At 38.8% G+C, this 144,179-nt stretch overlaps 2 protein-coding genes across 3 annotated transcripts; one reads left to right on the forward strand and one right to left on the reverse strand.

Annotated features, from left to right (window-relative positions):
• The first annotated feature begins 22,113 nt into the window (after positions 1–22,113).
• Satl1 (spermidine/spermine N1-acetyl transferase like 1) lies at positions 22,114–32,653 on the forward strand. Its single transcript, XM_027432938.2, has 9 exons — positions 22,114–22,171; positions 22,247–22,888; positions 23,273–24,115; positions 24,221–24,546; positions 28,564–28,615; positions 30,220–30,300; positions 30,677–30,778; positions 31,486–31,526; positions 32,483–32,653. The coding sequence occupies exons 1-9, from the start codon at positions 22,114–22,116 to the stop codon at positions 32,651–32,653; spliced, it is 2,316 nt and encodes a 771-aa protein (XP_027288739.1).
• A 7,864-nt stretch (positions 32,654–40,517) lies between these two features.
• Apool (apolipoprotein O like) lies at positions 40,518–100,169 on the reverse strand. Of its 2 annotated transcripts, none has more exons than XM_027432979.2 (9): positions 100,090–100,169; positions 67,762–67,866; positions 64,923–65,042; positions 61,922–61,976; positions 59,057–59,155; positions 55,139–55,230; positions 50,383–50,496; positions 50,078–50,186; positions 40,518–41,076 (listed from the first exon to the last, which is right to left on the reverse strand). In XM_027432979.2, exons 1-9 carry the CDS (start codon positions 100,102–100,104, stop codon positions 40,988–40,990), a joined length of 798 nt encoding a protein of 265 aa, XP_027288780.1. In that variant the 5' UTR covers positions 100,105–100,169; the 3' UTR covers positions 40,518–40,987. The 2 variants fall into 2 exon arrangements, with proteins under 2 accessions (XP_027288780.1, XP_027288779.1); XM_027432978.2 differs by lacking the exon at positions 100,090–100,169 and adding an exon at positions 99,017–99,091.
• Positions 100,170–144,179: the final 44,010 nt, after the last annotated feature.

Here is a 144,179-nt window from a genome sequence, read left to right on the forward strand (position 1 = left end):
GTAAGATTTTTGCTATTTGGCAGCAGTGTACAGAAGAAATTGAGATAATTAAATCATAAAATTTTAAAAGTACAAGGTGTTATACTTTGGAGATAGAATAACATTCAGAGAAACCTACAACTAGCTCACACAGCTTGGATTAGAAAAAAATCTTACACTTAACAGTTCTTGGTTCTCAGATGTCATATTATGAGTTATGAGTAATAAAACCTATGCTTGTGTAGTTCTTTGAAATAGATATATTTCTTATTTGTGAAAAATATCTTAGCAGTAAGACAAATACTGTCCCCAACTTTACAGACAAAAGAAAACAAAAGTAGAAGGGAGAGGAGGTTGGCAGGAAAGACTCAGAGGGATTAAATAAGTAATTCACATTATATGAAAATGGTTGGATCTAGAAATCTAATTTAAGGCTTTTAACTCAAATTGTATACTAAATAACAATATATCGCCTAGAAATCTAAGTCATCAGGTATGAACAGAAATGCAATTTATTGTATTTTATCATCTTTTTTTCAAAATGGCTCATTTACATTATGTAATGGAAAATTTTGAGCAACTTAAGTGGATAATTTAAAATAATTCCCTGAGTCAGTTGTCTAATGCATCAAAATAATGTTGACCTTTGATTATTGAGTCATTTTAATTACAGTGAATGATAAGGTTCTTACAATAGCATATATTGGCCTGACTAAAACAGGAAGGTGAACTCGTGATCAACGAGTAAAAGTCACTGTTGTATATTTACTACTCTGGAAGCTGGTTTCTATGTTTGCCAAGTTACTAAGTGCCTAACCTTGTGTTAAAAGTTGTGAGGGGTAGAGAAATCACTGGAAAGCAATTCTTTACATCTCACATTCACAAAGCATTTCAACAAGTAGTCACATTTTTAAAAATAGATATTGAAATATAAAACACTGGTTAACAATGGATCTCAAATTTGGTGACATCCTTAAAGGAATAATTTTTGAGGTTTTATTTTATTTTTAATTATTTTTATTTAAATTAGAAACAAGCCAGCTTCACATGTGAATCCCAGCTCCCTCTCCCCTCCTCCCCTGTCTCCCACTACCCCCCCACCCCATATCCCCTCCACTCCCCAGGGAGGGTGAGGTCCTTCATGGGGGATTCCCAATGTCTGTCATATCATCCAGGCAGGGCCTAGGCCCTCCTCCATGTGTTCAGGCTGAGAGAGCCTCCCTCCAAGTTGAATGGGCTCTCAAAGTCCATTCTTATGCCAGGGATAAATACTGATCTACTACCAGAGGCCCCATAGATTGCTGAGATCTCCTCACTGACACCCACATTCAGGGGGTCTGGATCAGTCCCATGCTGGCCTCCCAGCCATCAGTCTGAGGACCATGAGCTTTAAAGGAATAATTTAAGAATGAAATTAACGGATGGTGGGAGGACAGTTTTACTACTTTAAGTTTCATAACAATGATGCATTATAAAGAAAACATAATTTGCTAATAAAAAGGGTTTAAAGGTACATGGGCATTCACATATTTTTTAATATGTATTTGCTTATATACACATTCTTAGTCATCTGAAATCTCTTCAGTGAATTTTATGATACTGTAACTACTTAGTTCAGCAAATTTTCATGAACTTTGAGATTGACTTTAAGATATGTTCTTGTGTGTTCAGAGACAGAAGTGATACTAGTATTTTCACATAGCGTTGGATGATCATTCTGTCATTTTTCTGTACACACACACACACACACACACACACACACACACACACACACACTGACTTTCCTATGTGTTTTTACCTTTAGTTAGAAGAAAAAAAAATAGGTGCTTAGGATTAAAGAGTTAAAGTCTTATTTTGCTTTCACTTTTTTATTTTTATACTTGTAATTAGACAAATTTTAAATTAAAAATGAGCTGCTTTTACATGTCAATCCCAGTTCCCTCTCCCTCCCCTGCTCTCCTGCCCCCCCCCCAGGTCCCTTATCCCAACTCCTTTCTGCTCCTCAGGGAGGGGAGGCCTTCCATGGGGGATCTAAAAATCTGTCATATCATTTGGAGCAGGGCCTAGGCCCTCCCCAGTGTCTCTAGGCAGAGAGGGTATCCCTCTATGAGAAGTGGGCTCCCAAAGTCCATTCGTGTACTAGGGATAAATACTGATCCACCACAAGAGGTCCCATAGATTGTCCAGACCTCCAAATTGACAGCCTCATTCAGTGGGTCTATCAATCTGGAGTCCATGAGCAACCCCTTGTTCAGGTCAGCTGTTGGTTTCTCCAGCCTGATCTTGACCCCTTTGCTCATCACTCTGCAACTGGATTCCAGAATTCAGCTCAGTGTTTAGCTGTGGGTGTCTCCTTCTGCTTCTATTAGCTACCGGATAAAGGCTCTAGGATGGCAAATAAGGTAGTCATCAATCTCATTATCAGAGAATAGCATCTTAAGTAGCCTCTCCACTATTGCTTAGATTAATAGTTGGGGTCAACCTTGTAGATCTCTGGACATTTCCCTAGTGTCTGATTTCTCGTTAAACCTATAATGGTTCCCTCTATTATATTATCTCTTTTCTCATGGGAGGAGAGGAGGGTGAGGGAATGTGGGGATGGATATGTAAATACAAGTAATTAAAATAATAAAAAAATTTTAAAAATTCCAGGAAAACTATGAAAAAGCTAAGCCTGAAAATAATAGAAACACAAGAAGGAGAAGGATCCCAGCTCAAAGTCCGAGAAAATATTTTTTCCTTTTTGTATTTAAATTAAAAACAAGTTTGTTTTACATGTCAATTCTCTTTAAACCTATAATGGCTCCCTTTATTAATGTATCTCTTTTCTTGCTCTCCTCTGTTCTTCCCCCGACTCAATCTTCCTGTTCCCTCATGTCCTCCTCCCCCTTCTCTTCTCCCCTTCTCTTTCTCTTAACTCCCTCTCCCCTCTCCCCATGCTCCCAATTAGCTCAGGAGATCTTGTCCCTTTCCCCTTCCCTGGGGACCATGTTACGTGGAAGCAACCTAGATGCCCCTCAGCTGAAAAATGGATGGAGCAAATTTACACAATGGAGTACTACTCAGCAGAAAAAACTCAGCAGGAATCTTGAAATTTGCAGGCAAATAAATGGAACTAGAAGAAATCACCCTGAGTGAGGCAACCCAGTCACAAAAAGACAAAAATGGTATGTACTCACTCATATATGGATTTTAGACATAGAGCAAAGAAGTAGCAGCCTACAATCCACACCGCCAGAGAAGCTAGGAAACCAGGAGGACCCAGAAAATATTTTAAACATAATTATAGAAGAAAAATTTCTTAACATTTTTTGGGGGGTTTCAAGACAGGGTTTCTCTGTGTAGTTTTGGAGCCTATGCTGGCACTCGCTCTGGAGACCAGGCTGGCCTCGAACTCACAGAGATCCGCCTGCCTCTGCCTCCCGAGTGCTGGGATTAAAGGCGTGTGCCACCAATGCCCAGCCAAATTTCCTAACTTTAAGAAGGACATGGCTATAAAGGTATAAGAATCTTTCATAACATCAAAAGATTTGACCAGAAAAGAAAGTGCTCCTGCCACATAATAATCAAAATATTAAACATACAGAACAAAGAAAGAATACTAAAAGATTCAAGGGAAAAGGGTTATGTAACAAATAAAGGCAGACCTATTATAATTACAGTTGAGATTCTAAAAGCCAGATGGGCCTGGACAGATGTCTTGCAGATTATTAGAGACCATGGAAGACAGCCCAAACTACAACACCCAACAAAATTTTCAATAACTGTATATAGAGTAAAGAAGATATTCCATAACACAGCTATATTTAAACAATATTTATCCATCACTCCAGCCCTACAGATGGAACTAGAAGGAAAACTCCAACCCAAGGATGATAACTACACTCGTGAAAATACAGGAAATACATAATCTTACACCTGCAAAAACAAAAGAAGGGACACACACACACACACACACACACACACACACACACACACAGCAAAAAAGCCCAGGATTCAAATCAATAATAATTGGTCATTGATACCTCTCAACATCAATGAACTCAATTCCCCTATTTAAAAAAAAACAGACTTATTTTACAATGCTGTCTGCCTGTGAAATAAAATAGGGCAATGGTGGCAGAAAAGTTCTGAAGACAATAAACTAACATCTGACTGTATTTGGCCAACTCTACAAGATGGAACCAATACCCAATACTACTTGGGTGATCTAGTACCAGAGACTATATAACCCAGAGGCCTTGGATAAGAACAAATATTAGTGGTCTTTAAGAAAAAGTTGTGATAAAATGACTCATAGATCAGTGCCATGTTCAGCCATCATCAAAGATGCTTCCTCCGTCAGAAGATGGGAACATCAGAGACCCACTGCCAGACATTACCCAGAGACAGACTTTGGAACACACAACTCTAAATGGGATGTCTCCATCAAGTCCCTCCTCTCAAATTTCAGAGAATCCTGTGGATGAAGAAGCAGAAAGATTGTAAGAGCCAGATGGGATGAAGGACACCAAGAGAACAAGGTCCTCTAAATAAACATGAGCAAAGCTCATATGAACTCAGAGACTGAACCAGTATACATTTAAATTTTTAATTAAATTATTTTAATTGAAAATCATATATATGCTCTATATTGCATGCTATTTTAATTTTAATATTATTATCACAATTATTTGAATGTATATCATGTATTTTGATCATATCCACTCCATATTACCCTATTTTATTCCCTCCCACTTCCACTGACCTTCTACCTCAAATATCTTTTCTGTTACCCACTGAATTTAACTGGGGTTGCTTATTTGTAAGTGTGGGTGGGATATTATTTACTGGAGCATGGGCAACTTCACGACTGAACAAAATGAGTACCATCTACAGCAACCATTAACTCTCAATAGCTCCTCACAGAAGTGTGGGGCCAAACAAGCCCATCTACTATCCATCCATTATGGAATTTTGGAGGGCCCAATCCTGTAAAGGCCTTGCATGGTTATACATAGATACTATTAGTCCATTATTGCAACTGATACACCATGTCCAAAAGTCAACATTTCACACTTCTTCCCATCTTCCAGATCTTACATCTTTTCTACCCCCTCTTTAGTGATATTCTCTGGGCCTCGAGGGTGATGATTATGGACTGATCTCCATTATGAACACACATACAAAAATTTTCAACAAAATATTTGAAAACCGAATACAAAATGCATCAAGATCATTCACTATGATCAAGTTAGCTTCATTCCAGAGATGCAAGGATAGTTCAACATATGGACATCAATAGATGTAATATCATATAAATGTACTTAAGGAAAAAAATCATATGATCACCTAAAAAGATGCAAAGTAAAGGATTTTAACAAAATGGACATCCTTTCATAACAGAAGTTCTTAAGAAATTGGGAATGGTTGGATGATTATCTCTGGTATTTTTAATGTAATTGGCCCCCATAGTCTCATAAAGAGTGGCACTATTAGGTGGTGTGTCTTTGTTGGAGTAGTTGTTGCCTTGTTGGAGGAAGTGTGTCACTGTGGGGTTGGGCTTTGAAGTCTTTTGCTTAAGCTTCACTCATTGTCATAGTTAGTCAACTTCCTGTTGCCTGAAGGATGTAGGACCCTCAGCCCCCTCTCCAGTACCATGTCTGCCTGTACACCGCCATGCTCCTCACCATGATGATAATGGACTAAACCTCTGAAAATGTAAGTGAGCCACACAAATTAAATGTTTTCTATATAAGAGTTGCTTTTGTCATGGTGTCTCTTCACAACAATAAAAGTCCCAACTAAGATAATATCTCAGCATAATAAGGACTGTATGTGACAAGCCTGTAACTAACATACTAAATGAAAAAATTCTCATATCATATCAATTAGTATCAGGAATAAGGAAAGGGTTTCTACTTTCTCCATTCCAATTCCATATAGTTCTTGAAGTCTTAGCTAGTTCAGTAAGACCAGAGAAACAAACAAAAGTAACGTGAATGGAAAAGGAAGTAGTCAAAATGTTCTTACTTGTAGTTTATAAAATTCTACATATGAGGAACCCTATAGTCTCCACCAGCAAATGTTCAGAGCTGACTAACACTGTCATCAAAGTCACAGGTACAGATTTAGCCCACAAAAGTCTTCCTACATACCAATAACAAAGATGTTGGAAAAAATCAAGGAAACCATTTCATTCAGAGTTGCCACAAAAATATAAAATGCATTGGAATGAACATAACCATGGAAATGAAAGGCATCTGCAATGAAAACATGAAAATATTCCAGAGAGAAATTAAAGAAGATACTTGCCTTAGTTAGAATTTCTAATATTCTGAATAGACACCATGACCATGGTAACACTTAACATTTAATTGGGTGGCTTAAGTTCAGAGGGTCAGTCCATTGTCATGGTAGGATATGATGGCATGCAGGCATACATGGTTCTGGAGAAGGAGCTGTGAGTTCTACATGTTGATCTGCAGGCACCAGAAGCAAATATATGTCACATTGAGCATAGCTTGAGAAAAGGAGATCTCAAAGCACACCACCCCAGTAACACACTTCCTCCAGCAAGGCCACACCTAATCCAACAAAGCCACACCTCCTAATATTGCCACTCTCTATGGGGGCATTTTCTTTCAAACCACCATATTCCATTGTCTGGCCCCCAAAGTCTTGGAGCTATATCATAATGCAAAAATGCAATCAGTCCAACTTCAAAAGTTCCCATAGTCTGTAACAGTCTCAAACTTACTTCAAGTCTAAAGTTCTAAGTCTGTTTTGAGATTCCTGAAGTCTTTTAACTGTAGTCCCGTGTAAAATCAAAATCAAAAGGCAGATTACATACTCCCAACATATAGTGACACAGTATATGCATTACTGTTCCAAAACAGAGGAAAGGGAGCAGAGTGCAGAAATTCTGGACCAAACCAAGACCAAAAACCAGCTGAGCAATCACCAAACTCTATCTCCATGTCTATTGATAAAGTGCCCTTCAAATCTTCAACTCCTTTCGGCTTTGTTGCCTGCAACACACTTCTTTCTATTGGGGTGGTTCCACCCTCTATTGGTAGCTCTCCTCAGCAGGTAGTCCATGGCTCTGGTGTAGTGTCAATCTGTGAGTCTGGTACAGATTCTCAAGGATTTATTATAGGGTGCAAAGCAGCGGTAAACATTCACTGATACAGAACAGGTAAGACACTGACTCTGTTCCAGCTGCCTTTGTCAAATTGATTGTCCATGGGTGAAGAGCAAGCCACCTGCTCTGCTCAGACCACCTAAGGGAGCATGAGCAAGAGAGTGGGCGACTGTCTCCCTAAGCTTTGTCACATCCTCTGATAAGACCATGCCCTAGGGCTTGCTGCCCCAAAAGTCATTGGCTTAATGGATTGAAATACCACAACACTTCCCCCTTTTTTTCTAAATAAGAAGTTTCTAATCCTAACATAAAACTATTTACAATAAGAAAAACTATCAAGTATTTCTGAATAGGATAGCACTCTGTTCACTCAGAAAATATGGTCAGTAATTGACAAGTAGTATCATGTAAAATTAAAAAGATTCTATAAAGCAAAGAACACTGTTAGTTGAGAGAGGAGGTCTTATGGAATGGGAGAAAATGTTTGCCAGCTACATACACTGCTTTAAAATAAGTACATATTGTAGAGTAGCTAAAGTGAAGTGATATAAGTTTGATCGCATGAACTAATTTTTTTGTGAGTCAGTAACACATTTTGTTTGGACTCTCTTAGCTATTTTTAGAATATATTATTAAATGATAAAGATAGTTACTTTGATACCAATTTAATTTAAAACTCTGTCTATTCAAAAAGAAAAGAATAAAAGAATAGCCTCTTAAATATAGATAGTAGTTATGTCCAGATAATATTATAAGAAAATTTTCAATTTTATTCTATTCATTCTTAGGCAATCTTAATGTACCCCTGTCTTCTAGAGTCTGTGATTATTTCAGTAACAAAATGCCTTACATTTCCACCTCAGGTAACAGTATAATTTGTTTTCTTTATCTGGCCCTTTCTCTTGGAGATTCACTTTCCTATATTCTGGTTCATGAGCCAATTCAAGTTACAGTCAGTTGTCCCAACTCCTGGGTTCAACTTCTATCACTGCTATCTTCTTCCAGCCACATAGGAGGTCATCAGCCCTCCACTGTCATGCCTACACACTAACACAAAAAACAAAATTAGTGTTTACTGAGGGACTTCAATAGAAGTTTTAGTAAAAGGGTGGGTACATTTCTATGGTGCATCTAGGAGACAAATTCAAACAGAATATTGACATATTAGACATTTTCACAAGTTTCTAGCTGTCCTAAATATCAGTGTACCACTTGTTTGTCAGCCTCTTCTCCTCAAGCTCAAGTATTTTCTCTTCATTTCATCCATTTTCCTAGTTCTAAGATCCTTGGCCTCTTTCCCGTCCTGCTGATTCAAAAAAGAAATACAACTTTCTTCTTTGCCACTTAAATAAGTTCCTTTGTCACCTCCAACCCATGATAGTCTCTGAACACACCCTGCCTTTCACAGGTTACTTACTATTAAGGACATTTCTCACAGGAAAAACCATCTATCCCAAAATGCAGCTTAACTAAGCAAAGAGACATCGTAAGTAAAGACATGGATTTGCTTAGGTGGAAATTAGTGGGTTCTATTGGAAAAGGAAGTAAACTAAAATATTTGGTATATTCCTTTCAAAATAGAGCAAATTCTAGAGAAAATTTGTCTGCCTGTGATAGAGTCTATAATGAGCATACATTTTCAACTAAATAATAATGCAACTATTACTTTTTAAAGGAAATGTTTCTTATTGATGATTACCTCTAATGTAGTTTGCATATATACTTTGGTAAATATCCCAGTTTTCAGCTCTATATCTGTCTGGTTTCTTGAACCCCCTCATCTCGCAGAACTAATGTTCTCCTTACTCCCATGCTTCTTTCCTGCTTGCATCTAACAAGGGGGGCAGATATCTATCAGTGTAAAAGAGAAAGAAACAAAATACTGCTTATGACTTAGAGCAATATACATAAAAACAGAATGAGATACTGCATATGAGGATTGTACAAATATCTTTATTATTTTTAAGTATTCATTTAGGTAAAATTAAGCTGGAGTCAGAATTCAGATGACTATACTGGACCTTTTTTTAGCATCTTCAGAAATACGGATACTGGTCTATAAATTTTAAATGCATATGTATATTCATCATTCAACATTTATGTAGGTAGTTTAAAAGGTTATATTAATTAGAAATATTTTTAGTAAAATGAAATGCATGAGTATTTTTCAGTTTTAGAAAGAAAACCTGTGAGGTCTTGATTTACAAAACTTACTATTTATACTAGATCTTTACTACAAATAAAATGTTAGTTTTAAGAGCCTTCATCCAGTAGCTGATGAAGCAGAAGCAGACGCCCACAGCTAAATACTGAACTGAACTTCTGGAATCCAGTTGCAGAGAGGGAGGAGTGATGAGCAAAGGGGTCAAAACCAGGATGGAGAAACCCACAGAAACAGCTGATCTGAACAAGGGATTGATCATGGACCCCAGACTGATAGCTAAGAAACCAGCATAGGACAGATCCAGAGCCCCTGAAGGAGGAAGTCAGTTTGGAGGTCTTAATCTATGGGGCCTCTGATAGTGGATCAGTGTTTATTCCTAGTGTACAAATGGACTTTGGGAGCCCATTCCACATAGAGAGATACTCTCTCAGCCTAGACACACTGGGGAGGGCCTAGGCCCTGCTCCAAATGATATGACGGATTTGAAGATTCCCCCATGGAAGGCCTTAACCTCCCTGGGAAGCAGAAAGGGATTGGGATAGGGGGCTGGTGGGAGTTAGGGGAGGAGGGGAGGGAGGGATCTGGGATTGACATGTAAAGCAAGCTTGTTTCTAATTTGAATTAAAAAAAGGAAAAACTAAGGAAGAAGGAAAAAATAAGGCTGTCTTGGATTCAGTGACAAGTCAGCTCTTCACAAATTACACACACACACACACACACACACACACACACACACACACACACTGAGAACCATGACCTACTAAATCATGTGACTTAGTGATGCACAAGTGGGAAGCCACAGTTGAAATTATAAGCAGTTTGCAGATCAAAGAATCAAAAGTAAGTCAGACACTGATGGTGTTATCAAAACCAGTGCCACTGCAGAGAAGACAGAAAAAGAAGAGAAAGAAGACAAGGCTGCCCAGTCTTTACTCAGCAAGCTGATCAAAAACAACATTGTAGACAACACAAACCAAGTGGAACTCCTATATCATGATCCAAATTTCCCTCTCTAATAGTGAAAAGGTCCACCTAAAAGCACATATTTTCCTGGGAGTCTATGCCTTGCGCTTCAGTCAATCATCCAAGATCCAGGAGAACCCATTACCCATGACTCTTAGTGAACCTCCACTAAACATGAACACCCAGCCACAGTCTGGTACTGGGAAAACAAACAGCTGCTTCTATGCTGGCCATTCTAAACAGAGTAGATCCAGAAGAGAAATACCTTCAGTATTTATACCTGTATCCAACATACTGGCTGACACTTCAAACAGGAAAAGTGATTGAGCAGATGAATAAATTTCTTCCATTACCAAAGCTTTCTTATGCTATTTGAGGCAATATTAATTGAAGGGGTCCCACCCAGTATGAGCATTCTCAATACAATCCAGTAGCATTTTAAAAGTCAGAAAGACAACATGGATGATTTGGATTATCATTTGACAGAGAAGACAGCCAACTAAGAAATTTCACCAGCAATGAGCACTATCCTCAGTGCTGTCCTTTCATGGAAGACTAGTTACTTCATGGAATAGGCCTTAAAAGGCACATCAGAGATCAAGGCCTGAGTAGAAGCTACCTATCTCATTCAAAATTTATCTGGACTCGGCCAAAATTTGCACAAAAAGCTTGGAGAAATCCATGTAAAGTTTTACACTTTAAGAAATAACCTTCCCCTTCTCCTTTTAAATACCACAGTTCTCTTCTTTTAAGATGGTTCTACAATTGATGTTGGTGACGGTTGGGTGTGATCTATTAGACTCAGGGGTTAGGACTAGCCTCGAGCCTCAAATAAATAACAAAGTAAAAGTTTGAGGAAACCAGGCAGGACATGGCTCTGGCCCCACCAACATTCATAGTTCAAACACATTGAATTTCCCCCACTGGCCTTTCTCCTAAATTATGGCCATCTTCCAAAATGGAGAAACATTCTAGCCAGTCCCTTGTACCCACTAGAGCAGAGGCTGTCCTTTTTTTCTTTTGAGTATATTTCAGATTGGAGAAAAAGCTGGAAGTCATTGAATCACAGAAACAGATTTGGGAATGGAATCTGTCTGTTTTCATGGTCACTGCAGCTGTTCTGTACCTAATACACAGTAACAGAAACCAGAAGGTAGTAAGTGGTTTTCTGAACACTCAAATGGCTCCATTTTCTGGTTCTAATCTGTGAGGTTTCATGCCATGGCTGAAGCACAGCTGTAGTTTCAAAGGAGGTCATTACCCAGCAAAATATCTTATGATGTTAGTAGACTTTATGGGTTACTTATTCAGATGAATAATGTCAGATAAATTACAGTGATAAACAGCATTTGTTATAAAATTTAAAGTCTACCTTGACCTTACATGGATCTTCTGTATGCTGTTACAATTGCTATGAGTTAATATGTGCAACTGTCCTGCTTCACCCAGAGGACAAAGTTCTCTTGAATTGATCCACTCCTTAATCCTCTTCCACAATGATATCTGGTCCATGGGAGGAGGGAATATGATATAGATGTTTCATTTAGGGCTTAGCATTTCACAGCCCATTATTCTCTACATGTTGATCAGTTGTTTCTGTATTAATAATCAGCATCCATAGAAGATTCTCTGATGAAGATTAAGAGATTCATTAATCCATGAGTATAATAAGTCATTAGGAGTTAATTTAATACTATGTACATTTAGCAGCATAATAGTCCCTTAAAGTAGGTTCTATTGTAGGGACTATGACTTATCTAGCCTCGGGTTCTTTCCCTGACAATGATATCAGATATAGGCTTCATCTTGGGGAATGGGACTTCAATATAAGGAGGAAATGGTTGGAAACTCCCATGATGTTTGTGCCACTATTGCACAAGTGGATGTGTCTTGCCAGACCAGTGGTTATTGTAGTTCACAGGATTCACAACTGGGTAAAACTGATTTGAGGAGCTATTGGTAGCTAATTGATGAAGCAAGTCATATAGGGAGAATAATTTTTCTTCAAGAGTCTTGCCCCTAACACTCCTTCACTGCTGGTGGGAGTGCAAACTAGTACAGCCACTTCAGAAATCAGTATGCAGATTCCTCAGGAAAATGGGAATCAGTCTACCACAAGATCCAGCAATTCCACTCTTAGGCATGTACCAAAAAGATGCACATTCATACAACAAGGACATCTGCTCAACTATGTTCATAGAAGCATTATTTGTAATAGTCAGAACCTGGAAGCAACCTAGATGTCCCTAAACTGAAGAATGGATGGAGGAAATGTGGTACATTTACACAATGGAGTACTACTCAGCAGAAAAAAACAATGGAATATTGGAATTCACAGTCAAATGGATAGAACTAGAAGAAACCATCCTGAGCGAGGTAATCCAGTCACAAAAAGACAAACATGGTATGTACTCACTCGTATATGGATTTTAGACATAGACTAAGGATTACCAGCCTACAATCCACACTGCCAGAGAAGCTAGGAAGCAAGGAGTACCCTAAGAGAGACATACATGGTCCCCCAGAGAAGGGGAAAGGGACAAGATCTCCTGGGCAAATTGGGAGCATGGGAGAAAGAGGAGGGGAGAAGAGGAAGGGATAGGGGGACATGAGGGAGCAGGAAGATTGACTCAGGGGAAGAATAGAGGAGAACAAGAAAAGAGATACCATAATAGAGGGAGCCATTATAGTTTTAAAGAGAAATCTGGCAGTAGGGAAATGTCCAGAGATCTACAAGGTTGACCCCTACTGTTACGATAAGTCTTTCCACCAAAGCCACCCAAGCCCTGCTGCCACATGGGCGCATTCTGCCAACCACCTGAATTCTGCCCACCACATTAGGGCCCCAAATAATACTGAGACTTACATTAGGTACAAATGCTGCTTGGCCAAAGCCTAGGATTTCTTATATGCTAGCTCAGTCTTAATTATAATAAATCTATATATTTTATAAGACTTATCTTATCGAGGACACCTTCCGCTGGTGCCCTCTCTTGCTGGCAAATCACATGGCAACTCCAGAGCAAAGACCAGGAGGAAGAGAGAAAGGAAGGACTTCCTTCTTGCCCTTGTTTATATATGAGTCTCCCTGCTATGTTACTTCCTGCCTGGATCACAAGACTTCTTTACTACATTTCCCAGAATCCTCCTTGATTCCTGGTACCATCTATCTTGCTTTCCTATTGGCCAACAGTACTTTATTTATCAACCAATAAGACGAACATATACACAGAAGAACCTCCCCCATCACCCTACTAACAATCTAAGCAATAGTAGAGAGGCTATATTAAATGCCCTTCTCCGATAATGAGATTGGTAACAACCTTATATGCTATCTTAGTGCCTCCATCCAGTAGCTAATGGAAGCACATGCAGACACCCACAGCTAAATATTGAACTGAACTTCTGGAATCCAGTTGCAGAGAGGGAGGAGTGATGAGCAAAGGGGTCAAGACTAGGCTGGAGAAACCCACAGAAACAGCTGACCTGAACAAGGTGGAGCTCATGGACCCCAGACTGATAACTTGGAAACCAGCATAGGACTGTCCCAGACCCCCTGAAGGAGGATGTCAGTTAGCAGGCCTGAACAGTCTATGGGGCCTCTGGTAGTGGATTAGTGATTATTCCTAGTGTAAAAATGGATTTTTGGAGCCCATTCCACATACTAATACTCTCTCAGCCTAGACATACTGGGGAGGACCTAGGCCCTGCTCCAAATGATATGACAGACTCTGAAGATCCCCCATGGAAGGCCTCACCCTCCTTGGGGAGCAGAAATGGGATGGGATGGGGGTCAGTGGGGGACAGGGGAGGAGGGCAGGGAGAGGCAACCAGTATTGACATGTAAAAGAAGCTTGTTTCTAATTTAAATTATAAAAAAGAGTGTTGCCCCTGGTAAGTTCAAACCACTCCACTGGAAGGCTATTTCTAAAAGTATATGGCTGTCAGTAACTAAACTTGATAGGTGACAACAAAGAGGTTGTAAATTGAATGAATGAAGACAAGAAGCATGAATCTAGGAGGAGTTGGGAAAGCTGATGAATATATACAAAATACATGCCCTGAAATTCTCAAAGGACTAGTAAAAATAAAATTTGGAGGCTCTAGAAGTAGGCCTCTGTTAAGAGCACTTGCTATTCTTGCAAAACCTTTAATTACCAACACTCACATGGTGACTCATAGCCATCCATAGCTCAAGTTCCAGGGGCTCCTTGTCTTCTGACCTTTGTGGGTACCATGTCCTCATGTGGTATACAGATAAACATGCCAGAAAAAATACAGATAAATTAAAATAAATGTATTTTTAAACATCAAAATTTGAAAAGAAAATTTAAATAAGAAACATTTTACTAATCATAATTTATTTATACTTTATTAGACTAACATGTAGTTATTCAAAATAAAAAAGGATTACAATTAGGCATTTTGAGATTTGCAGAGTCTATATATAAGGGCTCAAACTTTATCCATGTGAAATAAAAGCTTACAGCATTTAACTGTGGATTTTTGGTTCTTAAACTAGACAATACTGTCACCTTGTGGCAGAGACTGGTTATGGAAGCTTTTGTTTAAGCACTCTAAAAACTGTTTTTCGCCTGATGATGTATCAGTAACAGTGGAATTTTAAATGACTGACAATATCATTAATTATTTCTAAGGTGGGACAAATTGCACTAACAAACTTTCTGTGAGAACATATATGTTTCCTTTTCAATTGCATTCAGTTGCAAAGTATTCAAACCTAGTACTTTTCTAAGAAAACAAGGGTGGGAGTGGAATCTAACAACTATGTCTTCAAATTATGTAAACATGACCCAAAATCCAATCCATCTCTCTAACTAATTCTATATCACCAATTTGCACATTCTAATCTTAGCCCTAGAGGATCAACTAGAAACATCATATAACCTTTCTAAAAATTAAAGCCCATATGTCATCCATGCACACAACAAGTTGCATAAACTTATTCATTTTGTAAAACAGCAAAATTGTGTATCTATTTCCCAGAGCTTTAAGAAAGAATGACTAAAATAATTACATGTTTTTTATTTTACTTGCACTTTTAGCTATGTGACATACGTCAAGTTATATAGTCTCTCTGAATCTTAATTTCTTCGTCTTAACAATGCAAATACTAATATTGCCACATAATGGATTGTGAGAATACAATGAGTTAATACAAGCATAAATGTGCCTGAAACCATAAGAAACATTTATTTTATCTCTTATTTCTATTACAAAATAGCAAGAAATGAAGTAGATGAATACCAGTTATGTACTTATAATCTAATAATTATTAAGCTTCACATAATTCTGTAGTGTGACTTAATTGACTTTCCAGGCCAAAGACAGGCTATCTAAGGACCAGCAGAAGTTTAATGACTCAGGTTTGACTTGAGCTCTCCCTTGTATAAAATGGGCCTTGAACACTAGCCTCATCCTAGCATTTACTGGTCTTGTGGAAATCAGTTAATATTCCTAAATTTTATATTATTGACAACATGAAAACAATTCATCTAACAAAGGATTGATGTAATGATTGAATTAATTCATATGTGATTTTTAGAACAGTATGAAACTTAAAATATCTGAAGTAAGTTTCTCTGGTATATAAAAATAAGTGCTATCTACAATGGTATTAATAACTGTTATTTAATATACACAGTTGAAGTAATAGGCCAGTATATTACATAATGAGAGAAGGAATACTATGGAGATTTGGAGTGATGGGACATAATTGGCCTTACAGATGTGAATGTGAAGAATGGGTAATGTGTTAGAATGAGGGAAGTGTAGTTGTAAAGATCCTGAAAAAAGAAGAGACCTGGGTATGATTTCATCCACTTTGACAACTTCCTGTGAGGAGCCGCACTCACATTCGCCATTACAAGATGGCGCTGACATCCGCTGCCGGATCAAGTAAACAACGTTGGTGCGCATGTGCCCAGTGTTTTTCCACTTGCCTAGCCTCGCCTCTTCTGTGGCGTCATATAGGGTGATGAGTCTTCCACCTATCCCAGCTATACACGCACTGCTCGGAGCTTATGAGCCTTTATAAGGGGACGGGATTCTTGGCTTGGGGTCTCCCTAATCAGAAGCTCTGTCTCTAATCTGTCTCTCAAGATGCATTAAAGCTTTACTACAGAAGGATCCAAGTGTCCTGTGTCGTTCTTGCTGGCGAGACGATCGCGCGGGACAACTTCCATGTGGCCTTGTTTATGTTACTAAATCTTTCGAGTAAATTCTCTCAAAATCAAGAATAAAAGGACTGCTCTAGACATGAGAAAAATGTAAAGTGGTCCCCAATAAGTCAATGTGATAGAAAAAATATTAACAACTCAAATACTACCTGTGGTGATTTGAATGAGAACAGTTCACATAAACTCATAATTGAAAGGTTTCACAGTTGGTGGGCTGTTATGGAAGGATTAGATAATGTGTCTTTGATGGAGAAAGTGAGTCACTGGGGGTGGGCTTTGAGGTCTCAAACATACATGCCAGGCCCAGTCTCTGACACTGTCTCTCACAGATAAGATGGAAGTTCTCAGGCACTGCTCCAGAGCCATGCTTACCTGCCTGCTGCTATGCTCCCCACCTTGATTGTTGACTGACTCTGAAACTGTAAATGAGTCCCTAATTCAATGTTTCCTTTTCGAAGTTGCCAAGATCATGGTGTTTCTTCACAACAATAGAAAAGTAGCTAAGACATTACCTGAAAGTTATTTTAACAAAATGGTTATCTGATTATCTCATTAGGAGACACCTTTTAAAGCATTGTAGGTTTTGGTTGGTTTGTTTGTTTGTTTGTTTTCAAGACAGGGTTTCTCTGTATTGTTTTAGGGCCTGTCTTGGAACTCACTCGACCAGGCTGGCCTCAAACTCACAGAGATGCGCCTGCCTCTGCCTCCTGAGTGCTGGGATTAAAGGGGTGCGCCACCAATGCCCAGCTACCATTGTAGTTTTTTATGTGCAAAAAGAAAAAAGATACAACAGTATTGGAAATAAATTAGCCAGTTGTAGCAGATATCTTTGAATGAAAGAAATAGTAAAACCGGCAGGAACACTCAGAGGTGTTGCTGAACATGAGCTTTGAGAAACTTCCCAGTGTCTTCCTTTTCTTTTTTCTTTAATCATTCAAACTGTTTTTTTTTTTTCTGAAAATTCAAACAATATATTCTGACCATGATGTCCTCCCTGACCCTGCGCACCCACCCCGTCCACTCCAAACCTTTTCTCTTTCTGTCCTTAGAAAACAAACAGGCAAATAAAAAAGCACACAAACCAGACTTTAAAACAAAATAGCAAAAAGGCCGGGTGGTGGTGGCTCACGCCTTTAATCCCAGCAGAGGCAGACGGATCTCTTTTGAGTTCGAGACCAGCCTGGTCTACAGAGCAAGTTCTAGGACAGCCTCCAAAGCCACAGAGAAACCCTGTCTTGAAACAACCCCCCCAAAAAACAGCAACCCCCCCTCTCACCAAACACACACACACACACACACACACACACACACACACACACACACACAATACACATAACGCAGAATTAGAAACCATAATATACAAGCAAAAGGCCAGTCAGATTTTTAAAAACGCCCAAACAAAGCAATATGAGATAATAAAAATCTACAAACAGACCACTGGGTTTGTTGTTTGTTAACCATCTACAGCTGGGCATGAAGCCGGTCCTTAAATGTGGTTTACATGACCAGTGAAACCCCACTGGAGAAAAATAATTTTTCCTTTACAAGTGGTTGTCTATAGAGATAGCTCCTTGGTTAGGGTTGGGAGCTCATGTCCACTTCCCCCTCTCTGCACTGGGACTCCATTTACCTTAACTGGAGACCCTGTAACTTCCACAGTCTCTGTGAGTTCATATTTGCATCAGTCCTGTTATGTGTGGAAGATGCTGTTTCTTTGGTGTCTTCCATCTTCTCTGGCCCTTAGAGTCATTCTGCCTCCTCTTTGGCATAGCTCCCTAAGCACTGAGGGGAAGGGTTTGGTGAAGACATTCCATTTAGTACTGCTATAATGTCTCTCACTCTCTGCATAGTCCAGATATAAGTCTCTGTATTAATTCACATCTACTGCAAGAGGAATCTTCTCTGGTGATGGCTGAGCAAGGGACTTATCCATGGGTGCAGCTGAATGTCATGAGGAGTCATTTTATTGCTACATTACTTTAGCAGAACAGTAGAGTTTTTTTCCATAGGCCCATGGCCCATCTAGTTTCAGCTTCTTGGCTACCTGAGCAGTGTCATGCACAGGTTACAGCTCATGGATTGAACATCAAATTCAATCAGATAGTGATTGGTTACTCCCAAAACATTCATGCCACTATGATGCCAGCATATCATGCAGGCAGGTCAACTTTGTAGATCATAGTGTTTGTAGAAGAGTTGGTGGGTACATTTTTTTTTCCTATGGCAGTGTAGAGTTGACAGAACTTCTAGTAACATGGACATTAGTAAGTAGGGGTGAAGGCTCTAGTTAGGCACCAGCTCAACTTCTTTTTGTTCAATGAGATATGGAAACGTTTTCTTCAGCAATAGAGCTTTTTCATCAGTTTTCTTCAGCAATAGAGCTTTTTCATCAGTTTTCAGAGAGAAACCAAATAGCTGTGTCAATAGCCTCAGTTATTTGGGGTTTCTATGGAGTCCAGCTGGCCTATAACTCAATTAGATATAATGCATTCCTGGCATTAGTGGTGAAAAGATGTGTGGTTTGGGCCATTGTCTCCCCCACTATTTGGTGACTCCATTTAGATATCTTTCACATATGTATATATTTTTAGAAATTTCTAAATTGCAGATTTTCATATGACCTTTAAAATGGCCCTTAGTGTTAGTTACACCCCCATATCATATTCCCTCCCTTACCTCCTTTCCATCCCCCTCCCTGTTTAATCCTCCTGTTCCAGTCTGCCTTCTGACTTTCCATAACTATATATTCTGTTCACCTTCCTTGGAAAATCCTCCCCTCCCCACTAGTCCTATATTCTCTGCATAACCTCTGTGATTATATAGATTTTAGTATGTCTTTTGAAGGCTTAAAAGCTGACATCTACATATAAGATAATACATACCATATTTGTCTTTCTGGGCCTGAGTAACCTTTTTCTCAGGATGGATATTTTCTTGATACATCAGTTTACCTGCAAATTTCATAATTTTTAATAGATGAATAATATTCAATTGTATAAATGTACCACATTTTCTTTATCCATTCATTCTTGTTGAACATTTAGGATGTTTCCAATTTCTGACTATTACAAAGAGAGCAGCAATGATCATGGATGAGCAAGTGTCTCTGTAGTAGGATATAGAGTCCTTTGGGTATATGCTCAAGAATAGTATACCTAATCTTGTGGTAGATGTATTTCCAGCATCCTAAGGAACCACCCATTGATGAACATAATGGCTATACAAATTTTCACTCTCTTAAGCAATGGATGAGTATTCCCCTTATCCCACATCCTCTACAGGATGACTTGTCATTTGCTTTATTGATTATGGCTATTATAACTAGTGTAAGATGAAATCCCAAAGTAGTTTTGATTTGCATTTCCACGATGACTAAGGAAATCTTAGTCATCTCATTAAATGCTTCTCAGCCATTTGTTTCCTCTTTTGAGAATTCTGTTTAGATCTGTATCCAATTTTTGTTTTCTTGATGTCCTATTTTGAGTTCTTCATATATTTTATATGTTAGCCCTCTGTCAAGTATGTTGTTAGTAAAAATCTTTTCCCATTCTGTAATCTACTGCCCTTTGTCTGAATTATGGTATTCTTTGTTATCTTAGTGATTTGAAAGAAAATAACGCCCAAAGGGAGTGGCACAATTAGGAGGTGTGGCCTTGTGGAGTAGGTGAGGTCTTGTTAGAGGAAGTGTGTCACAGTGGAGGCAGGCTTTGAGGTCTCATATATGTTCAAGATACTACCCAGTGTCTCAGTTCACTTTCTGTTGCCTGAAAGATACAGAAGTCTCAGCTTCCTCTCAAGCACCATGTCTGCCTGAATGTCTCCTTGCCCCACCATGACGATAGTGGACTGAACCTCTGGACTGTAAGCAAGCCACCACAATTAAATGTCTTCCTTTATAAGAGTTGCCACCAGGCGTTGGTGGCACACACCTTTAATCCTAGCACTCGGGAGGCAGAGGCAGGCGGATCTCTGTGAGTTCGAGGCCAGCCTGGTCTTCAGAGCGAGTGCCAGGATAGGCTCCAAAGCTACACAGAGAAACCCTGTCTCGAAAATAAAAAAAAAGAGTTCCCATGGCTGTGGTGTGTCTTCACAGCAATAGAACCTCTAACAAAGACAGAATTTGGTATCAGGAGCTCTTATAGGCCTGACCATGCTTTTATTTGGAGAAATTTGGACTTTGGAAGTTTGGTATAGGAAAGCAGTGGAATGCTTTAAGTGCTGTTTAATGGGCCACACTACTAGGAACATGGAAGACAGTGGTGCTGAGGGTAATTTGAACTATGAGGACCTGACTCAAAATTTCAGAAGAGAATTTTAGTAAGCGGCCTAGAGATCATTCTTGTGATATTTTGGTGAATAATGTGGCTGCTTTTGGGCCTTGTCCAAAGCCATTGCCTGAGGCTAAAGTGAAGAGAATATATTTGTTGCTTTGGTAGCTGTTAGTAGTGGAGGTTTCTTTCTGTTTTTTTGATTTCAGCTCTGGGTTTTCGTATTTCTTTCTTTATGCTCCAGTGAGAAACTTGGTGTTATTCTTTTTTTCTTTTCCTAGATTTTTTATTTAAATTAGAAACAATCTTATTTTACATATTAATTCCAGTTCCCTCTCCCTCCCATCCTCCCCTGCCCCCCACCACACCCGCATTCCATCCCCTCTTCTGCTCCCCAGGGAGGTTGAGGCTTTCCATGGAGGATCCTCAAAGTCTGTCACATCATTTGGAGCAGGTCCTAGGCCCTCCCCATGTGTCTAGGCTGAGAAAGTATCCCTCTATGGGGAATGGGCTCCCAATGTCCATTAGTACACTAGGGATAAATACTGTTCCACTACCAGAGGCCCTATAGACTGCCAGGGGAATCGGGGGTCTGTATTCAGAGTTGTAATCTCACTGAATGGAGATTAGGTAGGAAGTACTGTACCTGCAAGCAGACTGGTACAGGATGGGGGTGAGGCTGTAGAGACTGTAATAAAGGAAATGTAGTAGAGTGAACATCAACTACCTGAGTCCAGGTGTGTTGTGGTCACTGGAGATCACAGTAGAGAGTGTTTCTTGATATCCTTGACTAACACAAAGGAATGGGAATGGGCTAGAAGGGGGTTGAGTGGGTCCACAGGAAAGTGGAAAGCAATGTCCACACTAAGGTTCAGGAAGGTCCACAGAGAATGGAGGTAGGTTGGGAGGAGGGACACTTGCAGGCATAATGCTACAGTGCTGGGGTGAGACTGGAGAGCCAGTTACTTGCTCTTAAAAAGGGGCAATGATTCTGTAGTAAAGCAGCCCCTGCTGGGCCCCTACCTCACCACTTGGAAGAACAGCATATAGGCACAGAGACACTGGTATTGTGACTTCATCATTATGATGCAGTCCTGTATGGGTTGGGGGAGGGGTAATGTGGTAACACTCAGGATCATTTTGTTCTTCCTCTTCTGGCCTGTTGTCAGGGAAAGGCCAGATGGCAGGCTAAAATCCAACCAAGCTTGTGGTCTCTAGTGAAGTCAACTCCAGCATATCAGAAGCTCTGATCACCTTCCTCGGGTAGTCATCTCTATTTCCTGTTCCAACCATGACAGACGACTATCTCCAAGTGTAAATTGAAACTGGAAACAGCTGACAACTTTTCACCACAGCACTGTAGTCAAAGGATCCTGTCAACCAAGACTCTTACAAACCTTCATCTACCAACCAGTCATGGACCCATCAGGCATAAACCAACCAGACATGAACCAACCAGGTGTAACACAACCAGGTGCAAGTGAACCAGATATGAACAATTCAGATATCAGACAACCAGGCATAAGCCAAACAGACATGAATCAACCAGTTATGAGCCCAGCAGGCAGAAGCCCATACAATATGAACCAACCAGGGCCAAGCCAACCAAACATCAACCAGCCAAGCATCAGCCAGAATGGCATTAACAAACCAGATGTGAAAAGACCAGGTGGAAGCCAACCAGACATGAACCAACCATGCCTGAGCCAACCCAATATGAAACAACCAGAGCCAAGCATGGACCAGCCAGCCATGAGCAACCCAGATATGAACCAACAAGGTTTGAGGCAGCCAGACCCAAGCCAACTGGATATGAAAGAACCAGGTACAAGTCAACCAGACATGAATCAAGCAGGCATGAGCCAAACAGGCATAAGGCAGTCAGGCTCATCTCCTTCCATCAGGAATGAAACGAACTCATGGCAATGTGGTCCAGGGTATCCAGGCAGGAGTCCACCAGACATGGGGCAAACAGGACAGAGACAACCAGATACATGGAAACCAGATCCAAGTAATCCAGGAATAAAACAAACAGAATCATGGCAATGGGAGTCAAGCTCTCCAAGCTTGAGACAAACAGATTACAGCCCAAGCCACTTAGGCAAAACATGTTCAAATCCATGGCAAACATGCCTAAATCACCCAACCAATGGACAATTAGACTTTAGACAACCAGGTCCCACAGAACCAGGTATGAAACTATCTGATACATCACAACCAGGCCCTAGTCAACAAGTTATGAGACTACCAAGCCCAGGGCAAATAGGCCCCTGCCAACCAAGTATGAGACAATCTGACACATGTCAACTAGGCCCTAGCTTATTAGGTAAGAGATTATCTTTCAGCCAACCAGGCACATGGCAACCAGGTCTCAGTACACCAGGCATGAGACAGTCAGGCATATGGCAAACAGCCCCTAGCCTATTAGGCAAGAAATTATCAGGTACATGGCAACTGGGTTTCACCCAACCAGGCATGAGACAATCTGACATATGTCAACTAGGCCCTAGCTTATTAGGCAAGAGATTATCTTTCAGCCAACCAGGCATGAGACAATCTGACACATGTCAACTAGGCCCTAGCCGACCAGGTATAGAACGGTCAGTAACACAACAACCAGGCCTTAGACCATCATATATGACACAATCAGACACGAAGCAACTGGGTCCTAGCTCACTGGGCATGACACCATCAGACACAAAGCAATTTGGCCCCAACCAACCAGGCATGACAAAATCTGATATGTATCAATCAAGCACCAGTCAATCAGACAGGAAAGAGTTTGACACATGGCAATCATGCACCAGTCAACCAGACAGGAAAGAGTTGGAAACATGGCAATCAAGCACCAGTCAATCAGACAGGAAAGAGTTGGAAACATGGCAATCAAGCACCAGTCAATCAGACAGGAAAGAGTTTGAAACATGGCAATCAGGCACCAGTCAACCAGGCAGTAAACATTGGGATTCATGGCAATGGGGTCCCAACTACCCAGGCAGGACACAATCAGACAAATTGCCAATAGGCCATAGCTCCCTAGGTATGAAACAATGGGATTCATGGCATTCAGGCCCAAGCCAACTGGGCATGAGATATTCAGACTCATGGCAATGGGGCTCAAGCTCAAGCATGAGACACTCAGATTTATGGCAACCAAGCCCTGGCCAATCAGGCATAAGACAATCAGGATCATGGCAAACATATTCAAGCTACCAATACACAAAACAACTGGATACATGGCAACGAAGCCCCAGCATCCCTGGGGTAAGACAATTATACACATGGCATCCAACCCCCAGTTGGTCAGGTACAAGACAATCAGAAAAATGGCAACCAGGTCCCAGCAACCCAGACATGAGACAATCAGATACTTGGGAACCAACATCAAGGCAATCAAAGACAAGCACCAGCCAGCTGGGTTTGTGCCACGAAGACATGGACCCATCAGAGGAAAGCCAACCAGAAACCACTCAACTAGGCACAAACCAATTAGAGACAAGCCAACCAGATACCACCCAATCAGGAACTAGTGAATTAGATACAAGCCAACCAGACACTACCCAATCAGGCCAAAGAGGAACAACACAATCAGATATATCAGAGAGAAGTTCAAGTCAATCAGAGAGGAAAGCCAGCCCATCAGACAACACCATCGAATCAAACACAAAGCAAGTAGTCATAATTTCACCAGATGAAAGTCAATTAGAGCCAAGTGAATTAGTCATGAGTGATTTAGGTATAAATCAACAAAGAATGATCCAATCACCCACAATAAAAGAATGTACTGCTCCTTTCTACATAAGACCTGCTATGCCTGAAGACTGCCCAGAGATCCTACGACTAATAAAGGTAAGCCTGTATCTTCTTATCCCTTAGAGATTAGTTCAGGACTGAAAGAACAAAAGGAATGCATAGTCTAGGTTTGAATCTAGCTCTGTTAATTATGATCCATATACATAGTGTTTTGGAATTCACTAAACCGTTCTAATATTCATTTTCCATATAAATCAAGATTATAGTAATTGCTACACCAAGAGATTGTTGTAATGTTTTTATATGCAGAATATAAATTTTAATAAAATTTGAAATGTGGAATATAGCTTCATTGGTAAAACATATCCAGAAGTCTGTTCACAGATACATCCTATGAGTCTAAGTAACTGAGTGAAAGTTTTCTTATGCATACATTTATTTTAATGTCATTCCTAGAAACCATACCAGTGCAGTAAGGTGACAATGTAATAACTATAGTTACCATGATGGAATTTTGATGTACTGATGGCAGTCATTCATGTGATACAGATGTGTATTCAGTAGTTCTCTTTGCCCTTTATATTCTTTAATATATTTCCATTTCCCCAACACCTGATCATTTCTAAATTTAGAAAAACACTCTTTGCAAAGGAATTTATCAGTTTCCCATCAAAATTCCTTAGCTAAAAGACATCACTATGAGGCCCTGAGTAGCTGTATACTAGCATTGTAGCAGAGTATAAACCTTTTTCTGTGCTTGATCTTAAAAATTCTAATGTTTTGGTGTTAAAATGTTTTGCAGATGCATACACTAAATGACATCTTCCTCATGAGAAGTGTACAATTTTTTTTAAGTTATACACATATTCATATTATAAATCCAGGATATACTAATATCAAATAAAGTAGGTGAAACAAAGCTGGTAGTTTCTCAAAAGCAATTTCAGCAAAATTAAATACTGCAACTGGAGTTTTTATTACATAATTTGAAAATTACCAGAATACTCACTGAACATTTGTTCTGTTCAGGACTAAACAAACAGTTAAGATGTAAGTGACTTGTTAATACTATGAATTAGACTATGAGTACGTATATAGTGTCTGTGCTTTTATATATGTTTTCATATATACATGACCATTGTAATACATACGAATTAGATGTTATTACATAATTTCTAATACTAGGAATAATATTTTAAGTGTCAAAAATAACACTGCTCTCTTCAACTAATGGCCCTTTTATTGTGGTTCCAGGATTTTCTTTTCTTTGAGACTTGTACTTAACTTTTTCGCCTCTTAAGAAACAAATATAGGGTCTTGCTTGATTTTCTATAGCAAACAAATAATGCCTCTCTGCCATAAATAACTGACAATATATGCTATAATGTATCATCTGAATCACAGACCTATGGTATTTCAAATCTAAGTAATTTCAAAAGAAAGCAAACATTACTTAAGCTTACATACTTCAAATAACTATACCTTAGTCCAAATTTAGATAATTATCAGAATCTTCAACCCTGGTAATAATTCTATAGTTTTAATTTTCTGTGAAACACTTAAAATTTAAGAAAATTTTGGCATGTTCAGAAATAATTAAGACTTGTTTTTAAAATATAACTATGTGGTGTTTTTTCTTTTTGTTCTAGTTTTGTTTTGTCATGTTGTACTTTGTTTTGAGACAGGGTCTCTCTCTGTAGCCCTGACTGTCCTGAAAATCAATATGTAGACAAGGCTCGCCTTGAACTCATAAAGATTTGTCTCTGCCTCCCAGGAGCTGAGACTAAAGGTGTGTATCCTTATGCTTGGTGTTAAAGTATAATTTTTTAAAACAGACCTTATAGCAAATCTTAAATTTCCATTTTCTGTATAAGTGTTTGTTTAAAGCCAACTACTGTACAAAATAAGCAACCAGTTAGAAGCTTTTATTTTTATCTGGTAACACCCTAATTTGAAATTATTTGTGCTAAATGAGATTTTTAAAAATTTATCTCCTTTGTAGACATTAAAACAGCAATCATTTGATTTTAAATTGTCAACATATCCAAAATAATAGTGAAAACTGTTAATGTGAATTCATGTAAAATATATGTTGATTAGTACACTTATACACATAGTATAGATACCATATAGTTGAAAATGTTACAAAAGTATGATTATTCCTGAACTGTTATTTTCCTGCTGTACTCCAACTAACCAAGAACATATGAAGAACACTGATATGGAAATGATATAGTATGGACTGGGTAGGACGTTAATAATGAAGCTATATGTTTATGTCTGGATTTTTTGAAGAAAAAAATTAAAAGTCATTTTGTCTTACTTAGGATTACCATTGCTGTGATGAAACACAAAGACCAAAGGCAACTTAGGGAGGAAATGGTTTATTTTGCTCCCATATCCCAAGTCACAGTCCACTGAAGGAAGTCAGGACAGGGACTCAAACAGGGCAGGAACTTGGGGGCAGGAGGTGATACAGAGAGGCCATGGAGGAGTGCTGCTTACTGGTTTGCTTCTCATGGCTTGCTCAGCCTGCTTTCTTAAAGAATCCAGGACCACCAGGCCAGGGGTGGCAACACCACAAAGGTTTGGTCCCTCCCCCACCAATCAGAAATAAATGCTCTACAGGATTGTATGTAATGGCTTAAATATATACAGGCCTAAAATGACTATTGCTGGATCTTATGGAGGCATTATCTCTGTTTAGATTCTGTCCTATCAAATTGCTCTTATCTGTGTCAAATGACATAAAATGAGCCAGTACATTGCTTGTTTTTGAAGAACTTAAACTTAGTTCAGTTATATATATCAGTAAGGTCTTATTCAGGGTTAGGAAATATTCTGATTAATTTTTGTATCTTAATATGGGAAAATATGATATTTTCAGAGTTTTGTCAATGTAAAATAAAATTTAACCTGGGCTTTCTTAGAAAAAAATAAAAATGTAAATAAAATAATGTAGATAAAAAGTTTGAATATAAGAGAACATAACAAAACATTAGAAGAAAAGTTTTAAAAATGTTTAATACATGAGTACATATGTATTTTCATATGGCTGACATGATTGAATTTGGCATTGCAAATAGAAAATGTATGCATAAAAATTAAGATTTTATTGTTTTCCTTGTTCAGCTCATGTTTAAGCAGTCATTTTGGTGAGAATTTATTATGGGTTTAAAATCTGACATTGCTAAGTAAGCAAGGAGTATATGGGAGGGTATGAAGGGAGAAATGATGTAGTTACATTATAATCTCAAAAATAAATGAAAAGGTTTTCATAAAATTTTCAGACCTAGCAAAAGCTTAATGAAGAATCCAGAAGTTCTCTAAAAGCACATGTGAGAATATGGTATTTGGTATAAGGGATATTTCAAATCACTGAATAAAAGAGGGGTCATTCAATTAATGGCACTGGGATGGCAGGGTAGGTATGATGGTGACATTATACCTCAGTATATATACATGCAAAAATACACAAACAAAGCAACTAGTACGAATATAACAGGATAAAACCTAGCACTTTGTACAATTAATAGCCTCAACAAAAATAAAGAAAAGAAAAGGACAAGGGAGAACAAGAGTAAATATTTTATAACTTCCCAAGCATGAGATAGAAATCACAAAGAAAGAATTTGGATGTACAAAAATAATAATAATAATAATAATAATAATAATAATAATAAAGGCCACAATTTTAAAATTCTAAAGTTACATTAGCAAACACATTTTACAAATTTTTCTGTAAAGTCATAATAAATAAACATTGTGACTGCCCAGAAACAAGTTTTTTTTTCTTTACTTTCCAGGTTCCTGCTGGATTCAAAGCTAGTAACCAAGTAGCTAACCTTCACATAACTGAGATATCAAATCTACCATGTGTTTATTGTCTCTCTATAAATCTATCAGCCTATCTATCATCTAGCTAACAGCTACTTACCTACCTAATTTGTGTTGCATTGCTGGTTCAGATTTTAATTTTGAGATAACTGTGAACAAGTCTGACTTCTTTTTAATACATCACAGGATACCTGTGTGTATAGGTTTTCAATAAATATTTCAATGATTATAAAATTTACTAAATCACTTGCTGAAAAATGTCTTCTACTTTGACAGGAATTGGCTTCCCATGAAGGCAGGCAAGAAGAAGTGGCATTAACAGAACTGGGTAAGATGTTTTGTGGTAATTTTAGAGCAGGTAGAAACTGTGAATGCAGGCACACAGAATACTTAGATACATAGAAGCTGCTGTCCTCATTACAAAAAATGATCCTATTAATAATAATGAAATGCACAAGACATAAATTCCATAGCCTTTTCAATATTTCACTATTTTTCATTTTCCCTCTTTTTAGCATGAAATGGATACATAATGGCTCATGCCTCTACAGATGCAAGAGACTGCAAATGCATTTCAAAATAAAAAGTATTACTTAGCATGCAATATTTTGGTAGGGACTTTAAAAAAGTTTTTATTACATTTGATAATCAAAAATACTAGTGGATAATGTAGAAAATTATTATGATTTAGAACTTTTTACACAGTAATAAGAAGACTAAAAGATGGAAAAACATCATGAATGGCAAAGAGCAAATAAGAAGGGTCATTCATTAAACAATAGGACAATCCAGTGAAGGATAGCCATTTTCAGTTGAATATTTAAGAATGTACATAATCTGCTAAGAACCTTCCACAAAATAAATTCTTAGACTCTGTGGAGATTTTTTTACTCTTTTTATAGTACGTGATTTTGTTGAAGCTTAGTTTTTCCATTTTCCCTTTTTCTTTTATTATGCTTTTGTTGCCACATAAAATGTTTTATAGATTTCCTGCATTTTCTTCTAAGAGTTTTCTAGTTTTACATCTACACTGGGATCTTCAATCTATTTCAAGCTATACTCTAAATATGAAAAAGATAAGGGTCCAACTTTGTTATTTTATATATGGAAATATAGTTTTCATAAGATGATTTATTGGAAAGTCATTCCTTTCCTCAATTAATGGCTTTGGTACCCTGATAATAAATTGGTAAATCATACAAATTTGTGAGTATTTATTTTAGGGCCCTGTTTCTGTTTGATTGGTCTATAAGTCAGGGTTGTTTCCAGTATCATACTATTTTAATTACTATAACATTATAGTGAATCTTAAAATTAAGCAATGTGCACTTTCCAACTTTATTCTTTTGTTTTAAAATTGTTTGGGATATGTAGAGTTCTTTGGAATCTCTAACAATTTAAGAAGGATGGTGGATGTGGTGGTTTGAATGAGAATGGCCCCTAGTTTATAGACGGTTTAGGAAGGATCAGGAGATGTAGTCTTGTTTGAGGAGGTGTGCCACTGGGGATGTGCTTTAAGGTTTCAAAAGCCCAGGCCAGTCCCAGTGTCTCTCTCTCTCTCTGTCTAGCGCATGTGAATCAGAATGTAAAGCTCTCAGCTACTGCTCCAGCGTCCAGTACATTAGGAACAAGACAGTTATTGATCAACCAGGACTCACTAACTACTCCAGAAACACAAGCTGACATTCCTACAGATACCTGCAAAGGGAGCTAGGCAGGTAGCTGACACCACATGAATGGCTACTTTAGCCAAAATGAACAGCAGATACAATCGGATTGTCCCGAAAGTTGTAAATATTGAAATCCTCATGTCAGATGGCTTTTACTAGTGTAGCTGCTGTACAGGTGGAAGATGTGCTCCTGCTGCTTCCTATCTTGTCAGCTTTGTTCACTTACAAACTTTGACATACTGTATATGAATTGATATTTCAGATTTATTCAGGGATGGTTTTGGAAATAATCCCCTTTTCTACTGCCTGATTGCTGAAGCACCCAATCAAGAAACCGAATCCGGTAAATATTCCTCCTCCAGTTTAATCTGTAATACATTTTCTATATCTGAAAGCAGAGTTAACAGCTAATAAATACATATTGTGTAATAGTATTAAACAGAGGAGTACAATATGCAAACCTGATATACTTTTAAATAACTGTTCTGTAACTCTGATTATAAAAGTATGAAAAATTATAAGAATGTGTATCAAACTATATGCTTTCTTTTAAAGGCTATAAGTAAACCTACATTATAAATTTATGTACTGATACTTTGTCCAACAACCACGTATTGCATTAATAGTTAAAGCAGCAAACACCCTTCCATATTCTATTTGAAGACATATACCGGTTTATGATTTAAAGCATTAGCCTCTTTGTCCCCTCTTCTGCCCAGGACTCCAAACTATTGGCTTTGCCATGTACTACTACACATATGACACATGGATTGGCAAAACGCTTCACCTAGAGGATTTTTACATCAGTGAAAAGTACCAAGGTAAAACTACAATCAATAGTATTTCCAAACACTTAAAAGTCTCTAAGGTATACTTCATGTAAAGTCTTAGTATAGATATGATTTCTAAGTTATTCAGATAACTCATTTCCATTTCTTGAGACTGACCAGGATCCTAGTAGAGTGAAGATTCAACTACAAGTGAGAAAGTATTTCAATAGTATCTTTTTAACACACTTAAGTAAGCTATGCTATCCCCAACTACTATTTTTACCTGTAAAATACAACTTTTATACTATGGGTTTGTTTTTAATAGACATAGTTGAGAAATATACCCTGCCCTAAGAAAGCAGTGAAGGTCAGCTTAGTGACACACACCATTAATTCCAGTTTTGGGGATGCAGAGGCAAGTGGATCTCTGTGAATTCAAGTTACAGACCATCCAACGATAGATCATAAAACCCTGTCTCAAGAAAAAGAAAGAATATAAAGATAGAGACTCATTTATTCACCATGGATTTTTAAGATAAAACTAATCTCTTTTGTATTACCATGGCTGCCGTGCCCCAATAAGATAAAAGATAATTTAAAGCATTCATGAGATCAGTTTCAACACAGTACTATGTATATATTATAATATATGGCAACCATAAACAGTTTGATCTTTTATTGCTTTAAAATTAAAATAAACAACTAGTTAAGTGAAAAATTTCAATTTACAGCCTTATTTGACAATATCTATTTAATAGGTCTAGGTATTGGAGCTGAAGTGCTGAAGAAGTTAAGTCAGGTATGTGTTATAGTTAGTATTGATAGTCTATATATTATTATTTTCTTCACCACGTGTTACTGAACAAGGCATAGATTAGGTAATTAATCTTATTAATTAAATATAACATCAGAACTTGCTCAGTTGATAAAGTGCTTGCCTTGCAAACATGATGATGTGAGTCCAATCCCCAGAACTCACATAAAAAGCTAGGAGTAGTGGTACACACTCTTATGCCACCAATGGCAAGGTGACAGGTGGCAACTGTTGGATTTCTTGAGCTCAATAGCTGCCACCCTAACCTACTTAGTGAAATTTCAGTCCAGTTAGAGACTTTGTCTCAAACAAAAATTGGAGAGTACCTGAGGGATAACAACTTGAGTTGCTGATCGCCACATGCATACACACATATGCATCCAAACCCATACAAACACGTGCACTCACAAACACAAAATAGTTTTGCAACACGTCCTTCAAAGGTTTATTAAAGTGGATTTTCAAGTTGAAAGCCCAGATTCTCTAAGTTATATTTAATTACATTTTACTCCTATATACTGTACAAACACACTATATGATGTTTGCCATCAAGGATAAGTAAGCATGAGGGAGAGCGGAAAGCAATTTTACTCATAAAATAGATAATGTGACTTGCAATAATATAAAAGAATCTTTAAGTCCAAAAATACTTGGAGTTGCCGGGTGTTGTTGGTGGCGCATGCCTTTAATCCCAGCACTTGGGAGACAGAGGCAGGTGGATCTCTGTGAGTTCGAGACCAGCCTGGTCTACAAGAGCTAGTACCAGGACAGCCTCCAAAGCCACAGGGAAACCCTGTCTCGAAAAACCAAAAAAAAAAAAAAATACTTGGAATATTTGAATTATTATATACATACAGTATTATATATTGTAGACCTTCAGTAAAATGTGAATGACTATAGTGTCAAATGAGGACAATATTTACTTGTTTGTTTTAAAACAGATAGCCATCAACACTCAATGCAGTGCCATGCAATTTCTTGTTGTCATTTGGAATCAGGATTCCGTTGAGTACTACACTCGCCTAGGGGCTTCAGACCTTTCCTGTGAGGAAGGTTGGCATCTGTTCAGATTTAACATTGAAGAGCTGCTGGAACTTGCCCAGGAAGAATGAAAAAGCCTAGTAACAACTCATCACAATATAGGCCTCAACATTTGAATGTCACCTTATAAACATCGTTTCAACATCAAATGTTGTGAAATAAAGCAAGTGAGCACAATATTCTTGTAGAAATTTGACTTTGAAACAAATTTTCCAAGATAGAGTCAATTCTTCATTATCCAAACTAAACACTAATAGCTAGTAAAAGTTCTAACAATCTAATTGACTATATCATTCAAAATCCACTGACACTGGGCTTGGAGTTTTTATTAACTATTTCATCAAATGTACAATGGTGATATTTTCACATAATTGAAATTAAGATAAGCACAATGCTCAAATGGCATTTTCTTAAGGATTTATGTTTTATATATGAAATATGAGTATATTTAAATAGAAATAGGTATGAAATTTAAAATTTATTTCCTTCAGTGTTGCTAAGTTCTGAAGACCTTACTTATGAAAAATGAGTGATCCCTTTATCTTGAGCATTCAGTAGCACTATTTGCTATTGTTCCATAACTACATTCCATCCCTGAACATCTAGAGCTCATTGGTTGTACTTAGAGAAGATACCACATTCAACACTGCTAGTTGTATATGTTTCCATCCTTCCTGGTATAGCTGTTTTATAGAGTTACAATTATTTTGGAATTATGTAACCATCTAGAACCATCAGAAACAGGTGAGCTCCTGATATATACCAGCCATACCCACCAAGGATATTTGTCTGTGAGAAAATACTTATTGAAAAATTTGTGTACTTTATATAATATTTCTAAATACCAAGAACAAGGGGTTGCAATGAATTCATAACTCCTATTTGGAGGATTGGAAAAGGTGACAATAAAATTATACTTGAAGGTTGGGTAGGACATGAGAACATAGAGTGAAACAAGACAAAGGGGTATGCTGAGAGGAAACAACTCAGGCAGTGAAGAGACAGAAAGAGCAAACATGTTCATTAAGCAAGTGGAAGATCATAAATGTACATTTGAAGGAAGATGCATAAGAAGGAAGATTAGAATATGAGACAGAGAAGATAGCAATAAGTTTCCATTTGATTTTATTGGCAATGATGAGCCACTAAAGTTTTGATTAAGACATTTACTTAATATTTGTCAAAAAGATGACTGTCATAAAATCAGAGATGAGCTATAAGAATCAGGTAATATATACTTAAATCAAACTCATCCATTTCTAATCTTTGACATCTTGCTTTTCCCTAACCACAAGAAAAAATATTGTCTTCTTTCTTTGAGTAAAGACTGTGACTATATAGGTTCTGGTTTAGATATATTCAGAAATCTTCTGGTGAAAACAACTCAGGTGATCCTTTGCATACTATATACCTGTCCCTCTGTCTCCCTGCTTTGGATATGTAACATGCTCCCTGGAGGTACAACATTCATCTTGTGACTCTGAAATATACTAAGCTCAGTGTGAAAAATCTAGGTCTTGATGCCACCAAGGACACATTGTATTATACGTATGCCACCTTATTTCTGGTTATAAATACATTATTTGTCTAAGCTCTTTACCTGGTTCACATTTGAGCAAAAGACATTCTGAAGTAAGAGAGAGGAAGGTTGGTGGTGTGCAGATCCTGCAATCTCAGGAGAGTGATGATGATGATGATGTAATAAGAATCTGATAGGATTAAAAAAGGGAGACTAATAGACTTGAGAAATAAGAAATGAAAAAGGTAGACATTTAGTTTTACACACAGTGACATTGAAATACGTTTGAAATGCTGAATCGATATAAATATTCATTAGAAATATGGGTTGGTTTATAATACTAGAAAAAGATTGAGGCTATATTATGAAGAATAACTTAGAAGTTGTTGCTGAAAATTTGTTTCAAAGTCAAATTTCTACAAGAATAAAAATGAAAGCATATAGAGAATGAGAAAGGATCTCAAAGAATGGAAGCCGAGAAGTCTAAGCCTTTTTAAGAGTTTTAGAGCAACAGAAGCATGAAGAGTAACAAGAAATGTAGGAATAACAGAAAACAAGAGGAGGAGGAAGTTTCAAGGAGGGAATTGTGAAATGATCAATGACCTAAGAATTCAAGTACATAAGTTAGGATGTTCCAAGTTCAAGAAAAGTTAAGTGAGGAAGCTAGACAGGGAATTGATTGCCCTTTTATGTCAAAACTAAACTTTTTCTTATGAACGTAAAATTAAAATGACAGCATAAAACTAGTTGGGTATCTGACATTGTATCTGAAAACCCAATGTGTCAAAGTAGCTCTAATTATCAGGGAGTTCTCAGATGCTCATCAAGTATCTCAGTTCTAATTTTCCTTTTAGTATGCTTAATTTTTGAAAGAGTTGTTCAGAAATGTAGGGCAGCGTAAGGGGAGTGTCTAGGGGTACACACAGGCTCAGGATTGGTGTGCCTCGAGGCTTGGAGGGCTTACCCTGTGTTGATTGGCCAACTGGTTGTTATGGCCCTTAGGCCCTCCCAGGGTGGTTGCTATGCTCTGTGCGTCATTGCTGTGCACTTGTCCTTAAAGTACACCCAGGGTCATAAAGCATAGTGCCAACAGCTAACTTCTGATTGGTTCCTTGTCACGAGGCAGGCACCTAACCTCTAGTGACTAAGACAAGGTCATAGCGAGCATGTGTTACTGTCATGGCTGCCGAAATGGGGAGCTGGTCCCTTCATTCCCCCATTTTCTTTTTTGGAAATTCCAATCATGGAATTGCTATCTCTCTAGCACCCCCATCAGGGAGTGAGAGATATTGGCATCCCCATGCAAGGGAGTCCCTCCTGACTTAGCATTTTAACCAGGGAAAATGGGTGGTGAATTCTTTCCCAAGCTACTTCCTGCTGACTTTGGGACGAAGTTAGGGACCCCAGAAGGTTGAAATGCTAGTCAAAAGCAAAAAAGGGAATTTAGGCAATGGGGAATCCATCAGGGGCTGTTGGCAGACTTTGTTGCAGAGACAGGGGGTGTCCACATCAGCTGGACTGGTTCAAATCCACAGCAAGTCCAGGGCTCGCAGTCTGCTTAGAACAGCTTGTAGTCAGCAACTGATACTCAGATGTCTGCCAGAAGCAGAAACCTGTTTAAGACATGTTTAAACTAGGAACGGAGGTTAAAACTTATTTACTGAAGCCCACAGTGCAGAAAAAGCAGATATCTGGATATCTGTTCAAACAGCAGGAACATATTTATAACTTTTGAGTCCTAGCAAAAACTACAGATTTGGGCTATAAGCATGTACATTTTTCTTCTGTCCAGAGAGCCAGGTATGGATTGGACAGATGTGCCTTTGGCCTGATTAAAAGCCCTTTAAGTTTGTACTTAGATGACAACCAAAATAAACCTAAAAACCTTGAGCTTGTGCCTGAACAGTAGATAGTCACTATTTTACCAGCTAACATGCTGACTATAGTCTATAGTGGATCTGACTGTCTGATGCTGCCAAGTTGACAACCATTAATATTTCAGAGATCTGAGAAGGGTATATTTTATCCGAATCTACTAAAAAGTGACAGAAGCCAGTCCACATACAGTTAGCCATACCCAAGTTTCTCCATTACCGCTGGAGGCAGGTGTCTCAAAGACCAGCATTCTTCGCCAGGCCTATAAGGTGAGAGATTTTTTTTTCTCTCTGTGGAAGAGGGCCATGGAAAAGACTGACCTTGTTTTGTCTAGGCAAAGGGGGTGCAATCAATTGAGAAATGAACTTTTTTTCCTTTAAGTTCAGTATAAAATTTCAGCTCCATGCTTTCTATTTGAAAATTGTCAGACAACAATTATGTTGACTGAAAATGGAGTTGCAAATATAGTTTTTCATAAATGTTAAAATTTGTTTTCACATTCTTGTATCAAATTTTAAAAAGCAAGGTTACATATTTTTTAGAGCTCAGGGAACTGTTTAGCCAACATGACAACATAGAATAATTTTAGTTTCATTTGGGACACTGTAATAATTTGACAAATCATACTGATAAGTTGATTTTTACCTTGAAAATGCATATTTATGTCACTTAAGTGAAAATGCTGAGTCTGTAAACCAGTTTTCATCATCAAGTTCTGGCATGAAATTTTGTATATGATACCCTAAAGGACTTGATAATGTCTCACAAATCATATTTTTTCAAGATTTGGCCTCAAATCACATTACTTCTACAAGGAAATAATACTGCCATGTCAAAATTAACATTTTGAAAGAATTCCTGTTAACTGGTGATAATTTAATCCATTGGGTCTTATGAAATTCAGGATTAAAAATGATGTACAGACTGAGCAAGTTGTATTTATATATCTAGGAATACACACATACACAGAAATACAGACACAGACACACAGACACAGACACAGACACAGACACACACACACACACACACACACACACACACGCCCATGCATAACAACAACTAATAGTAAGAGGCTGTAACACTGAAACAGAGCAAGGAGGGCTATATGGGACTTGCAGGGAGGAAAGGGGAAGGGGAATTATGAAATTATAATTTTAAGATTGGTTTAAATAATTAAAATATGCATATTAACTCTTTAGATTTTATTTTTCTCTGCTTTGAATTTTTTGAGACCATAATATAATTACATCAGTCCCCCTTCTCTTTCCTCCTTCAAAATTCTCCCATGTCTTGTTCTTCTTCAAATTTATGCCTCTTTCTTCATTAATAGTTTTTACATACCCGTATACATACATATTCCTAAATACATAAGTACAACCTGCTCAGTCTGTACAGTGTAATTTGTGTTTTCAGTGTTGACCATTTGGTACTGAATAACCACCTGGCATGCTCTTCCCTGAGGAAGACTATTTCTCCTGCTCTCAGCATCCTTCATTGCCTATGGTTCTTTGGGTTGGGCTGATGCCTCCTGGCATTTCCCTACCCAGTTTTCCATGTCTATCCTTGTCCCTGTTTCATACATCTATACAATGCATTCTGACCATATCTATCCACCACTGCTTCCTCTCTCCTTTATGCTCTCCACTCAGTCTCCCTCCTAACTTCACAACATATTAATTTTTACTTTATTAATAACACTGAGTCTCATTAATAATGCTCATATACACATGGGTATAGGCAATTCAGTGGGGCATCAGCAACCTACCATAGGCCACACACCCAAGAGAAAGTGACTCTCCCTCTGACAGCAGCAGTCAGTGGATCACAGCTTCTTGGATAGGGGGTAAGACCTCAACATGGAGGGGAAGCGGGTCTCCTATCTATGTTGGAATTTTGACTGGCTTGATCTTGAACATGACACTATCCATTTTTAATACTTAAAAACTCTCATGAGAGTGTGTGTGTGTGTGTGTGTGTGTGTGTGTGTGTGTACATTAGTGAGTGTGGGCACATCTATGCTACAAGTATATGTGCAGTGATCAAAACTTGTTTGAGACACATTTCTTGTTTTTCACTATTGCATACATCAGGCTAGCTAACCACAAACTTCTGGGGGTACTCCTATCTCCACATCCTACCTTGTAAGAATGTAGGAACTGAGATTACAGAGGTGCACTGCTGCACTTGGCATTACTAGAGATTTAGACTCAGTTCTTCATGCTTCCACGACAAGCCTGTGACTCACTAGACCATCTCTCAGCCCCATTTTAAAGGTCTGCACACAAAAACTGCTGGTGTGCTATGCACTGACACTCCATTAGACATAAATTTGAGGAAGCAATTTCATTGTCTTGCATTAATTTTACAAATTCCTGTGTTTTATCCTCCACTGCAGGGACACTGTCCATAGCTAGACTAAATATGTTGACAGTGGATAAGGAAAATTCTTCTAACATATGTGTTTCTGCTTCATATAAATCTCGTGCTTTAGCTGTACACTTTAGTGTCATTAAAGAAGTCTTTTTTTCAGTAACACTATATTTGCCATCAATGCTATCATTAAGATATCATATTCAACCATATTTGGAGTATCAGTGCTATCTTCCATCCCTAAAGCATAAAATTTAAAATCAGTGGTTCATCTCCCATACTTATTTCAATGGACTTTACCATTTCTGCAATTTGCCTAACTATACTCTCATGAGATATGGTTATTTTAGAATTAGGTCCTCCTTTCTAAGGGTGTTATAATTCTCATAATCTCTACACACTGTTTAAGAAACTCGTTATAAGTGGTCTTAATTTTGCTATTAAATAAGCTACCAAAGAACTAGCTATTGCAATATAACAATATAGTTCATATGAGTTATAACTTAAACCCTAAATTTGCTGAAAAGACAGACTTTTTTCAGTCCAGCTGCTTTATCTTTAACATACAACCCTTGATACACATCCGATTTTGCAGCATGGTTTTGCATATAGGCCTTTTCAAATTATAGTCTTTGAAAGCTCACACAAATTCCCTACAAATTATACAGAATGCCTTACTATTTGTCTTAAGAAAAAATGTATTTTTTCACTGAACAATCTTCATTTATAACTTTTCCATTTGATTTCTGCTTTCTTTAAAGATACTGTAGAAGCCATTGTAGAAAAAAATAATAAGGGTCTGGGTGGTAGTGGTGAATGCCTGTAAACTGAACACTCAAGAGGCAGAGGCAGGTAGATTTTTATGAGTTCGAGGCCAGCCTGATCTACAAAGCAAGTTCCAGGACAGCCAGGGCTGTTACATAGAGAAACTGTGTATGAAAAACAACAAACAAACAAACAAACAAAAATAATAAAGGACTATGTCTATTTAAAAACAATTATTTAGCTGGGCAGTAGTGGTGCACACCTTTAATCCCAGCACTCAGGAGGCAGAGGCAGGCAAATGTTTGTGAGTTTGTAGTCAGCCTAGTCTACAGAGCTAGTTCCAGAACAGCCAAGGTTGTTACACAGTAAAATCCTGTCCTGAACCCCCCCCAAAAAAACCAAAAACAAAAAACAAAAACACAAAAAACAGAGTATTTATCATGTGTGCACATGGGCATGTCACTGTCTTTGTATGCAGGTCACAGGGTAACCTGTAAGACTCAGTTCTCTCATTGTACCATGTTGGTCTCAGGGCTCTAATGCAGGTTATCAGGCCTCAGTGAAAACACTTTTTCTTGCTAGGCAATCTCTCCAGCTTTCTGTTTATTTGATCATGAAAATTAATAGACATCGAAGTAAAATACAAGGTCTGAGCTCATCAACATGTCAGATGCTGATGCAGTAAGAAAGTACTGATGTAAAGTACTGCAGGCAGTGTTAGGAGTGACTGAGGTTTGAAGCATCCTTAATAATCAAACAATACTTGCTAGTCTTCTAAATAACTAACAGACAATGGTTTTGATGGTCATTAAAATATTATTGATAATCAATGTGCTTCACTTTATTTACACATTAATAGCTTTTTAAAGATGTACATAAATTATAGGAATATATGCAAGAGAAATGACAGTTTGAGAGAAGAGGCTTAGTTAGGCTTTCTCTCGCTCTTTTTTTTTTTTTACTGTACTTTTGGATTTTCTTTTAAAAAAAAGAAAAAGAAAACTAAATCTATTTACCAGTTGAGGGATTGAACTGAGTGAAGAGAAACCGAAGACTGAAGGTTAAACAGGATGAAATACAGCCCAGTAAAAATGGAAAAACGGGAATCTGAGAAGGAACACTCATCTTAGGAAAGAGTGAGTGCAAAGAGTCACTCTGGAAGTTTGATGACTGGTTGCATTGGAAATGGTCAGATCTAAGTATTGTACATTCCTGCTCTATAAAATGGAACACAGACAACTTGGATGGGTTTAAGAGGCCTGAGAGGAAGGAAACAGAAAAGCACAATATCCAGGAAGCAATAGCAAAATTGCTAAGCAGTACTAGGACAGCGTAGTAGATGGTCTTTTAAGCAGATATTTTCAGGCATCTAAGAGTGGTTAAACTAAATAAAACAAAGACATAAATCCAACTTCATGTGCCATAAAATATGGATATTTTATTCCAACTCTGGGAAAAAAAAACCACACCCTTCTATCCAGCATTCTAAGTTAACTGGCAATAATTGGGAAAACTGAAGCAGATATATATGTTTCAATATGTATATGTATGTTTACATATGCATATTTTCAGATTTTAGTCTCATAGGCATTTTTATCTTCACTCTATTTTGCTTTCTAATAAGTTCTCTTACAAGTCATGAAATGTACTCCTAGCACTTCTACTTCAGTTGCTTCTTCAATCTTTTAACATTACTTGTGTTGTAGTCATTAATTTGTGTTTTAACCACTTGTAACATTGGCCAAACTCTTTATTTGAAAATGTCATGGAAAAATTTCTAGTCATGCTCTGTCAGTTACCCATCCATTACATGATGTGTCACCATTCTTTGTCACTTGGGACATCTTCTCTATGTAGGCTCCCACTGCCATCTACTTCAGCTTCTAGTGCTGTACATATCTTTATCTTCTGGATGAGACTGTCCATGATCCAGGAGCTTGGGGTCAGGTATAAACTGTGTCGTGCCTGATAAAGTATTCAAGTGAAAAATTAGACATTTATACTTGGTACTGGGAATGTAGCAGTTAAACAAAACATAAAATCTCTTCAATATGAGCCTAGCATGGGTGAGGCAGACAAGGTAAGTAAAATACACAGTACATCCTATGGTGGTTAGGTGTAGCCCAGAACACAAAATCAGGGAAGGACACATGAAGTGTCTGAGTAATTTCCAATTTTAAATCATGTTGCTTAGAAAGGGTTTTAGAAAGGTGATATTTGAGCAAAGAATCAAGGGAGATGCAGACATGTGCTCTGTAGATATCTGTGAGAAGTGACTTCCAGGATAAGCTAAAGGCAAGGCATTCTGAGAACCCAGTACAACATGGCTGGAATACAGTAGACAAACAGGTGTCAGTGGCTGAAAGAAGAAGAGCTCAGGCTAGCTCAGAGTCACCTTTTTGTTTAAATTGACAAGGCAATTTTAAGTAGACAAGTGACATAGTTGTGTTTAATAAGAGCATTTTTACCTAGGTAAAAGAGACCATAGAGGAACAAAGTAGTAGGCATAGAGGATAAGAAGCCGCTGCATTGCTCCCTGAAGGGCTTCATGGTGACAGTTGTGAGAATTATGACAAAGGACTCTAAATAATTCTGAAGGTAAAACGAACAGGATTGCCTAGAGGGACTGACTGTTTAACTTGAGAAACCAGAAAAATGGAACTGACATTTATTGAGACAGAAAAAAAAAAAAGTGATACAAGTAGATTCCGGGCAAAGCAAATGAAATGTTAACTTTGGGATGTGATGAATCTGAATTACTGACCCAACATAAGAGTAGAAATACTGGGTAGGCAGCTAGAATGTGTCAGTACAGCTCACAGGAGGACTTAACTGGTTTATAGCAGTTCCAGCTATACAGCATTTAAAAACATGGAGCTAAGTAGGATTATCTACAGATAAGCACAAGGGAACTCTCCGCAATGCTGTAACCTTTTCAGGTCAAGATTAAGAGACTAGCTCTCTCTCTCCCCTCACTCTCTCCCTTTGCCCCCTCATCTCTCTCTCTCTCTCTCCTCTCTTGCTCTCCCTTCTCTGCCCCTCTTCTCTGATTCCCCCTTCTCTTCTTCCCTTCCCCTTCAATAAACTCCATATGGTTAATTAATATTTTGGTTCGTGTTCCATTGTGCCTATAATTTAAACAAAAGAACAACATTGGTGTCGAAACCTGCTCAGGCTCTCTCTGTAATCTCTCCCGTCACCTGTTGGCGGGCAGCTGGAGACACTCGAGGATCCTGATGGCGAACCGACAACCCACTTTTCATCTACCTGTTCGCTGCATTCTGGTAAGGTACCCCCTCTCCCAGTCACGGCAAACATTTCCCTGAACCCAAAGGATTGACTACCGATTGTCCACAAACCTTCTGGTGTTCTTGGAAGCGGGGGAGCCTCCAGCCACAGTCTTTAAGGCCACAGCTGACCCCTCTCACTGACCATCATCTCTGTTCTATTTCCCACAGATGAGGTTCAGCACCGCACTCCTTGAGCAGTACATTCCATTCAGCTTTAAGCCTCCAGTGGTTACTGTTTAAGGTCTTCTGGACTGCTGAGTTCTATCAGACTGAGTCCTGTCAGGCCTTGCCCTTGGCTGTGTTCTCGTGCTGATGAGCTCCAAGAGCAATATATGTCAAACTGGCCACTCAACGGCTCTTTAGATCAGAACATTTTATGGGACCTTTCCAATTACTGCCAGCAGGCAGGCAAATGGAGTTATCATATATCTAAGCTTCCTTCTACCTCTCTGCTAAACAATCTCTTTCCTTGAACTTGTCTGTTTCCCTCCTCTTCCTGGCTTGCTAAAACTCTCCCGCCTGCCACAATGGTGTCTTGCCACTTCCCAACATGGCTAACCCTGTCTCAGGGCGGGAACCTCCTTCCACCTGGGAATGTCCTGTTTCATAGACATCTTATGCTCCTGTTCAAAATATCTGTCCTGTTTGTCCTTTCTCTGCTGCCCTTCTACTGTTTTTCTTCTCAGTGCAGATGCCAGTGGCTCACAGTGCCCTGGCCTGAGGCAGCATCTTTTTTCATTTTTTCCCATGAATGAGACTTTTGGGTTTTGTACTCTAGCACCACTCATACAGATTGATACATTTGTTCCTCAGACCCAGGAGGGACCTCTCGGATTTTGTAACCCAGTACTGGCCATAGACTGGTGCATTCGTTTCTTAGAGCTACAGTGGTCTTTTTGGATGTTGTGCCCCTAGGACCCTGGTGTCCCGTTGGTTTCACAAATCTTTTTGCCTCACTTGTGAAGAAAAAAGCCAACCAATTTATATCTCAAAACTTTCTAACTTCTGCTAGTGGACGGGAACATATTTATGGCAGCCTCCATCTTGACCATGTGGCCTAGTCGTAGGTCCGCCCCACTCTATGCCTAGGCAGAGGGGTGGGTTAGCCAACCCTGCCAAACATAATCCATTTACTTTTTTGCCTTTTATTTCTTTGTCTCTAATTTCTTCTTTCACTGGCTCTGTTGCACATGGCTTGTCTGCGGAGTGGTGTGCCTTCCCAAGACCTGGTAGGGCCCACATTTCATGCAAAAACCTTGCCAGCCATCTGCAGTGGCTCTGCTTTCTTGTCACTGGCAGTTTTAAGTCTTCTCTGTCTCTTTAAATCTCCTGTCTGTTTGCTACAATGTCCAAATCAGACTCTGGTTGTCCCTTTTTTACTTTTATCCAGTCCTGTTTGATATATCTGCTTGTCTCTGTACATGTGATTTAAATTTAAATATATATATATATATATATATATATATACATATATATACACACACACACATATATATATATATGAATGTAAGGTAACTCTGAAACTTAAATACAACTGTGCGAAGTCTCAAATATTTCTAAATTGTTATGTATCTTTAAATGATGATAAAAATTTAAGGTTATAAAGCTCTATTTCAACTCATCAAAATATTTTTACACCACCCAGTCCTTCCTTTAAGCTGTTTACAAAGGTTAAGCTTCTATTACAAAAGGGGATTCTTCTCTATTCTTTGTCCTTTACAGGCATAAATCTAACCTACTAAGTTAAAACCAGTTGCATTCCAACTGGAGGGCTCTGAGTAAAATATCCTTAAACAACCTCTCAGCTTCAATCGAGTTCTCCAGACAGATCCTACCCTAATGACAGTGTAGCCACACTAATCTGTAGCCATATAAATTTACAGGGATAAAGCCTTACCTAGCCACCTATGTGCTTAAGGCAAGTAAATAAAGACAAATTTTATATACTGAGATATACTAAACAGACAGCCCTCAAATGCTCAGAGATCTAGAGAATATGGCATTTAAAATGTTTTATTAAAAAAGCTTTCCATAACAGAGAGACAGGCCTGCAGCTGGCATCAGCCCATTTCCTCCAAAGAAGACTGGACACTGAAGTACTCCACCCACAAAAGTGGTAACGCCAGCCACTGAGCGATCTTGCCTTTCACCTCAACTGCTGCAAAGGATTCTTCGGACCATGAACAAGAGGATGGTGGAATCAACGTCTCCACGTTGTTTGGACCAATGATAGGCAAGTCTTCCTACAGCTCCTAATCCACAGGTCTCATGCTATCAGCAGAAGGCAGGTGTCCTTAAAGCCTCTGCCCTCAACAACTATAGAGGTTGGCTTGGGGGTAGCTGTCCATGTGGTCAGATAGCAAGTCTCTCTCATTCTCTAATAGTTAATTCAGGTAAAATTTTATCCTTCTCAAGAACTCTAATGCAGTTTGAAGGCTGTTGGCTTCAGTATAACTTCTTATCCTTCCTTTGTTTAAAAAGAGTTTTAAAGTATAATTAACTTAATGTATACAAATGCAAGTTATCAGATTTCTTTCTCATTATGCTACTGTTCATAGTCTTAATATTAATAAAGGTATTAATCCAACTCTGACAGGGTACTGAACAATATACTATACCACTATCCAATAACTACAAGGTCAAGATTAAAGTGCTTTTCATTATGCTAAAGATATCTGACAGTTTTAAAAATGTTAATGCTTTCAGCCAAATCATTTCTGACATGAGTACACTGCCATTTCTCCAATGCAAACTTCAGCACAGATCATAAACAATGGAAAAGCTAATGTGTCTAAAACTTATGTTTTCACAAACTTAAAGGATTCTTGAAACAGGTCAGATTCACCCCAAATATTATTCAATCTTTCCCTGGTCCTGGGACTCCCTTCCCTCATCTTGGGAGCCCCTGGGGAACCCCTCCCTCTTCTTACAATCTTCCCCTAAAGTACCAGGACCTAAGAAATTTTTTTCTAAACTTAGCCTTGTCCTCTGCTCTGCCAACATCTTGCCAAGTCTAAAGAGGTGCTAGAGTTCCATACAGCCAGGACTGCAATGAAACAACCAGCTACCCCAGGACATGGCAACACTACAGCTTTCTCAGGAAGCAGTGTTGAGAACTTGATGCCCTTATTCCCTAACCTGCCATGCCTAACTCCCCACCTGTTCAATAATAACAAGAGGTAGGAGTGCTGGAACCCAGCATTATGCTCACTGCCCCCTGACAATGGGTGGGACACACATACAGCATTCAGGCAGATACTTAGGCAGCTCAAAGGGCCCTGTCATGGCTAGGTCATGAGTTACAGGCTGCGTAAGGACTCGGTACACATGTGCAAGCTTCCCCTTTTAAGCGAGCACCTCCATGTGTTCTCTCTCTCTCTCTCTCTCTCTCTCTCTCTCTCTCTCTCTCTCTCTCTCTCTCTCTCTCTCCCCCTCCCTCTCTCTCTCACCTCTCTTACTCTCCCTTCTCCACCCTTCTTGTCCCTTCCCCCCTTCTCTTCTTCCCTTCCCCTTTAATAAACTCCACGTGGTTAATGAAAATAAAGATTAAGAGACTATAACAGAGCACATACATTCACATAAAGTCTGAGAAGGCTTTAAAAAAAGGATTATAGACACACAAAAGAGAGTCAGAAACAGCTTGTTGGTAGCCACATTTTTTTTCAGGTAGGCTCTGTTTGCTGGCAGCAAGCAGATGTGTGGCTCCTTTAAGAGATGGCTTCCTGGTTCATGATGGTGGCATGCAAGGCTTATATATTACTACATATTTAAATTTCATTTGAAAACCTTTTGCAAAGTGTCTAAAAATGGGTAAAGAAATGCTAGTGGTTTTGCACTTAGCAGCTTTTCTCACGTACATCTTCACTGTTACCTGGTGGCAGTCACTGCTCAATAATGGGAAAAGTCTTTTTGAACTTTTCTTAAATTCTTTATTTTTGAAAGTTTTTATTCAAATTTTTTTTGAGTACTGTATTTATAGTATTTCCACTCCTTCGCCTTCTAACTCCTCCCACGTAAACTCCACTTTCAACTTTATGACCTCTTCTTTAAATATTATTACATACATACACACATACATAATTTTTCTGTTTTCTTTGAGTAAAAATTGTGGCTACCTAAATTCTGGTCTAGATACATGCAAAAATCTAAAGAGACTCTATGAAAGCAATTACTCTTACTTACTAACTTCAGAAATCCATCCCACCATGCCGACTCCTTCTCTCTCTCTCTCTCTCTCTCTCTCTCTCTCTCTCTCTCTCTCTCTCTCTCTCACACACACACACACACACACACACACACACACACACACCCACCATGTTCATTATTGCTCATATGTACACTTTTAGGGCTGACCATAAGGGATCAGATAATCTGTCGTGGGGCTTGTCCCTGGAGAAAACAGATTTTTCCTTTCTCAGTAGCCATTGATTGGTTATTGCTTTCTATCTAGGGGTGGGAAGAATTTCATGCATGTGCACAATGCTACATAAGAATTATCTGCCTCCCATTTCCCACCTCCATATCTTCCCAAACATGTCCCCAACTTCATATCATTGCCATTATTATTATTACTATCATTGTTACTATTAACAGTTGTTTGACTGCACGTATATCAGCATACCACATGCATGCCTGGTATCTACAAAAGCCAGAAGAGGGCATGAGATCCCCTGTAAATGGAGTTACAGTTATGAGCTGCCATGTGGGTGCTAGGAATCAAGCCTTCGTACTCTATAAGAGCAGCCAATGCTCTCAACTGTTGGGCAAACTCTCTAGCCCTTTTATTTATTTATTTTTGATAAACCACTAACTAAGTCCTGTTAGTGCTTCCTATATGTGCATGTTTAGGTCCATCTACTGAAGCATAAGAAACCTATCATCAGTAGCCTTCATAGATGTATATGAGGTTTCTTAATTACCTTCTCAGGCCCTCACCCTGATATAACCCCCTTCCAACTTCAAGTCCTCTACCTCTCGCCCTCTCTCCATCTCTTTCCCCTTCCTTTCTTTCTTAAATAATCCACTGAATCCAATTAATGTTGCCTGTATGGACATAGCTGTGGGGTTGTCCATGGGGGCATGGGCAACCTGCCAGTAGCCATCTCTCTAAGAAAAGTTTGTTAAGCAGAGACATTAGTAGGTACATGACAAGTCATTTTATGTGTCTTCTGCTTTCAGATTTGCTTAGCAATGCATGCAAATTTCCTAAGCCCTCTAACACTTCTACAGTAATTTAATTTTAATTTTTATTCTTGGCCACAGTTTGACTCATGCAAATTTCCTAAACTAGAAAGGACCTACTACCTTTAGAACTCTAATCCTCAGAAACACATAGTCTATATAGTCTATCTAGATAGAGGATTCACGCAGCACTGAAGAGGCTGAGGCAGGAGGACTTCCAGCAGTTCAAAGCTAGTCTGAAATGCATATTGAGATTCTGTGTCAGGGTGTTGTGTGTATGTGTGCATGAGGGGGAGACGGAGAATTTAACCCTCACAGCAAACATATGAGAAGTATTATTCTCTTTTTGTTTGTGAGTGAGGAAGCTGAGTTGCCGATGGGGAAACTAAACCTAAATGATGATGGGTCTCTTATTCCATGTAATAGAATATTCAAATACTCGGTTTGGTATTCACCTTCAAGTCTTATCCCAAAACCTGTGATCATAGCCAGGCAGTGGTGGCACGCTTTTAATCCCAGCACTCAGGAGGCAGAGGCAGGTGGATCTCTGTGAGTTCAGGACCAGCCTGGTCTACAAGACTACTGTTTCCCATGTCATGGAACTTTTTGATTACATGTGAAATGGAGAAATGCTCAATTCTAAGGCTGAGATAACTAACCCTCAAAGATATATTGTTACACTGAAACCCTAACCACCAATGTGATGGTATTAGGAGGCAAGACCTCTGAAGGTAATCAGCATTAGATGAAGTGATGAAGTCCTTTTGAGTGGAATTTGTGCCCTGTGAGATGTCTTGACAATATGCTTGGTTCTCTTCTCTAACATGTGAGGATACAAGACACCAATTGCCTAGGAGCCAGAAGAGTACCTTTCTATGATCCTGGCCATGCTGGCACCCTGGTCTTGAACTTCCATTCTCTTGAATGAAAGCAATACAGTCTATGATATTCCTATTTATAGTAGCATGAACTAAGACATGTAATAATCATAAATATCACTGGTATCTCTGTCTCACTTCAAGTCTCCTTAGAATGCTCTTCATGTACCATATCATCTATGACAGGAAACAGGTTCCAAATCACAGATGGATAAGGACAAATACTGGATGGGAATGATTTGAATCCTACTTTAAGCTGTATTTGGTTTCACCTTCACCAAGATACTTGGGAATTGACAGACATTTAGAAAAATGACTGCATATATTATATCCTTTGTAGATATGCTCAGAGAAAGTTTAAAAGTTGTATAACTTATCTTGATTAGAAAGGAAAGACAGAAAAATATTCAAGTCAGGTTTTGCTATTTGGTAACAAATCTTGTCTTATACTATTGTTATTATCATCTTGGTCTTTTGAGACAGGGTCTTGGTATGTAGCCCAGACTAGTGTAGGATCGCACTAAATAAGTAAGAGCCCACACTGGCTTCCAATTCCAAAGTCTTCTGTTTCAGCTTCCCAATTGTGTGGCTTACAGGCATGACCCATAGCCTACCACCAGATGGAGACAGAGAGGTGTAGGAGAATAGAGGAAATTGGAGACAATGGGAAAAGGCAGGACTGTGGGGTCAGGAAGATGAGCAAGAAACGTGTCTCTGCTACTGATAAGTTGTACAATTTGAAGATAAAAGCTATTTATACTAAGAGACATTCCATCACGAAATGGGAATAAGTACCAATACATCAGAGGTGGGTTTTTGTTTTGCATTGTATTGCTGGTTTGAGTATAATACTTAAAAGCAGTCTATATCATAGTATATGCTTTACAAGGGGTAGATCGCAGTAATATTTGCACTGAATCTGGCATATTTCCTTTGCAATGAGGCAGCTTATGGGCTGAATCGTTCACACTGTACAGAAAGGCAAATCTATGCAAATCTGTGGCAGACAGGCTTGTGTGAATAGACTGTCAAAGTGGTTTGAAATATTTGGCTACATTCTTTTGTATCATAGTAGGATTTCTTTAGAAAGTATAACTAATACTCTTTGGTCCCACAAGTTATTAATTGTCAATAGTGAATACTAGCAAAGTTTAACAGTGCTATATATACTATTTCATGTTGCAGTTTCTCCTGGTACCTGAATGTAATAAAGCACCGATAGTGGAAACTAAGACTGACAGGAGACTGACAGGAAAATAGCATGAGAAATGAAAGCTGATAGGCTTTATGTAGGTGTGACTCATACCTGTCAGTGGATAGAATTCTGAAAGGTACACTTTCCTCCTCCTGATAAAATAGCTCACATTTATAAAGTGATATTAAATGCTTCACTCCATCATACTGACAGTACTACTCTATACCCACACACATGGAGACTTGTATTATAGCTACGTGGTGATTTAAAAGAAAAATCTCAGGTATCTAGGGCCCTCCTAACCAAAAATGAAATTCAAAGCATACACATAAGAGACAAAACATGTAAGTTCAAAGTATCAACTATAATGCTCTAAAATTATTTAATAAAAATGAAAACAAAATTAAAACTTCCAAACAAACCTGCAGTGGATTCCGATTTCATCTTTGTTGCAGAGGCAAGTTCTTCTGGAAAAGACACTGAGTGTTTCAAGTCAGGTGTTTTGGCATATATTTCATCAGGCCTTCCTACCTGTTTACCAAAAACAGATATCTTCTTCAGAAGCAAATTATTTTACTAAAAGAATATACAATTATGCTATACCAAGTTGTTGTCTTTCATTTATCTCCATTTTATCTTTGACCTCTCTGTAGTGTCATCAATATAAGCCAATTCTTACTCAAACCAAAATTAAATGACTACCTTTTTTGGTTTATTTAAAGTCTACCTTAGTTTCTTCCTTTGGTTCTGGGAGTGATTCTTTTTCACTGCTTTTTGTCCACAATGACTTAATGGCTTGATAAATTTGCTGGCTTGTGGTATATGCCTTTTTCCCAGTTATCTACAAAAAAAGTGATTCAAATAGTTAAAATAAAAACTTTTCAATTCAGATCAGGTATTTTATATGGACACCTAAGTTGCAATCAACCATAAAAATATCAATGTCTAGTTCACATAAAATAAAGCACTATTTTCAAAATCTTATATGAAAAAATGAGGAGTAACTCCCTATAAATGCTAACAAATAAATAATTTCTTTCACAGTATTATATCAATGTAAGTTATGCCTACTTGTTTTAACATAATTTTATAGTGTTAGGGATTGAACTCCAGGGCTTGCACATAGCACTCTACTAAGGAGCCAAATCTCAGCCCCTATTTTACTATTAGGAAAATGTTTTTAAAAAAGAATAGTATCATATTGAGTGAGGCTTTTATTTGCAAACTACAGTTTAGATTATCATTTGTTTTGAAAGCTGTCAGCCCTTTCTTTCTAGAAAGAAAAATACTTACAATAGAAAAGCTGTTATCTGATATCACTTTAAGGGGACTTGTCTAAGTAGCCGAAGATCTTCTAAGATTTGTGTTTACTTATTAATTACCATTAATTTATGTGTATAAATGTTTTGCCTGCATATACATTTGTGTATGTGCGATGCTTGTGCAGAAGAGGGCATTAGACCCTCTAGAACTGGGGTTATAGATGGTTGTGAGTTGCCATGTGGGTGCTGGGAACTTAACCTGGGTCCTCTGAAGATCACCACGGTACTCTTAACCACTGAGCCATCTCTCCAGTCCAAGTGTGTAGGGAGACACTGTAGCCCTGCCTTCTAGTAGCCCCGACAGGTGTGCTTGGACACGCCCGTAAGGGCGTGGTCAGGGGAGGTCCAAGATGATGCGGGGACAAGTCTTAGGGGACCACGCACACGTGGAAAAGCCCTTTCTCTCTGGCCACACTAGCCTGCGACCTCGGGGCACACTCTGGCTTGCGTTTGGGCTGGTGTTTATCTGAATAAAGAAATCTTAGTCTTACAACTACGGATCATCTTTGAATGGATGGATGCATCATGGAATGATCAACACAAGTGAAATATTATTTTTAATTTTATAATAAAAGATACTCATAAAATTTTGAATACTGATCACTAGTGGCTACTTTCAATATAAAAAACACCTTTTCCAAACTGCCTTGAAAATTTCTTCCATGATAATTTTCATAAAGACAATTACTTTCATGTCCATTGACCATATTCACTCCCAAGCCCTTTCCATTCCTTCTCCCTTGCTTTGAATCTTCTTCCTTCCCTTGGACTCACTTATGCTTTCATGTCATATATGAATGTGCATATATGTGTTGTCATGTCACATGCATATGTGTGTGTTTGGTTTTATGCATCAATATATAAATTAGGATCCACAAATGAGAGAAAATATTCATTATTTGTCTTTCTGAATCCAGCTTATTTCACTTAATATGACTTCTTTTGCAAGTTGACTAATAATCTTACATTTGCTTTTTCTACAAGTTTCTACACCAGTTTTATTTGAAACTAAACAATTTAAGTACAATAAAATATATTTCTAGGAAATTATTTCTAGGAAAACTAAATTAAATGCATTATAAAGATTTGAAACTGAATGTTTAAAATATAACTGCTTTAAGACTAGCAGTTTAAAAAGCTGGGACACATACATGCATGCGCGCGCACGCGCACACACACACACACAAAATCTAGGTGGATTCTGCAACCATGTTTTTTCAATGACTTAAAATGATCTTTTCCTATTTGAAAGAACATGTATTAGAAAACTGAAAATATAATTTAGCATATTGTTATTGTAAGAAAGAAAGATCTTAACAAAAAAACCCTAATATTTAGTGAACAATCTTCCTGTAAAATAGAGAAAAGGGGGTGGGGGCTAGAGGATGTGGTTCAGTCAGTAAAGTGTTTGCTTTGCAAGCATCTTACTTCAATGCCTATAACCAACATAAAAATGTCCAGTGGGATGGTGTCTACTTGTAATTCGAGTTCTGGAGAAGCAGAGGCATGACAATCCCTGAAACTAACTGGCAAGCCAATCTAGCCTAATTGGTGAGCTCCAGGTCAATGAGAGATGTAGCATGAAAAATAAAAGATAAAGTGATTGATATTGGGGTTCAAACTTCAAGCTGAAGATCAGAAAAGCAAAGCAGCTTGTCACTAGCTCTGACTCTACCTCAGAATGAAATGCAATCATGGCTCCACCAAAGCTCAGACTGCAACCTCTCCTCAGTGTGGCTGGAGAATCCTGAGACTTCAATGTCTTCCTGTCCTCAATGTGGCTGGAGAATGAATCCCTGATACTGACTGACTACTGAAGACCCTGCTCCTATCCTTTATACCCCTCTAGTGTTGGAATTAAAGGCATGTGATCCCAGGTGCTGAGATCATGTTTGTGTGAGCTGTTTCTCTTTAGGACTCGATCAATATTGTGTAGATCTGGGTGGCCTTGGACACACAGAGATCCATCTATCTCTTAATTGTGAGCCCTAGGATTAAAGGTGTGTAGGAACACTTCCTAGCTTCTGGCTGCTGGATTTACAGGAGTGTATCACCACTGTCTGATCTCTATAGCTTGTGGCTGACTTCGCTTTCTGAATCCTTAGGCAAATTTTAATAAATCATAAATGATATATCACCACAGAGAGACCCTGCCTCAAAGGAGGTGCACAGTGTTCCTGAGGATGGTACTCAAGGTTGTCCTCCAGCTTTCACATGCACATGCGTACATAGGTGCATATGTGTACATATATATGGACACGTGTGCATGGACATGTACACACATACATTTTAAACAATAAAATAGACATACTACAATCTGAATTAAAATTTCAGATAAATACTGCTTTCAAATTTTCAGGTAATTGCTATGTACCAGCCTGATAATATCAAATAAGCAGAAAGGTACTATATATACACATTTTTCATACAATTTTAGATAGTGTAGGAGTTATAGACTTTCTGAATCCTCAGAAAGCCATGTTATTTCTATTTACTTATCTATCTATATATGTACATATATGTATATTCTTATATTTTGGGTTGTGAGCCCAGCCTTTAATAGCTGAGCCATCTCTCCAACTCTATATGTATATTCTAATCTGAAAACATTATATATAATATACATAGATTCCAAAAAGCAAGAGTTTCATTGTTAGAGATTTTGGTGATTTACTGTAGAATAATCTTAGTAGTTAATATTAAAGTTCAATTCTTTAAGTTTTTTATTTTGTTAAAATAAATCAAATGTAATACTCTTTAGAAAGATCTATACCATGACATTATTCTTATCTACATACTTACCTATTTTTCTATTTCTATGTGATCATGTAAAAGATGGCTAGAAGAATATTGGAAGAGAATTTTGACACTGATATTTTTATGGATGTAAGCATATTTCAGGGGTTATATTTCTTCTAGTCTAAACTTTTCTGTAATGCTTATATTTAAGGATGAATTGGTATCACTTTTATGAAAACAAATACACATGCAGAGAGAAATTACCGTAAAGAGAAAAAGAGTTGACTCAGTGGCAGCATCATCCAGTGGTAATACTAACAGACACAAAAGTGGGATAACTCAAGCTGAGTATGACTCTGGATAAGGCAGTCCCTGGGAACCTTCACTGGGCCATCTTTTGCTTATCAGCAAATGAGATCAATATAAATGTTAAGTAAAATGAGCTTAAGTTTTCCTTCAGCATCAACATTAATTTGAGTGGCTAATTCTCATGTAAATTCATACGAAAGAGTCTTTTAAAACAAATTCATCACTTTATCCAGCAATTTTCTCAAGTATAACTAGATTTAATGAATAATGTTCTTTTCCTGTTATAAGCTTTTATAGCTTGATCACATAACAAACTGCAGAGTTCAGAATATCCTTAACATTCTCAAAATATTGAGATACAACAGTGAGAATACAAGCACAGAACATCCTTCTGGTAACAATATTTAAGTATGAATTGGAATATTAAATGTTGATAACTAATGGCAGAAAAGAAGAAAAACTTGCATACCCCAAATCTGTGCTTCTGAATCTGAGTTTGTGATAAAAATACAAGGCCTGCAGATAGAGTTTATGGCTTGACCAGCATAGTGTCTGGGACTCTGGGACTAACCCCTATCATTGTAAAAAGAAAAAAATCAGTAAAATCATTCAAATTATTAGGAGACTATTCTGATGTACAGCAATCACAATGAGCTGGAAGATATTTTTGTTCCAATGGTTTCAAAATTTACTTTGTTTATATATTTTTAACCTCAGAAGTCTCTGTAAATTATTATTTGGCTGTTCTTGCATTGTGTTAATATTCTGAACTAAGCAGTTGCCAGCAGGTATAATTTTCTCTTAACTAAGAAAAAATGTATATAGTCCAACTATGAAGCAGTATTTCGCCCCATAAATTCCAATTGTGTCTTTAAACTTGATCTGTCAACTTGCTTTTATATTGCTGAACTACAGTTACACAAATTCATCCTATTTATTTGTGATGATCATAAAATAAAGAATGGCATTTTCCATGACAGGATACTACTGCAAGTTTGCCAACCCAAAAGCTTATTCCAACTACATGCCTCTGAAAATCAAATAACTTTTGTGACATTTAAATATTACATTGGGAGTTTAAACGAACACTGCTCTCACTTAAAATGAACTTACCTTTGCAATTATTACCGATTGAGCCGGGTAACAAACAGTTGCTCCTAATGAGGCTAATCCTAGTGGATAAGCAATCTTCTTAAACCTAGAACCTAGGAGATTCAAACATATCATTCACTCCAAATAGATACCACCAGAGACTTGATGTTCTTTTAGTGTAATATTTTCTTTGCCCCTCTTTAAGCTATCACCCTATGTTAAATTGCTCTTTAGTTAGTAATACCAATCAAGATGGTACCTAAAATGCCCTTAAGACTCTCAATTCAATTAATGTCCCTTAGCCATCATGTCCAATTTAAGAAAAATGTTCTGAACCTAATAATTATCTACACAAAGGAATTAGTAATTATCTTCTTTTTTAAAAGATTGATTATTTTTTCATGTCCTAAGAAATGTAAAATTATAATTACATTTTTCAACTATCTAACAAAGCATGATAGCAGAATTAATCAACTACTGTGTTCATCAAAGCAGGTTAAAGTGAAATGGACTCTCTTCTATATGCCCTCTCTGATTAACACTTAGAAAGGTGAAGGATCTAACTAACCAATCAGCTAAGGACTTCAAAAGGTACATAACTTCTTCATGTCACTGATTCAGAATACTGAAGTAATACTAATTGCAATTAGCTTGACATAATTAATTCGTTTTCAAAAGTGCCTTAACTAAGCATCTAAGAGTCATTTTCATATCATTTTTTTGACAGGAAAATCTCTTTTTAAAAAATTCCAAAGAGAATTTTACTATGAGCTCACTAGTTCTCACTAGGAGCCTGTCAACTGAAATTGCTTGATTAACCTGGGTGTAAGAAGTTCTGCATCAAGCCCTGTCACAGAGCTTGTATCTTATCCTCACACTCCCCCTAAACACTTGCACAGAACCACCGTAATGCTGTATAACAGTGGGAAACACAGCATTCTCAGCTGAAGCTTAGACCTACTCAAAGATTTTAGTTTGCTGAGAGAAAAAGTTTTGAAAGATTTTGGTTCACAGAGAGAAAAAGCTTCCCACAGGCTTGGCCCATTACAAGGAAGTTGGCCCCAACCCCAGGCACATCCTATGGTTTAGACAGGGGCAATCGCCAAGACAACCCTCTTTGGGTCACACCTGGCTGGCCAACAGACAATCAAGGACTTTCCAGGTTACGTTTCTGTGGTTTTTCCTTTGTAAAAAAGCAGGCCACACCTGGGTGACCACTCTAACATGAGATCCTACTTTGTAATCAATCACTTTGTGCCCCTTGCCTGTATGCTGATCTGTGGATTTTTCCTATATAAAGAGCTTGCACCCCATGCTGAGGTGTGCAGCTTCCCCGATATTGCTGACACCCGAATGCGCATTCGTTCAATAAACCCTCTTGCTTTTGCAGCTCTTGGTCTGGTTTCTGACTCTAGTTTCTGAGGGCTCCTTGGGATCCTGAGGCCCTTAGGAGTCTGGGGATCTTTCACTACAAGACCACTGCTTCACAATGATATGCATCCTAAATGTCTGTCTGGGTATATCACAGTCTGAATGAGACTAAGCAATTACATGTTGCTTTTTCAACTAGAGTAAGTACTGTTAACTCTAACCGCTTTTTGGCCCCTAATTTAAAAAGGAAATATCAAAATATTAAGGTGAAAAAATACCTGAAAATGTCTCCTGGTAACTTTACAGTTTGTGAAATGTTACAAACCTTGTATTTTCTCTGTCTGGTTTAATTATTTTTAATGAAGCCTGTTAAAGTCAGGTCTACAATAGACTGAGCTTTGCTAAGGTGGGTAGGAAGGCTGCTTTCTATGGTATAATGGGAGAAAGTTTATGCTAATTAAAGCACATCCTAAACTCAATCTCAACTCTGCTCCTCCCTCAGTATTTTTGTTTAGTTGATTTAACAATCTCAAGGATTAGGATCTCTTAACTCATCAAAATTATGGTGGTGTATGGCAGCTTTTCTTTGATAAACTATTGGAAAAAATGACATTCACTCTTTCCTTACTTGTATACAAGAAACAATTCTACAAAATGATATGTTTCATGTAGGTTCAATAGTTCTTTTATAGTTAAGGAAGAATATTAACACAGATACTAATTAGCTATGTGATATACACTTAGAAACATACAAATGGTTTTCTTTTAGATTTCCATCTTCAATACAACAGCGTTAGAAGAAAGAAATAGCTTTCTTCCTTTCACTGTACTATAACATATTTAAAGAATAAGGTTTACGTGATCTATAGCTGATCACACATAGCACATTTCTCTGAGACAAAAGTTTCATGATATTTACTCAAATACCAAGCACAAAACACTCTATTCACTATTCTATCAAAAATCATTTTTAAAAATACACCCTCAGATCTATTATGCTTACTTCACTACCACTAGTAGTTTGAGCGCTGTAACCTGAAAGAACCAGGTTATGGATTATTCTAGCTCTCACATTCAAAAGCATGATAAATGACCTAAAGAATAGTCTCTCTTTCCAGAGGATTGCTACTTTATAATTAAGAAATCAAGTGATACATTATGGACAATTTCCTTCAAAATTCAAGGAATAAGATATAGAAGTAAGTTGGAAGAAAAATACCAAATACAGTTACATAGAGATAATCAGTTCCAATGACCTATATAGTACATTGAGGTTACTACAGTTTATAGTAACCTATTATATGTTTCATGAATATAAAGAGTTTAAAAGGGCTCCATATAAAGAAATAATAATCTGATTTGAGACAGCTAAAATTGATGATGTGTATATAAAATAGGATTGTTAAAATATCATGCATAAAGATTTAACACACAGTAAACTCAAGACTGTTGCCATCAGAAGCTTCTTTTAGCATCTGAGAACCTTTCCTCTTAGAAGTCTGGAATTTTGTTAGGTACATACTATTTATGTGACTAGCCCTCAATGAAACCTTGGCCACTCTTCTGCTTGGCTTTATTCATATCATCTCAACTTCTTACTAGAGAAATTAAGACTACATTGTATTAGTCCCTGGAAAAAGACTTCTAAAATTTATAACTGATTTTTTCTAAACTTTGCCCTATGTCACTCCTGCTTTTTAATTTCATCTTATACCCTCCCATTGCAGTAATTCTTATCCATGACCATGACTACACACCAAGCTTTGTGAGTCTTTGTAACTAGTCATCAAGCCTTATTATAACCTTGTGAATCTGACCATTCACATGAGAACTACAGTCAAATGGAGGGGTACTACTTACTGGCTTGCATCTTATGGCTTGCTCAGCTTGCTTTCCTATAGAACCCAGGACCAGCAGCCTAGGAGTGGCATCACCCACCATAGGCTGGGTCCCCCCCAACAATCACTAATTAAGAAAATGCCTTACAGCTGGATGTTCTGAGGGCATTTTCTCAGTTGAGGTTCTCTCCTTGCAGATAACTCTAGCTTGTGTCAAGTTGACACAAGACTAGCCAGCATATCTAGGGTAAGTACATACTTGGGGATGTGATTCTTATGTTGCTTGATAGATAAGTGTATGTTTAATTTTATGAGAAATTATAAATTTTCCAGAATTCCTATATCACTTTGCATTTTTTTACCAGCAGAACATAAGACATTCAATTGTTGTTCATTCTTTACTACAGTTAGTTTGGTCAAGTTTAACCTTTATAAACATAAATATGGTACAGTAAAAATCTAAACATTTTGCTGGGCAGTGGTGGCGCACACCTTTAATTCCAGCACTCGGGAGGCAGATGCAGGTGGATCTCTGTCAGCCTGGTCTACAGAGTAAGTTCCAAGCAAGGCTCCAAAGCTATAGAGAAACCTTGTCTTGGGAAAATAAAGGAAATCAAAATGTAAACATTTTATGCTAACCTAATCTGATGTTGTCCAATAAATGTAATGAAAGTAAAATTTAGAAATAATGTAATAGCATTGAAAGAGAAAATATATTGTACAAACATACCTTTTCTTGCTGAAAGCAAACCTGCCAGTCCTGAAGCTGTAATCACTCCCATTTTAGGTAGAAAATCTTGAGGAGGATTCTTTAGATAGACATATGCATCTGAAGAGACCAGTTAAAAATGAGTAAGAATGACTGACTACAATTGGACAGTCTATATAAGTATACTACAGAACAGCTAGAGATTAGTATGTTAGTGTCAGACAATATAATGTTAGTGAACAGTTTCAATATTCTTTAAATAAATTTTACAAAAATTGATATAGACAGAAACAAATGATTTGTTATAATACTAACTATAAAATCAAATTTACCTTCTATGGGTCATTTAATACTTTCTTTCTTTTTTTTAAGAACTAGTGTTGTTTAATTTATTTTCTTGTGTTCAGTTGGACAGTCTTCTGGTGCATATTCAAAAATATTGTGACTATCCAGTAACTCTTTACAAGCAGTTTCCATGTGGTATTAACAATGCATATTCAATCTGAATTTCTAGCTGTTTATTAAACATGAATTGATCATTCAAATAATTTCAGGTCAATCCTTATCACTAAGCTATACATCTTAGCAGCTAACTGGTTTTACAATTCAGGCATTATTTTTTTCAAATGATAAGTCAATGTGCACTGCATCTAAGAGTGCAAATATGAATATTATTGATTGAGATGATGATACATGCTTTTTATGGAAAAACAAAACTATTAACTTCAGAATATCTAATTAGAGATAATACTTGCTTTCTTTATGACACAGATTACTATTATTATTAAATGAATATTATACCAGAAAGTACTTAAATAAGGAGTACCATAAAAAAAATTCCTGATTGTGTTTGTTTTACAACCCTACAATGAACAGGCTTTTGCTGTTACCTGTTTAAACACTGGTAGGATCCAGCAAGAATTAATGATACCTTATAAAAGATTTTGCAAGTAGACACTTCTTGCTACCATTTTCCAAAACCCTCACATTAGTCATTAAGTAAAAGTAAAGATCAAAATGAGAAGTGAAAATAGAAAAAAAATAAAGCATGATCAAAAGTATATATGCTTCCATGTTTTATACATTAAAATTAGTTCTAGATCTAAAAAATACTCTTCTATCATAGTTATTTGATGACAATCACATATGTAATTATGTTCCTCAAGATTAATGAGGTATAGCTGGTTATACTGGTTATACCCAGCACTTGAGATGATAAGGCAGGAAGACAATGAGTTCCAGGTTCACCTAGGCTGCATAGTAAGACTCTTGCTCAAAAAATACTGATAATGTTAATCCTTAATGCATATTAAGTAATAATATTTCAAATAACTTTCATTAAGTTTATTGTAGTTACCTAAAATGTTAGCTAATTTTTCTTTCTTTTTTTTTATTTGAATTAGAAACAAGATTGTTTTACATGTCAATTCCAGTTCCCTCTGCCTCTCCTTCTACCCTGCCCTCCCACCCCACCTCCCGCAACGAACACCCTACCTATCCCATACCCTTTCTGCTCCCCAGGGTTCATGAGGCCTTCCATAGGGGATCTTCCGAGTCTGTCATAACCTTTGGGATAGGGCCTAAGCCCATCCTGTGTGTTTAGGCTCAGGGAGTATCCCTCTATGTGGAATGGGCTCCCGAAGTCCACACCTATGCTTGTGATAAATACTGATCTACTACCAGAGGCCCCATAGATTTCCGAGGTCTCCTCACTGACACCCACGTTCATGGGGTCTGGATCAGTTCCATGCTGGTTCCCCAACTATCAGTCTGGGGACCAAGAGCTCTCCCTTGTTCAGGTCAGCTGTTTCTGAGGGTTTCACCAGCCTGGTCTGGACCCTCTGCTCATCATTCCTCCTTCTCTGCAACTGGATTCCAGTTCAGTTCACTGTTTAGCTGTGGGTGTCTGCTTCTACTTCCATCAGCTGCTGCATGAAGGCTATAGGATGGGATATAAGTTAGTCTTCAATCTTGTTATCAGGGGAGGGCATTTAAGGTAGCCTCTCCTCTGTTGCTTAGATGGTTAGTTGGTGTCATCCTTGTAGATCTCCAGACATTTTCCTAGTGCCTGATTTCTCTTTAAACCTATAATGGCTCCCTCTATTATGGTATCTCTTAGCTTGCTCTCCTCTATTCTTCCCTCGACTCAACCATCCTGCTCCCTCCTGTCCTCCTCACCCCTCTTCTTCGCCCCTTCTCATTCTCCTAGCTCCCTCTCTCCTGCTCCCATGCTCCCAATTTGCTCAGGAAATCTTGTCCCTTTCCCCTTCTCCAGGGGACCATGTTTGCTTCTCTTAGAATCCTCCTTGTTTCTGTTTTCCATAAACATTTATTTTTGCCAACTGCTCTAAGCAAGGAATATCAGGAAGTTATGTTTTCTGCCAAATACCATTTAGAAGCTTAAACATCAAATACAATTACTTTCCAACATTAGCTGAAACAGTTCAAGATGAGTGATTGCTATGTCATTTCCCAGCAATTGATACAAAACATAATGCATTTTAACAGATAATAGCACTATTTAAACTAATTAGCAAAAGAGGGTATAAATCTTCACCTTATTCTTTATAAATATGCAATGTGGACTTTCAGGCAAAAGTGACCTGAAATTGAATCTGTGTATTGCCTCCTAGTAATCTTGGGAAACTAGTTAAACTTTCTAAAGCTCATTTTCTAATCTGTAAGAGAAGACTCTGTAGTTACAATAGCAACACTCAGCAATGCGATGACGCCTTAGCATGTAATAAATTGTAAAATACATAGTCTTACTATTGCTTTATTATATCAGTATAATCATAGTAATGGGTAATATATTATGCTCATATTCTTAAATTTTAAACAATACAACATAAAACCATAATGCATTTCTAATTATTACTCACTTACCTTTTCCAAACTGTACTGTATCTATTATCCCATTCTTCATAAAGATATAAACATCCTAAGCAGAAAAAGGAACAAAAAAAAGAGATGTGAATTTTGAAGTGGTTGTCGACACAATAGCCCACAATTCTGAGATTACATTTAGCTGTTGATTTAGTATTACACTCAAATCTAAACCCCGATTTTCTGTTTATTCCCTATGAGTATACTTGCTTATGACATCATCCGTTCATCTCTTATTTTCCATTCTTTTTAACACAGTAATTCTGGTGTAGTATTTTTCTCATACAAGTGGGTAAAGTAATACCTTTAAAATAATCAGCGGTTTCACAAGAAAGAAACTGAAAAACTTATAATGATTTATCACCTTACTTTATAATGGCCTGGATAAAATGAATGGATCGTCAATAAATCATGAAGAGAGGTGTATCTCAGCACACACACAAAATCATCTGGCTAATAAGAATGCAATAGCAACAGCATAATGATTTGTAGAGAAGAAAACAGATGGGAAAGGCCTAATGAAAAGCGCTTCATCTCTTACCTTTACCTTAGTGTACCCTTAGAATGAGACAAAAGCAAATGAAGTGTTTATTTTTAAATAGGAACATAAATTCTCCACAAACAAGATCAATAATAGCCCACCAAAGGGATTAAAGCTCTAAAGCATGTTTTCTGTTTATCGGTTTCTAATTTAACGTGAATGCCAAGATACTGTTCTAGTCATTGGATGGCAGGTGTTGTCTCACACTGGGAAGGTATGAGTGATCTACTCAGAATCGTGCTATATTCCATGCTGGATTCTGTTGTACAAGCAAGAAAACATAATCCAAACATATGGCCTCCTTATGTATGAAACCATGAGATGGAAACAATCACAACAGATATTTTCAGTGCAGAAAAACAGAAACAATTGTAGTGATGAGAATGAGATGTCTTCATCTACGAATTTTGTCTCCGTTTAAGATTGAGCAGAGATGCTCGCCCTTGTTTAAAAGCTATACAAACTAGCATAAAACATAAAGTGTCACTGAGACATTTCTCTTGAGGGACTGTATTTAGAAAACATCACCTGTAGCATTAAAATATTTACTGATATGTTTTGAACCATTTAATCATCAAGGAAAACAACTGGTCTTTGGGAAAATTTTCTTTAGCTGTGTTTAGGAATTCATTTTTTACCACTGGGGGGCACTGTTACATAAATTTCAAGACACTTTCTAAAGCATTGGCTAGGAGAATGCATTGAATTTGCACTACATGATGCTACTTTTCACAAAGAAGTAATTTAAATCAGACCTTTTTGAGGAATAGATTGCGTATTTAGGAGAAAATTAGAGAGAAAAGTTGTTTACATTGAAGATGAAATGCATTTGCAAGTGCCCTTCATCAACCTATTTGCTTCAGCATATTAACAGAATAAAATGTTCTTTCAGTCTTAAATTGGGTGATAGTTACAATAGCAATTTAAAGATCTCTCAGGAACAATTACCTCACTGAAGACACATCTGAGTACACTATAGAAAATTAGGTCTCAAGAGACCTAAGTCTGAATCATCTAGTTCTTGGCATATAGCCTGAGGGGCATGACTCAGACCACAATTAGTTAAGATATTTCCCGCAGAGATCACATTATTAAGGGTGACTAGCACAACCAGTACCCTGGAATTGTATGACAAGCACAAACTTTCAAAAATAACTCCACATCACATTTGAAATACCTTACAGATTGATGAGAGTTCACTGATTAGATGTGGCACCTAAGGATGCTATTTTTTATAAGTTCGTTTAATTTTCTTGATGATGATGATGATGATGATGATGATGATGATGGTGTGTGTGTGTGTGTGTGTGTGTGTGTGTATGTGTATCTGTGAACATACACACACAGTGTGTGGAAGTCAGACAGAAGTTTCTCTTTCCTCCTTTCATGGGTTCTGGGGATCAAACTCAGGTCACCAGGCTTGCATTGCAAGTATCTTTACCCACTGAGCCATCTCTCCAGCCTCAAAATTTTCCTTTGAAAGGGAATATATTAGAACTATATATGACAGGGAATCTGCATCTAGAAATCTTAACATGGTAGCCTAAACAAGACCTTCACAATCAATTGACATTCGAACTAGGATAGAGGAAATCTCACAGAGCCATGGGCAATTAATTAATGGACTTTAAGAGAAGAGGAATCAGTGTTCTCTGGAAACAACCTCCATGATAGGCTATCCGAAGCCAAGTGACCAGTCCTAAATACATATACATATGAACAACACTAAAAAGACTCAACAGTGTGTGAGTGTGTGTGTGTGTGTGTGTGTGTGTGTGTGTGTGTGTGTGTGTGTGTACATCAATAATAAAGAAGGGGTCATGAAACTAAGAGGGAGTGGTGGGAACACAGGAGGAGTTGGGGGAGGTAGAGGTTGGGGTGAAAATGAGGTAAATGTACTGATGTAAATGCTCATATATGAAATTATCAAAAAACAATAAACGTTAAAACAAACATAGGTTTACAATCAGGCTGCATTTGTTGGTGAAGTAAAAGCTGTGATTATTACTCCAGAATTAGAAAAACACTAGTACCACTATTACTAAGATGCTCACAGTGGAGGTGTTGACAACACACAACTAAATTTATGGTGATGATATCAAAACATCAGTGTGCTATCAGCTGCCATCCCAGTCAACAATTTCAGCCAAGCCTAGTCTTCCAGCCATCCTTGACAGGGTGCTAAAGATACAAGTTAAGCTATTTTGGCCTCTAGCTCAGCCCATCTGCCCAATGAATGCCACTGAGTGGCCTCAGTAAGTATCACAAGAATAGAAGAATCAGCTGTCTGAACACTCATCATATTCCTAATTCTCAAAATAATGTGCCATTACACAATGCTTTGTATTTTAAGCCACTAAGTTTCAAGGTGTTTTCTTCTCTTTTTAAAAATGCATCTATAAATACCTGAAACACTTAATCAAAAACACTGATATTTAACTACTATCGAAATAGACTTACCTTGCACCAGCCAATATAATGAACAGTTGTAGTACGGATGGATGCAAAACCCATTTGTAAATAACCAGGCTGTTCTTCAACATATTTAGAATGGAGAGGAGGTGCAGTATATATGGGGAGCTGGGAATAGAATAAAGTTCATATCAAAAACAAATAGCTGGGCTGCCTTTCCCAGCATTGTATCAAAGCAGGAATCATCATCGACCTTCCTTCTAAAAAATGGCTAAAATTGTTTATAGACAATACATTGAAGATGATAGAATAAACTGAACATAAAAACTATGTAGAAATGTAGAATCAAGTGATGCCACATACAGTGTGACAAGATGGGTTGTTTTGTTTATATGACAGGGGTTCACTATGTAGTCTAAGTAACTAGGCTTCACTATATAGCTCAAAGTATTAAGAAGGTCTCAAACTTATGATTTTCCAAACTCTGCTTCCTGAGTACTGGGATTACAGATGTGGATCACCATACCCAAGAGACACATAAGTTTTAATCCTAGCATTTTAAATGAAATTTGATTTAATTGTGTGTGCATGCATGATTATGCTCACATATGCTATGGTTTGCATGTGGGAGTGTATGGGAGTTGGTTTTCTCAATTCACCATAAGGATTCCAGGGATTGAATTTAGGTCATTAGGCTTGACGTCAAGGACCTTATCTTAATTAGAATTTCTATTGCTGTGATGAAAACATCAACACCAAAAGCAAGTTGGGTGTAAATTTGGCTTACATTACCACACTACAGTCAGAGGAAGTCAGGACCGGAACTCAAATAGTGCTGCTTACTAGCTTGCTTAGCCTGCTTTCTTATAGAATACAGGACCACTACCCCAGGAACGGTACCACCCACAAGAGGCTGAGCCCTCTCTCCTCAATCACTAATTGAGAGACATGCCTTACAGCTGGATCTTATAAAAGCATTTCCTCAGTTAAAGTTCCCTCCTTTCATATGACTCTAGCTTGTGTCAAGCTGGCATAAAACTAGCCAGTCCAGATCTTTACCTGCTAAGCCATCTCTCCAGCCCTTAATCCTATCGAAATTTTAACTGTAAAAATCTGGAAACAAAGCTGGGCGGTGGTGGCACACACTTTTAATCCCAGCACTCAGGAAGCAGGGGCAGGTGGATCTCTGTGAGTTCCAGACCACTCTGGTCGACAAGAGCTAGTTCCAGGACAACCTCCAAATCCACAGAGAAACCCTGTCTCAAAAACCAAAAACCAAAAAAAAAAAGAAAGAAAATCTGGAAACAGCTCTCTTGACCTGCGTCCCCCACTCCCCCACACCTGCCTCTCCCCCTTGTCTCTCTTTGCCCTGCCACGTTCTCCCCTGTAATAAACTCCATGTGATTGAAAAATATCTGGAAACAACTCAAATATTCATCAAGGTTAAAGTAGACAGTTAATCTAGATTATATACATATAACGGACTACTATAAATTAGAGTAAAATATAAAAATTACAGTCACTATAATCACACTGCTGGGCATGATGGTGTATGCCGTTAATCTCACTACTCAGGAGATAGAGGCAGGCAGATCTCCACAAGTCTGAGGCTAACCTAAATGACACTGCTAGTTCCAGGTCAGATGGAACCACATACTGAGATCCTGCTGCAATTAAAATAAAAAATAAAAATCAGTTACAGCCACATACAAAAATCAGAATGAATTTCAAAATACTACTACTAAACTAAAAGGCTAAGATGTAGAAAATTACATGCAAGTTGTCCCATAAATACCATAAATATATAATTCAAATATGTATAAATACCTAAATTGCTTAGCAAAACAGATAGATAAGGTATCATAAAGTGTTTTGCTTTGTTTTGTTTTTTTAAGGAAATAATGGAACTGGAGAAAAAGTACAGCAGTTAAGAGCACCTCTTCCAGAGGACCCATGCTCAATTCCCAGCACCCACATGGTAGCTCACAACCACCTTTAATTCCTGTTCTAGGGAGGATCCCCTGATCTAAAATGACAATAAAAATAAGTCAAATTCATGGCACTGAGGAATGTAGAAAAGAAATTTCCAGGGATATTTGTGGCGTGACCATTCATTCTAGATCTACAAGTTTCTTGGTTAAAAGATGGCTATCTCATAGTCCTGAAAGGAGGATTTAACTATGTTCACCAAACAATAAAACAAGAACATATTGATCCTTTTGTAAAAGATGTTTACCAAGAAAGTGGAACCAAAAGTTTTTTGTTCAACTAGTAGGAGGAAAAGGGTACCATAGGTAGGTAAAAGAGTCAGAAACAGTCCCTACTCCCACCGTCAGGGGTCTCACAAGAACACCTTGTTACTTAGCCATAACATATGTGCAGAGGACCTAGGTCAGACCCCTGCTGGCTCCATGATATCGAAGCCTCTATGAATACCAGTCAGTTGTTCTGTGGACCATGTTCTCATGGTGTCCCTGTCCCTTCTGGTTCCTCAAATCCCATTCTTCCTCCCCCTCCACTCCACAGGACACGTGAGCTCTGCATAATGTTTGGCTGTGGGACTCTGCATTTTTCTCCCATCAGCTGCTGGATGAAGTCGCTCTGGTCTCTTTGATGACAATTATGCTAGGCTCTGTTCCCAGAACCCTTTTCAGGGAGGACAAACTGTAGGTGGAAGGCTTTGTAGCTGAAGACCCCTTTCTTACTGGTTTGATGTTAAGAAAAATCACCATTTTTAAATTACAATTTTCTGTTTCTACTAAATATATTATGTATTTTAGATATCTCATACCCTATTATGATAGATGTAGTAAAAAACACACCTACATAGTTTTTTTCTATTATCTCTATATTATGCAAAATTCACAAACTTTGGAAGGCCAATTACCTGTTCTGGTCTTACTAGCTGCTTTTTGGGTTCCTCTTCTTTGGCCAGATGTAGATTTATAGATGCATATATCAGACCTGCAGGCATGGTTGTCAACTTTCCCATCTGAAAAAGACATAGCAAAAAGACCACTGTAAGTGAAAATATTCTCTTTTTCTATATCCTGATAAGTATTGGAGGAATTTTGAGGAATATATTAAATATGCAACCATTTCAAATTACTCTATCCATTTACAAAAATCCCTTGTGCTGCCCTAACTATTGTAGAGTGCAAAGATCTTATTGTCTTCTTCAAAGTTTGATTTTAAATAAACATATATGAGCTCTTATCTTTACTGCAGTCTCCCAGAAGTGGAAATATTACTTGCCTAGCATGCACAAAGCCATTCCCATACTACATAAAGTCTATTCCCATACTACATAAACCTACTGTGGGAGGTAACTCATGCTTGGAATACTAGCACTCAGGAGGTAGAGATGAAAAAATCCAGAGTTCAATAGTGATCCTTGGCTACATAACAAGTTTAAGGCCAGCCTGGGCAACAGGAAACTGTCTCACAAAAGGCAATTGTGAGGCCAATAAGATGGTTCAGCAAGTAAAAGCACTTGCAAATCTGGTAACCTGAGTTAATTCCTGATACTCAAATAAAAAGCCAGATGCAGCAGTGCACACCTGAAATACAGCCTATGGGGAAATGGAAGGTAGAGGCAGGAAACTCTCCTAGAAGCTCTTGGGCCAGTTAACTTGGAGTGTGCCATGCCTCAGAAAGAAAAGAGAAATCCTGCCTGGAAAGGTGAAGGAGAGTCTCTACTCCCAACAGTTGTTACACTCTGACCTCCACAGTCACACCATGGTACAAGCATGCCATGCCACATGGATGACTGCACTAACACACACATATCACACAGGCACATGTGCAATCAAAAATAAAAGGGCAGGTGACATGGCTCAGCTGGTTAGGATACCTGCCATCAAGCCTGACCACCAGCATTCAATCACCAGGACCCAGTTAACAGAAGAAAAGAGACACTTCTACAAACAAGATGTCCTCTGACCTCCACATGAACACAGTGACACAGGTATACCCTGGCACACACAAAATAAGTTAACAAAAATATAAAAACATGGAAGATTTTTGGGGCTACATTGTTAATAGTATGCTTTCCTGATTCATCCACTTTCTTGCAAATTTCATTTCGCTATAAATGTGTGTAAGACCTATAAAACTACCATGTTTGTCTTTTTGTGACTGGGTTACCTCACTCAGAATGGTTTCTTCTAGTTCCAATCATTTGCCTGCATATTTCAAGATTCCATTTTTTTCTGCTGAGTAGTACTCCATTGTGCAAATGTACTACATTTTCTCTATCCATTCTTCCATTGAGGGGCATCTAGGTTGCTTCTACGTTCTGGCTATTACAAATAATGCTGCTATGAGCATCGTTGAACAAATGTCCTTGTTGTATGAATGTGCTTCTTTTGGGTATATGCCCAAGAGAGGAATTGCTAGATATTGTGGTAGACTGATTCCCATTTTCCTGAGGAATCACCATATTGATTTCCAAAGTGGTTGTGCGAGTTGGCACTCCCACCAGCACTGGAGAAGTGTTCCCCTTTCTCCATATCTTCTCCAGCATAAACTGTCATTTGTGTTTTTGATTTTGGCCATTCTGACAGGAGTAAGATGGTATCTCAGAGTTGTTTTGATTTGCATTTCCCTGATGGCTAAGGGTGTTGAACACTTTATGTGTCTTTCAGCCATTTTAGATTCCTCTATTGAGAATTCTCTATTTAGTTCTGTACCCCATTTTTTAATTGGATTATTCTGTGTTTTGGAAGCTAGCTTCTTGAGTTCTTTGTAAATTTTGGAGATGAGCCCTCTGTCAGATGTGGGGTTGGTGAATATCTGACAAACATGGTATGTATTCACTCATATATGGATTTTAGACATACAGCAAAGGATTACCAGCCTACAATCCACACCGCCAGAGAAGCTAGGAAATGAGGACTCTAAGAAAGACACACATGGTCCTCTGGAGAAGGGGAAAGGGACAAGATCTCCTGAGCAAATTGGGAGTATGGGGGGAGGGGAAAGGAAGCTAGGAGAATGAGAAGGGGCGAAGAGGAGGGGTGAGGAGGACAGGAGGGAGCAGGATGGTTGAGTCGAGGGAAGAATAGAGGAGAGCAAGCTAAGAGACACCATAATAGAGGGAGCCATTATAGGTTTAAAGAGAAATCAGGCACTAGGAAAATGTCTGGAGATCTACAAGGATGACACCAACTAACCATCTAAGCAACAGAGGAGAGGCTACCTTGAATGCCTTCCCCTGATAATGAGATTGATGACTAACTTATATGCCATCCTAGAACCTTCATCCAGTAGCTGATGGAAGTAGAAGCAGACACCTACAGCTAAGCACTGAACTGAACTGGAATTCAATTGCAGAGAGGGAGGAGTGATGAGCAAAGTGGTCAAGACCAGGCTGGTGAAACCCACAGAAACAGCTGACCTGAACAACAGGGAGCTCTTGGTCCCCAGACTGATAGCTGAGAAACTAGCATAGGACTGATCCAGACCCCATGAATATGGCGGTCAGTGAGAAGGCCTCAGAAATCTATGGGGCCTCTTGCCATAGATTAGTACTTATCCCTAGCATAGGTGTGGACTTTGGGAGCCCATTCCACATAGAGGGATACTCCCTCAGCCTAGACACGGGGGGGGGGAGAGGGGGGAGCTAGGCCCTATTTCAAAGGATATGACAGACTCTGAAGATTCCCCCATGGAAGGCCTCACCCTCCCTGGGGAGCAGAAATGGTATTGGATAGGGTGTTAGTGGGGGGGGCATGGGAGGAGAAGAGGGAGAGGGAACTTGGATTGACATGTAAAACAATCTTATTTCTAATTTAAATTTAAAAATGGGAAAAAAAGACCTATAAAACTAGAAAGGAGAAAAAGAAAGGGTAGAAACAGACACCATGAAAGGATGAGGGTGTGCAAAAACACATAAAGGAAGAAAAGAAACTGAGTACAGGACAGAATTGGGAGTCAGGGCAGGGTTCACTGAAAGGATGAAAGGCAATGAAAATCTACTTAAACACATGTTGTTTGAAACTGCCACGGTACCTAATAGCCTGTATGTGAATTCGAACAGCATTTTAAAACTTAAAAGAAGTATTGGGTCTAGAAAGGCGGCTGAGCAGTCACAAGCACATGTTGCCCTTGCAAAGGATCTAAGCTCAGTTCTCAGCACCCACATGGCAGCTCACAACTTCCTGTAGCTCAGCTCCATGGCACCTTAGGCCTCCTTGAACAGCAAAGGAAGGCAAGTTCTAAATCAGGTCTGGCTATATAAGGAACTTTGAGATCCATGTCTCTTTCTAATTCTGCTGTTGTTCCTAGACATACAATGTACTCATCATCAACCAGATCATTAAAAATTCCATTACGAAAAATCAAAATGATTAAAATTGATGCCATAAAGCATGCTTACCTATGAACCTATGGAATTTTATTACTAAACCCCTAAGATGATTCTGTGAAATAGGTCAAGGCTTATAGTATTTAAAAACAATTTTTCCTAAGATAGTAATCCTTAGATATAAAGGAAAACACTTTTGAAGTATTGTTAATATAGGGACACTTTTCTACCTACTATTCTTAGAGTAGTTATATTAATCATGCAACACAGTAATATCATCTAGACTTTAAAATAAATTCACATGAATTGGTTGATAATTATGATCTACTACAAAAGCAGATTAACATACTCTATAAAAAGGAGTAGATGATGGCATAGCACACTGAAACACTAGAACAAGTGTTAGCAAACTACAATGCTGGGCCAATTCTGGACTGAGCTCTGAGCCCAAAAGAATGATTGTAAAGCATACTTTAAGTTTTGTAAAAGGGAGAGCAAAGAAGTCTAAGTGACTAGAGACCTTACATGTTCCACAGAGCCAAAAGTATTATCTGACCCTTAACAGAAATACTACAATACACATTGCCAACTCCTGATTTAAAATCAAATAAAAACAAAGTATTTTTAAGTACCAGAGGAATTTAAGAACACTATAAAATTCTAAGGTAAGTCTGTCAATCAAATATCATTAAAATTAAGAAGTGGTGCTCTGTCTTTCACACAAGAATGAAAGAACTTGAGTTAAAACTATTTTGTAACTGCAAAAATAATGATTTGTAAAGGGCAAATTATAAATGACTTTTTTAAAAAAGCCAATGAGAATTAAAACCGGTTCCTCCCAAAAGACAGCAGGCCTTAGGAAGGGCATTCTATAACGTAAAGATTATAAATAGCAAAGATAAACAGCACATAACTCTCTCATTCCGGTACAACTCATCCCTTACCAGCATTTTTATAATGAAAATAATTGATTCTTGTTATCTTTGATTGCTGTTCTATAAAGTAGCTGGGAACTACTGCTCCTGGGGAAAACCCAGGGTTAGCTTCCCATGATTCACTGGTTTTATTTTCATCAATATATAACCTTGTTTCACATTCATTTCTAATTCAAGACATTTTATTTAATATATTTTATTGATTCATTAACACTGACCTCATGGCCAGCAGCACTGGAACTCATGCTTGGATAAAGCTAATCAACATACAAGGAGGAGGAGGTAGCACAAATAGAGGAAGGATGAGGAAGAGGCAAAGATTATCATGTACACACTAATGAAATCGTACTGGGGTTACAAGGACTGATCAGCATTCTCAGAATCTCAGTATAATAACAAGAGAAACAATATATAATACAACAGTTTATGTCAATGAGTGTTAATAATATAGGGATACAGAAATGACTGTATGAACCACCAACCTAGACCATCTATTTGGTAGTACAAAGAGGGCAGATTTCAGAGTCAAATTTGAATTTAAATTATGGCTCCACTCTCTGTTCATGATGTGACTTTGAGAAAGTGAATTCATGTGTCAATGTCCATATGTCTAATGTCACCTATCACAAAGGAACTAACACAGAGGAAAGGTTCAGTATATATTAGCTGTTACCATCATCATCATCATCATTGCTGTCATCCTTAGTCTCTCCTAGCCCATGGCCACAACTCTATAGACTCATCTAACTCCAGCCAAGTGTAATTGCCTCTGTCAAGTCAAGATAATTTTATTGTCAATCAGATCACCATCCTGCTTCAAGAAAATAAATTGGCTTCCTCTTTCCTAACACACTGCTTAAAACCATATTTTTTTTTACCTTTCATGTTCTCTGCAATCTATCTCCAATCTATACAGGCAGTCTTCTTTCTCCCTAACTCTTATCCTGAGCTTTTTATTTCATGTGTCACTGGCATGTCCATTTACTCCCCAAGTAGACTATTAACTCCTTAGAGACAGAGAGAGAATATATATATATATATATATATATATATAATATATATATATATATATATTATTTTTTCCTGGCAGCAGTGACAGCTTTAGCTAGATAGATATGGAGATTCAAGTAGAAAAGTTGTGGGCCCAGGAAATGGGTGAGTTAATTGTTTATCATTTACTTCTGGTCGCTTCGCAGCCTTTTGGCTAAAATCAAGTGTATCTTTCACTTGTAAAGAATTTTGCTCATGAAATCCACCATGACATTTTAAAATGTCAGATCTAATAGCAGCAGCAAATGCTGTGGGCAGGGTTAGAACAGTTTTACTGTTGGAGAAAACTGAAGCTGGCCTACATTATAATCTGTCCTCACAGAATTACAACCACAATATTTAGCCTTTTGATCAATACAATTCAGAAAAGTGACTGTGCTTTCTCCCCATCAAAGAAAGAGAAATCATATTGCAGACACCTGTGGTGACATGCCTCAGTAGCTGCTGGCACCCTGGAGTACAGCCATGCAACAAGTACCTCATGCAAACAGCCAGCTGGTCCTTCAAATTGAGATTTGTAAAATTCAATTGTGCTTGCAATATTGCAGGTATAAAATGCTTTAAAATATTTGGCTCAGGAACTTAGTGAGTCTATTTCCAGTACCTAATGAGCTGTGACAAGTTGAGATTAGTCATCAAAATACAGGACAGCCATTAGCAGCTTAATAGAATTTCGTACTTTACAGCGCCCTGGGGCTAGTTCACTTGTGAAGGTCTAAAAGGCAAAGGTAAAAATGGCTTCATTGAAGGAACACAAGGCTGTGACATAGAAAAATTGGGTTCTAACCCAGCTCAGCTACTAAATCACTATGTGACCTTTTGTATACAGTATGCCTCAGATTCCCCACTTTTGAAAGGAGGTTGCACTACAAAACATCCAGAGTTTCTTCTAATTGTGACAATGCATGATGGTAAATGGCAGTGATAATTTTCAAGTATATAATTTTGCAGCAAATAAGCTATTGTCACCTTTTTCCTTGAAAAAGGGAAGTCACCAGAAGTAATCACTTTATATTTAGTGATGTTGTACTGATGATATAAGTTTCACTCACATCAAACATGAGAGTATGGAAACTACAGCAAAATTTTAATAATTTAAAAATAAAGGTAACTGTTGGGCATTGGTGGCACACACCTTTAATCCCAGCACTTGGGAGGCAGGCAGATCTCTGTGAGTTCGAGGCCAGCCTGGTCTCCAGAGCGAGTGCCAGGACAGGCTCCAAAGCTACACAGAGAAACCCTGTCTCGAAAAACCAATAAAATAAAATAAAATATAATAAAGTTTACTATTAAAACAGGTGCCCTGGAAGCAGGGAGAGAGGGAAACAGAAAGCAGAGAGGGGAGAATACAAGGCACCAACAAGGAAGGAAAGGGAAGTGGACAAGTGGGAGGAGAGAATCATATATAACCCTCTTTATTTAAAAAGACATTATAATATTTAATACTTTATATGCTAATTTAAAAATTAAATTAAGGGCTGGAAAGATGGCTCAATGCTCAAGAATATTGCCTGCTCTTACAGAAGACCAAGGTTCAATTCCCAGCACAGACACGGTCCATCACAACCGTATGTAACCCCAGATCCATGTTCTCTTCTGGCCTCTGTGGGCACCAGACACACAAGTGGTGTACATACATACACAGAAGCAAAGTACCCAAACACAAGAAATGAAGAATACTAATATTAAGTACACATGATTAAGAACTATTCCCCAACATTTAAATGAAAACTTCATTCTGAAGTCCTACTTTCTTCTTTCTTTTGAAATTGCATGTATTTTATTTATTTTGTGTGTGTGTGTTCTGGGGATGGGTACATGCCATGCACATATGCAGAAGTTGGTTCTCTCCTTCTACCATGTGAGCCCTGTGTTTCAAACTGAGATCTGTAGGTATGGAGGGCAAGTGTCTTAAGCCACAAAGGCATCTTCTAGACCTCCTGTTATATGTATTGATAAAAATAGTTGAATTTGTATGGTAAGAAAAGAAGCAATACAAAGTATTACTAAACATGACAGATGGAGCAGAAATACTCATCACGATTTGATCAGCAACTGCAGAGTTTTGAAGCTTTCAGATGCAGACAGCACTAGCTACTACTCACAGCATGACTGGATTCAGTCCCAGATCTGTGCTTAAGCAAATATGAAAAGCCAAACTAGGCAGTCGTGTCTTATTTGCAATAAGAAGTGTTTAGGGCAGATACTTAGGGCCCTCGTCACAGGTGCTATTTATACTATGATCAATTAAAATTAAAATTAATTTAAAAGCCAGCTCTGGTATCTCACTAAGCCATATTTTAAGGCCTCAGTAGATAAATGTGTCTCTGGTGCTATTCTACTGGGTAGCACAGACTTAGTTTCTGTTATCGAAGACAGTTTTATTAAACAGTGCTGCTTTGGAGCTGCAACATTTAATAACTCGTGATTCTTTCAAAAAGGAGAGATTAAACTATTCTCATATCAATTTTAACTCTATATCTATCTATTCAGAGCATATAAATGCTGCCTTGAAAGTGGGAGCAAAGCTAGTCATGGTCACTATGAAGAAATACAATGGTGTTATTCTTCCAAGAAGGATAAAAGGAAATATTAAAAATGAGAAATTTTATTCTCACATGGGATAGGTTTTCCTGAAAAGATGGCCTAACTCTATTAAGTCAGAGAATGGTGATCATAAAAACAAGAATATATTTTATTTACATCTTTCTCAGTCTTAAACAAATATGGATACTGTTCTGGAGATATAAACATAACAAACAAACTGCTTCCTCCTCGCTCAGTGCCATCTCTGAGGAAACACACCATCCAGTATATTCCTAGCTTTGTGTCTCCTTTAGTACTTTCCTTCAACATTCTTCCGACTACACTCTGCATCATTGCCTCAGAAAATGTCATTTTTGAGAACAGACCACTCCGTTTCTCTTTTAACTTGGGGGTGGGGTGGGGGGCATGGGCATGGTGCAGGTGCCACAGTGCACACATTGTGGTCAGGGGACAAGTTTGCAGTCTGTTTTCTCCTTCAACATACGTGAGTTCTGGGATGGAACCAGGTCAGCAGACTCGCTCTACTGGTTCTTTTACCAGATTAATTAATTCACAGACCCAAGAACTGCTAGATAAGGGCTCACAATGAAGCTTCCCACAACCCTTTAATTAGATTTGGTTTCTCTTGCTACTTTGAACCTCACCATTTTCATCTTACAGTGCAGCTAATAAATCTAAGAGGCTTTACAGCCAATTTATCCCTGGGTTTGTATCAGGCACATGTTTTAGTACAAATTAATGATAGCAAATCATTAAGTTACTCTAATACAAATGTAAGATCTAAAATATAGAGTAATTATATCATCTTTACCTATTCTTCTAACTTTTTACAATAAACATAGTTTTCAATGGTAATTATTCACTATTACCTTGAATTTTCTAAAATATTTTTTATAAAACATGTGAACACCAATTTTGTATTTCAAGCCTAACAATGTTATGGGGACACACAATCAAGTACAATCCCAATCATCTGAAATAAGGAAGAAGAAAATCATATTCTTCAGGAAAAATATTTTCCTTTACTCCTATACAATTTCATTAATACATTTGTTCAGTTTTACAAAATCAAATAGTGTGATTACAAAGGAGATTCATTTTCCTGTTCAGACACTGGAAAATGTCTTCTTCACAAATCACATACTTGAAATAGGTTCTTTAGCCTAAGCATTAAAGAGCAATAACAGCAAGTAGAGACATAGGACACAAGCGAAAGTAAACTATTCTGACGATATCAGCTATTGAGAACTTTTAGTGAAGTCCTGAAATCCTAGGAAGGAGAAAGGAAACAGGACTGCAAAATTTAAAATATCCTGTCCAAAAAGCTTTCCCTGAACATCCAATAACTAACTGAAAGAAAGAGTTAAAGAACTGAGGCTATTCCAGTGGCTGTCTTTATAAAAAGCTACATTAAGTAATGTATTAGTCAAAAAGTGAAAGAAATGACAAGAAATAGAAGAAATAAGAAAGACCAGATGCACAGCAAATGATAATAGTGGAGGCACACAACGGTTAGAAAAGAAGGAAAAACTGCAGTCAGGTAAAATCAGATATGGAATGGTTCTCCTCTCTGGAAGAAGTATGGTATTGTGCCATACCTTACTACAGTGCCTCTAGTCACATAAAGGTTCTCTGAAGACACTGTGTTCTGTGTTTGGGGAGCACTTAGCATGTTCCCGGGAACATTGCATACACGGAGTTGGTAAATCTTCATGGTAATTTTATATAGTTAGTTTCTTTTAAAGTGCTGCTGGTAAAAGCTTCGGAAAACTGACTGAACAACAACAAAACCTTCCTCTCCATTGTAGCAGGAAGTATAGAAATATGCAGAGCTTTAGGAATGGTTGATTCAGTGGCTTAGCAAGAACTCAGATTCTGGGAAATAGACTTCAGTGAGTTCACTAGATCCCTGAATCCCTCTTCCCAAATGTGGCCACAATGAACAAATCTCCCTTTTCTCCTTTCCACTATTAATTTGACTCTTCTAATTACCTTATTGAAGACAGGTATCTGATCCTGGCTTGCGGGACAGGCTGTGACTCCCGAAGTTCAAAAGCAAAATAGCAGGCTGGGCGTTGGTGGCACATGCCTTTAATCCCAGGACTCGGGAGAAAGAGGCAGGCAGATCTCTGCGAGTTCAAGGCCAGCCTGGTCCCCAGAGTGAGTGCCAGGATAGGCTCCAAAGCTACACAGAGAAACCCTGTCTCCAAAAACAAAAGCAACAACAACAAAAAAAAAAAACAAAATAGCAACTCAGATGGCCCTAAGACACATTTTGGGTGGTATCTTCCACTAGCACTGTGCTTGACCTGAGTAAGAGAGGAAAGATGGAAACTCCCAGCAGTTGCTCAAGTCAATTTACTCCCGGGTCATTTTCCCATCTTTACAGTTCAGCCAGCATCAGCTGCTTTTTTTTTTTTTTTTTTTTTTTGCATTTCAGAAAGAGAATGTATTAGGAGTAGATTTGAAGTAGCTCATAAACCAGCTAAAAGGCACAGAAGTTTGTCCTTTGTGTGTGAAAAAAGCATAGAGTTAGTAATTTGGTGGGTTGTTATTGTTTCCTTGAAGCTGTCCAACTCTTTCCAACCTACCACCCTACCCTCCCTGAGATAAAGAGCCCATCTTCAGAGGAAAATGTGACTGTTGGCATTCCAGACTTTAAATTTTGCATTCTAATAAGTAAAGTATAATGTAGAAGGAAAAATGGGTGTAATTCTTGTTCTTCATGGGAACTTCTCAGAAGTGCTCTCAAAATCTCTACAGGGTCTTACTGGGTTGAATTCAACTGCATTGGAATGTGGTGATATATTGTTTATGATTTATTAAAGCCACTGGAGATCAAAATAACAAAGCAGCCACACTGGTTAGCCATAGAAACTAGGCAGTGGTGGCACACACTTTTAATCCCAGGACTCAGGATTAAGAGGTAGATGAATGATCTCTGTTAGTTCAAGGCCACACTGACTACATGAAGTTGATCCAGTCCTAAAAGAAACCGCTCACACAAAGGTGATCTCAGCACCTGGGATCACAGGTCTTTAATCCCAGCATTATAGAGGTCAGCATTATAGAGGTGGAGACAAGAATGATATGGCTGTGCAGAGAAAGAAATAAAAGGAGGAGACAGGAACTGATAGCTTTTGCCTCTGAGGATTCGTTGAAACAGGATTGCTATTTCAGCTGGGTAGAGGTAAGATCATCTAGCTTGGCTACTTTGCTTCTGTGATCTTCAGCTTGAATCTTGAACCCCAATATCTGTCTCTGGGTCTTTTATTTTTATGTTACATTGGAACACATACAGTAAAACAATCTGTGAAATGTAATCTTTGCAAATCACCATTGTATCTAGTTAAATTCCAAGAATCTACCAACAAAGAAGATGAAGGAAAATGGGGAAAATATGAGGTCCTTAGTCCTGGAAAATGTCATTGTTTCCTTGTGTCTTAATTGACACTGCAGAAGCCCCATGACAAAAACCTTAGCTGTGAAGGATCTGCAGTTAGGAGCAAACCAATGATTCAGAGAGCACTGGTTTCAAATTATAGCTTTACAACTGAAGTAAGATAGAGGGAGACAGTACAGGTTTGGAGAGAGTTCTGGCACAGGGAAAATGTTAGGGGATTCACAGGGATGACCCCAACTAAGAATCCAGGCAGTGGTGGAGAGGATGCCATTGATGTCCTTCCCCTAAAATGAGACTGATGTCTAACTTGGTTACCATTCCTACAGCCTTCATCTGTTCGAAGCAGAAACAGGCACCCACAGCTAAGCACTGAACCATACTACTGGAATCCAGTTGTGGAGAGGGAAGAAGGATGAGCAAAGGAGCCAAGACGGGGCTGGAGAAACCTGCAGAAACAGTGGAACTGACCTACCGATAGCATGGAGACCCTAGTCATACAGCTGGGAAAACAGCATTGGACCAAATCAAGCCCTCTGAATGTGGGTGCCAGCTAGGAGGCTAAGACAGTCTATGGGACCTCTAACAGTGGAGCCAGTCTTTAACCCTAGAGCACAAATGGACTTTGGGAGCCCATTCCCTATGGAGGGATACTATTGCAGCCCACATACAGCAAGTAGGGCCTAAGCCCTCCCCCAAATGATATGATGGACTTTGAAGGTCCCCTGTGGAGGGCCTCACTATCCCTGGGGAAGAGTTGGGGGGTAGGTTGGGGGAGTTGGTGGGGAACATGGAAGGATGTGAGAGCAAGGGAACATGGGGGGTGTGGATATGTAAATATGAGTAGTAATTAAAGAATTAAAAAAATAAGATAACTCCAGTACTAAAATACAGTTGCAAAGTCACCTTGTTAGTGTGTGTCAGTCATGTAAGATGATGGATTCCACTGCAATACTGCTGTGCAAGCATATGACAAACTTTGGCCACATGTGACAGTACATGGTTTAACTAATCAAAAGTGTTATAGACGTAGAATAATCTTTGGACCTATTGTGAAACTGAATGTCAGAAAGACAGGAGGCATCAGCTGCTTTTTACCTCTATTTGGTGAAGCAAAAAAATCCAAGTTTGGGCTGGAAGCATGGCTCAAGGGTTTAGAGTTAAGTCCTGCTCTCCCAGGGATCAGAGTTCAGTTCCAAGCACCCATATCAGCAAGCTCAAAATGGCCTATACTTCTAGCTCCAAGGAATCTGATACCTTGGACACACCACAAACATATGGAATACACACACACACACACACACACACACACACACACACACACACATTTAATTTCTGACAATTTAAAACTTAATAGTGTTGGATACTTCTGTATTTATTTTTAAAATCTACTCTGTCCTTAATACAGATTTATGCCAAGGCTAAAAAAAATACAAAATAAAATTGGTATCTCACCCTAATTATAAACATTCACAGTTTGAGAACTAAAAAGATTCATTTACTTCAAAACTGTTAATGTTCTAATGAAAAGGTACCAATGACAAACTGGAACTTAATTCTTATGTATAAAAAAGTTGTTGAAAAAGATTGTCTTGGAATTGGTCCCTGAGGACCCTGGGATCCTGACTCTGCTGAGATCGCTGGGCTATTCCAGCCCCCACAGAGTACAGAGAGTGCAGAGGTGAGCTGATTTGGACCCTACCTTGGTCCTAACTTCCACCTGCCCACCCTGGCAAATCCCGCCCTGGGATCTGCAGGCAGACTGAATCGGTCCCTGAGGACCCTGGGATCCTGACTGCTGAGATTGCTGGGATATTCCGGTCCTCACAGAGTGCAGAGAGTGCAAAGGTGAGCTGCTTCAGCCCCTGCCTTGGGCCCAACTTCCGTCTGCCCACCCTGGCAAACCCTGCCCCAGGATCTTCGACAGGACGACTCGACTCGACCCCTGAGGACAAAGCAACCCAGAGTCTGCTGACATCTCTGCACCAGTGCTGCTCTCCCCCACCTGGAGAGCAAGTGCCTCAGACCTCCCTGCACCCAACTTGAAACCCATCAGAGTATCAAAGTCAATTGCACACACCTGAAGAGAACACCTGACCCATACACACCAGGAAAGGAAGTGACACCAACTGTACCAACTGGAACAAGAGACGGGAAGACAACAATATAAGAATACATCCAACAACAGGAAAACAAATATGACACCACCAGAGTCTAGGGACTGTACACCAGCAAGACATGAACATCCCAACACAGAAGAAACAGAAGAGAGCAACTTTAAAAATAACTTCATGCAGATGATAGAAAACATAAGAGAGGAAATCAGAAAATCCTTCAGAGAAATGGAAGAAAAGACAAACCAAAAGATGCAAGAAATCAAGGAAAGCCAAAAAACACCAATAAAATACAATTAAACAGCTGAAAACAGCTGAAGGAAACAGTTCAGGACCTGAAAACTGAATTGGAGACAATAAAGAAAACAAAAACTGAGGGAATGCTGGAAGTGGAAAAGCTGAGTAAACAATCAGGAACCACAGACGCAAGCATAACCAATAGAACACAAGAGATGGAAGACAAGAGTCTCAGATGCTGAAGACAAACTAGAGGAAATAAACTCATCAAGAAAAGAAAATCTGAAGTCTAACAAATCCATAACACAAAATATCCAGGAAATATGGGACACTGTGAAAAGACCAAACCTAAGGATAATAGGTATAGAAGAAGGTGAAAAAACCCAACTCAAAAGTGCAGAAAACATATTCAACAAAATCATAGAAGAAAACTTTCCCAACCTAAAGAAAGACATGCCAATGAAAGTACAAGAAGCCTACAGAACGACAGAGTGGACCACAAAAGAAAGTCCCCTTGTCACATAATAATTAAAACACCAAACGTACAGAATAAAGAAAAAATATTAAGAGCAGCAAGGGAAAAAGGCCAAGTAACATATAAAGCCAAACCTACTCCATGGAAACTCTAGAAGCTAGAAGGACCTGGATAAATATTCTGCCAACTCTGAGAGAACATGGATGCCAGCCAAGACTACTATACCCAGCAAAGCTTTCAATCACTATAAATGGAGAAAACAAGATATTCCACGACAAAACCAGATTTAAACAATATGTAACCACTAATCCAGCCCTACAGAAAGTACTGGAAGGAAAACTCCAACCTAAGGAAATTAACTCCACTCGAATAAACATAGGCACTCTACAAAAACACAAAATAAAAGGCAGGGTAAATCCACATACAATACCAGTACCAACAACAAACCAAAAACAAACAAGAATAAACACTGAATGGAACTTAATTTCCCTCAATATTAATGGTCTTAACTCGCCTATAAAAAGACACAGGCTAACAGATTGGATACGAAGACAGAATCCATTCTTCTGCTGCATACAAGAAACACACCTTGAATTCAAAGACAGACATTACCTCAGAGTAAAGGCTTGGGATAAGACACTCAAATCAAATGGACCCAAGAAACGAGCTGGGCTAGCTATCCTAGTATCTAACAAGATAAACATCAAACTAAAATCAATCAAAGGAGATGAAGAAGGTCATTTCATATTCATCACAGGAAAAATCCATCAGGAAAAAGTCTCAATTCTAAACATCTATGCCCCAAATACAAAGGCACCAACATTCGTAAAAGAAACATTATTAAAACTCAAATCACAAATATAGCCTCACACAGTTATAATGGGAGACTTCAACACCCCACTCTCACCAATGGACAGGACCACCAGACAGAAACTTAACAAAGAGACAAAGGAACTAACAGAAGTTATGACCCTATTGGGATTAACAGACAGTTATAGAACTTTCTATCCAAACACAAAAGAATATACCTTCTTTTCAGCATCACATGGAACCTTCTCAAAAATCCACCACATTCTCGGCAACATAGAAAACCTCAACAGGTACCAAAAAGTTGGAATAATCCCCTGTGTCTTATCAGACCACCATGCTTTAAAGTTAGAAATCAAAAACAAAGTGCAAAAAACCTACCAGCTCATGTTAATTGAAAACACGAAATTGTAACATTCCTGGGTCAAGGAAGAAGTAAAGAAAGATTAAAGACTTCCTAGAATTCAATGAAAATGTTGACACAACATACCCAAACTTATGGGATACTTTGAAAGCAGTACTAAGAGGAAAGTTCATAGCTCTAAGTGCTCACATGAAGAAACTAGAGAATAGCCACACCAGAGATTTGACATCACAGTTGCAAGCTCTAGAAAAAATGGGAAGCAAATTCACACCAGAGGAGCACACGCCAGGAAATAATCAAACTGAGAGCAGAAATCAATGAAGTCGAAACAAAGAAAACAATTCAAAGAATCAATATAACAAAGAGTTGGTCCTTTGAGAAAATCAACAAGATAAACAAACTGTTATCCAAACTAACCAAAGGGCAGAGAGAGAGCATGCAACTTAACAAAATCAGAAATGAAAAGGGGGACATAACAATGGACACTGAAGAAATCCAGAGAATCTTCAGGTCATACTTTGAAAACCTGTACTCCACAAAATTTGAAAATTTAAAGCAAATGGACAATTTTCTGGACAGTTATCACTTACCAAAATTGAATAAGGAATAGATAAGCAACTTAAACAGACCTATAATCTCTAAGGAAATAGAAGCAGTTATCAAAAGTCTCACAACCAAAAAAAGCCCAGGGCCAGAAAGATTCACTGCAGAATTCTACGAGAAATTCAAAGAAGTGCTAATACCAATACTCCTCAAATTGTTCCACACAATAGAAGCAGAAAAGACATTGCCAAACTCTTTTTACGAGGCTACAATAACCTTGATACCCAAGCCACACAAAGACACAACTAAGAAAGAGAACTACAGACCAATATCCCTCATGAACATTGATGCAAAAATTTTCAATAAAATTCTGGCAAATCGAATACAAGATCATATCAGAGAAATCATCCACCATGATCAAGTAGGCTTCAACCCAGGGATGCAATGATGGTCCAACACACGAAAATCCATCAGTGTAATCCACCATATAAACAGACAGAGAAAAAAAAACACATGATCATCTCACTAGATGCCAAAAAAGCCTTTGACAAAATCCAACACCCCTTCATGATAAAGGTCTTGGAGAAATCAAGGATAACAGGAACATACCTCAACATAATAAAAGCAATACACAGCAAGCCAACAGCCAACATCAAATTAAATGGAGAGAAACTCGATCCAATTCCTCTAAAATCGGGGAAAAGACAAGGCTGTCCACTCTCTCCATACCTCTTGAATATTGTCCTTGAAGTTGTAGCTAGAGAAATAAGACAACAAAAGGAGATCAAGGGAATACAAATCGGAAAGGAAGAAGTCAAACTCTCAATATTTGCAGACGATATGATAGTCTACATTAGTGACCCGAAAAACTCTTCAGGGAACTCCTACAGCTGGTAAACACCTTCAACAAAGTGGCAGGATACAAGATTAACTCAAAAAAAATCCATAGCCCTACTATACACTGATGACACATTGGTGGAGAAAAAAAATCAGAGAAACATCACCCTTTACAATTGCCACAAACAACATAAAATACCTTGGGGTAACACTAACCAAAAATGTGAAAGACCTGTATCATAAGAATTTTGAGTCTCTAAAGAAAGAAATTAAAGAAGATACCAGAAAATGGAAAGATCTCCCATGCTCTTGGATAGGTAGGATCAATATAGTAAAAATGGCAATCTTGCCAAAAGCAATCTACAGATTCAATCCAATCCCCATCAAAATCTCAACACAATTCTTCACAGACCTTGAAAGAACAATTCTCAACTTTATGTGGAGAAACAAAAGACCCAGGATAGCCAAAACATCGCTGTACAATAAAGGAACTTCTGGAGGGAACACCATCCCTGACTTCAAGCTCTATTACAGAGCTATAGTCCTGAAAGCAGCTTGGTATTGGCACAAAAATAGACAGGTAGACCAATGCAATAGAATTGAAAACCCTGACACGTATGAACCCACACACGTATGAACACCTGATTTTTGACAAACAATCCAAATTTATACAGTGGAACAAAGAGAACATCTTCAACAAATGGTGCTGGCATAACTGGTTGCAGACATGTGGAAGACTGCAGTTAGACCCAAGCATATCACCTTGCACAACACTTAAATCAAAATGGATCAAAGATCTCAACATAAATCCAGCTACACTGAACCCATTAGAAGACAAAGTGGGAAATACCCTTGAATTAATTGTTACAGGAGACCGCTTCCTGAACATTAAACCAGAAGCACAGACACTGAAGTCAACAATTGATAAATGGGACCTCCTGAAACTGAGAATCTTCTGTAAAGCAAAGGACACAGTCAGCAAGACAAAACGACAGCCAACAGACTGGGAAAAAATATTCACCAACCCCACATCTGACAGAGGGCTCATCTCCAAAATTTACAAAGAACTCAAGAAGCTAGTCTCCAAAACACCAAACAATCCAATTAAAAAGTGGGGTACAGAACTAAATAGAGAATTCTCAATAGAGGAATCTAAAATCGCTGAAAGACACATAAGAAAGTGTTCAACATCCTTAGAAACCAGGGAAATGCAAATCAAAACAACTCTGAGATACAATCTTACTCCTGTCAGAATGGCCAAATCAAAAACACCAATGACAGTTCATGTTGGAGAAGATATGGAGAAAGGGGAACCCTCCTCCACTGCTGGTGGGAGTGCAAACTTGTACAGCCACTATGGAAATCAGTATGGTGACTCCGCAAAAAAATGGGAATCAGTCTACCACAAGATCCAGCAATTCTACTCTTAGGCATATACCCAAAAGAAGCACATTCATACAACAAGGAATATGTTCAACAATGTTCATAGCAGCACTATTTGTAATAGCCAGAAACTGGAAGCAGCCTAGATGCCCCTCAACTGAAGAATGGATAGAGAAAATGTGGTACATTTACACAATGGAGTACTACTCAGCGGAAAAAAAAACAATGGAATCTTGAAATTTGCAGGAAAATGGATGGATCTAGAAGAAACCATTCTGAGCGAGGTAACCCAATCGCAAAAAGACAAACATGGTACGTACTCACTCATATGCGGATTTTAGACATAGAGTAAGGATTATCAGCCTACAATCCACACTGCTAAAGAAGCTAATAAAGAAGAAATAGCTGACCTGGACATCAGGGAACTCTTGCTCCCCATACTGATAGCATGGGACTGATCCAGACCCCAGGAACATGGGTTTCTGTGAGGAAACCTTGGACATCAATTGTAGTAGTACCGTACTTATCCCTAGCATAGGTGTGGACTTTGGAGCCCATTCCATATAGAGGAATACTACTTGAGCCAATACACACAGGGGTGGGCCTAGGTCCTATCCCAAAGGATACAATAGACTCTGATGACACCCTATGGAAGACCTCACCATCCAGGGGGAGGAGAAAGGATATGTGATAGGTAGGGTTTTAGTTGTTGGGGGGGGTAGGGGAGGACGGGAGGGAGAAGGGAACTGGGATTGTCATGGAAAACAATCCTGTTTCTAATTCAAATAAAAAATATTGAAAAAAAATGATTGTCTTACTCTTTGTGACGAACTTAAGGCAAGATTTTATGTTTTGCTTAAAAACTGACTTATGTTTTCTGATGTTTGTGCTTCTGACTTGCGGTTACTTAGAAAACTGTCTTAACAAAGCCAAATTTCATTTCAGGATCAGTTTTGTATTGAAATCTTTTAAATGACTACTTTGCAAGTAAATAATTTAAATGGACTCTACTACAATTGATGTCTCGTGTATCTGTGACTAGAAACATATAGCTGTGTATCTAAGCTTTATATTATATAAACTTCAAAGCATGGAAGGTTCATACATGCAAAATATCCAACATTGTTATTACTCAGCACAGTGCCTTCTAAACAGCCAAGTGTGGAAGGAGAGATATTAATAGGCTGTAGCCAGCCAGAGCAATCTGAGCAATGGGCACAGCACATCAGAGCATTCAAAGGTTGCCCTGGACTATGGGCCAGACATTATCCTGGATAAGAATGAGAGAAAACTCAGAAACTGTGGATTATGGAGGACTAACAAAACATTCTTCCCAACCCTTTCTTTCGTCCTGAAAGACTCCCCTGAGACCTAGACTGGTTAACATAACCCGAAAATGTCTCCTCTACACACTCTGTATTTTTTAACTTACAGAAACATCTTTTCTCTGTCTCTAATAACTAATAAAGTTCATGATATTTATCTTGGCCACTGGTACGTTCAACAATAAGCATGGCATATGTATTTAATAAGCATGAATAAACAATTTGATTGATAGGTAAATGGGCTGTTCCAAATGCCAAAAAAATTCTTCCCATCCACATAGCTTTACCTAACTGTGTTCTTTAAAGAAACAAACAATACAAATGAGGGAATCTTTTCAACCTGTATTGTACTGCGCTAGCATTTTTTTTCTTTAGTCACGTTAGTTGCTGATTCCAAAAACCAACTGGCACTTCCTTAAAACAGATAATGATGGGACTTCAGAGACCCTCCCACTCTCTGGATACAATGTTTTCATTATGTGTATGGTAAAATGCTGACCTTTTACTGTCTTACATACTTAAAAAGGCAGTAAAATAGCAATTCTGAACAATCTTGCTAATTAAAACCTGGAGATATTACACATATATGCCTGTATAATACTCTTATATATTTATTAAAATATTTAATGTATATTATACATATCTCTGTTTATAATATCCATACACTCTTATAATAAGTACTTTGCTATTATATATGAGATATACTTGTATATAATCTGTTTGTAATAGCACTGTTCCCCAAATTTGTAAGAGATTTGTTTGATTGTCAGTGCTATAGGCTTTTTCTACTAAACCAGAGTCTATATTTTGCTTTAAAAATAGTTTTCATGCAGTAATTCTGTAAATTATGTTAATTGTTGCTTAATGTTTACATCTATGGATGCCTCAAACTATATAAATCTTGTAAAGCTTAACACATATTGGATACTTATAAATATATACAATTAATTTTCAAAATAGTTTTACTCGTTTTTTTAAAGGAAAGGATTTTTTAGATTTTAATTATTTATTATGTATACAACATTCTGCTTCCATGGATATCTGTACACCAGAAGAGGGCACCAGATCTCATAACGGATATTTGTGAACCACATGTGGTTTCTGGGAATTGAACTCAGGACCTCTGGAAGAGCAGCCAGTGCTCTTAAACTTTGAGCCATCTCTCCAGCCCCTAGTTTTACTCTTGATGGTTATATTTCTTTAAAGCCTTATAACTAAATTGTCAACATTGTACAGAAGTACAACTTCTGACAAAGACCCTGAACGCTTTGAAGTGCTAGGATATTACCCACAGGATAAGCAGAGAGAACTTCAGGTATGCCAGAAAGCAGTCACTTCTTCTATACTTCAGGTACTTAAAATTGAGCCCAAACAGCCCACAGAATGGGAAAAGAGGGTCTGGAGAGATGGTTCAGTGGTTAAGAGTACTGACTACTCTTGCAAAGGAACCGGGTTCAATTCCAAGCATCCACATGGCAGCTCACTTCTGTCTATAACTCCAAGATCTAACACCCCCACACAAACATACATGCAGGCAAAACACCAGTGAAAATAAAGTAAATAAATTATTAAGAATGGAAAAAGATATTCACCAACCCAGCATCTGACAGAGGGATAATCTCCAAAATTTACAAAGAACTCAAGAAGCTAGTCACCAAAACACCAAACAATCCAATTAAAAAGTAGGGTACAGAACTAAATGGAGAATTCTCAATAGAGGAATCTAAAATGGCTGAAAGACACATAAGAAAGTGCTCAACATCCTTAGCCATCAGAGAAATGCAAATCAAAACAACTCTGAGATACAATCTTGCACCTGTTACAATGGCTAAAATCAAAAACACCAATGACAGTTTATGCTGGAGAAGATATGGAGAAAGGGAAACATTCCTCCACTGCTGGTGGGAGTGCCAACTTGTACAGCCACTTTGGTAATCAGTATGGCAATTCCTCAGGAAAATGGGAATCAGTCTACCACAAGATCCAGCAATTCCACTCTTGGCATATACCCAAAAGATGCACATTCATACAACAAGGACATTTGTTCAACTATTTGTTCATAGCAGCATTATTCATAATAGCCAGAAACTGGAAGCAACCTAGATGCCCCTCAACAGAAGAATGGATAGAGAAAATGTGGTACATTTACACAATGGAGTACTACTCAGCGGGAAAAAAAAAACAATGGAATTATGAAATTCACAGACAAATGGATGGAACTAGACGAAACCATCCTGAGGGAGGTAACCCAGTCACAAAAAGAAAAAAATGGTAGGCACTCACTCATATATGGATGTTAGACATAGAGCTAAGGAGTACCAGCCTACAATCCACACTACCAGAGAAGCTAGGAAACAAGGAGGACTCTTTGACAGACATACATGGTCCCTCAGACAAGAGGAAAGGGACAAGATCTCCTAAGCTAATTGGGAGCATGGAGGGAGGGAAGAGAAAGAGAAGGGGATAAGAGGAGGGGAGAGGAGGACATGAGGGAGCAGGAAGATCTACTCAGGGGAAGAATAGAGGAGAACAAGATAAGAGATACCATAATAGAGGGATCTATTATAGGTTTAAAGATAAATCTGGCACTAGGGAAATGTCCAGAGATGTACAAGGGTGACACCAACTAATAAACTAAGCAATAGGCCAGAGGCTACCTTAAGTTCTCTTCCCTTGTAATGAGATTAATGACTACCTTATATGCCACCCTAGAGCCTTCATCCAATAGCTGATAGAAGCAGAAGCAGACTCCCACAGCTAAACACTGAACTGAACTCCTGGAATCCAGTTGCAGAGAGGGAGGAGTGTTGAGCATAGGGATCCAGACCAGGCTGGTGAAACCAACAGCTGACCTGAACAAGGGAGAGCTCATGGACCCCAGATTGATAGCTGGGAAACCAGCATAGGCCTGATCCAGACCCCCTGAATGTGGGTGCCAGTGAGGAGGCCTCAGAAATCTATGGGGCCTCTGGTAGTAGATCATTATTTATCCCTAGCATAGGAATGGACTTTGGGAACCCATTCCACAAAGAGGGATACTCTCTCATCCTAGACACACGTGGGAGGGCATAGGCCTTGGTCCAAATGATATGACAGACTTTGAAGATCCCCTGTGGAAGGCCTCACCCACCCTGGGGCGCAGAAATGGGATGGGGTAGGGGTTAGTGGGGTCAAGGAAGGGAGAGAGAACTGGGATTGACATGTAAAACAAACTTGTTTGTAATTTAAATTTAAAAAATAGAAATAAAGTCGAGCCTAAAGGGATTCTTGGCACTAATTCATTGACATCTGTCACTTTCCCGTCCTGTTCAATGTGGATCAATTCAGACAAACAGGACACATCTTTCTATGACTTCACAGGACAATGTAAAGAAACCACCAGATGGTTAATCAGTAATGTCTTCAGAGAAAATTGTTTGGAGACAAACGGGAAGTTGTCAAAACTGAAATAAAGTCACACTGGTCATGGTAGTGCTTTCCCATAATCCCAGCATTTGGGAAACTGAGACAGGAGGTCTTTCACTTTGAGGCCAACCTAGGCTTCATGGTGACACCCTACCTTTAATGAACAAACTGAATTTTCTTTGTCAGCTCTTCCAAAAGTATCTAAAAGCCAAAGATTATAAAAAATGGTTCTTATCCACGGTTACCTGGCACTAACTAAATTTGTTTTAATGCTGGTCTCTACTTGAATTCTGTTTATTATATTTGTTTCAAAGAGATATATTCTACCTCAAGACTAGGGTATTTAAACGAAGTGGGGAATTATAACTGGCATGGCAGAAAATAAAGCTATTCTAAAGGACACTTGTGTTTCTCAATCTGACTTTCAGACAACTGAAGTAATGAACACTGAAGAAATGGGAATTTTCCAAGAATCTCATGCTGGAAGAAGGAATAGGTCCAAATCAAAGGGAGAACTTGTGTCTTGGAAGAGATTTCACACAGTTCTATCAACAACTTGTTGGAGTATCTTAAGGGGTAAGTCTGAATCACAAACAAGGATGGACCAATTGTGGGCAGTACCACACCTTGTCTGGAATTGCTTAGCTGGGCAAATCCTTGGCCTTCTATTTTAACTTTAATCTCACTTCAGGCCCCAAGACAGACAGACCTGGGGGTTTGTAAAGATGGACTTGCAGGTTTTCCCTGGATTTCTTTGTCCTTCCCAATGTGACCACTTTGAATAAATCATTTTTTTCTGCTTTCTACTATTTAAAAAAAGCTTCGATTTCTCCATGTCTCTGCTCTATTGCCCACATTCAAATGCCATTTAAAATGTACACAGGAGCTGGTATTGGATTCTAAATATTAAGAAACACTAACAGCAAGTAGTGATGTGTGACACATCTTAGGAAGAATGTGCTCACAAAAACTGTGGTTTAATAATACACTGTGATGGGAAAGTGGCAGTTAATTACCATTTTCTGAATGCTTCCTCTGCATCAGAAAATATGTTAGGAGTGCAGAAAGTATACGTAATATTTTGAAAGGGTCAGATAAGTAAATAGATACAAGTACTCTGTAAAGCCCTTGAAGGACTGAAAAAACACTGGGGAGAAAGGCTGGCTTTTATTCACTGAGCAAATCACCCAGCCTTCCCAGAGAGCCAACAAGTTGTACACATTCATTTCACATTTATGAAGAAAAAAGAAAACACCAAAACACTTTACAAGACAGCAATTTCTAAGGTTCTTTCTGAGCTCAATTATCCATTCATGTCTACTTCATTTAAATATTGTAACAGCCACAACATAGTTCAATTAGCAAAATTGAAAAGCAAAAGAGAGTGAGTGGTGAAGAATGGGCTTAACTCCCTAGTCTAAGATGGATGGGAATTACATGGTACATGTGAGATTAATTTGCATAAAAATTAAAGCTCTAGCACTTAAAAGGCCAATCATAAGATAACCAGAACAAACAGCCCAGCTTAATGTGGCTGTATAATTCAATAATAGAACCAGAATGATAACATATTTTAAAGTGAATATTTTAATTAAAATATATGAAAGTACTAAATTATTGTGGAATTTCTAAACTTGTTATGACTCAGAATGGTGGTACAGTTATTACTGAGTGGCACTTGAAAATTCATCTTAGAAAAATAAAAATCCAAGAAGTACAAAACTAAAAGTAAAAACATATGTAGTCAATATAATTAGAATTCTTCAGAAACAGCACAAGATTGGCAGAACTCAACTTTATATTCAGTTTGTGGATATCAAGGTCCGACAAATACTATACACTGTCAAAACCAGTAATTCTATTTTAAAATCCACCCAAAGGCCATGTTTCACACACATATAAACATGTGTGCACTGTGTGCAGGGGGAAATGATGCTCTGCATAGCTCTTAAGAGATGTAGGAAAGGAACAATGAATGGAAACACTCAAGGAGATGCCACTCAAGTTGTTTTCAATTCAGGGTTTGTATGTTACAAAATTTAAAAACAATTAAATAAGTTTTATAGGATTGCTAAATTAATCTGTCTAAATTATTGCTTTATTCTCCCACCTCAACAGCCATCTGTATTCATCTCTGCCCATACACCCTTTGACTGTAGCTAAATGAATCTTTCCAGACCTCAAACACGTAAAGCACACTCTTCTCTCAGTACATCTTTGCTACCAGAACGACCTCCCAAATCCTGCAACTAACATACCTGGCAAATAGCAGGTACTCAAAAAGAGCCATTGATTTTGTTTTTGTTTTTTAGTAATTGGTTTTATTTAAATTAGAAACAAGCTTCTTTTACATGTCAATCCCAATCCCTCTCCCTTCCCTCCTCCAGAGCCATTGTTAATACACTTACTTAGTTCTGACCTGCTCTGAGACTAGCTCAAGTCCCACAGGCCCACTCAAATCCACCTCTCCAAATCACATAACTCTTATTTGTGTGAAGCAATAATCTGGAACTTAGAAATATAACATTAAATTATTATTTTTGAATGCATGAAAACTATTTTCTCTCCTAAAATAGAGTTCTGTTGGGCAGCAGTATATTTCTCTGAGTCCAAAGGACTTTGGATGACGAATGACTTCTTATCCAACTAATGAAGGATCCACAGTTGTAAACAAGGTAGTAGAAATACAGGCTCTATTAAGCTCTTTTATGTAACAGCTATTGAAAGTCTATGTGGTATTTGTAGTGGCAATAAAAATCAACTGCAAAACAACTGAAAATCTTAAGGTTAATCTAAGACGGAAGGACTGATTCAACACTAATAACTTTGAACTTTCTGAAAAACAGAATAAAAAATATGAAGTATCTTCTCCCAAAATGTGTTTACTCTGAAAATTTTGCATATGCTCCTAAGTTGCAAGACTAAAATAATATTTTATCTTGATATATGCAAAAATTCTCAAATTCTAAGACCCATTCTAAGAAGAAAACATTAAAATAGATAAAATGTTTAGAGGGCTGAAAAAAAGAGGATAGTCATAATTTATAACATATTTCTAGCTCAAATTTCAAAGTTTTGAAGATCATTTCTTCAAAATGCCAACAGAGCATAACTGCTTCTTATTAAAGAGAGAATTCAACTTTGCATATGAAAAAATCTTGGTAAAATTAATTTTAGTGTATCAAATACATAAATAGATAGCATTTTCTATCCAGATCAATATTTTAGCTATAATAACCAATAATCTTTTCATGAGTTCCCTAGGGAAATATGCTTGTAGTATAACTGCTTAAATATTGTTTAAATAGATCTCATTTTGTGTAGGCCAAAAGAACAGTGAAAGAAGACTGTTGAAACAAGTTTAGAAGAAATGAAGATATTCTAAAGAGATGCCTCTCAATTTGACTATCAAACTATTGAAACAACAGATTCCAAAGAAATGATAACTTCCCCAGTGAAATTTCATCCTTGGAGAAGGTAAAGGCCTCAGTCAAATGGGAAACTTGTCTCCTGGAAAGAGATTTCACAAAGTTCTAACAACTTGTCAACCACTTTACACGGAGACTGATGCCCAATTGGCGGGACCACACCTTGACTGGGACCACTTTGATATGCATATCCTTAGCCCTCTATTTAAACTTTACATCACTTTAGAACCCTAAAGAGGGACTTGGGGGAATAAATGGGTATATTTGTCCTACTTCTTAATGTGGCTCCTTTATCTGCTTTCTACTTTTAACTTGTCTCTTATGTTTTCATTTACTCCTAGAGAAATATATCAGCACAAAGCTATATGTAAACTCTGTATGACTAGATTGGAATAATAATCTGGGAAGTATATTTCACCAACCTAGCTAAAGAAAAAAGCCGCCTACTCACCTCTTCTTTTAATTGTTATTCTATTCCTTCACCCACTCTTTATTTTTCTACTCACATTTGTTCCAAATTGCACTTTCTTCAATTATTCTTTTAAATCTCTATTTACTAGTTCTTCTTTCTTTCTTTCAGCAGAGAAGGGTGAAGTGTGACTAACTATACGAGTAGTGTTCTTTCTGGGTGATATCCTCTTTCTACAGAGTTAGTGTGTACACACCAGATGAAAATAAACACAGAGGCATACATACATAATTGATGAAATAACAGGTAGGGGGTGGAACAGAAATCGTCTTAGAAGATCAAGGACTGCTCAGGAATAAACTAATGATTATTAGATAAAATATAAATGGTAAGAGATTAGTTTTACAAGCACGGGACATAGACATATCACCTTTCTAAATGTGGGAATTTATATATCAAAATACAAGACCTTCACAATATATCTTCCGGTCCAACCATTCCTATAATGATAAAATCCTTTCTAAAACATATTACCAAGCAACCCCAAACAGTGTATTTGTGAGCTTCAATAAAAGGAAATGTTGTCAATAGAGCATGGTTCCCCCCAATCTCTTTTTTAACATCTTTGTGAGGAAGATCTTCAGTAGACTGAGTTAATGACTGTATAATTTTCACTGATCTCCATAGACTCTTTTGGGTGATAAAGAGGAGTCTCAGACTATCTTTCTAATCCATGAAAGCACACTTTACCTTCTTTTTCTGAATGCTGGACTACATACACCCCTATGCACACTAGACAATTTTCCAGGGATAATAAAGTCTGTGATAATAATAAATGCCACTAAGTTCATCTTCTAATTTAACAGATATAGCAGTATTTTCTCTAGATGAAACTAAAAAGGAACAAAAAAAGTAGTAATGCTTCATTTTGGAGATACAGCCTAGGAGCTATTTCTTGGCAGCAACATAAAAGTCTTAGACAAGAGTGCCCTGTTTTAGAGTAATCACCAGTGAGTCACTAACAGAGGACCTGTATATATCAGAGTACTTATTTTCTTCTGGAAATAGTAGGTAAGTGAATCATCTCTAAAACAATAAAGTATCATTAAATTACCAAGAACAGAAAATCTTTCAGCCACAGTATTATTTATTATACTAAAAAATGAAAAGCAGATACTTTACTGAAAAAGGTAACACACACACACACACACACACACACACACACACACACACACACACACCCTCCCTCCCTGTATTTTCTTACAAAACTCTTGGGGAAAATTGTGGAGACTAGACAACAACAAAAACAACAACCCAAGTACAATAAGAACAAAAAAATGCACTTGTACAGTTCAATCCCTGCTCATCAGCATTTCAAATAGTCAACTTCAAAGGGTTGAAATGAAAAATAAAAGACTGGGAGAATATGCTTTAAGATGTGGGAGACATACTGTGTTAGTTTTCATACTGCATATGTTTTCCTAGTAAGACCTGGGCATCTGGAGTCGGGGTGTTTGATGTGTTTTTACTATATGCATTCAACCTACCAAGCCAATCAATGTACATGTGAGCTATAGGCTGGACCATTTCTGGGAGACTAGAGGGGACAAACAACCCAATTTAAAATAACTCCAAATAGAATGCCCATCATCCAGGAATGACAGTAAATGCTGATATGGATGTGATGGGAAGGAACCTTATATATTGCTGGTGTGAGTATAAACTACTTCAGCCTCTTTGAAAATCAGTTTCGATATTCCTTTAAAAAAAAAAAAAACAAACTAGAAATAGATCGACCATACGAGAAAAGCAAGTTATCTATGGAGTGCTCAGCCCCAAACTGGATATCTGCATCACATTTGTTGTCCCCTAAGGCTCAAAAATACCATGAAAGATGCGAAGTTTGTGAGAATCAGAAGAAAATCACTGGGAAACATCTTCTGTATGCATGCTGGAGCAACCATGAATTCAAAACCTCAGTTCGCCCACCCTACATCAAGACAGTCAAAGTTCCAGCAAGGATTGGAATGGGAGGGTCTACTCTGCCCTAAAGAGGATCCATGGACAGTGTATGACAGCAGGAGCAGAGAGAGTCAGTTTTCCTCAGTGGCCTAACCCCAAATATGGAGACCATTCTCCAGTGGAGGATTCCACACCTACACCCTGCTTACTTCATTGGGTTACTAAAAAGAAGGGGGGAGGGGGAGAGAGGAAGATGAGGAGGAGAGGAAGGTGGAGATTCTGTTTCCTAAGACACAGCAGGGATGGGGACATTGGAAGGACAGCTTTCCTTTTCCTTTTTCTATATATAGGGGAACTCACTCTACAGACCACACCGACCTCAAACTCAGAGATCCACCCCCCTCTGCCTCCTGACGGGATTACAGATGTGCACTACCACACATGTTGGGACAGTTTTTGTTAATGCATGCTAACTAGTTTACACTTGGCAGGGAATTCTCTGCTGAAACATCTGCATTCAAATTTCTAGCGTCCTGTTTGAAGGACAATGTAAGAGAGAGGATGACTGACAACTATAAAGCTGACAAGGGGTTTTATCTGAGGGACTTCCTCAAGCAAAAGGAAAAGAACAAAGGATTCATGTCTAGCCAAATGTCACTGCTAGAAAAGCCTTCTATTATGCTTTTACAGCACAGCACTAGAATAGCACCATTTGCTGCAACACCACCTAACTGCTGCATAGCACAGGCTACCACAGATTACCACAGAGCACTGCTGAGGGGCACCAGACCACTGGGGCTTCAGGGATAACCATAGAAAGCAGACCTCTTTTGGCTAGTGCAGCCCACAGTCACTCTGTTCCTCCAGTGACTTGGACGTTGGAGCCTGGTTGGTGCAACCTTCACTGGCTATTTGCCTGATTGCTGCTGCCCCTGGTGGACACAACCAATAGTTTGCAGGAGCCACTGCAGAGGCGATTCATAACCTGGATTTGGGCCTCAAATCACAAAATACTCCATCTCCAAACAACCAATGAAACTGCCATGGAGATCATGGCATACAAAAAGAGCAGTTTTTTATGTTTAATAAGCCTTACAGAGGTCAGTCAATAAGATGGGTTGGGGGTGCTTTGAGAACTAACCCTGGACCAAAACCAGAAGTGACACCGGGGCCATGTGGGTGGCCCAGAATTGGGAATCTGAAATACACTTTAACCCTATGTCAATTTCCTTATGTGATCTAAACAATTATTTGGAGAAACTGACTAGACCATCCATAACTTCCACCTTGCTAACAGCACCTGCCAGAGTCCTTACATTGGCTGTGAGCACTACTGGAAAAATGTTCCCCCCCGGCAGTACAGGAGGCTGCACGTTTCCTTGTTCCATTGATGGTAGAAATGGGAGTGACAGAGACTACTGCCTTGAACACTACAGCTCTAATAAGGGGAAAAAGGAGCCTACAACAGATAATTTATCAAATAGATAGACATTAGACACCTTCAGTTACACTCCATGCCAGATAGTCTCTGACAGAAACAGGCCTCCAAAAGAGGCAAGGCTTAAACTTAATTTTCATGTCCCAGGGAAGACTGTGTGACACCATGAGAGACTTGTTGCTTCTGTGCTAACAAATCAAAAGTTATCATTAAAAAAAATCTTTACACCAGGCGGTGGTGGCACATGCCTTTAATCCCAGCACTAGGGTGGCAGAGGCAAGCGGATCTCTGTGAGTTCGAGACCAGCCTGGTCTACAAGAGCTAGTTCCAGGACAACCTCAAAAGCCATAGAGAAACCCGGTCTCAAAACACCCCCCCCAAAAAAATAATTTACAGAAAGTTAAAAATAACTTAAATCAAAAACAAAAATGAAGTAATTTCTGGTCCTATAACATGTCTGATTAAAACCCATGGTTCACAACTTTTCACTGGCCTGGATGGTCCCCTACTCAACCTTTTTATAAGACTTGCCATGGGGCCTTATATAATAAATACCTCTGTTAGGGTAATGATCTTCAAGAACCAGTGTTCACCCCTTTGCAAGATAAAAAATTTCAAAATAATTTTTTAAATGGGGGAATGAAATTACCAAGGTAATGCCATCATATTCTGATTTCATTTTCTGTTTGCTTAGATAGCTCTCAGCCCTTTATACCCTCCCTGCAATGGTCATGTCTGCCTTAGCAACACATGTGAAATTTCCATAGCCTTGACCATAGTCCAGATGTATTAACCAAAATAACTGGAAAGTTATGTCTGAAATAACTACTATACTCTGCCAGAAATGTTTCAAGGTTACTCTGACCCTCATGTGTCTTTGTGAGTTTTGCCTTAAAAACTATGTATCCCTGAACTTGGGCACCAAGAAACATTTCAGAGTCACAAACCCACAAACAAACAAAAAAAGACATAGAATTTTTAACTTATGAATATGGTTGTCAATAACTATCTCGTGTGGATCATTCCAGCTGGTCAGGGACATTCCCTTAGCAAAGTGAGAAAGTCTGTCCTACCTATGGTCAAAAGACCACATCCTGCCCAACACAAAATCATAAACTTATTTAAACATTACAAATGTGGGGATAATGTTTTGGAGATTTTTGTGTTTATTTATACCTTGATTGTGATTCTCCAGAATGAACTTGGTAGATGACAAGTTGGTTGCATTATCAAAAGGTCAGTTGGCCATGCCTGGTAGAAACTAAATAAGAATGGGCAAGGGCACTTTAAGAATTGCAGAAAGAGCAGGTAAAAGGGGGCATGGAGAGATAAAGTAAGAAGTACAGATTCCTAGGTGACAGGAGAGGAAGCTGGGGAGCAGAGGCTAGGAGAAGGGTTGTTATCTAGAAGTGTAAGCAGACCCCTGAGAGCAGATAATGGAGTGCTATAAAGGCTAGTAGAGGTGCAGGCTCTCATTTCTGTGTAAGTACTATAGTAGTACAGGAGAAAATGGATTCCATCAGAGGAATAAAGGGAGTAGAGTCCAGATAGCTGAGCGGCCCATAATTCAAGGGAAAGTATGAGGTCCCAAACTGCAGAAATGCAGTAAGAATGAGAAATGAAGAACACCTAAAACCAACATCGGGTGAATGAATTACTGACACTCTTAGCTCCCCCAAGCCTCACAGGGTCATTAGACACTTAAAAACTACAGTGCATAAGTATGTGTAAACTGATGTTGAAACCTAAGAGTCAGCTAGTTCGCTTCCTCTACCCACATTCCTACAGAAAAGCACCTTTTCTCATAATACTCCAAAGAAACCTGTTGTTCGACTGGGAGCAACAACATTATGCAAAATCCCACGTCCAGTAGAGATTCTGGGACGTCTGGTCTCTGTTTTGGCCCCGAGCAATTATTGAAGGAAGTCCTACGTCCGGGTCATGGAGCCCTGCCCTGAGCACTAAGACAAATGCCAAAGATTGTTTTTCTCTTTGTGGGAGCGGCTAGTTGCCCCTGCCTTTTCATCACCTAGCAGGTTACCGGACTAACGCCCGCCGTGCTGTAAACAGTTAACGGCAGGGGATTATGGAGGCGGCAAGGCAAGTGTGTCGAGACTGCAAGTCTTAAAGGTTCCGATCCTCACAGTCGCACCTCCCGGAGTTACGATAGATGGTTCTTTCTACAATTACTGGAATGCTGTGAGCTCAAAGCGAGTGGGGAGTGGAAAACTAAGTTTCTTTTGACTTACCCTAAAAGCCGCCATACCTATGACCCTCTCGGTTCGTTTTTCCGACGGAGAGCGCAGAGGGACAAAGCAGTTCGGCTTGACTTACGTCATCACCACAGCCCCTCCCCTTTATGCTGGTAGCCGGTCGGCTCCTGCCCTTTCTCCGTCCTCCTGCAGCTGCTTTGTCAGCTCAGATGCCAAAGTTCACTAGCTAGCCATTCTCCGGAGAAATGGGCTTATCCTTCTCATTGACACTCCAGTCCTACATAGATCGAAGCTCTCAGAGTATTCTCCACACTCCAATTAGAAGTTTTTCTTCTTGGATGAATGACTTTTTTGTTTATGTGATTTGTGTAGAAGAGAACTTAAAACGCAAGTTCAACTGCCTTAATAAACAACCATGTAAGTCACAAGAGCACATCACCTTTGCCATTCTTGGAGCAATAACATTCATTCTAAAATTGTCACTGAGCACCAATTCTCTCGGGAAGTTGTTCAGAGTACACGGCAAAACCTAGTGGCATACCATAAAGCTCCAGGCGAAAAAGACAAATATTAGAAAGGCGTAAATGCTATTCAAGAAAATAGAATACAGATTGGCAAGAGTGTTCAGTGTGTACCTTCTGCCAAGCCTGATGAACTGGATTTGGCACACAGGCGCGTGCGTGCACACAGACTAAATACTAATACTTTTAATACTAAAATGTATTAAAAGTTTTTTTTTTAGAAGAAGAAGAAGAAGAAGAAGAAGAAGAAGAAGAAGAAGAAGAAGAAGAAGAAGAAGAAGAAGAAGAAGAAGAAGAAGAAAAGGCATCTGTGGAGATGCAGTGGAGTTTACTAGTTTCTATAAATTTACGACGCTGATAAGGTGTCTTGGGAAAAGTCATGAGGAATGTAGACAAGTGCAAAAGTATTCAATGAAATAAAATAAAATAGGTTCCACAACAATGAAAAAACATACTGCAAAAGGGGCTTTATGTGTCACTATAACTAATTGGGGTTGTTTCTTTCGTTTTATTCCGGTTTGGTTGTTTTTTTTTTTTTTCTTATTTTCCTGTTTGTTTTCTAAAGAGAGAGAAAACCTGTGGGATGACTGGGTAGAAGGTGAGGAGCATCTGGGAGGAGCTGGGGCAGGGGAAACCGTGATCAGAATATAGTAAATGAAAAAATTAATTTATAAAAAGAAAAAAAGATTCGGGAAGTAATTGAAGGGGTCTTAGCCATGGTGTAACTTGATCTAAAATACATTATAAAATAATGATCATGAAGCTCTCAGGAGAATATGCTGTGGGAAGTATATTATTCTCTATCTGGGCACAGGCTCCCTGAGGCCTCTGTGAATTATTCTGAGAAAAAGAGTGTCCAAAATGTGCCCATTAACGTCTAAATATTAATCAATTCATTTACTCATTCATTCAACAAGTATTTCTTAGGTATAAACTATATACTTGGGATTAATGGTGTATTAAGCATATTTGAAGAAAATTCTTTTTAATGAGTATGCAATGAAATTATATCATTAAATAATGATTAAATAAAACAAATAACAGTGATGATGAATAAAAGACTGAAATCTATCTTTCATTATGTTTCCTACTTAAAGTATAGCATACATATACTTTATAATTTATAATGAATATGAAAATAAAATACAAAATAAAGAATATGCTATAGCACAAAGTATAAAAGAAAAAATAGTGGATAATTTTTAAACTTTTCATGAACTTATTTTTCTGAAAAGAATAAAACTATCTACACACTGATCAACCACTAAGACTAGCAAATATATCAGTTTCTGGTTTTGAGGTGTAGCATTTGCTTATATGTTAATTGCATTATCAGAATCTAATATTTCTGAATATTCATTGGGCAATTTAGGTAGATTTTGAATATATCTCTTTGTTCATAGTTGATTGAGGTTCATTTATCATTAACTTTAATATAAATTTCTTTTACAAATGGCAGTAAATATGCAAATAGTAAAATACTTAAAATTTCAAGTAAGCATGTGCAGAACAAAGAAATCTTATTTTCTCAAAACTTCAGGAATTATGATACAATTCATGTTTCTGTTTCTTCAGAATTGATTATCAAGGTCTTAAAATTTTCCATAACTGATCAATTTCAATCAAAGGAAGTTCTTCAGAAAATTAATCTTAAACTTCTTTCACAGTTGGTTACAAGTCTGGAATATTTTCTTCTTTAAAAATGAGTGGCTACATTGTCCCCCAGAGAAGGGGAAAAGGACAAGAACTCCTGAGCAAACTTGGAAGATGGGGGGAGGGGAGAGGGAGCTAGGAGAATGAGAAGGGGAGAAGAAAAAGGTGGGGAATACATGATGGGGCAGAGAGGTTGAGTTGGTGGAAGAATAGAAGAGAGCAAGATAAGAGATATCATAATAGATAATAATAATAATAATAATAATAATAATAGTAATAGTAATAAACATTTTAGGTTTAAAGAGAAATCAGGCACCAGGGAAATGTCTGGAGATCTACAAGGATGACACCAACTAACCATCTAAGCAACAGATGAGAGGCTACTTTAAATGCCCTCCCCTGATAATGAGATTGATGACTAACTTATATCCCATCCTAGAGCCTTCATCCAGCAGCTAGTGGAAGTAGAAGCAGACACCCACAGCTAAACACTGAACTGGAATCCAGTTGCAGAGAAGGAGGAGTGATGAGCAAAGGGGTCAAGACCAGGCTGGTGAAAACCACAGAAACAGCTGACCTGAACAAGGGGGAGCTCATAGTCCCCAGACTGATAGCTGGGAAACCAGCATGGAACTGTTACAGACCCCATGAACATGGGTGTCAGTGAGGAGACCACAGAAATCTATGGGGCCTCTTGCAGTAGATCAGTACTTATCCCTAGCATAGGAATGGACTTTGGGAGCCCATTCCACATAGAAGGATATTCCCTGATCCTAGACACACGGGGGAGGGCCTAGGCCCTATCCCAAAGGACATGACAGACTCTGAGGATCCCCCGTGGAAGGCCTCACCCACCCTGGGGAGCAGAAATGGTATGGGATAGGTAGGGTTTTAGTGGTGGGCAAGGGAGGAGAGGAGGGAGAGGGAACTGGTATTGACATGTAAAACAATCTTGTTTCCAATTTAAATAAAATGATGCAAAAAATAAAAAATAAAATTAAAAGAAAAAAATGTCTGATATATTTCTGTGCTGAAACCATCTGGGCTTTTATGACTGCTTCTATTTCTATAGGGGTTATAGGTCCATTTAAATTGTTTATATGATCTTGATTTAACTTTTTTAAGTGGTATCTATTGAGAAAATTATCCATTTCTTTTAGATTTCCCCATTTGTCATTTTTAAAGTATGTCCTTGTGATTCTCTTATTTTCCTCAGTGTTTGTCATGTCCCCCTTTTCATTTTTGATTTTGTTAATTTTGATATTCTCTTTCTGTCTATTAGTTAATTTGTATAAGGATTTGTCTATCTTGTTGATTTTCTCAAACATTGTTACACTGAATGTATTGTTTTCTTTTTTCCCCGTTTTATTGATTTCAGTCCTGAGTTTTATTATTTCTTGCTGTGTACTCCTTTTGGGTGTGATTATTTTTTGCTATTGTTCTAGAGCTTCCAGGTATGCTATAAAGTTGCTTTATGGGCTTTCTCCAGTTTTATTTTAATGTAATCGGTGCTATATATTTTCCTCTTAAAACCACTTTCATTGTGTCCCATAAGTTTGGGTATATTGTTTTTTTTTTTAATTTAATTTTATTTTATTAGTTCTAGATAGGGAACAAGCTTATTTCAAGTCCCTTCTCCCTCTCCCTCCCCTCACCCCCAAACTTTCTCCCCCACCCCCAGCCCATCCCCCCAACCCCATCCACCCACTACTCCCCAGGCAGGGTAGGGCCCTCAACGGGAGCTCAGCAAAGTCCACCAAGTCTTCCTATGCTGATCCTGGGCCCTTCCCCATGTGTCCAGGGCCAGAGTGTAACCCTTCATATGGGATGGGCTCTCAAAGTCCCTTTTGCACCAGGGAAAAATACTAATCCACTACCAGAGGCTCCCTGGAGTGCAGAGGCCTCCTTATTGACATCTATGTTCTGGGGTCTGGATCAGTCTTGTACAGGCCTCCTGGACAGCATCTGGGGTCGATGTGCTCTCCCTTGTTCAGGCCAACAGTTCCTGTGGGTTTCTCCATCCTAGTACAGACCCCTTCGTTCTTCATTCCTCCCTCTCTTCAACTAAATTCCCGATTTCGGCTCATTGTATATCTGTGGATGTCTGTCTCTGTTTCCATCAGCCACTGGGTGAGGGCTCTAGGATGGCATAAAGAGAAGTCATCAATCTCATTTTAGGGGGAGGGTTTTTAGGTTATCCTCTCCACCATTGCCTGGATTGTCAGATCGTGTCATCCTTGTAGGTCTCTGGAGATCTCCCTGGTTCCTGATCCCTTCTCGGGCCTACAGTGGCTCCCTCTGATATCGTTTCTCTCATCTTGCTCTCTTTCCTCTATTCTTCCCCCAACTCAATGTTTCTGCCCCTCCATTTCCTCTCCTCTTCTCCTCTTCTCTTGCTCTTATTGTAGCAGCTCCTTCCCCCCCCCACCCTCATGCCCCCAATTAGTTCGGGAGTTCATGCCATTTCCATTCCTGGGGACCATTTAACCCTTAGAGTCCTTCATGTTTCCTAGTTTCTTTGGTGAAGAGCATTATATACTGGTAGTCTTTTGTTCTATGTCTAAAATTCATATATCAGTGAGTACATACCTTGCTTGTCTTTTTGTGACTGGGTTACCTCACTCAGGATGGTTTCCTCTAGTTCCATCCATTTGCCTGCGAATTTCAAGATTCCATTGCTTTTTTCTGCTGAGTAGTACTCCATTGTATAAATGTACCACATTTTCTCAATCCATTCTTCAATAGAGGGGCATCTAGGTTGTTTCCAGGTTCTGGCTATTACAAACAATGCTGCTATGAACATGGTTGAACATATGTCCTTGTTGTAAGTACATGCCCTATTTGGGTATATACCCAAGAGAGGAATGGCTGGATCTTGAGGTACACTGATTCCCATTTTTCTGAGCAACCGCCATACTGATTTCCAGAGTGGTCTTACAAGATCGCACTCCCACCAGCAATGGAGGAGTGTTCCTTTTTCTCCACATCCTCTCCAGCATAGATTGTCATTGGTGTTTTTTATTTTAGCCATTCTGACAGGCGTGAGATGGTATCTCAGAGTTGTTTTGAGTTGCATTTCTCTGATGGCCAATGATTTTGAGCACTTTTTTAAGTGTCTTTCAGCCATTTCAGATTCCTCTGTTGAGAATTCCCTATTTAGTTCTGCACCCCACTTTTTAATTTCGTTGTTTGGTGTTTTGGTGGCTAGCTTCTTGAGCTCCTTATATATTTTGGAAATCAGTCCTCTGTCAGATGTGGGATCGGTGAAGATCTTTTCCCATTCTGTGGGTGGTCGTTTTATCCTACTGACTGTTTCCTTTGCCTTGCAGAAGCTTCTCAGTTTCAGTAGGTCCCATTTATTAATTGCAGACCTCAATGTCTGTGCTTCTGGCGTAATGTTCAGGAAGTGGTCTCCTGTGCCAATTTGTTCAAGGGTTGTTCCCACTTTCTCTTCTAGAAGATTCAGTGTGGTTGGATTTATGCTGAGATCTTTGATCCATTTGCACTTAAGTTTTGTGCATGGTGACAGGTATGGATCTATCTGTAATTTTCTGCATGTCCGCATCCAATTGTGCCAGCACCATTTGTTGAAGATGCTGTCTTTTTTCCATTGTATAGATTTAGCACCTTTGTCAAAAATAAGGTATCCATAGGTGCGTGGGTCGATATCAGGGTTTTCAATTCGATTCCATTGGTCTATCAGTCTATTTTTGTGCCAATACCAAGCTGTTTTCAGAACTATGGCTCTATAGTAGAGCTTGAAGTCGGGGATGGTGATGCCTCCAGAAGATCCTTTATTGTAAAGAGTTGTTTTGGCTATCCTGGGCTTTTTATTTTTCCATATAAAGTTGAGTATTGTTCTTTCAATGTCTGTGAAAAACTGTGTTGGGATTTTGATGGGGATTGCATTGAATCTGTAGATTGCTTTTGGCAGGATTGCCATTTTTACTATGTTAATTCTACCTATCCAAGAGCATGGGAGATCTTTCCATTTTCTGGTATCTTCTTTAATTTCTTTCTTTAAAGTCTCAAAGTTCTTATTGTACAGGTCTTTCACTTTTTTGGTTAGTGTTACCCCAGATATTTTATGTTGCTTGTGGATATTGTGAAAGGTGATGTTTCCCTGATTTCTTTCTCATTGGATTTATCATCTGTATATAGTAGGGCTACTGATTTTTTTGAGTTAATTTTGTATCCTGCTACCTTGCTGAAGGTGTTTATCAGCCGTAGGAGTTCCCTGGTAGAGTTTTTCGGGTCACTAATGTAGACTATCATGTCGTCTGCAAATAGTGAAAGTTTTACTTCATCCTTTCCAATTTGTATCCCTTTGATCCCCTTTTCTTGTCTTATTGCTATAGCCAGAACTTCAAGTACAATATTGAAGAGATATGGAGAGAGTGGACAGCCTTGTCTTGTTCCTGATTTTAGAGGAAACGCTTTGAGTTTCTCTCCATTTACTTTGATGTTGGCTATTGGTTTGGTATATATTGCCTTGATCATGTTTAGATATGTTCCTGTTATTCCTGTTCTCTCCAAGATCTTTATCATGAAGGGATGTTGGATTTTGTCAAAGGCTTTTTCAGCATCTAGTGAGATGATCATGTGGTTTTTCTTTTTAAGTTTGTTTATATAGTGGATTACATTGATGGATTTTCGTATGTTGAACCATCCTTGCATCCCTGGGATAAAGCCTACTTGATCATGGTGGATGATTTTTCTGATATGTTCTTGTATTCGGTTGGCCAATATTTTGTTGAGTATTTTAGCATCGATGTTCATGAGGGATATCGGTCTGTAGTTCTCTTTCTTAGTCATATCTTTGTGAGGCTTGGGTATCAAAGTGATTGTAGCCTCATAGAAAGAGTTTGGCAATATCCCATCTGCTTCTATTGTGTGGAACAGTTTGAGGAGTACTGGAATTAGCTCTTGTTTGAATTTCTGGTAGAATTCTGCAGTGAAGCCATCTGGCCCTGGGCTTTTTTTGGTTGGGAGGCTTTTGATTACTGCTTCTATCTCATTAGGGGTTATAGTTCGATTTAAACTGTCTATCTGATCTTGATTTAATTTTGGTAAGTGATATTTATCCAGAAAGTTGTCCATTTCCTTTAGGTTTTCCAATTTTGTGGAATACAGGTTTTCAAAGTATGACCTAAAGATTCTCTGGATTTCCTCAGTGTCCGTTGTTATATCCCCCTTTTCATTTCTGATTTTGTTAATTAGCATGCTCTCTCTCTGCCTTTTGGTTAGTTTGGCTAGAGGTTTGTCTATCTTGTTGATCTTCTCAAAGAACCAACTCTTTGTTTCATTGATTCTTTGTACTGTTTTCCTAGTTTCTACTTTGTTGATTTCGGCTCTCAGGTTGATTATTTCCTGGCGTCTACTCCTCCTTGGTGAGTTTGCTTCCTCTTGCTCTAAAGCTTTCAGTTGTTCTGTCAATTCTCTAATGTGACTTTCCTCCAGTTTCTTCATGTGAGCACTTAGTGCTATGAACTTCCCTCTTAGCACTGCTTTCAGGGTGTCCCATAAGTTCGGGTATGTTGTGTCTACATTCTCATTAAATTCTAGAAAGTCTTTGATTTCTTTTTTTATTTCTTCCTCAACCAAGGAATGGTGCAATTGGGAGTTATTCATTTTCCACGTAAATGTAGGTTTTCTGCAATTCGTATTGCTGTTGAATTCTAGCTTTAATGCATGGTGGTCTGATAAGATACAGGGGGTTATTTCAATACTTTTGTACCTGTGGAGGTTTGCTTTGCTGCCAACTATGTGGTCAATTTTTGAGAAGGTTCCATGTGGCGCTGAGAAGAAGGTATATTCTTTTGTGTTTGGATGGAATGTTCTATAGATATCTGTTAAACCCAGTTGTGTCATAACTTCTTTCAGATCCTTTGTTTCTTTGTTAAGTTTCTGTCTAGTAGTTCTGTCCAGTGGTATAAGGGGGGTGTTGAAGTCTCCTACTATAAGTGTGTGTGGTTTTATGTGTGGTTTGAGCTTTAGTAATGTTTCTTTTACAAAAGTGGATGCTTTTGTATTAGGGGCATAGATGTTCAGGATTGAGACTTCGTCTTGATGGACTTTTCCTGTGATGAGTATGAAATGCCCTTCTTTATCTCTTTTGATTGCTTTCAGTTTAAAGTCTAATTTGTTAGATATTAGTATTGCTACCCCAGCTTGTTTCTTGAGCCCATTTGATTGGAAAATCTTTTCCCATCCTTTTACTCTGAGGTATCGCCTGTCTTTGAATTTGAGGTGTGTTTCTTGTAAACAGCAGAAGGATGGATTCTGTCTTCGTATCCATTCTGTTAGCCTGTATCTTTTTATGGGTAAGTTAAGACCATTGACATTCAGGGATATTAACGTCCATTGTTCATTGGTTCTTCTTAGTTTTGGATTTATTGTTGGTGGTATCATTGCGTGTGGATTTTGCCCTTCTGTTTCTTTTTGTGTTTGGTGAAATTCGATTAACTACTGACAGTGTTTTTGTGAGTGTAGTTATGTTCGTTGGGTTGGAGTTTTCCTTCCAGAGCCTTCTGTAGTGCTGGATTTGTTGATATGTATTGTTTAAATCTGTTTTTGTCGTGGAATATCTTGTTTTCTCCATCTATAGTGATTGAAAGTTTTGCTGGGTACAGTAGTCTGGGTTGACATCCATGCTCCCTTAGTGCTTGTAGGGTATCTATCCAAGACCTTCTGGCTTTCAGAGTTTCCATTGAGAAGTCGGGTGTGATTCTGATTGGTTTGCCTTTATATGTTACTTGGCCTTTTTCCTTTGCTGCTCTTAATATTTTCTCTTTATTCTGTAGATTTGGTGTTTTGATTATTATGTGTCGGGGGCGACTTCTTTTTGTGGTCCAGTCTGTTTGGTGTCCTGTAAGCTTCTTGTACTTTCATAGGCATATCCTTCTGTAGGTTGGGGAAGTTTTCTTCTATGATTTTGTTGAATATGTTTTCTGTACCTTTGAGCAGTATTTCTTCACCTTCTTCTACACCTATTATTCTTAGGTTTGGCCTTTTTACGGTGTCCCATATTTCCTGGATATTTTGTGTTAGGGTTTTGTTGGACTTGAGGTTCTCTTTGGTGGATGAATGTATATCCTCTAGCGAGTCTTCAGTGGCTGAGATTCTCTCTTCCATCTCTTGAATCCTGTTGGATACACTTACATCTTTAGTTCCTGATCGTTTATCCAACCTTTCCATTTCCAACATGGTCTCATTCTGTGTTTTCTTTATTGTGTGTATTTCAGCTTTCATGTTTTGAACTATTTCAAGAGCTTCCTTCACTTGCTTGGATGTTTTTTCTTGGCTTTCTTTGGATTCTTTAAGAGATTTATTTATTTCTTGAATTTTTTGGTTTGTCTTTTCCTCCAATTCATTTAATTTTTTGTTTGTTTTCTCTTCTATTTCTTTAAGGGATTTTCTTGTTTCCTCTTTAAAGGTCTCTATCAACTTGCTGAGATAATTTTTGAGGTCCATCTCATCTTCATGCTCTGTGTTGGGCTTTTCAGCTCTTGCCGGAGTGGAGTCCCTAGGTTCTGGTGGTGTCATGTTGGTCTTTGTGTTGTTGAGTGAAATCTTATTCTGTCTTCTCCCCATATCCTTTTAGTGGGTGCGGGTGGGTTCTCTCTATCTCCTCTTGTGGCCCAGTGGTGTGTGGGGGCTAGGAATTCGATGTCCACAACTCTAGATGATCTCGACGCTCCTGGTGGTCTCCTCGCTAGTTCCTAGTTTCTTGGTCGTTCGGCGGAATGGAAGAGTGGGGTGCTACCAGATTTGGGGCACAGGGAGCTCCTCCCTGCCTGGGCTTGTCTGGCCCAAGCCGGCAGGCTCAGGAGGGGGTGGTGGGATGGGGGTGGTGGGGTGTTCTGGCCTGGAGTCGGGAGCGGGCAGGAGCTCACTCACCTAGTTCCAGGTCAGTCTGCGGCGGCGGAATGTAAGAATGGGGTGCTAGCAGATTGGTGGGGCAGGGGGCTCCTCCCTCTCTGGGCGTGTCTGGCCCAAGCCGGCAGGCTCAGGCGGGGGTGGTGGGATGGGGGTGGTGGGGTGTTGTGGTCTGGGGTCGGGAGCGGGCAGGAGCTCACTCACCTAGTTCCAGGTCAGTCTGCGGCGGCGGACAAGTTTGGGTATATTGTAATTTTATTTATATTCAATTGTAGAAAGTCTTTCATTTCCTTTATTTTATTTCTGTCTTGATCCAGTTTTCATTCAGTAAAGAGTTGATCAGTTCCCATGAGTTTGTAAGTTTTCTTTTATTGTTGAGTTTCAGCCTTAACCCATGGTGATCTGATAAGGTACAGGTAGTTATTTCAATTTTCTTGTATCTGTTGAGATTTGTTTTGTAACTGAGTATATGGTCAATTTTAGAGAAGGTTCCAAAAAGTGCTGAGAAGAAGGTATATTCTTTTGTGTTTGAGTGTTCTGTAAATATCTGTTAAGTCCAATTGGCTTATAACGTCTGTTAACTCTGTTTAGTTTTTATCTGTCCGACCTGTCTATTGGTAAGAGCTGGGCACTGAAATCTCCCATCATCAGAGTGTGAGGATCAGTATGTTATTTACACTGTAGTAATGTTTCTTTTACAAATGTGAATGCCAAAGCCAGGCACTGGTGGCGCACTCCTTTAATCCCAGCACTCGGGAGGCAGAGGCAGGCGGATCTCTATGAGTTCGAGGCCAGCCTGGTCTCCAAAGCGAGTGCCACGATAGGCTACAAAGCTACACAGAGAAACCCTGTCTCGAAAAAAAAATGTGAATGCCCTTGTATTTGGGTCATAGATGTTCAGGATTCAGACATCATCTTGGTGGATTTTTCATTTGATGAATATGAAATGCTCTTCTCTGTCAATTTAATTAATTTTGGTTGGAAGTCTATTTTGTTAGATATTAGAATAGCTATGCCAGCTTGCTTTTTAGGTCTATTTAACTGGAAAAATCTTTTTCCAACCATTTACTCTGAGTTAATATCTGTCTTTGAGATTGAGGTGTGTTTCTTGGGTGCAGCAGAAGGATGGGTCCTCTTTTTGTATCCACTCTGTTAATCTGTGTCTTTTTATTGGGGAATTGATGCCATTATTTTAAAGATATTCATGACTAACGATTGTTGATTCCTGTTTTTGTTGTTGTTGTTGTTGCGTGTGAGTGTGTGTGTGCTTTCTATCTTGGCTGATGATTGACTATATTCCCTATATTTTTATGATTGTAGTTAACATCCCTGGGATGGAGGTTTCTTTCTATCACCTTCTGTTAGACTGGATTTATAGATAAATATTGCTTAAATTTGGCTTTATCATAAAATATCTTATATTTTCCATCTACGGTGATTGAAAGTTTTGCTGGGTATGATAGTCTAGGCTGCCATCCATGGTCTCTTAGAGTCTGTAGCACATCTGTCCAGGCCCTTTCTGGCTTTTAGAGTTTCCATTGGCTTCCCAATGGAAGGTGCAACTATAATAGGTTTGTAGCTATATGTTGCTTGGTCTTCTCCCATTTCAGCTTTTAATATCATTTTGGTCTGCATGTGTTTTGATTATTGTGTGGTGAGAGCCATTTTTGGTCCAGTATATTTGCCATCCTGTATGCTTCTTGTACCTTTGTAGGCATCTCAGTCTTTAGGAAAATTCTCTTCCATGATTTTGTTAGAAAATACTTTCTAGGCATTTGAACTGAGATTCTTCTCCTTCTTCTATTCCTAACATTTCTGGATTTGGTATTTTCATAGTGTCCCAGATTTCCTGGATGCTTTGTGTCAGGAATTTTTTAAATTTAACATTTTCTTTGACTATATGTGTCCATTTCTTCTTTCTTATGTTCAATATCCAAGATTCTCTCTTCCATCTCCTTTATTTTATTGGTGAAGCTTTGCCTCTGTGTTTCCGGTTTGAATTTTGTTGGGTTTTTCATTATAAATTCTATTTCCATTTTCAGGTCTTGAAAAGATTTATTCATTTTATTACACTGTTTTCTTGGATTTCTTTAAGGTATTTATTCATTTCCTCTTTAATGATATCTATCACATTCATAATGCTGTTTTAAGATCTTTTTCTTGTGCTTCAGCTATGTTGGAATATTCAGGGTCTGCTATGGTAGGACAGCTAGGCGCTTGTGGTGACATACTGTCCTGGTTGTTTTTAATTGTATTTCATGCTGGTGTCTATCCATCTGGGATTAGGATGATTGTAGGTCTAGGTGCTGATATCTGATTTTATCTGTTTTATTGGGTGGATTTTCTTTTCTTGGCTCCTCGGCTGATTTGAGGAGTATGTGATAGCTATTTGTTTCCTGATAGAAAATTTTCTGTGGTCCCGTTTCCCTGGCCTACTCGGTTGGTGTGTTCCCAGGGAATTCCTGCTGGTGTTGGGAGGTTGGGATAATGGAATGAGTTGAAGGAAGAAAGATTGAAGGAAAAGATCTTTGTGATACAGTGGGGATGCGGTCAGAGAGTAAAGAAAGACTGCAAGAGGTGTTCTGCTGCAGAGCTGGGGATGAAACTGGATGGGAGGGTTAGATCTGGAGCTGCAGAAGGAGAGGTGAAAAATCTGCATTCAGCCTACCTGCTTCCCAGGCAGCGGTGATCTTTGGGGGATGCCTTCTATGCCTGGGGACTGAAACACCAATGAGTTGGGGAAGGGAGATTAGAAGGGATCCACAGTAGATGGCAGCCAGGGGCCAGTGAAGGTTGCAGAAGGTGTTCTTTTGTAGAGTTTGAGGTGAGACTGGGGGGATTATAGCTGGAGGAGGAGACTGGGGGATTGTGGTGAAGATCCGCAGTCAGCCTACCTGCTTCCCTGGCAGGAGGGGCATTCGGGTTAGCAAGGAGTGACTGTTGGAGTTGGAGGCTAGGATAAAGCAACTAGTGGAGGGAGGTGAGTAAGGATGTGAAGGCCTGTGGTATCTGCGGAGATCCAGGAGTGAGAGACTGCCACAGGTGTTCTGCAAAGTTCAGTATGAGACGGTATGGATCATCTGGGGGAACAGAGGAGGAGGTAAAGATCTACAGTCAGCCTACTTGGTTCTCTGTGCCCCTGTTTACTTTCTGTGCCTCCTAAAATGCAATATCCTACTTCTGAGGGTATACAGTTGTATGGTAGCAGCTTGTTATCTGAAGTATACCTGGAATGATATGAAATCCATAGTAAAAGAGATTGCATCTGGCAAGTATTAACTGGGCCAGCTTGTTATTCTCTACCTTTTCTATCGCTTCACAAGGGAACTTGCTTTGTAAAAAATTGGAGTACTCAAATGACACACAAAAATCACTTCGGGGAATGGCCATTACTGTGGATGGCTGAAGTAAAGTTGGAGTAAAAAGTCACTGGAGATGAGGATTAGGAGAGCTAATTACTGAAATTTTAAATTCAAATACTCTTCTGTGACCTCAGTAATTATCCTTTGAATTCTTGGTTTCAACCTTTTCTTTGGACTCCCAAGATCTTAAGGCCTTAATATTTACACTAGCTACTTATAGCCCCAGAATTTATCACCAATATAGCAATTTGAAAACAGAAACATTTATTATATTATGCTTTCCATGTGTCATGAAATTAGAAACAACTTAGCAGGATAATTTTGCCTCTTGATGTCTCATGAGTTTGTAGTCAAGCTACTGGTTGAGTTGCAGTTATCAGAAGGTTGGAGTGAGGCTATAGAGTCTGATGAGTCACTAGGTTGTTACGAGGGGATGGGAATTACTTGACATGTCAATTTCTCTGTCAAGTTTCTGAGTATTCTCATGTCACAACAACTAGCTTCTCTCAAAATGAGTGACACAAAAAAGAAAGAGCAAGGAAGAAGCTATAGTGCATTTTATGTCCCAATCTTGGATGTCACTCTCTGTCACTTCAGCTACATTCTGTTATTTATTAGAAATGAGTCACTAAGTAAAACACCTACACCAGGATAGGGGAAGTATATTCTACCTTTTAAAAGGATAAGAACACTTCATGTATATTTGAGAGGTACCAAAGTATCTTTTCTTTTTTATCATCTATTAGCAACACTGATCTAATTTTATTTTCTAAGTAGCATAATTTCCACAGTACATATCTTCAACAACTTTATTTGCAATAAGCTCCAATAATCAGCCTCACTAGTAACAGAAAATATTATATATTAATAATAATAAATTATTTACTTCCTTCTCATACAAACACACTCAGTAAAGGTGTGGTGTGTATCTCAAAATTTTAGGAACGGTGGCCTTTCTATCATGTTGTTTAAGCATCCTCAAAGTATAATACCATTTTCTGGCAGAAAATACCTTCACTTCTAGCCATTACACATGGATTAAACAGAAAGTTAAAAATGAAAAAAGTAGAACACCATTACATTAATAACATATCTAAAATGTATAAAAATCATATTGTTTCTCCTTAGATGCTACTGTTCATAAACAAGTCCCATGACTGTATTTAACAGCAAGGGGTACGAGGAAGTAAATTCTGTATTCTGATCAGCAATACATATTACAGAAAGAAAAAGGGCTACTGGAGGTCTTTCACAGGCTTTTGCTCTTTTCAGTTTGGACAGTCTATATATCATATATTTCATGAACCCAACTACTAACTTTATGGAGTTAAACACATATATACATGCTCACTCAGTTTAAACTAACTTAAACAGACTTCCATTTTTTTAAGTTAAATATGACCTAAGATTATATATATATATATATAATCTTGTTTTACATGTCCCTCTCCCTCCCCTCCTCCCCTGCCCCCCACTGACACCTTATCTCATCCCCTTTCTGCTGCCCAGGGAGGGTGAGGCCATCCACAGGGAAATCTTCAAAGTCTGTCACATCATTTGGAGCAGGGCCTGGGGCCTTCCCCTTCAGTCTAGGGTGAGAGAGTATTCCTCTATGTGGAATGGGCTCCCAAAGTCCATTCCTATGCTAGGGATAAGTACTGATCTACTGCAAGAGGCCCCATAGATTTCTGTGGTCTCCTCACTGACACCCACGTTCATGTGGTCTGTAACAGTTCCATGCTGGTTTCCCAGCTATCAGTCTGGGGACTATGAGCTCCTCCTTGTTCAGGTCAGCTGTTTCTGTGGGTTTCACCAGCCTGGTCTTGACCCCTGTGATCATCACTCCTCCCTCTCTGTAACTGGATTCCAGAGTTCAGCTCAGTGTTTAGCTGTGGATGTCTGCTTCTGCTTCCATCAGCTACAGGATGAAGGCTCTAGGATTACATATAAGGTAATCATCAATCTTATTATAGGGGAAGGGCATTTAAGGTAGACTCTCCACTATTGCTAAGATTCTTAGTTGAGGTCATCCTTGTAGATCTCTGGACAATACCCTAATGCCAGATTTCTCTTTAGACCTATAATTGCTCCCACTATTATGGTACCTGTTTTCTTGGGTATCCCCCCCACCACTCAATCTTCCTGCTCCCTCATGTCCTCTTCTCCCTTCCTCTTCTCCCCTTCTCCTTCTCTTAATTCCCTCTCCCCTCCCCCCATGCTCCCATTTTGCTCAGGAAATCTTGTCCCTTTCCCCATCTCTGAGGGACCATTATGTCTCTCTTCCTGTCTTCCTTGCTTCCTAGCATTTCCGGTGGTGTGGATAGTAGGTTGGTAATCCTTTGCTTTATGTCTAATATCCTTATATGAGTGAGTACATACCATGTTTGTCTTTTTTGCGACTGGGTTACCTCACTTGGGATCATTTCTTCTACTTCCATCCATTTGCCTGAAAATTTCAAGATTACATTTTGTTGTTGTTGTTGTTCTTTCCCTCCCTCTAAGAAGTACTCCATTGTGTAAATGTACCATATTTTCTCTATCCATTCTTCAGGTCAGAGACATCTAGGTTGATTCCAGGTTCTGGCTACTACAAATAATGCTGCTATGAACATCGTTGAACAGATGTCCTTGTTGTATGAATGTGCATCCTTTGGGTATATGCCTAAAAGTGGAATTGCTGGGTCATGAGGTAAACTGATTCCCATTTTCCTGAGGAACTGATACACTGATTTCCAAAGTGACTGTACAAGTTGACACTCCAACCAGCAGGGAAAGAGTGTTCCCCTTTCTCCACTCCTCTCCAGCATAAACTGTCCTTGGTGTTTTTTATTTTAGGCATTTTGAAAGGAGCAAGATGGTATCTCAGAGGTATTTTGATTTGCATTTCCCTGATGGCTAAGGATGTTGAGCACATTCTTAGGTGTCTTTCAGTCATTTTAGATTCTTCCACCGAGAATTCTCCATTTAGTTCTGTACCCCACATTTTAATTAGATTCTTTGGTGTTTTGTGACTAGCTTCTTGGGGTGTCTGTATATTTTGGAAACCATCCCTCTGTCAGATGTGGGTTTGGTGAATATATTTTCCCATTCTGTGAGCTGCCAGTTTGTTTTGTTGACTGTGTCCTTTGCCTTACAAAAGCTTCTCCGTTTCAGGAGTTCCCATTTATTAATTGTCTATCTCAGTGTCTGTGCTACTGGTGTGATGTTGAGGAAGCAGTCTCCTGTACTAATTTTTTTGAGGGTACCACCTACTTTTTCTTCTAAGAGTTTCAGTGTGGCTGGATTTATGTTTAGGTCTTTGATCCATTTGGACTTAAGTTTTGTGCATGGTGATAGATACAGATCTACCTTCAGTCTTCTACATGCCAGCATCCACTTATGCCAGCACCATTTATTGAAGATGTATCTTTTTTCCATTGAATAATTTTAGCTTCTTTGTCAAAAATCAGATGATGCTAGGTGTTTGGGTGAATATCAATTAGATTTCTTTTGTCTACCTGTCTATTTTTGTTCCAATACCAAGGTGTTTTCAGGACTATACCTCTATAACAGAGCTTGAAGTCAGGGATGGTCAAGCCTCCGGAAGTTCATTTATTGTACAGGGTCGTTTTGGCTATCCTGGGTCTTTTGCTTTTCCATATACAGTTGAGAATTGTTCTTTCAAGGTCTGTGAAGAATTGTGCTGGGATTTTGATGAAGATAGCATAGAATCTGTAGATCGCTTTTGGCAAGATTGCCATTTTTACTATGTTGATCCTATCTATCCAAGAGCATGGGAGATCTTTCCATTTTCTGGGATCTTCTTTAACTTCTTTCTTTAAAGACTCAAAGTTCTTGCGATAGAGGTCTTTAATTTGTTTGATTATCGTTACCCCAAGTTATTTTATGTTGTTTGTGGCAATCGTAAAGGGTGATGTTTCTCTGAGTTCTTTCTCAGCCCATTTATCGTCTTACATAGTAGAGCTACTGATTTTTTTGAGTTAATCTGTATCCTGCCACTTTGCTGAAGGTGTTTATCATATTAGGATTTCCCTGTAGAGTTTTTTGTGTCACTTATGTAAACTATCATATCATCTGCAAATAGTGAAAGTTTGACTTCTTCTTTTCCAATTTGTATCCCTATGATCTCCTTTTCTTGTCTTATTGCTCTAGCTAGAACTTCAAGTACAATATTAAAGAGATATGGAGAGAGTGGACAGACCAGTCTTGTTCCTGATTTTAAAGGAATCAGGTTGAGTTTCTCTCCATTTAGTTTGATGTTGGCTGTTGGTTTACTGTATATTGCTTTTATTATGTTTTTATGTGTTCCTGTTATTCCTGATCTCTCCAAGACCTTTATCATGAAGAGGTGTTAGATTTTGTCAAAGGCTTTGTCAGAATCTAGTGAGATGATCATGTGGGTTTTTCTTTTGCAGTTTGTTTACATGGTGGATTACAGTGATAGATTTTCCTATGTTGAACCATCCCTGCATCCCTGAGATCTAGCCTACTTGATCATGTTGGATGATTTCTCTGATGTGTTTTTGGATTCAATTTGCCAGTATTTTATTGAGTATTTTTGCGTCAATGTTCATGAGGGATATCAGTCTGTACTTTTCTTTCTTAGTGTGTCTTTGTGTGGCTTGGGTACCAAGGTAATTGTAGCTTCATAAAAAGAGTTTGTCAGTGAACCTTCTGCTTCTATTGTGTGGAACAATTTGAGGAGAATTGGTATTAGCTCTTCTTTGAATTTCTGGTAGAATTCTACACGGAAACCACTTGACTTTTGGCTGTTTTTGTTTGGGAGGCTTTTGATGACTGCTTCTATTTCATTAGAGGTTGTAAGTATGTCTAAATTGCTTATGTGTTCTTGATTTAATTTTGGTAAGTGATACATATGCAGAAAAATGTCCACTTTCTTTAAATTTTCGAATTTTGTGGAGTACAGCTTTTCAAAGTATGACCTGATGATTCTCTGGATTTCCTCAGTGTCTGTTGTTATGTCCCCCTTTTCGTTTCTGATGTTGTTAAATAGCATGCTCTCTCTCTGACTTTTGGTTAGTTTGGATACAGGTTTCTCTATCTTGTTGATTTTCTCAAAGAACCAACTCTTTGTTTCATTGATTCTTTGTATTGTTTTCCTAGTTTCTACTTTATTGATTTCAGCCCTCAATTTGATTATTTCCTGGCATCTATTCCTCTGGGGTGAGTTTGCTTCTTTTTGTTCTAAAGCTTTCCGTTGTGCTGTTAATTCTCTAGTGTGACTATTCTCCAGTTTCTTCCTGTGGGCACTTAGTGCTATGAACTTTCCTCTTAGGACTGCTTACAAAGTGTCCCATAAGTTTGGGTATGTTGTGTCTACATTCTCATTAAATTGTAGGAAGTCTTTAATTTACTTTTTTTATTTCTTCCTTGACCCAGGAAGGGTGCAATTGCACGTTCTTCAATTTCCATGAGTTTGTAGGATTTCTGCAATTTGTGTTGTTGTTGAATTGTAACTTTAAACCATGGTGATCTGATAGGATACAGGGGGTTATTCCAATTTTTTTGTATCTGTGGAGGTTTGTTATGTTGCCAAGTATGGGGTCAATTTTAGAGAAGATTCCATGTGGTGCTGAGAAGAAGGTATATTCTTTTGTGTTTGGATAGCATGTTCTATAGATATCTGTTAATCCCAATTGTGTCGTAATTTTTGTTAGTTCTTTTGTTTCTTTTTTTCTTCCTGTCTGCTGGTCCTGTCTAGTGGTGAGAGTGGGGTGTTAAAGTCTCCCACTATGTGTGAGGTTTTATGTGTGATTTGAGCTTTAGTAATATTGCTTTTACGAATGTGGGCACCTTTGCATTTGGGGCATAGATGTTCAGAATTTAGACTTCATCTTGATGGATTTTTGCTGTGATGAATATGAAATGACCTTTTCATCTCTTTTGATTAATTTTAGTTTGAAGTATAATTTGTTAGATATTAGGATAGCTACACCAGCTTGTTTCTTGGGTCCATTCGATTGGAAAATATTTCCCTACCCTTTACTCTTATGTAACATCTGTCTTTGAAGTTGAGATATGTTTCTTGTATGCAGCAGAAGAATAGATTCTGTCTTCGGATCCATTCTGTTAGCTTATGTCTTTTTATAGATGAGTTAAGACCATTAATATGGAGGGAAATTAAGGACCAGGAGTGTTAATTCTTGTTTGCTTTGGGTTTGTTGTTAGTATTGTGTGTGGATTTACCCCACTTTTTCTTTTGGCTTTTGGTAAAGTGAGGTTATCTATTGCCTATGTTTTTGTGAGTGTAGTTAACTTCCTTAGGTTGGAGTTTTCCTTCCAGTACTTTCTATAGGGCTGGGTTAGTGGATATGTATTGTTTAAATCTGGTTTTGTCATGGACATCTTGTTTTCTCCATCTACAGTGATTGAAAGCTTTGCTGGGTATAGTAGTCTGGGCTGGCATCCATGATGTCTTTATATATATTATATATATATATATATATATATATATATATATATTGATGATCCTCTGGCTTTTAGAGTTTCCATGGAGAAGTCAGGTGTAATTCTGATAGGTTTGCCTTTATATGTTACTTGGACTTTTTCATTTGCTGCTCTTAGTATTCTTTCTTTATTCTGTATGTTTGGTGCTTTGATTATTATGTGGTGCAGGGACTTTTTGTGGTTCACTCTATTTTGTATTCTGTAAGCTTCTTGTACTTTCATTGGCATGTCTTTCTTTAGGTTGGGAAAGTTTTCTTCTAAGATTTTATTGAATATGTTTTCTACACCTTTGAGTTGGATTTCTTCACCTTCTTCTACCCCTATTATTCTTAGGTTTGGTCTTTTCACGGTGTCCCATATTTCCTGGATATTTTGTGTTAGGGATTTGTTGGACTTAAGATTTTCTTTGGTTGATGAATCTATTTCTTCTAGTGTATCTTTAGTGCCTGAGATTCTGTCTTCCATCTTTTGTATTCTGTTGGTTATGCTTGTATCTGTAGTTCCTGATCATTTACCCAGCTTTTCTAATTTCAGCATTCCCTCAGAATGTGTTTTGTTTTATTGTTTTTACTTCAGCTTTCAAACCTTGTACTTTTTTAATTTTTCTTGTGGTTTTTGGTTTGTCTTTTCCTCCATTTCTTGAAATTTTTTTTGTTTTTTTTCCATTTCTGCAAAGGATTTTTCCCATTTCCTCTTTTTAGGGTCTCTATCATCTTCATGAAGTTTTTTTGAGTTGGTTCTCTTCTCCTTCATCTGTGTTGGAATGTGCAGGTCTTGCTGGTGTACAGTCCCTAGACTCTGGTGGCATCATATTGTTTTTTCTGTTGTTGAATGTGTTCTTATTATTGTTGTCGTCCCATCCCTTCTTCCAGTGGGTTCAGTTGGGGTATAACGAGACATTACAGGTTATGATATCTTTATTCAAATAATACCGGCCAAGCACAAGCCAGAGCGTGCCCAGAGGCAGCAAGCTAGGGAGGCCAGAGAGAGGGCTTCCCATGTGTCTGCCACCCCTTAAGAACTCCCCACATGTCATCTTGAACCTCCCCTGACCACGCCTGACAGGTGTAGTCAAGCACACCTATAGCTAGCTCCTAGGAGGCATGGCTACAGTGTCTCCCTACATTAGGGTCTTTTCCCCTCCTGGTGGGTATGGGTCCAAGGTTCTCTTCCAGTGGGTACAAGCAGGTCCAATACTCTGATGGGTGTCACAGTCAGTGCAGGCAGGTTTGAGACGCTCCGTCTCCCATTGGGTGGTGGCGGGACTAATATGCTTGATGTGAGTATATTCTGAATGGCTAGGTCCACCTGGGGTGTGTTGACCTGCCTACAATCTCTAGGCCAGGTTATCCCAAAGAGGGCAAGCAGAAGTTGGGCCTGAGGCAGGGCCCCATGCTCACCTCTACCCTGAGTGGGGGCAGGACTAGCACAGTGATGTCACCAGACTCTGTGTGGCTCGTTCAGCTGGGGGCAAGTCAACCTGCCCACAATTCCCAGACCAGGAGATCCTAAAGAGGGCAAGTTTTAATTTTAATGTACTCAAATGTCTTACTCAGTGTTCTATTGCTGTGAAGAGACACCATGGTCATAGAAATTCTTATAAAAGAAAACATTTAATTGGGGCTGGATTACAGTTTCAGAGGTTTAGGCCACTGTCATCATGGTGGGTTGCATGGTGGCATGTAGGCAGACTTGGTGCTGGAGAAGTAGTTGAGATTTCGAAATCTAATCAACAGGCAGCAGGAAGAGAGTTTCTGGCTTGGAGTAGGGTTTTTGAAACCTCAAAGCCTGTGCCAGTGACATACTTCCTTCAACAAAGCCCCACTAAGACTTTCAAATTGTGTCACTCCCTAATGAACAAGTATTTAAATCTATGAACATATGGGAGCCATTCTCATTCAAACTATCACATCATAAAAACATGTACTGTAAACTGGGTATAGTGGTACAGGCCTGGGGAGAAAGAAGGTTCATGTTCAGCCCGGTTTACATAGGAAATGCAACACTACATAATAGACAGACATGCCCCTCCACAAAAAGAAAACATTCATTGTACATGACAAGTTTGATACCACATGGCATTCCAATGCTTTATGCATTGCATAATGTTTGAATTGGGGAACCTCAGTCATTTCTTCACATGAAAACATTCCAAATTCTTTGCACTTTTGGAAACATACAATACTGTTTTGTTATCTATATTCACCCTACCATGAAATAAAATATTTTTCTTACTCTGAAAATTTGGAGGATTGTATAAAAGCATCTTTGATCCTCTTCAAATAATCCACTTTATGAGGTCCATTGTAATACTGTAGGCCATTTGGTATAAATACAAGTGAGGACCTTTGATCCTATGTTCTTTTATTTAAAATATTTTTAATTAATTTTTTAGTTCAAATTAAGAACAAGCTTTCTTCACACGTCAATCCCTTCTCCCTTCCCTCCCCCAACGCTCTCCCTCCAGCCCCTCACCTGCCTCCCACCCCATCCACCTTTCACTCCCCAGCCAGGGTAGGGTCCTTGCCAGGGCTCCTCAAAGACCACCACAGCATCCTGGACAAGGCCTAGGCCCTCCCACATGTGTCCAAGTCAAGAGTGCATCCCTTCACGTGGGGTGGGCTCTCAAAGTCCCTTCTTATACCAGGGATATATACTAATCCACAAACAGGGGCCCCCTAGAGTGTGGAAGCCTCCTCATTGACATCCATGTTCAGGGGTCTGTTTCAGTCCTATGCTGGCCTCCCAGACAGCAGTCTGGGTCCATGTGCTCCCCCTTGTTCAGGCCAGCTGTTTCTGTGGGTTTCACCAGCCTGGTACTGACCCTTTGATCTTCATTCCTCCCTCTCTGCAACTAGGTTCCAGAGTTCAGTTCCTTGTATATCTGTGGATGTTTGCCTCTGCTTCCATTAGCCACTGGATGAGGGCTCTAGGATGGCATAAAAAGTAGTCATCAGTCTCATTATAGGGGAAGGGAATTTAGGTTATCACCTCCACCATTGCTTAGATTGTCAGTTCGTGTCATTCATGTAGATCTCTGGAAATCTCCCTAGTGCCAGATCTCTCCTCGGACCTATAATGGCTCCCTTTGATATGGTATCTCTCATCCTGCTCTCCTCTATTCTTCCCCCAACTCAACATTTCTGGTCCTCCATTTCCTCCTCTCCCCTCCTCTTCTCCTCTCATTCTGGCAGCTCCTTCTCCCTTACCCTCATGCTCCCAATTAGCTCATGAGATCCTGCCCCTTCCCATTCTCTGGGGTTCATGCATTTTTCTCTTGTCCTTCTTGTTTCCTAGTTTCTTTGGTCTAAAATTCATATATGAGTGAGTACATACCATGTTTGTCTTTTTGTGACTGGGTTACCTCACCCAGGATGATTTCTTCTAGTTTCATCCATTTGCCTGAGAATTTCAAGATTCCGTTGCTTTTTTCTGCTGAGTAGTACTCCATTGGATAAATGTACCACATTTTCTCTATCCATTCTTCAGTTGAGGGGTATCTAGGTTGCTTCCAGGTTCTGCCTATCACAAACAATGCTGCTATGAACATGGTTTGAACATATGTCCTTGTTGTATGGATGTGAATTATTTGGGTATATGCCCAAGAGAGGAATTGCTGGATCTTGAGGTAGACTGATTCCTATTTTTCTGAGCCACAACCATACTGATTTCCAAAGTGGTCTTACAAGTTTACACTCCCACCAGCAATGGAGGAGTGTTACTTTTTCTCCACATCCTCTCCAGCATAGATTGTCATTGGTGTTTTTGTTTTTAGCCATTCTGGCCAGTGTAAGATGGTATCTCAGAGTTGTTTAGAGTTGCATTTCTCTGATGGCCAAGGATTTTGAGCACTTTCTTAAGTGTCTTTCAGCAATTTCAGATTCCTCTGTTGAGAATTCTCTATTTAATTCTGCACCCCACTTTTTAATTTCATTGTTTGGTGTTTTGGTGGCTAGCTTCTTGAGTTCATTGTATATTTTGGAAATCAGCCCTGTGTCAGATGTGGGGTTGGTGAAGATCTTTTCCCATTCTGTGGGCTGTCATTTTGTCTTACTGTGTCCTTTGCCTTCAGAAGCTTCTCAGTTTCAGGAGGTCCCATTTTTTAATTGCAGATCTCAATTTCTGTGCTACTGGTGTAATGTTCAGGAAGCGGTCTCATGTTCCAATTCCCTCAAGGGTATCTCCCACTTTCTCTTCTAGAACATTCAGTGTGGATGGATTTATGTTGAGATCTTTTTCAGTTTGTTTATATGGTGGATAACATTGGTGGATTTTCCTATGTTGAACCATCCTGGCATCCCTGGGATGAAGCCTACTTGATCATAGTGTATGATTTTTCTGATGTGTTCTTGGATTCGATTTGCCAATATTTTGTTGAGTATTTTTGCATCAATGTTCATGAGGGATATTGGCCTGTAGTTCTCTTTTTTAGTTGTATTTTTGTGTGGCTTGGGTATCAAAGTGATTGTATCCTCGTAAAAAGCGTTTGGCAATGTCCCTTCTGCTTCTATTGTGTGAAACAATTTGAGGAGTACTGATATTAGCTCTCGTTCGAATTTCTGATAGAATTCTGCAGTGAAGCCATCTGGCCCTGGGCTTTTTTTTTTTTTTTTTTGGTTGGGAGGCTTTTGTTGACTCCTATTTCATTAGGGGTTATAGGTGGATTTAAACTGCTTATCTGTTCTTGGTTTAATTTTGGTAAGTGCTATCTATCCAGAAAATTGTCCATTTCCTTTAGATTTTTGGATTTTGTGGAGTACAGCTTTTCAAAGTATGACCTGATGATTCTCTGGATTTCCTGTGTGTTATATCCCCCTTTTCGTTTCTGATTTTGGTTATTAGCATGCTCTCACTCTGCCTTTTGGTTAGTTTGGATAGAGGTTTGTCTATCTTGTTGATTTTCTCAAAGAACAAACTCTTTGTTTCATTGATTCTTTGTAATGTTTTCCTAGTTTCTACTTTATTAATTTCAGCCATCAGTTTGATTATTTCCTGGTGTCTACTCCTCCATGGTGAGTTTGCTTCTTTTTGTTCTAAAGCTTTCAGTTGTTCTGTCAATTCTCTAGTGTGACTATTCTCCAGTTTCCTCATGTGGACACTTAGTGCTATGAACTTTCCTCTCAGCACTGCTTTCAGAATGTCCCATACATTTGGGTATGTTGTGTCAACATTCTCATTAAATTCTAGGAAGTCTTTAATTTCACTTTTTATTTCTTCATCGACCCAGGAATGGTGCAATTGGGTGTTATTCAATTTCCATGAGTTTGTAGTTTTTCTGCAATTTGTATTGCTGTTGAATTCTAATCTTAAAGCATGGTGGTCTGATAAGATATAGGGGGTTATTTCAATTCTTTTGTATCTTTGGAGGTTTACTATGTTGCCAAGTATGTGGTCAGTTTTAGAGAAGGTTCCATGTAGCGCTGAGAATAAGGTATATTCTTTTGTTTTTGGATGGCATGTTCTATTGATGTCTGTTAATCCCAATTGGGTCATAACTTCTGTTAGATCCTTTTTTGTTGTTGTTAAGTTTCTGTCTGGTACTCCTGTCTAGTGGTAAGAGAGGGGTGTTGAAGTCTCCTACTATAAGTGTGTGTGGTTTTATGTGTGGTTTGAGCTTTAGTAATGTTTCTTTTACAAATGTGGGTGCCTTCGTATTTGGGGCATAGATGTTTAGTATTGAGACTTCATCTTGATGGACTTTTCCTGTGACGAGTATGAAATGCCCTTCTTCATTTCTGTTGATTGAATTTAGTTTAAAGACTAATTTATTAGATATTAGGATTGCTAAAGCAGCTTGTTTCTTGGGTCCATTTGATTGGAAAATCTTTTCTTAACCCTTTACTCTGAGGTAACGCCTGTCTCTGAAGTTGAGGTGTGTTTCTTGTATACAGCCGAAGGTTGGATTCTGTCTTTGTATCCATTCTGTTAACCTGTACCTTTTAAAGGCAGGTTAAGACCATTGACATTGAGGGATATTAATGTCCATTGATTGTTGGTTCTTGTTTGTTTTGGATTTGTTGGTGGTGGTGTCATTGTGTGAATTTTATCCTCCTGTGTCTTTTCCTGTTTGGTTAAGTTGGATTATATATTACCTATGTTTTTGTGAGTGTACTTATCTTCGTTGGGTTGGAATTTTCCTTCTAGGACTTTCTGTAGTGTTGGATTTGTGGATATGTATTGTTTAAATCTAGTTTTGTCATGGAATATCTTGTTTTCTCCATCTACAGTGATTGAAAGCTTTGCTGGGTACAGTAGTCTGGGTTGGCATCCATGTTCCCTTAATGTTTGCAGGACATCTGTCCAGGACCTTCTGGCTTTCAAAGTTTCCATTGAGAAGTCAGGTGTGATTCTGATAGGTCTGCCTTCATATGTTACATGACTTTTTCCTTTGCTGCTCTTGATATTTTCTCTTTATTCTGTATGTTTGTTGTTTTGATTATTATGTGGGGAGGGGAGTTCTTTTTGTGGTCCATTCTATATGGTGTTCTGTAAGGTTCTTGTACTTTCATAGGTGTATCCTGTAGGTTGGGGAAGTTTTCTTCTATGATTCTCTTGAATATGTTTTCTGTACCTTTGAGCTGTATTTCTTCACCTTCTTCTATACCTATTATTCTTAGATTCAGCCTTTTCTCAGTGCCCCATATTTCCTGGATATTTTGTTTAGAGATTTGTTGGACTTGAGATTTTCCTTGGTCGATGATTGTATATCCTCTAGTGAGTCTTCAACAACTGAGATTCTCTCTTCCATCTCTTGAATTATATTGGTTATACTCACATCCTCAGATCCTGATCGTTTACCCAGCCTTTGTATTTCCAGCATCCCCTCATTCTGTGTTTTCTTTATTGTTTCTGTTTCAGCTTTCATGCCTTGAACTGTTTCCAGTATGTCCTTCACTTGTTTGGTTGTTTTTTTTTTCTTTAGATTCTTTAAGAGAATTACTTATTTCTTGAATTTTTTTGTTTGTTTTTTTTTCTTCTATTTCTTTAAGAGATTTTCTTGTTTCCTCTTTAATGGTCTCAAACATCTTCATGAAGTAGATTTTTAGGTCTGTCTCTTCTTCTTCCTCTGTGTTGTGCTTTTCAGATATTGCTGGTGTGGGGTCACTAGATTCTGGTGGTGTCATATTGGTCTTTCTGTTGAGTGTGTTCTTATGCTGCCTTCTTCCCATCTCTTCTTCCAGTGGGTGCAGGTGGGGTCTCTCTATTTCCTCTTGTCACCCGTGGTATGTGTGGGCCAAGACTTCAATGTCTGCAGATATGGATGTTCTTGCCTCTCCTGGTATTCTCCTCACTAAGGAGAGTTTGGGGCGGCAGAGGGGGAAGGGAGAGTGAGGTATTTCCAGACTCAAGGAGGTCCTTCTTGTCTGGGCGGGTCCACTCTATGCAGGCAGGACCACTCTGTACAGTCGCAGGCCCAGAGGATCCTGGGGTGATGGGGACCTTGGGAAGGAGTAGGGTTCAGAGATCCTATGTTCTTAATAGCTATTTCCTCAGAAGTACTCAAAATCATTCAGGAATTTATTTGTATATAAGTTCATAGTGTGTGCAGAAGCACTAGTGTGCAGAAGAACTTTGTGGAGTCTGCTCTTTTCTTCCACCGTAACATGGGTTCTGGCTATTGAACTTAGGTAGTCAGCCAAGCACAGCAAATATCTCTACCAAATAATTTATCATGCTGACCCTCAAAAATTGTAAATAGGGTTTCTGCTGAGGGAAAAATAAGAACTTGCTTTTTAAGCAAAATTAAGTACTACTCCCAAAGTCTATCTACCATCAGTTTATGTGCTAATACTTTTAAATTTTCTAACTAACTGATCAGCCCTGGTGAGTGCCCAAGTTTTGTCACATAGGAAGACTTTCTCACTAGCAAGGGTTCAAATTCAAGATAAAATGTAAGAAGTTACAATGTATCATAAATGATATTTTCCTCTTTCAGGTTTAAGGTATGACACATTGGCAGTAAGGGATGAATTTTCTAATGTGATGACTAGTAAATCTTGTTGGCATATAGATAGTGATGAACTTCTTCAGGTGAGAGGAGAGTAGCACCATTATGTTACTGTGATAAATGCATCATGAGACAGATGAAGAAATAGAATTTTATAAGTGGTAAAGCTACTTACTGGTGTGTGTGTGTGTGTGTGTGTGTGTGTGTGTGTGTGTGTGTATACAACAAAGATTGAACATCAGTAGTGACATTCATATTTAAAGATGCCACTACTCTTTTAGCTTTTATGGCTAATAATCGTATAGAAGAGACTAAATTGAGTACAAAGTTGGTGATCATAAGCTTTCACTGTGCCACTCCCCCAAATCTCTGATTATTCCCACAAAATTAAGTCAGATGTTAATAATATACATGTACATCATATATTAGGTATGGAGATTTATGACAATTAAGAATGCCTAACTAGAAGTCATGAAAGTGATAATTTTAAGTGGCTAAAAGTATGCCTACAGTGTGTGTGTGTGTGTGTGTGTGTGTGTGTGTGTGTGTGTGTGTGCGTGCGTGCGTGGTGCGTGTTGCGTGCGTGTGTGTGTGTGTGTGTGTGTGTGTGTGTGTGTGTGTGTGTGTGTGTGTGTGATTGCCACAACATGCATGTGGAAGTGAGATGATGACTTTATGCACTCATTCTCTTCTGCCAGCATATGTGTTTTGGGAATGAAACTCAGGTTATCAGTCTTGGTAGCAAGTGCCCTTTCCCACTAAGCAATCTTACCATCCCTCTGCCTTATTTTTTTAAGGCAGGGTCTGTCGATGAACTTCAATATTGATTATTCAACAAAGCTGGCTTCCCAACAAGCACTAAGGATGTCCTTCCCTACCTTAGCAGCTGTGAAATTATAGGCTTGAGCCACTCTGTTTCTGACTTATTAAGTAGATGCTGGGTATCCAAACATAGGACCTCATACTCACACAGTAAAGAATGTACAGATTAAGCCAACTCCCCAGCCCTTGTTTATGTTTTGTAGAAACATTATTTGATTACTTAAAATGTGGCCAGATTATAACAGTTTGATTCTTTAAAAAAAAAAGTTGTTTTCCCACTATTTGAAATGGCCAGTGGGACCCAGAAATCCTCCTAATTGTCTTTGTTGTTGGCCTGAAAATGTTTTTCCCTTATTTTCATTCTCTGAAATCTGCTAGAAGTAAAGAATTTTTCTCCCTAGAGTAAATCACAACCTAGATAATACATTATCTGTTGCCATTATCCATTACAATAGACATTATCTATTGTAACTTCTCTTTGGAAGATATGCTTGAGCTAAAATGCTGAATGGGTACATGGAATCACTCTTCAAACTTGCCTATCTTTTAAGCATAAAAGAAGATCACACACATATTGGAATGGAAGATTTATATAGAAATTTAAGGTTCTTAAGGTTCATACAGAAAGTATAAGTATGCCTCAGTAAACTTGATGTATTGTTAACTTCATCTATTTTTCCTAGTACAAGTACATCAGAAGCTGCCAGAGGTAGAGTCAAAATAACAGACCACAATTGAGGAAAGTTGTATCTTTACTAAAAGGTACAATTTTCACACTGAAAATGAATGGATAGTTGAAATAAATGCAGGTATGAATTTCAAGGACCACAGTAGTGTGATTTAGTCAGGAGATCTGAACTTTAAAAGGTGTCAGTGATGGAAGGAGATGTTGATAGTTTTAGGTAATGAGCTATGATCCTCAACCTCCCTAATGCTGCAACCCTTTAATCCTCACATTGTGGTGACTCCAACCATAAAATTATTTTCATTTCTACTTCATAACTGTAATTTTGCTACTGTTATGAATCATAATGTAAATGTCTGTTATGAAGGATATCTGATATGTGACTCCTGAGAAAGGGTTGTTCAACTCTCAAAGGGGTTGTGACCCACAGTTTGAGAACCATAGGTAAGAGATGATGTGGAAAATCCTCTAATATCTTAAGATAAAGAAAACAACTTTGGGAGAGAACGACAATTCTGACATACAATGGTCAAATTGCCTTCAAACAGAACCATGCTTTATAAAGCAGCCTGATTCAGTTTAAAAAAGACAACAGACTTCTCCAGGAACATCTACATGAGTAGCTCAGTTTGACCAGACAGTCAATTCATTTTCATATTTCAAAGTCCACAAAAGGTGTGTTTGAAATCTGACATTGTGGTTTCTGGATGGAAGGCTTACCCCTAAAACTGTTGGCAATAGGCCAATAGTCTAAATTTTGCCTATTGAGTGGAACAGCTGCCTGGTGCTGGGAATGAACCCCGACAGCATCCATGTAGATATTGGATTTCAATGCAGTTAAATTATCTATAAAGCAAATACATATATTTAGAGTCATCAAATTTAGTGACTTTGATTCAGCAAGCAGACTGGTGTTAGTGTTTCTTATTGAGATATAGCTGCCTCCTTCTTACTTAATGTCAAGATAGCAACGAACCTAGGGTATCTCTTTAAATATAACACTTTCATTTGATAAATTATAACCTTCTTATCTGGTCATTAGTGGTTCATCAATACAAAAATTAAAACTAGTAGACCAAAGAGGTAGAAAAGGCTCCTGAAATTACAGGTGGCTTCTTGGTGGAGGCTATATTCCTTCTCCAGAGTTTCTCATATTTATAACCAATAGTCACAGAGATTGGTATTGATTCCAATGACCAAACAGTCTATCAAGATCATGAGTCTCCTTTGTTGAATAAAGAACTAAAAATATACCAAGATGGTTCATGAATGCTTTCAGAACTTGATTAGCTCTAACCTCCATGGGATAGGACAAATGATGCTGAATAATCGTCCACTGATGGTAACTAAAAGATCTTGCTGGACGAACACAGGTCCTCCCTAATACAGATCATCCCTTTTCTGGACGAGGGGTATAGGCCAATTGTCGAGTGATATTTACTGTGAGTAAAAATCTAGACTAAACATTAGCAAATCACACACACACACACACACACACACACACACACACACACACACACACACAAACCACAAGTATCCCCTTTTATTTAGGGGAAGCACAATACAAAAATATAACTCATTAGTTTATAATATAGATTAGTGGCTGGGAAGAAAAGTCAGTGGGTCAAATTGCCACCTATACTATACATTCATATAAAACACAAAAATGTAACGTTGAATCTTCCCTGATTCAATGGGAACAAATCTTCCCTGATTTGTTTCTGTCCCCTTCTACGAATCCTAACCAAACATTGAAACAAAATTTCAGTTGTACTTTTCCACCAACACATCTGTTAGGAAGGTGGCTTTGTGTTTGTGATGAACAAAGCTATAAAAACTGAGTTTGAACTTTCCTTGAAATGCTCCAATATAGTCAATTTTTCCCTGGACATGATTGATATCAAAGGTGAACCAATGGATTAGAGGAACAAAGACTGTTTTGGCAGAAGTAATCGAGGCACACATGCTTTCTGTTTCAAGCAGTTGTAAAAATAAGAAACTAGAACAAATTTAATTGAAGATAGAATTGGTTCCATGTCATAATTTGTGGATATAGGCCACATCAATTGTATAAAATGAAGTGAGAATTCCAAATGAGCAATAGTGTAGCAATGGATGTCGTAAGGTGGGAACAAGGAAACAGAATAGCAGGACAAAGCTAATTGATTAATGTCAGTGTACTTTAAACTACTTGTGTGCGAGTCAAGGATGAGGATCCTTCTTTACTATACAGGCAAACTAGACTCTCCTGTCTTTAGAAAAACCTGGTTAATTTGGGGATCTGTATGGTTCTTAAGCAGGAATTTTGTTATTTTGGTTTGATCTGCTGGGTTCCAGATGGCCTCCCACAAAGTTTTTAACATAATTCAACAAGTGCTCACACTTTCCACTAATTAATTTCCAATGTTTTGATTAACTTAACACTCTCCATCAATTCTAGGTGTTTGTTGACTTTTTATACCCTACTGGAAGACACTGAAGAACAAATAAAAGCATCACTCGGGTTTCTTGTTTCCACCCTGCCTCTTTATTCACAGCCTCATGAGTGCAGAAGCAAGGGCAGCAGAGAGTTTTCATCCATAGCTACTGCCACAATTTCAGCAAAATCGTTCTCTTTTAAATGCTGTTAGGCCTAATCTTCCATCTCAGTTCACAAATGACTGGAGAGCTCTTCCACTTGTCTACTGCAGTATGACATTTCCTTGTCAGCAACGCATCCTTGCTGCTAAAACTTTCAAGAGCTGTGAAGAGTCTGAAATTACACCATACTTATCACTTAATAAGTGAGCTTGCTATAATTTCATAGATGTTGGGAGAAAATATGAAATTCATGTTTCAGAGGGAAAAAGAATATATTGCTCATGATACAGCAGGCGGTGTGAACGTCATGTTCCTATCAAGTACTTATTGTTCCCTGTTCACATGAAGATGATGCAGAGATAAACACAGGTAGACACTGTGCACTTAGTGGATCTCTGTCATAGTTGAAGAGACCTGTAAAATTAAAAAGATGTCCTAGGTAGGCATGGTGACATATGTTTAATTCCAGCAGGCACATGAATCTCTGTAAGTACAAGGCCAGCGTGGGTTACACAGTGAAACCTTGTCTTAAACAAAACAAAGCAACAGCACAAATAACCAAACCAACAAAAAGATGTTGATGTCACAAGAAAATTTGTTAAATCTTTCATGAAGGATGCCCTTATCTTTATTATCCTGGTCAAGAAAGAAAAAAGCTCCTATTTTCCTACAAATGATCTATAGCCTCTAAGGGTATTTGCTATATAAACTTATCCTTGTAAATATAATATAGGAAAAGGGTTTTTCAACATTATATGTAGAAGTGCTATGGAGAATTATATCACAGAGATGGGTAAAATGTAAAATTGGTTATTTTAACTCACTTTTGGAGTGTGCACATTCATTGATAACTTGGCTTTAAGGTTTTTCTATGGCTTGTTTATTGTTGTTGTTGTTGTTGTTTGTGTGTGTTTTGGGAGGAGACTGTTTCTGATTTTTATTTTAGACAGAGTCTTGTTCTGCAGCCCTGGCATGAAACTAAGCCTGCATCTTGCTTTTTAGCTAATGCAGAACAATTACTTTCCCAATGTCCATTCTAGCAACAGCATTTGTAGTCATCTTTATGAAGAGACTCTCATTCCACCATTAATTACAGGGTAGAAATATCTAATTGCTTTATATATAATGACATCAATTTTTCTGAATTTTATTGTTTGTGTGAAGAATTCTGAAACTTTTGTCAAATTGTTAGACTTTTGATAAAGAGTTACCCATGCTACTACATTTTGCTAACATATTACATCACCAATTTGAGGGTATCTGTTTCTGCAGAAAAAAATTGAGAGTAGCCAAACCTAGGGGTTTTTACATTTAAATTAAAAATAAGTTTTGTTTACATGTCAATCCCAGTTCCCTCTCCCTCCCCTCTTTCCCTGCCCCACACCGACCCCCTATCCCATCATCTTTCTGCTCCCCAGGGAGAGTGAGGCCTTCCATGGAGGATCTTCAAAGTCTCTCATACCTTTTGGAGCAGGGCCTAGACCCTCCCCAGCATGTCTAGGCTGAGAGAGTATCCCTCTATGTGGAATGGGCTCCCAAAGTCCATTTGTGTACTAGGGGTAAATACTGATCCACTACCAGTGGACCCATAGATTGCCCAGACCACCAAACTGACATCCTCATTCAAGGGTAAAGTGGGAAATTACCAATACGGAGCCAAGTAGAAATATAAGGGTGTTTAATAGGGAAAAGCCTTACTTACAGAACGACCTAGCCAGCCAGAGTGGCAGCAGTCTGTACAGCAAGCCGGAAAAGGAAACCAAAAGTGACCAGCCACTGAAACTCTCACTCTGCATCACCTTGACCATACCCTCGCAGGCATGGTCAGACACACCTGTAGCCAGCCCCTAACTAGGCATGGGTATAGCTTCCCCTACACAAGGGTTCTGGAATAGTCCTATGCTGGTTTCCCAGCTATCAGTCTGGGGTCCATGAGCTCCGCCTTGGTCAGGTCAGCTGTTTCTGTGAGTTTCACTAGCCTGGTCTTGACCACTTTGCTCATCACTCCTCCCCCTCTGTAACTGGATTCCAAAGTTCAGCTCTGTGTTTAGCTGTGGATGTCTGCTTTTACTTCCATCAGCTACTGGATGAAGGCTCTAGGATGGCATATAAGGTAGTCATCAATCTCATTATCCGAGAAGGGCTTTTAAGGTAGCCCCTCACTTGCTATTGCTTAGATTGTTAGTTGGGGTCAAACTTGTAGATCTCTGGACATTTCCCTAGTTCCAGAATTCTCTTTACACCTATAATGGCTCCCTCCATTATGGTTTCTCTTATCTTGCTCTCCTCTTTTCTTCCCCTGAGTAGATCTTCCTGCTCCCTCATGTCCTCCTCACCCCTCCTCTTATCCCCTTCTCTTTCTCCTACTTCCCTCTCCCTTCCCCCATGCTCCCAATTAGCTTAGGAGATCTTGTCCCTTTCCTCTTCTCTAATGGACCATGTATGTCTCTTTAAGAGTCCTCCTTGTTTCCTAGATCCTCTGGTAATGTGGATCGCAGGCTGGTAATCCTTAGCTCTATGTCTAAAATCCATATATGAGTGAGTACATATCATTTTTGTCTTTTTGTGACTGGGTTACCTCATTCAGGATGGTTTTGACTTGTTCCATCCATTTGCCTGAGAATTTCATGATTCTATTCTTTATTTCTGCTGAGTAGTACTCCATTGTGTAAATGTACCACATTTTCTCTATCCATTCTTCTGTTGAGGGGCATCTAGGTTGCTTCCAGGTTCTGGCTATTATGAATAATGCTGCTATAAATATAGTTAAACAGATGTCCTTGTTGTATGAATGTGAATGTTTTGGGTATATGCCAAGAGTGGAATTGCTGCATCTTGTGGTGGACTGATTCCCATTTTCCTGAGGAATCCATACTGATTTACAAAGTGGTTGTACAAGTTAGCACTGCCACTGGCAGTGGAGGAATGTACCCCTTTCTCCACATCCTCTCCAGCATAAACTGTCATTGGTGTTTTGATTTAGCCATTCTGACAGGAGTAAGATGGTATATCAATGTTGTTTTGATTTGCATTTCCCTGATGGTTAAGAATGTTGAGCACTTTATGTGTCTTTCAGCCATTTTAAATTCCTCCATTGACAATTCTCTATTTAATTCTATACCCCACTTTTTAATTGGAATGTTTGGTGTTTTGGAGACTAGCTTCTTGAGTTCTTTGTATATTTTCGAAATCAGTCCTCTGTCAGATGTGGGGTTGGTGAAGATCTTTTCCCATTCTGTGGGCTGCCATTTTGTCTTGTTGACTGTGTCCTTTGCCTTACAGAAGCTTCCTAGTTTCAGGAGGTCCCATTTATTAATTGTAGATCTCAGTGTCTGTCCTACTGGTGTTATGTTCAGGAAGCAGTCTCCTGGACCAATTTGTTTGAGGGTACCACCTATCTTCTCTTCTAAGAGGTTCAGTATGGTTGGATTTATGTTGAGGTATTTGATCCATTTGGACTTAAGTTTTGTGCATGGTGATAGACATCTGTAGTCTTCTACATGTCAGCATTCAGTTATATCAGCATCATTTTTGTTGAAGGGACAAAAAAAAAGCATAGATGTCTTTAAGAGTGTAAAGGAGGCCAGAGGAATAAAAATAGACTATGGATTGCCTCTTGAAGTTGTTGGGCTCTGAAGTAAAGAAGACATTGTCATTAAAGAGAATATAAATTCAAGTACGTTTTAATTTTTTTCCTGCAATCAGAAAGCTTTGGTCACATTTATATGATAGAGTGAATTAGGAGAGAAGAGAAGGTTGAAGAAAAAAAGAAAGTGCTTATAGAACACACAGGGAGGACTGGGGTCTGTTTTATATATGTTAAATAAATTGAATTTAAATGACTTTAAAACTATTTAAAGAAAGACAATAATGGCGTCAGTCCTTCTAGGAATGCTCCATTATCACATTGTGTAATGTTTCCCATTCACTTTTCTAGTTCAAGCATTACAAACAAATGCTAAGAACATACCCCAGGGGTGGCTCTGATTATATTTTCTATTTTGGATGTGATTTCATTTCTGAAAAAGATTAATATGATGTCTTGAATTTTAAAATGCAGCTATTAATCTAGATAATTCATTTTTTCCTGTCTTTACCCACTACATTACCATCGGAAGCAATTCATCTTCACTTAACAGTGCTTATAGTGCATCTTCTCTATTTTGCTCATGGAGTAGGGCAATTATCTTGCTATGAAATACAAATTATTTCTCGAAGACACTGGCGTACTATGTTAAAACATTGACAATCTTATTATCCTCCAAGTCATCACCCAATGCACTACAATTTCATGACATATATAAAGGTGATATTGTGTTAATTGTCCTTACACACTGGGCACAGAAAATAGTGGGAGTGGAAAATGAATATTAAAATGCTATTTTTACTTGCTTCTTTGGTATATTATTTTACTATGGTCAGAGGTGTATGGCATTTCCCTACAGTGTGAAAAAATGAACTTCTGCATCTTGAATTTCCTGTCACTAGTGAAGGAACCGGCTTCCCTTTTGGCAGCCATAATGGTCGAACATGTGCTTCTATGACCCTGACCCAGTCACTAGAAAGTCAGATGCCTGTCTCGTGACAAGGAGCCAATCAGAGGTTAGCTGGTGGCGCTATGCTTTACGACCCTGGGTTTGCTTTACAGACAAGGGCACAGCAATGACGTAGAGAGCATAGCAACCACCCTGGGAGGGCCTATGGGCCATAACAACCAGTTGACCAATCAACACAGGGCAAGCCCTCCAAGCCTGGAGGCACACCAATCGTGAGCCTGTGCGTACCCCTAGACACTCCCCTTACGCTGCCCTATAAAGATCTATGCGCAACAGCTTCAAGCCGTCTTTTCTAGCTGTCCGCCATGGCGGGTGGGTGAAAGACCCGAGCTAACATGGGGTTAACTCGTTAAATTACAATAAAGCCTCGTGCAGTTTGCAGCAAGCTCTCGAATCCACCTGGTGATTGGGGTGACCGCGAACTTGGCCTGGGACCCCGGATACTTGAGTTTTCGGGGGTCTAACACTAGGAATAAGATAAAATATGTCAAAAGTCTTTCCATTTGGGGATCAATAAATTTACACACATCTTTTTTATTTAGTTACTGGACAATGGAAAACTAATTTTCTTCATGTGAGTATAAATGTAAGAGGAATCTCTCAAGCTAATCATGGATGAGGCATATGATTCTCTATTGGTCCTCATAATTTCACAACCCCAATTGTGCTTGGATGTCTATCAAAGTGTGAGATAAGGCTATTCTGGTTTGACGGTTAGATGTCCCTCATCAGTTCATCTGTTTGAATACTTGGTTCCTAGATGAAGGTTCTGTATAAGAATTCTGTGGAATATTTAGTGGGATGAGCTTCACTGGGTGAAGTGGACCATTGGAGGAGGGCCTTGAGGCTTCATAGCTTGGTTCCACTTCCTGTTCTGTCACTTGTGGTTAGCAGGCATCTTGAACCTGTGACCATGCCTACTTGCCATGCCTTCCACACCATGATGAATTTTATCTCTCTGGAGCTGTAAGTCAAAATAAACCCTTTGTCCCAGGGTATTCTATCAATGCAACAGGAAAAGAAACCAAGACAGAAATTCATACGGAGAAGTGTGTCTATTACTGTGATAAACTTGACTGTGTGTTGGGTGGTGGTGGCACACGCCTTTAATTTCAGCACTCAAGAGACAGAGGCAGATAGATCTCTGTGAGTTCCATGCCATCCTGGTCTACAGAGAAAGTTCCAGAACATCCAGGGCTACAGAAAGAAACCCTGTCTTGAAAAAAAATTATTAAAAAAAAAAACCAGAAATCTTGACTGTGTGATTTAGGAGTGACTGTGTCTTTGGGAGTTGTTTGTGAGGTGAATGTGTAAGAGTTTTTAAGTTGGGACCAGAAAAGTCCTAGCATGCTAGGAGCAGAATGTAAGAGGCTGTTCTGGTAGGAGTTTGGAAGATGAGAAAGCAAAGGAAAGGGCGCATAGTAGATGTCCATCTCATGGAGTTTTAGTAGGAAACTAATAGGAACTGGTTTAAAGAGTATTCAGATAATATGGTAAAGAATCTGGCTGCATTATGCCCATGTTTTGAAAATTTTCCTGAAGCTGAATTAAAAGTAAAGAAGTGATGTATTGAAGGAAATATCCATGCAGGACAATATTCAGTCTGTATTAATAAGGGTTCTCTAAAGGAACCCAACTGATAGAATGAACATTGTGGCTACCTGCACCACAACTAAGTCCCAGTATGGGGCAAAAGCCTGGAGATTTGGATGAACAATAAGACGCCTGGTCCACTTTCTGAGAGAATGTCTCTCACCTTTATGGTTGAGCAGACTTATATACAAACTTACAAAAACCCAGGTCAAACGGTTCACAACAGGATATTGATCCTAGCCGGGAGAGGTCAGGAAAACAGGAGGTACCTGTGGTTTTGCTGGAAAACAACTCTTAGAGACCCCATGGGGGCTAGGTCCCAACATCTCCTCATTTATATATAACAAAACAGTTATCAAGTAAGAACTATAAGATTGTAACCATTCTGATTGAGAAAATGTGGTACATTTATACAATGGAGTACTACTCAGCAGAAAAAAGCAATGGAATCTTGAAATTCACAGGCAAATGGATAGAACTACAAGAATCAATCCTAAGTGAAGTAACCCAGTCACAAAAAGACAAAAATGGTATGTACTCACTCATATATGAATTTTAGAAATAGAGCAAAGGATTGCCAGCCTATAATCCTCTTCACCAAAGAAACTAGGAAACAAGAAGGACTCTAAGAAAAAAATGCATGGACCCCAGAGAATGGGAAGGAGCAGGATCTCCTGACCTAACTGGGAGCATGAGGGTAGGGGAGAAGGAGCTGTCAGGATGAGAGGAGGAGAAGAGGAAGGGTGAGGAGGAAATGGAGGAGCAGAAATGTTGAGTTGGGGGAAGAATAGAGGAGAGCAGGATGAGAGATACCATATCAGAGGGAGCCATTATAGGTCCGAGGAGAGATCTGGCACTAGGGAGATTTCCAGAAATATACAAAGATGACATGAACTGACAATCTAGGCAATGGTGGAGAGGATACCCTAAATGCCCTTCTGTTGGAACCCAGCCCCCATGGGGTCTCTAAGAATTGTTTTCCAGCATAACCACAGGTACCTCCTGTTTTCCTGACCTCACCCCACTGGGATCAATATCCTGTTGTGAACCCTTTGACCTGGGGTTTTTCTAAGTTTGGATATAAGGCTGTTCCATAATAAAGGTGGGAGAGATTCTCTCAGAAAAGGACCAGGAGTCTTGTGGTTCATCCAAATCTCCAGGCTTTAGCCCAATACTAAGACTTGGTGGCCAAGAGCAGCCACAAATGGAGGTTTCACCGAGATCGGGAAAGAAAGAGGACCCCGAGAGATCACCCTCAGAAGCTGGAAAGCAAGTAAGGAGTTGTGAGGGTGGATTGCAAAAGGTACTAGAAAATAGGTACCTCAACTCCTAAGAGAGTTGGATTAGAAAAAGGTACTGGAAAATAGATACCTCAACTCCAAAGAGAGTTGGATTGTAAAGGCACTAGAAAGGGTGTGCCTCAACTCCTAAGAAAGTTGAACTGTAAAGGCACTGGAAAAGGGGTGCCTCAATTCCTGAGACAGTTGGATTGGAAAGTTACTGGAAGGGATGCCTCAACTCCTAATAAGTTGGACTGCAAAGGCACTGAAAAAGGGGTGCCTCAACTCCTAAGAGAGTTGGATTGGAATAGAGATCACAGTCAATCACACAGAGAATGTTTAAAGAGACAAGGTACTGGTAAGATTTAATTTTAACTTTAGATTAAGCAATAATGCTAAGAAAATTATTGAAGAAATGTGGGAAATCTGCCAGTGAGGAATCCCTCCTCCAGAGCTACCCACCAGCAGCCAGCTGACCCAGCAGCCCATGCTTTTGTCCACTCGAGCCTGCTATAGGCTCCAGTCAGCCAGCAATGATGTTGTGTGCACAGGCTGGCTGGAGAAATTGCCTCCTGAGAAAAATCGGGGCGCTGTGCTTGGAAGAACCCTGACCTTCAACAAACAAGAGCTCCAAAAGAGGTTTATGTTTGATATCATTACCAATGAGCACACCTTCTGCCTGGTGGCTGATACAGAGGCTGAAATGAATAGAGGGGTCCAGAGCATCTGCCAGATCTGCAGCTTCAGTCAGACTAAAGAGAGCACTGATGCCCTGAGAAACCTTTCTTCAGTCAGTCATAGTCTCCACTCTTCTCCAGCTGAATTCAGCAGCTACAGTCAGCACCTGCTCTGAGCAAGAAAGTCCTCCGCCCTTTCACACTCTAGCCAGCTACCTGTGCCAATCCACATCCAGCCTGCTTTGTCCACCAATGCACCTCAGGAGTATAAACACTTGCACCAATGCATAAAATGCAAGGAATGCCAGTTTCTTTCAGAGCACTGGACAGGAGAGTGATACAGCTGCACAAAAACTTGCCCAGAGAAATAGACACTGAATCAGTGAGTTCACTTTCAAGACACCTGACACCAAGTCTTTGTCCACAGTCAACAACAACTTTAACTCCAGCTCCTCCCAGTACTGCCATTCCATCTCCAATACAGACTCCAGAGACAGTGAGGAGAACTATGTCCCTATGCAGAACCCAATGTCTTCATCCCCTGTATCCACTGACACTAATAGCCAAGATCCAAAAAGGAGTACTGGCAATGTGAATTACATAACCGACTTTCAGCCGGTCTCCCAGAGACCTCGTCGCAAGCCATCCACATCATCTGTAGCATCGGATGAGAAAGGAGAATATGTCCAAGTGGATGAAGAAAAGACCCAGGCCCTACAAAAGATCATACAAGAATGGACAAAGATGCAGCAGTCCTCAAGACCCTCCAAATATGCCAAGCTATGGTAAGGATGGCCATCCCTGACACCTCCTCTCCTTTGTGACTTTTGTTCAGAAGATGTATGTATGTTCTGTATGTATGGTGTGGCCACACATGTTGTTAGACCCCCGGAAAACTCAGGTATCTGGGGTCCCAGGCCACGACCGCGGTCACCCCAATCACCAGGTGGATTCGAGAGCTTGCTGTAAACTGCATGAGGCTTTATTGTAAATTAACGATCTAACCCCATGTTAGCTTGGGTCTTTCACCCACCCGCCATGGCGGATGGCTAGCAAAGACAGCTCAAACCTGCTGCATACAGATCTTGTAGGGCAGCATAAGGGGAGTGTCTAGGGGTACGCACAGGCTCACTATTGGTGTGCCTCCAGCCTTGGAGGGTTTGCCCTGTGTTGATTGGCCAACTGGTTGTTATGGCCCATAGGCCTTCCAAGGGTGGTTGCTATGCTCTGCATCATTGCTGTGTGCTTGTCCGTAAAGTACACCCAGGGTCATAAAGCATAGCACCACCAGCTAACTTCTGATTGGTTCCTTGTCACGAGGCAGGCATCTGACTTTCTAGTGTCTAGAACAAGGTCAGACAAGCACGTGTTCAGCCGTTATGACTGCTGAAAGGGGAGCTGGTCCCTTCATTCCCCCATTTTCTTTTTTGGAAATTCCAATCATGGAATTGCTGTCTCTCTAGCGTCCCCATCAGGGAGTGAGAGATATTGGCATCCCCATGCAAGGCTGTCCCTCCTGACTTAGCATTTTAACCAGGGAAAAATGGACAGCGAATTCTTTTCCAAGTTACTTCCTGCTGACTTTGGAACGAAGTTAGGGAACCCAGAAGGTTGAAATGCTAGTCAAAAGCAAAAAAGGAATTTAGGCAATGGTGAATCCATCAGGAGCTTCTGGTTAGCAGACTCTGTTGCAGAGACAGGGGGTGTCCACATCAGCTGGACTGGTTCACATTCACAGCAAGTCTAGGGCTCGAAGTCTGCTTAGAACAGCCTGTAGTCAGCAACTGATACTCAGATGTCTGCCATAAGCAGAAACCTGTTTAAGACATGTTTAAACTAGGAACAGAGATTAAAACTTATTTACTGAAGCCCACAGTGCAGAAAAAGCAGATATCTGGGTATCTGTTCAAACAGCAGGAACATATTTATAACTTTGAGTCCTAGCAAAAACTACAGATTTGAGCTATAAGCATGTACATTTTTCTTCTGTCCAGACAGCCAGGTATGGATTGGACAGAGGTGCCTTTGGCCTGATGAAAAGCTCTTTAAGTTTGTACTTAGATGACAACCAAAATGAACTTAAAACCTTGAGCTTGTGCCTGAACAGTAGATAGTCACTATTTTACCAGCTAACATGCTGACTATAGTCTATAGTGGAACTGACTGTCTAATGCTGCCAAGTTGACAACCATTAATATTTCAGAGATCTGAAAAGGGTGTATTTTATCCAAATCTACTAAAAAGTGACAGAAGCCAGTCCATATACAGTTAGCCATACTCAAGTTTCTCCATTACCGCTGGAGGCAGCTGTCTCAAAGAACAGCAATCTTCACCAGGCCTTTAAGGTAAGAGGTTATTTTTTTTCCTCTCTGTGGTAGAGGGACATGGAAAAGACTGACCTTGTTTTGTCTAGGCAAAGGGGGTGTGATCAATTTTCCAGTGTCCAGCAGCTTTGTCCACAGTCTTGGCCAGGTTCTGGCAGGCAGCAGGTATCACATCTGAGCATCTCGCTCACTGGTCCAGGTGCAGGAACTGAGGTGCCTCATAATCTTCTTTGGAGACTTTGGGTCACTGTCAGGATCTGGCACTCTTTCTGACATTATAAACTTTAAAGATAATAATCTAAATGCCATATTCTGAAGATCTCTGAAGCATTAGAAGTCTGTTTGTCTGTTTTAGTTACTTGCCTTAAGCACACAAGAAGCATACAGGTGGCTAGGTAAGGTCTTCTTTCTGTAATTAATTTTCAGCCCCATTGTAACTGGTTTTAACTTAGTAAAATATTTGAAACTTAGCACAGCTGAATTTAAGACTGCATAGAGTTACCTTATAGTCATTAAACAGTAGCTACATGTACACATTTTAGCTGCTTGCTCAAATGAGACAGGGTTTTTCTGTGGCTTTGGACCCTGTCCTGGAATTCGATCTGCCGGACCAGGCAGGCCTTGAACTAACAAAGATCCATCTGCCTTTGCCTCCCGAGTGCTGGGAGTAAAGGCGTGTGCCACCAATGCTCTAAACTTAACTTCTGAAAACATAAACTGTAACATCTTTATAATAGATTAGCAGCTTTTATAAAACAAGAACTTTACATTGTCAGGCTTTGCTTAAAAATGATTCTAAATTGAAGCTCTTTAAGTACAAACATTAATAAAAACAAATATTTAAAAAACATTAACAATTAAAAAAAACTGGTTTTAAAAAGAAATTTAAATTCCCTTAATGTCTTTCTGTAATATATAGAAGCATTAATATTTTAAATCTTAACCGAAAAACTTGTTTCTCAGATGGTACCTCTAATTTCCACACGGTCACCTTTAGTCAAGATGGCAGTTTAAGTATTTTTTTTCAACTTCAGCAAAATGGCTACCAGTCAGCCATGTGACCAGTTTGCCATGTGGCTGGCAGGAACTTGCACCATTTTGTTTAGCTACATGCTTGTAACAGAACTTAGGTTATACCAGGAAATAGAACATTTTAAAACAAGTATACATAAATTACTTGAGAAATAAACAGGACTCTTTAAACAGAATTAGCTTAGTATGGTTAAAATTTTAATTTATATTACTATTTTTAAAATTTACTATTTGTAGACATGAGAAACCATAGCGAACAGTTTACATTTTTCTCTTTTAACAACCTTTTCTCTGACCTTCTACGACTTGCTCTAACTTTCTATAACTTTTTATATACCCTTAGTTCATTCATCTGATTTTCTTAGACATTCTTAGACAAATTTCTCTTTCTCTTTCTCTCTTTATTAAGTCTCCTACATTTTCCTTCATTTCTCAGTCAACATAAATATTTTTATCAAAGTCCCTTTTACAGTTTTTAATAACTTTAAGGACTTTTTTTTTTTAGAAGTCCCTATTAGGCCAGTTAAGTTCATACGGCCCAGCTCCATGTGCTCAAGGCAGAGAGACCTGGGGTGGGGGTACTGCTGGTAACCCCAGACCCTTGGCCAATGCAGGGGTGGGAAAAGACCCCCCCCCTGCATACCATGTGTGTGGAGCACAGAGAAGGCCGGGCAGCCAGGCAGATGGTGGCCTTGCAGCCGTGTTCCCTCAGCACAGGGAAACTCCCGAGGCAGGCAGGACAGGCAG

Source organism: Cricetulus griseus, chromosome X, assembly GCF_003668045.3.
Source record: "Cricetulus griseus strain 17A/GY chromosome X, alternate assembly CriGri-PICRH-1.0, whole genome shotgun sequence".
Taxonomy (NCBI): domain Eukaryota; kingdom Metazoa; phylum Chordata; class Mammalia; order Rodentia; family Cricetidae; genus Cricetulus; species Cricetulus griseus.

Coding starts and splice junctions, on each gene's coding strand:
- Satl1 (XM_027432938.2), top strand. CDS start 22,114: ATGGACCCATCAGGCATAAACCAACCAGACATGAACCAACCAGGTGTA. Junction 30,301..30,676: donor CAATCAAGAAACCGAATCCG/GTAAATATTCCT, acceptor TCTTCTGCCCAG/GACTCCAAACTATTGGCTTT. Junction 31,527..32,482: donor TGCTGAAGAAGTTAAGTCAG/GTATGTGTTATA, acceptor GTTTTAAAACAG/ATAGCCATCAACACTCAATG.
- Apool (XM_027432978.2), bottom strand. CDS start 99,067: ATGCAACCAACTTGTCATCTACCAAGTTCATTCTGGAGAATCACAATC. Junction 61,977..64,922: donor ATTATATTGGCTGGTGCAAG/GTAAGTCTATTT, acceptor TTTTCTGCTTAG/GATGTTTATATCTTTATGAA. Junction 59,156..61,921: donor TACAGTACAGTTTGGAAAAG/GTAAGTGAGTAA, acceptor TGGTCTCTTCAG/ATGCATATGTCTATCTAAAG.